At 41.2% G+C, this 122,286-nt stretch overlaps 4 protein-coding genes, 1 long non-coding RNA gene and 3 other non-coding genes across 27 annotated transcripts; 6 read left to right on the forward strand and 2 right to left on the reverse strand.

Moving 5' to 3' along the window:
• Positions 1-22,284: 22,284 nt before the first annotated feature.
• TRNAD-GUC (transfer RNA aspartic acid (anticodon GUC)) lies at positions 22,285-22,356 on the reverse strand. The gene has a single exon. It is a non-coding gene; the product is annotated as a tRNA-Asp (tRNA).
• Positions 22,357-23,187: 831 nt separating this feature from the next.
• Positions 23,188-23,259, forward strand: TRNAW-CCA (transfer RNA tryptophan (anticodon CCA)). Its single transcript has one exon. It is a non-coding gene; the product is annotated as a tRNA-Trp (tRNA).
• Positions 23,260-30,141: 6,882 nt separating this feature from the next.
• Positions 30,142-32,168, forward strand: LOC128422589 (uncharacterized). The gene is made up of 2 exons (XR_008332527.1): positions 30,142-31,535; positions 32,017-32,168. It is a non-coding gene; the product is annotated as an uncharacterized LOC128422589 (long non-coding RNA).
• Positions 32,169-35,959: 3,791 nt separating this feature from the next.
• Positions 35,960-53,399, forward strand: TMPO (thymopoietin). 13 transcript variants are annotated; one of them, XM_053404766.1, is made up of 9 exons: positions 35,960-36,438; positions 42,671-42,797; positions 44,144-44,302; positions 46,390-46,490; positions 48,698-48,817; positions 48,919-49,038; positions 49,641-49,754; positions 50,582-50,676; positions 52,114-53,399. In XM_053404766.1, the coding sequence occupies exons 1-9, from the start codon at positions 36,166-36,168 to the stop codon at positions 52,178-52,180; spliced, it is 1,176 nt and encodes a 391-aa protein (XP_053260741.1). In that variant the 5' UTR covers positions 35,960-36,165; the 3' UTR covers positions 52,181-53,399. The 13 variants fall into 13 exon arrangements, with proteins under 13 accessions (XP_053260741.1, XP_053260731.1, XP_053260732.1 ...); XM_053404756.1 differs by having other exon boundaries at positions 35,962-36,438; positions 51,917-53,399; XM_053404757.1 differs by having other exon boundaries at positions 35,962-36,438; positions 49,644-49,754; positions 51,917-53,399.
• Positions 53,400-57,267: 3,868 nt separating this feature from the next.
• SLC25A3 (solute carrier family 25 member 3) lies at positions 57,268-65,224 on the forward strand. 3 transcript variants are annotated; one of them, XM_053405166.1, is made up of 8 exons: positions 57,268-57,392; positions 57,562-57,730; positions 59,543-59,670; positions 61,891-62,070; positions 62,170-62,351; positions 63,655-63,827; positions 64,748-64,858; positions 64,935-65,224. In XM_053405166.1, exons 2-8 carry the CDS (start codon positions 57,577-57,579, stop codon positions 65,093-65,095), a joined length of 1,089 nt encoding a protein of 362 aa, XP_053261141.1. In that variant the 5' UTR covers positions 57,268-57,392; positions 57,562-57,576; the 3' UTR covers positions 65,096-65,224. The 3 variants fall into 3 exon arrangements, with proteins under 3 accessions (XP_053261141.1, XP_053261143.1, XP_053261142.1); XM_053405168.1 differs by having other exon boundaries at positions 59,546-59,670; XM_053405167.1 differs by lacking the exon at positions 59,543-59,670 and adding an exon at positions 59,827-59,951.
• On the forward strand, positions 62,499-62,744 carry LOC128422955 (small nucleolar RNA SNORA53). Its single transcript, XR_008332633.1, has one exon. It is a non-coding gene; the product is annotated as a small nucleolar RNA SNORA53 (small nucleolar RNA).
• A 1,795-nt stretch (positions 65,225-67,019) lies between the features above and the next one.
• On the reverse strand, positions 67,020-74,307 carry IKBIP (IKBKB interacting protein). Of its 3 annotated transcripts, none has more exons than XM_053406700.1 (4): positions 74,217-74,307; positions 73,202-73,397; positions 72,649-72,766; positions 67,020-68,063 (listed from the first exon to the last, which is right to left on the reverse strand). In XM_053406700.1, exons 2-4 carry the CDS (start codon positions 73,369-73,371, stop codon positions 67,308-67,310), a joined length of 1,044 nt encoding a protein of 347 aa, XP_053262675.1. In that variant the 5' UTR covers positions 73,372-73,397; positions 74,217-74,307; the 3' UTR covers positions 67,020-67,307. The 3 variants fall into 3 exon arrangements, with proteins under 3 accessions (XP_053262675.1, XP_053262673.1, XP_053262674.1); XM_053406698.1 differs by lacking the exon at positions 67,020-68,063 and adding an exon at positions 69,949-70,994; XM_053406699.1 differs by lacking the exon at positions 67,020-68,063 and adding an exon at positions 69,949-70,994 and having other exon boundaries at positions 74,143-74,232.
• Positions 74,308-74,531: 224 nt separating this feature from the next.
• Positions 74,532-111,461, forward strand: APAF1 (apoptotic peptidase activating factor 1). Of its 4 annotated transcripts, XM_053406694.1 has the most exons (29): positions 74,535-74,640; positions 75,249-75,366; positions 75,926-76,037; positions 76,265-76,445; positions 78,648-78,837; positions 79,349-79,546; positions 80,400-80,583; positions 81,850-81,962; positions 83,929-84,060; positions 84,864-85,102; positions 87,185-87,352; positions 88,907-89,032; positions 89,950-90,063; positions 90,760-90,944; positions 91,612-91,738; positions 93,205-93,330; positions 96,089-96,223; positions 98,379-98,504; positions 99,428-99,589; positions 101,101-101,229; positions 103,128-103,253; positions 104,144-104,263; positions 106,143-106,268; positions 107,561-107,686; positions 108,012-108,131; positions 108,414-108,539; positions 108,973-109,098; positions 110,811-110,957; positions 111,299-111,461. In XM_053406694.1, exons 4-29 carry the CDS (start codon positions 76,308-76,310, stop codon positions 111,443-111,445), a joined length of 3,756 nt encoding a protein of 1,251 aa, XP_053262669.1. In that variant the 5' UTR covers positions 74,535-74,640; positions 75,249-75,366; positions 75,926-76,037; positions 76,265-76,307; the 3' UTR covers positions 111,446-111,461. The 4 variants fall into 4 exon arrangements, with proteins under 4 accessions (XP_053262668.1, XP_053262670.1, XP_053262672.1 ...); XM_053406693.1 differs by lacking the exon at positions 75,249-75,366 and having other exon boundaries at positions 74,532-74,640; XM_053406695.1 differs by lacking the exons at positions 75,249-75,366; positions 88,907-89,032 and having other exon boundaries at positions 74,532-74,640.
• Positions 111,462-122,286: the final 10,825 nt, after the last annotated feature.

The raw sequence follows: 122,286 nt of genomic DNA on the forward strand, positions 1-122,286 counted from the left end.
TGCAGTGACTTTGCATGGAGAAAGACTACAGGACCCTGCTCAAATCCACTCCATATGGGTGTTCTCATTTCATCTTAATGTTTCAGCAGATGAGAGTCATGCAGATTGGAACAAATCATAAAGAAGCTGCACCTATTGAGTCACATTTAGAACAGCCCTGCAAAGAAGATGAGCTAGATGAAGATACAGATGATTTGCCTTGGCGTTGCATAGAATGATGGAGACATCAAGACCAGGAGGTGTGACCACAAAGAAATGACTGTGTCTTGCCAAAGCTGGCTCAGCTGTGAGCTCTTCCAGATGCCTTTGGTCTCCGTTGAAGCAAGGAGCATCAAAAGTTTAAATCTACAATTTGAGAGGACAATAGAACCGTCAGGTGTCAGACAATTAAATATACTCATTCAATTGGATATTTTTGAAGAAAGAAGCAGGCATTTCAGAATATATTCCTAGCGGAGGAACTTCACTATCACTCCCCCACATATGAGCTGCCAAATGCCTGTAGGCGGATCACTAGATCCAAATGCAAATTCACATACTTCTCAGCTTCCTGGCATAATGGGACAGAATGGTCACCTTAGGGTCTTTCCACATTTACCATTTCTACTGAAATAGTTGCTAGGGGATTTCAGACTTTGGGAGAATGCTGCAACACAATGTCATCATTATTCAGCTAGTATTCCAGAATAATGTACCCATTAAAATGCTTTTTTCTTTAACAGCAAAAAATAAAAAAATAAAAAAATCCAACTTCTGTGAAGGATCTGGAATGATTCCTCAGTATTTTCATTTGTGTGGCATGTGTTCAAGCATAGTCCTGGTTTCTGAGTGGGGGGGGGTCGAGGGATGGCGGGCATGGTGTGAGCTGTCAGTTTGTGAACTCAGTTTACAGGGGAGATATTGCAGGTAGAGACAATGGTACTGAGTCATAGTACAACAATCATTAGATGCAGACAAAATTACATCACAATAACCAGGCTTTACCATAGCTCAGACAGACATATAGTTCCTTCTAATCTCCTATATTTCCACAGGATTAGAATTCTGGATTATTGGGCATTAAATAAAAAAAATTAAGCACAAAAGGGTTTTCCCTGTGCACATGTTCATAATGCTGAAATTTACTGACTAGAGGAAGACAATGGTACATAAGGGGTGTAGCTATAGCCACAGAACCATTCTCAATTTCGTCACAATCCACCATGTTGGGTTTACTCTCCAATAGCAGGAACATGCAACCAAAGGTGAAGACAATCAGTTACGAATTCACTCTTAAACAGTGGATCAAACAGCAACTATACCACTATAAACAGTAAGAGCAGAAAGGCCCATAGCTGTATTAATGTTAAAGTCGATGGCTACAGTTTACAGAGAGTGGTAGAACAACATTGGTGTGCAACTGTTGGCAGTGGAGACTACAGGCTTGAATTGCTGCTTGTTCCGATTCAGCTTTAAAGAGCGGGTTTGTGTGGGGAAAATGCTGGGGCAGAAAAAGTGCTCGGAAGTGGCAAAAGGAAAGTGCGAATGAGCCCTCCATAAAGTGCCAGACAAGGACACTTTACACAAAGGGACTCAAACGAGATAAAGCAGGGGATCTAATCAGTAACATCCCAAGACATGAAGGGCTTGAATGACCACATAAAATGTAGATAGATGGCAGGCAACATCCTAACATATGCTTGCAAGGAACACACCGCACCAAATGAAATGGCAGACTTAGAAAGAAGAAGAGTTTGGATTTGATATCCCGCCTTTCACTCCCCTTCAGGAGTCTCAAAGCGGCTAACATTCTGCTTTCCCTTCCTCCCCCACAACAAACACTCTGTGAGGTGAGTGGGGCTGAGAGACTTCAGAGAAGTGTGACTAGCCCAAGGTCACCCAGCAGCTGCATGTGGAGGAGCGGAGATGTGAACCCGGTTCCCCAGATTAGGAGTCTACCGCTCTTAACCACTATACCACACTGGCTTTGCTGGTCCCTGCTTGGCCCTGATTTTAACTTTATGAGATGCAGTGTAAGCCAACCCCCAAAATAGGCTTTTCAGCAACTTTGCAAGGCTTCCTCAGAACTACTCCTCGAACAGCATGCCTTACCTACAGTATGAGTTAGCACTGGAAGGACAAAGGGAACTCTGGCAAGTTGCCATGAAAAGCAGAGAGGGTAGGGGGTGAGCAACTAGATCTACAGAAGAACAGCTGCTTTCCAGCTGGAGTGGCTTTTAGAGATCAAAGGGCTGTAGCATTGCTAAGGACCTTGGTCCTTTTGTTCATCTCGGCACCAGGGGAGGCTGGCTGGCTTTTGACGGCAGCGTTGCACTTTAAACCTCTGCTTCTGCACATAAGAGGTTTAGAAGAAGATATTACTGCCAATGATGATGGCATTCTGCTGCTAAGGAAACAGCTAATCTTTATTACACAGAAAGAAAGAGAGATTAAATAGCATTTTTTCAAAAGTTATAAATCTCTGCACTTTATTTGAAGCAGAGCTGATGGCCATAAAGGAGAAGCTTCTTCCTGCATAATTATATCCTGCCAAGATCATTGTCCAGTAATGTCTCTTGAACTTTCCTTTGATGTATTGAGAAATGGGGATCTTAGAAGCAGTTTGGCAGGTGTTCCTTTTACTGTAGCACTCAAAGCAATGTTTAAGATAGTATGCAGTATTGTGAACATTTATATTCCACTTTTCCTCCCTAAGGAGATCAGAGCAGTGCACACCTAAAGGAGTAAAACAATAAAAACAAGCAACAAAGACAATGGAGCTTATGGCAGTCCAAAAAACTAGGAAGATTCAAAAGAAAAGCTTTAACTACCATCCTAAATGCAAGTAGGGGAGAAGCTACACAGATCCCCAGATGCTGGGAATCACAAGTGAGGAAAGTGCTAAGGCGCTTGTGTCCTGCTTGCAGCCTTCCCAGGGGAACACTGTGAGAATAGAATGCTAGACAAGATAGGCTGTTGGCCTGATCTAGCAGGGCTCTTATTACATTCTTGCGCTCTTTCATCCCATGGGGGGGAACCTTCAGAGGCAAGGGGACCACAGAAAAGGACCTCCTCTGCATTGTTGCCTAATGGGTACCTGATGGGACAGTTAGAAGCAGGGCTTTTTTCAGCTAGAACTCGCAGGAACTCAGGTCCAGTACCTCTCAGTTTGGGCGCCATTGCCGTTATTAGAGAAAAATGGAGGCATTCATTGTGAGCTCCGGCACCTCTTTTTCTAGAAAAATAGCACTGGTTAGAAGGACCCTTGTGGAAGATCTCAATTCTTCAGGTAGGTCAACCAGAAGAAGGAGGAGGAGGGGGAGGAGGATTTGGATTTGATATCCCGCTTTATCACTACCCGAAGGAGTCTCAAAGCGGCTAACATTCTCCTTTTCCTTCCTCCCCCACAACAAACACTCTGTGAGGTGAGTGAGGCTGAGAGACTTCAGAGAAGTGTGACTAGTCCAAGGTCACCCAGCAGCTGCATGTGGAGGAGCGGAGTCGCGAACCTGGTTCACCAGATTATGAGTCCACTGCTCTTAACCACTACACCACACTGACTAGCTCATATGTGACAGGTGACCATTCACCCTCTCCTTAAAATCCTACAAAGAAGGAGAGTTCACCACCTTCCAAGGAAGTCCATTCCACCATCAAACAGCTCTTAGCATAGGAAAGTTCTTCCTGAAGTTTAGTCAGAATTTCTTTGTTTGTAACTTGAATTCATCAACCCGGGTCTTAGCCTCTAGAGCAGGAAAAACCAAGCTTACTCCATCCTCCATGTGACGGCCCTTTAGATATTTGAAGATGGCTATCATATCTCCTCTCAATCTCCTCTTTTACAAGCTAAACATACCCATCTCCCTTACCTGTTTCTCATAGGGCTTGGTTTCCAGACCCTTGATCATATTGGTCGCCCTCCTCTGCACATGTTCCAGCTTGTCAATATCCTTCTTGAACTATCATGCTCAGAAGTGGACACAGTATTCCAGATGTGGTTGGACCAAAACAGAATATTACCTTGATTGGGACACTATAATTCTGTTGATGCGGCCTAAAATAGCATTAGCTATATTTGCTGCTGCATCATGTTTGGAAAAGGTATTGCGATTGTACATTTAAGGCTGCATCCTTAACATAATATGTGACCTAGTGAGACATCATCTTCCAATCACTTGCCATGTTTAATTTAATAAATAAGCCCTTTTCTCTCTTTTTTCCAGACATGAGGTTCTAATGGAATGCAATCTGCAGCCTTAAATGTGCAGTGGCAATACCTTCTCCATAATATGGCTGTCAATTCTACATCTGGGAGCAAAGTAAAGCTGGGGTCCATAATGAAAAGAACAGCTTTAGTCAAGTGAGCCCACCTGCAATCTTATGCTTACCAAATTACTGGAAATTCTGTGTGAAATTCTGCCACCTTGTGGAATCTCTTTTCACAGCCGTAAACACTGAAACAGGTCCTGGATCCTTTCCTAATCATTGTTTCAGTGTTGATCAAATAGGAAGGTGTTGTTTTAAACACATGTGCATAACTCCAAGCATATATGAGGCTCGCCTGTAGATTTTAGAAGAATTCCAAACTGTGAAATCCATCTGTGAAATGATACAGCATGGATTTGTTACGGTTGCTTTTGTTTCATTTTAAACCACACAAGCCTATAGAGAGAGGATATAAAACATTCCCAGCTACAGTGGTACCTCGGGTTACATACGCTTCAGGTTACAGACTCCGCTAACCCAGAAATAGTACCTTGGGTTAAGAACTTTGCTTCAGGATGAGAACAGAAATAGCATGGTGGCGGCACGGCGGCAGTGGGAGGCCCCATTAGCTAAAGTGGTACCTCAGGTTAAGAACAGTTTCAGGTTAAGAATGGACCTCCAGAGCAAATTAAGTTCTTAACCCGAGGTACCACTGTACCAGGTACCTAAACACATATTCGCTCTGACATTCAGTAGAGAATGTCAACTGAGTAGCAGTTCTGAGACCAGTCCCTTCCTCCAGGGTTTCAGCACTGTTACATGTCCATGAAATACAACAGGATTTGATCACCAAATACTCTCAAATCCCTAAAGCAAATTGAGAAGACTAATGGTAGTCCCAGGCCAAATCACAACTGAACATTTTATGCTTCTTGTAAAAGCATAAGTACTAAAGTCCACACATTTCTTTCCAGCAAGATTTATGTTCCCGAAGTGCCTTAGAAAGCAGCTTTTCATATATCAAAAGTTTGCCGGTGTCTGAATACACCAGTTCAGAGAACCAATAACACTGCAGTTGCTTTAAAATAATAAAAAATAAAAAATTGGACAAGAGTTGAAAAATTTAAACTTCTGTGAAGTTTGAAGTCACTTCTGGGGAAAAACCAATTTCTGCATCGTTATCAAAGGCTACCTTAGAGTTGGAGATTGGGAACTTGCTAAAATCCAAACTGTAGGACCCACTCTTGCGTGGAATGGTTTTAAGAACTGGAGTGGAGGGGAGTTGAGTTGAGAGAAAAACACTGGAGTGTGAATAGAAAGCCCTTCCCAAGTGCAAGATGCCTAGTCACAAGAAGAAGCAAAATGATGTGGAATATGCCACAAACCATGGTATGTTTGATATTTCATATATATCTCTCCAGCATGTCTCATGCACTGATTGCTGATAGATCACTGGGTCATTTACAGTTGATGGGCAAGCAGTAGCAGCTAGCAGGGCAGGCCAGCCAAGCATTGCAGCATTGCTCACCTGGTTTCTCAACACTCTGTGGTAGTGCCAGTGATGGGGGGGCAATGCATTGGGGAGCTCAATGCATTGCAGGCAGAAGTGGAGCGTATGCCCCCGCTGCCCGGGGTGGGCACGCAGGGCACGCCGCCAAGGGGGCGGTGAGCATAAGGCACCCTCCACGGGTCACAGTTGAGGGCTAGGGAGCTGCTGCAGCCAGGCAGGAGGTGCCTCTCAGTCAAGGAGGGCAGGCAGCTGCATTGCCGCCGACTCTCCTGCTCTCCGCCACCAGGTCAGAAGTGACTTGGTGGTAGAGCTGCTGCAGTGGCCGAGGAGGGTGGGCAGCAGCACTGCCAACCCACTCACCTGCTCTCCTTCCGTGGGCCAGGCCTGACCCGGGCCCCGCAGAGCTGCGCCAGGCAGAAGCGCCGCTGTCAAAGCACAGCTCCTTCTGTCACAGAGTCAGGCTCCAGTGAAGGAGCCTGCTGGGGGGGCGCCTGTTTGCGCCCCTCTCAAAATTGGGCCCGGGACCACGGCACCCACAGCACCCCTCTGTTTGCTGCCCATTTCAAATCGCCCAGCTGAAGCCTTCTTAGAGGGGTAGTTGGTTGCAGACCTGTTTGCTATGCTTTGCTCCTGTCGTTTGCAATCTGCAGCTGGTTCCCTACACACACACTGTGATGGCCTGGGATTTGGACTCGGATGCTGAACCTGAGGGATCCCAGCCTGCACAGGATTCCCCGCCTCCAGAACCAGCTGAGGCATGAGCCTGAAGGGTCCTCACCTGTACTGGATCCTCAGGTGCAGGCATCAGCTGACTCTGCTCTGGCTCCTGAGGTGATGGAGGACCCATTGCCTACAGGTGCTCCATTCTCAGCCAAATCAGGGGAAGCTGAGGTTGCCTCTGAGTCCAGTAACCCTCCAGCCTCTCCTGAGCTGCAGAGGCTCAGGGCAGAGAGGCGGAGGGAACTAAGTTCCTGCAGGAGGAGTGCTCGCCAGGAGGAGTACAGCCAGGAGAGGCAAGTTACCAGAGGATCGCGGCCGCCCTATGCCTATGCCTATCGGGACAAATAAAAGCCAGCCAGCCGCTGTCCCAAGTTGTGGGAGCAATGTTGTTAGTTCCTGCCTGAACCCTGTCCTGCTTTCCTGCCTGCGCACCTGACCCACCCTGGTTCCCTGCTTGCAAGCCTGTTCCCGACTTCACCCGACTTCCTGCCCTGCACCCAGCTTCAGCTACTACAGACTGCCTCCTCATTGCACCTTTGACCGTGGACTGGACTTGGACCTTGCCTCTCGGATAACCCACGGGACCAGCACAAAACACACACACATGCAGCAGCGTAGCTCAGGTGCTTGGAGCATCACATGTGCCCCCTGCCCAGGGGCGGGGCAAGCTGGGGCAGGGTGCATCGCATCGAGCCTCGCCACTGCCCCCCCCAGCTGTAGGGTGGCTGAGGGAGAGGTGGCAGGCGAAAGCAAGCCCCACACTGCCGTTTTGGGCAGTGTGGAGCCTGCAGGTGCCCAAGCTACCGTGTCACATAGCTCATAGCCATTTTGTCACCCCCTTCAGGGATGACACCTGAGGCGGACCACACACCCCTTCCTACGCCACTGAATGCAGGTACAGCAGTGGGAGCATCAGATTGCCTCCACCACTGTGCCTGCCCTGCACCAAGCCAATGCTGCTGCCTTGCCCCTAGTCTCCTCAGTAACTGACTGCAACGCACAGCATTACGAAGCCAGATGAGCAATGCCCCCCTGATTGTGCCACCCCACCAACCGCTACTGCTGGCAAGGGTTTCTGCCTCCCAAATTGCTTAATAATAGCAACAAGCAATAATGTCCCCCCCACACACTTCAAAAAGGTTATAATTCTAATCTGTAGTAACTGGTGTAAGTTTTTGCTTGCATGTGTGGGACATCCCAGTGTATAGCTCATAGAATGGAATAGACAATTAGGTCTTACCACCATTTTCCATGTAGCTTCATCTTCCATTTTGTTCTTGACTCTGGTTTGTGGACCTTGGAGTTCTAGTCCAAAAGTAAAAAAAGATAACTAAAAATAGATAACTAAGACTAGGGGCCAACTACAAGTTGCATTAAATGTGTGATCATATTTTACATATCTGAGGGGTTTTGAGACAATGCAGCACAAACAGTATTGAGGCCTTGGCATGGGAAAGAGGGGGGTAGCCCATTTGCCCGATCCCCATGAAAGCCCCTGCTCCATATTAGCCTGGGTTGGAAGCTGTTATTGACCATGATCTTGAACCTATCTTTCAAGTTATTGTCTGTTTTGTCACTGATGTCCTTTGCAGGTGCAGAGGAAGACAAATGAAAGCAGAAGTTAGTGGTAATTGTACTGTATGCTTGAGAACAGTAAAGGAAAGCTGTAAGAAGATGGATTTTTAAAATGTGGCCGCTAGAGACTGCAAGATGGTGGAATGGAAGCATGAGTTATCAGACTAATTATCCTGTATTTTCTGTGAGGATTGGATCCAGTCACGGTGTTGAGTAAATTGTTAAAGTTAATAACTTTAAAATAGTGTTCAGATGGGAGCAATAAATAAGAGTTTTGCCTGTGATAGGAATAGCTGAAGAAACTGGGCATATATTAAACTGCTTAAAGAAGACAAAGTCGTGACATGATAGGAACTTTCAGGTTCCTTGAAGACTGCCATGAGAAGTGCAAGAAACACCAGTTGTGGTTGCAAGCAGCAGGGCTTGTGGAATGGCTTAGGGCGGGGATGTTCTTGGACTCAAACTCCCATCATCCCTGACTATTAGCTAGCTGGGGATGATGGGAGCTGGAGTCCAAGAACATCAGGAACCCACCAGTTCTCCATCTCTGGCATGTGGGAAGCAATATGGAATACACCTCTTGGCATCCTTCCTAGTAGACAACACAAGCCAAAAGACTATCACAGGTATTCCCCTTCTGATAAAGTATTGCAGTGTGGGAACCGCTAACATCTCAGTCTCCCAAGGGACAACAATGGTTGAAAATATGGAACTGTAATAATCACCCGCACAACTTCTCTGGAGCTGCATCCATGAACAGGTCCCAACAGGAATCTAGCAGGAAGTTCACAGATATGTCCAGGTTTAAAACTGTTACAAGCAGCAGTTTGTGGTTTCCTTCTCTGAGTGGTGCTCACTACAGTTTTACTTTGCATATCAGGGGAAAGTAACACTGAGTAGAACATCTGGGCAATGGAAGAAGATGCCCAGGGGCATTGATTAGTTCCTTTCCTTGGTGGTTTCCAAAACTAAATAAGCATCCTTCTGCAAAGGTTTACATCTAGGAAATCCTGCAATTACATCCTCAGTTATTTTGCAAATTCCCCTGTGAGGGCTATGTAGCAAGTTTAGAATTCCCAGAACTCCAAAGGTAGACAGAAGTTGGTAAGGCAAAATTTAGGCTCAAAAGCAATGGGGGGAAGCAGAACATGATGGTGGAGCAGTCTATTGGAAATTTTGACTCAGAGGAATGATGTTCCAAAGTAGGAGTTCACTGAATTCAGAAATGAAAATTCAACTTGGTTGCTAAAAATAATGAATGTTTAAGTTTGAGGTTTGGAAAGCCCAGAAGGGCTGCTTAAATCAGCTTAATAGTCAGTTACTAAGTATGCCAGCCACATCTATTCTTAAGGAAATTACAGGTAAATGGCCCAGAAAGCTGCCCAGACAAAAGAAGGGAGAGTTAGCAATGAACCTGGAAGGATTTGCAGGTGTGGGAACTGCTCTCTGAGAATCTGAGCTAGGGAGGTAGATGTGGCTGATTCGTTGAGGTGCTAAGCTGTGCCTCCAACCTATGCTCAACTTGCATCTTTGTACAGAAACTCAAATATTACAGATACACCTTAAGACTCCATTCATCTCTCTTTCCAGAGGGAACCAAACCCAGGTAAGCGCTTCACCTGGACTTGCACATCATTCAGAAAATCGGGGCACACGTCACAATGATGATGAGAGCAGCACATCATGGAAGGAGTAGTAACTATCTCTGCAATAAAAAAGAGTATACTTGGACAAAACCAGTTGCTGGTGTTGTTGAGCCTTTCAGCGGTGGGGCCAGGTAATCTTAGAGCCTGGACTTAATGGCCTTTAGGGACTGCTCCTTTAGACAGATATGCCCATTGCTTGTGTTGTGAAGAACACAATTTGCCCACTTCCTTGTTTACAAACGCTTATAAATTCCTAATACAGTGGTACCTCGGGTTAAGTACTTAATTCATTCCAGAGGTCTGTTCTTAACCTGAAGCACCACTTTAGCTAATGGAGCCTCCCGCTGCTGCCGCACCACCGGAGCACGATTTCTGTTCTCATCCTGAAGCAAAGTTCTTAACCCGAGGTACTATTTCTGGGTTAGCGGAGTCTGTAATCTGAAGCGTATGTAACCTGAAGTGTATGTAGTCCGAGGTACCACTGTATGTTACAGCAACAAATCTAACACCCGCACCATAAGCTTAAAGCACATTTATACCACTTTTAACAATCATGGCTTCCCTCAAAGCATCCTGGGAACCAGCAGCAGCATGGTGTGAGAGGCTTGGTGCAATGTGGCATGTGTAAGTGGAGCCAGTCTGTCATTCCCACTGCCAGGCTCCCCACTTCGCACCCCTTCCTGCTGCCTCTCAGTAAGAAACAGCAGCTTGCTATGTTGGGAAGCCAGGAGAGCAATACTTTCCCAGCTGCACAGCCTCTAGATCAGCCTTTCTCAACCTGTGGGTCCCCAGATGTTGTTGAACTACAACTCCCATCACCCCTAGCTAGCAAGGCCAGAGCTCAGGGATGATGGGAGTTGTAGTCCAACAACATATGGGGACCCACAGGTTGAGAACCGCTGCTCTAGATGCTACTGCTGAAAACTATAGTAAATACCCACAGAGCTACATTTCCCAGCACCCTTAGCAAACTACAGTTCCCAGGATTCTTAAGGGGAAGCCATGTGCAATGGCATGGTATAGATGGGACCACACCTCATACAGGTAGACCACAACTCACAGCATGGGGTGCATCACTTAAGAGCTCACAAGAAGGATCAGAACTCTGATAATGGGGAAGCATCACTCTGCTTGGAAATGCAGAATAACAATGGTATGAATTTTGCATTATGTGTCAGTCATTGTTAATAATAATAATAATAATAATTAGTTATACATTAGCCCATGGCTACTTTCAAATATGTCATTAGCACAAATGAATTCATCGATGTAAATGTGCATATTCAAAGACAAGCCTGGAAGCTCAAGAATTAAAATTCTTATTTTTCAGATTTGAGAAAAGAGAAAAATAGGAGAATTGCTCTGAGTTTTTTATGCAAAATAAAAGATAAAATACTTTTAAACACAGTGGGATTTTATGCCTATGGGTGTTTGTAATAATTGTTTGAACTAATGCTGGATTGAGGAATCCAAATTGCATATCTAACTTTCTGAATTGTACCATATCTCCAGCCTGCACTGTCAAACTGGATGGATTTCTCTCTTTCAACCGAAATAATGTATGGAGACAGAGATCCAACAAAATGGGTATTTCAACGACCACCTTTGTCCACATTTAAAATGTGAGGCTTGTTATCTTCTTTATTTCTTTCTTTCTTTCTTGATTACATTTGTACAGTTGTACAGCTTTAGCTCAAACATTAGGCATAGAGAAAAATAAAGCAGGCTGGGCAGAAAGTATTCATAATTCTCATTAGAAGTAAATGGATACAGGCATTTATTTATTTACTCTCTTATTTATTTATTTATTTATTCATTCATTCATTCATTTCCTCATTTTATTTATTTAGAAGATTGATAAATCACCTACCGAAAGGTGTTTAGTTACAGTTGTAACTAAAACACAGCTGAAATACACAACACAATTAAGAAACAAACTATACATAAAATCATCATTAAAACGCAAAACCAGTAAACGTTTAAAGCAAATATAGGTAACTAAATTATATGTCGGAGGTAGGGGGCCTTGCCAGCTCATAAGCACAGTTCTCTGGGCAACTTACAACAAAATATCAAAATAACATTAATTTTCTTTTTAATGAGAAGATCCCAATGCCCTTCAGTCTAGAGCTCTTTGTTACAGCTGAGATAAGGCCTATTTGGCAGTGTGTGCAAGCACTTTGCACTTGTTCAGAAGCATTCTTTGCTCATATTTCACAGATTCTCAGCATCGGCCCTGGTGATGAGGCAGATTCGGGGCCAAATCCCAGCGGGCAGTGGCTCAAATTAAACCCGCCGGTTCTCCTGCAACAGCAAAATGAATGTGAATGGGGGGGGGTGTTTGCCCATGATCCTTGGGCAGCTGTGGGGCTCCAGCATGCAATGCAGCTCAGCACTAATGCCAGTCCTGGACTCCTATGTCTTGATTTTTAAATCTCACCCATCAGTTCAAGCAGCACCAGGTGACTGTATCCAACCACCATTTTAATTACCCATGATGCCCCATTGAAATGATGCTAGACTCATCTGCCCAGTCCTGTCCTGAGACCTGCCTCTGCCACCACCAGGTACACCTGGCAGGCCTCTCAACAAAGAAAGTAGCATTCCAAGGAGCGCTTTCTGCAGGGCCCATTCAAACGTTTCCAGGCACAATTCAAAGTGTTGGTGCTGACCTTTAAAGCCCTAAACGGCCTAAAGTCTTTAAAGCCCTAAAGTCCAGTGCCGAGGGCTTTCTGGAGGTTCCCTCACTGCAAGAAGCCAAGTTACAGGGAACCAGGCAGAGGGCCTTCTCAGTAGTGGCGCCTGCCTGTGGAACACCCTCCCACCAGATGTCAAAGAGAACAACAACTACCAGACTTTTAGAAGACATCTGAAGGCAGCCCTGTTTAGGGAAGCTTTTAATGTTTGATGCATTACAGTATTTTAATATTTTGTTGGAAGCCGCCCACAATGGCTGGGGAAGCCCAACCAGATGGGTGGGGGATAAATAATAAATTTTATTATTATTATTATTATTATTATTATTATTATTATTATTAACCTGGTGCTAGCCTGGATGCCTGTAATACTGGAGCACTGAAAGGAGCAAAAAACGGATACAAATGCATTGTCAGCTGAACTGTGACAGTTCTGCTGTGCTTTGCCAATTTATCTTTGTAACAAGCTTTCTGAAAATTCTCACACAGTCATCTCCTCACTAACTTTTACTTCTCACAATGAAACTTCCCCATGATATTCTTGCGGAGAAGTTGGTAAAATGTGGACTGGATAAGATAACTGTGGATTCGTAGCTGGTTGACTGACCAAACAAACCCCCAAAATGCTCACTAACAGTTCCTATTCATCCTGTGAAAAAGTGACAAGTGGAGCGCCATCTTTATTGAGGGGGCACTCATCCAGTTTGAAGACGGCACCAAACTAGGACGACCTTAACAGATTGGAGAACCGAGCCAAAACTAACAAAATGAATTTCAATAGGGACGAATGTAAAGTTCTACACTTGTGCAGTGCATTTCGTTAAATAGTCATGGCTTCCCCCAGAGAATCCTGGGAACTGTGGTTTGTGAAGGGTGCTCAGAGTTGTTAGGAGACCCCATATTTCCCTCACAGAGCTACAGTTTTCAGAGTGGTTTCCCTCTTCCCAGGGAACTCTGGGAATCATAGCTCTGTGAAGAGAACAGGGGTCTCCTTACAACTGTATAGTAAAGATGGCTACCTTGAGGAAAGAATTGACTACATGGCAGCAAAATGGCTAATATAATGAGCAGAGAGAGAGAGGAATCTGGTTTCTCCAGACCACTGCAGTTGTGAGAATAGATTTTTATGATCTGGCTGAGTTGATTATGTCCCTGCATTATGTCATTGCACCAGCTCCGCTGCCAAGAAAGCTCCTGCAGCTGGAGAGATAGGGGCAAGATTTGCCATTGGCACATCCATTATTTATCTCGTTCCACAGGAGCTTTGTTCTCAAGTTCTCTGAAATGTCATTGGGACACTTTGTCATGGCTCTCTTCTCTGGCGTGTTTGCAAATCCCTCCTAGCTTGGTGCTGTCTGCAACTTCAAGTGATGTACAATTTAATTATTCCCTTGCAACATTTATGAAGCTATTAAAGCAGGCAGGAGCCAATTAAGGAAGGGAAATACGGTTTAGGAGAATATAGACTGATGCTGTTTCAATGTCATGCTTTGATATTCTCCCTTGGAGGACTGCTGGGAAAATGTGCTATTTGAAAATAACTACAAAAAGACTAGTCGTTTTCACTGCTTCCTGTGGTAATTCTCCAAGAAGGCCTGATTTATGCGGTCCCTGCCCCTAACAGTTAATGTATGTTTATGCTTAATTAGCCCCTGATCAAACTTTTCGACTTTCTTTTCCAAATCACATTAAAAGGTAATTGAAAATACTCCTCAGGTTTCACCTTCCTGCTGGTTCCCTCTCCATCTTCCAATATGGCTATTTTGTGGGGTATTTTTTGTTGATGTTGTTTTAAACATCTCTTTCCTCCTCAGAACTTTTATTGCTGCTAATTAGGACCACCTCCACATTGGGAGGTTTTTCAGTTGCTTCAGGCATGTGGCATTAGTATTGCCAACATGAGCTTTGCTCCTGTGCCTTTAACATTTCATTGCCATTTGGCTTTAATTTCCCCCCTCTTCTCTGTACCATTGCATTCATGTATAAATATACCTGCTGCCATCTGAGAATAACTCCATGTCCTCTGTCCTCTCCTAAATTTCTGTCCTGTCATGGTGCTGTTAAAGGCATAGAAACAGGATAGTTTTTAAATAAATACATATTGAGTTAAGGGGTATCACAAGTGGGAAGATCTGTTGAACTTAGGCCCTGCTTGTGGGCCTCCAATAGGCATCTGGGTTAAACCACAGAGCCTAGGACTTGCCGATCAGAAGGTCGACGGTTTGAATCCTCGCAATGGGGTGAGCTCCCGTTGCTCGGTCCCTGCTCCTGCCAACCTAGCAGTTCGAAAGCACGTCAAAGTGCAAGTAGATAAATAGGTACCGCCCCGGCGGGAAGGTAAACGGCATTTCCATGCGCTGCTCTGGTTTGCCAGAAGCGGCTTAGTCATGCTGGCCACATGACCCGGAAGCTGTACGCCGGCTCCCTCGGCCAATAAAGTGAGATGAGCGCCGCAACCCCAGAGTCGGCCACGACTGGACCTAATGGTCAGGGGTCACTTTACCTTTACCTATCTAATAGATATCAGGTATCTAAAAGAAGAGGGATGCAGGTGGCACTGTGGCTTAAACCACAGACCCTAGGGCTTGCCGATCAGAAGGTTGGCAGTTCAAATCCCCGCGACGGGGTGAGCTCCCATTGCTCGGTCCCAGCTCTTGCCAACCTAGCAGTTTGAAAGCACGTCAAAGTGCAAGTAGATAAATAGGTACCACTCCGGTGGGAAGGTAAACAGTGGGAACTGTTCAGGTTAAGAACAGTTTCAGGTTAAGAACGGACCTCCGGAACGAATTAAGTACTTAATCCGAGGTACCAATGTACTACGCAAAAACTTTCCTCTATAACCAGGCTTTTGGCCTTTAACTACCTGTGGCCTTTTAGAAGTGGGTGGGATGTTTTTTAAATGCATTCCCCTACCTGGTTTTAATTTAATTTATGTGGGCAGAGGGGGTTGTTTGGTTGGTTGTAAGTTGCTTTGGGTTGCCTTGGGCAAGATAAAGCAACTACCCAATTTAATAAAAATAAAATACAGACCATTCCACACACAAACACATATGTCCATGGCTTGTGCTGGGAATTTTAAGCAATGCATAACCAGCTAGCTACTCCATTGCTGTAATCTGGCCCTGGCTCATCCAGAAAATTCAGAGCACAGCTTTTTGTTAGGAACCCTCCTTAAAAACACAGGAAAACTCTACACCCAGATACAAACAGCAACAAATGAATCAACCCGACAACTAGCAGGAAAGCTGCGTATAGTCTCTTTGTCAGGTGCAATTCCCCTTCTTGCTCTGTAGATGGAGCACCTCCGTCTCTAGCTGGTTGCTAGGCAGATTTCTGAGCAGAAGCATTGTGCTGGATAGGGGTTGCCGGGTACAATGCAAAGCTTGGCACCCTTTTTTGCTGTTGAAGATGGCATCAGTTCTTTCAAAAGCTTCGGGAAATATTACAGCTTGGAGGGAATTCTGCTGGCTTCCTATAAAGCTCCTTGAAGCCTTCAGCGTAACGAAAGTGTACTAGCGCAAGTTGAGTGCACCAGAATGCAATAATCCTAAAACAGGGGAAAGACCTTTTGCACAAGACCGCCAAATCGAGTCTAATTGTGCATCCTGAATTTGTCACTCGGAAATAATGAACGTCTAGAAGCACTGTTTCTGCTTGAGTATTAGGTATACAAGCACTCTTACTCAACAGACTAAATCAAAATCAGCATGAAAAGTTGAGTGTCAAAGCCCCCCCCCCTCTGCTGCTTGTGTCAGGTGCATTTTGCAACGTGCTCTTGACACAATAATAGTGGATTAGGGGTTCTTTGATTCTGCTTTAGTTTGTGCTTCGATGCTTCCCCAATGTTACCACATTATTGCTGAATTGGTGATACAATTGGTGATACAATGGAAGCAAGAAAAAATAAACCAAAATATTTGTAGTATAAAAAGTTATGGGGTTTCAGCAGAAGTTGCAGAATATGCACTGAATGAAAAAGCAGCAGCGTGACCGCCTTAAAACTTTTGCAGGTACAAGCAATATTGAAAGGGGGGTGCCATATGACTGACCCAACAGCATCTTGTGCTCAAACCATCATGAATCTGCCATAAAAATGACACCATAAAGTGTCCAAGATCTTTGGAACCTGACATATAATTCAGAAACACTTGCTATTGATAAAACCAGGCTATGTCATTTGAGTATTACTTTTTTCCCCCCAGACATGTCCCAGACTTCCAGTTATCACTACTTTTCTTCTTGTTGACATCTTCAGTTGAATCATGTTGATTGATGGAGAACGACATATAGAAAGGCAAAGAGGACCAAAACATACTGGAACAGAATATATTTCTTCTATTAAAAAGTGAAAGCAGCCAGAACAGCTTCCTGAGCTGCACTAAGTGTTTCTCTGAACAGGTGGACAGACTATAAAGCAAGCAATGCAGGTAATTAATTTGCATAGTTTTTTAAATTATTATTATCAAAGAGTTAGTACTAAGAATACAATTAAAACATCAAAAACTTCAGGGATTTGATTGCTTAACAGTCCCTTTGCCATTCTTCCCTCAAAAGAGCTTTAGAGGTAAAGTGCATCTCCAGCCCAATCTTTTTGGCTTCTTCCGCATGCATTAATTCCCCAAATAATATTAGAAGCACAGCTGCTTCCTTTGCTCCCAAGAAAAGCTGCCAGGTGTTGAAAAGAGAGTTGGCAAGCAGGCAATGGTGTGACAATGCCAATTCCTAAAGAGGTTCCCTTATGGAAGGAAGAATGTGATGCTATTCACTTCATCTTGCTGAAAATACACTCTCCCTGGAAGAGAAAGAGAGATGCAGAACGGGGGGTTGGCCTTATAGCTTTATTCTCACTTTGGATGTTGCACAAACCTGTTGTTCCCATTTAAAAACAGGTCATCTGGACCATCAACCACAGTGTCTATTTCAAGAGATAATGACACAGCCAGCAAGCAGCAATCCTAGATATAGTATGAGCCCAGCAATTGTGATAATGTTTACTTCACCTAACCTTTTTGAAGAACAGCAGGTAGACATTTTGTCTGGAAGAGAACGCATAGCTGTGGTGCTGGCTCCCCCTTCTGGAGTTAAATATATTATCACCTTTATTCAATCAGGTTGATTGGGGAAAGAGTGGGAGAGACTGTTTAGTTCAGCCATTTTCAAAGTTGGCTAAGAAAGAAGGATTCATTAAAATGTATTTCTATCTCAGAATCCCCCAGCAGTGCACTTGAGCATTTGGAACACTTTCCTCCCCTATCACGTCTGTCAGAGAAACCTGCTGGAGGCAGAACAAAAACTTGCCGGGCTGAGAGCCAAGTCCCTTCTCTGTGACTGACATGCTTAGGACTCCTTCAAGGTGCCGAGGGAAAAGGCAAAAGGAGTTTGATGAACCTGTAAAATTCCTATTGTGTGTGGTATTTCTTCTTTTCAAACACACACGTCTTAGATATTGTGAAAAGCGCTTTAATTAATCCATACAAACACAAATTTAATAATAGCTAATTCTCAAATAATATTTATTTTCATGCTGAATTTAATCTTTCAACGTGCATATGAAAGCATTTTCCATTTCTGTTTGCATTTGCCAAGTAATGAAGAAAATCTTATTAAATGTAAGTACCATCAGAGGCACCTAAGAGCTATTTCACACAGTATGCAGAGGAACATTTGGGTTTGCTTTCAACTGTCTACTGAACAATACAGCTTATCAGCCATCCCTATTCACAGAATCATAGAACTGCAGAATTGGAAGGGGCCACAAGGATCATCTGGCCCAACCCACAGCAATGCAGGAATATTAGCCATTCAACCTCTGCTTAAGGCCTCCGATGAAGGAGAGTCCACCTTCAGTACTTCTCCATGAAATGCATGCCTTTATATGACACGTCAGCCTGATTTGGGTGTAAAACCCACATATGAACAGGGAGAGCAGGGATAAGCATGCTAAGCTCTTTCTCCCACCCCCCTCCAACTCATGGAAAGTGAAGGTCTGAAGTGGAGAGTCCCTTCTAACTGTGGAAGTTCCCATGAAATTTAGACTCTGCTTAATCCTTGAGTAGTGCTCAGCTCAGACCTTCACACTCCACAAGCAGGTGTATTTGTGGAGTTTAACATGCTCATCCCCACTTTCCCTGCTCCCACATAGGCTTAACATGTTAGTGGAACACCCCAAACGGGCTTTACTCTACTACCAGAGGGGTAGTCATGCTGTTGCTGAAAAATTAAGAAAGGGTATTATGGCACAACAAAATAAAGATTGCATCCACACCATACATTTAAATAACATGGCTTCCCCCATAGAATCCTAGGGGCTGTAATTTACCCCTCACAGAGCTACAATTCCCAGCACCCTTAATGAGCCATGGTTCCCAGGATGCTTGGGGGGAAGCTAGGTGTGTTTTAAATGTGCTTTAAAAGCACAGTGGGGCAACGTTATAGCATAAGCTTTTGTGAATAGTATTCTTCCCCTGGTGAAAGAAGCTTGCATCTGACAAAATAGACTAGCCCACAAAAGCTTATGCCATAATAGTCTTTAACATGCCACAAGAATCTTCATGGTTCTTGCTTGTTTTACTAGCATAACTTTGAAGAATCTTGAGAGCTTTCCCCTGGGCTCACCACAAGCCATGAGATAGGGTACCTCCTATCCAAAAAATCCCCTCAGACGTCAGATGTTTTAAAACTACCCCTACACTGGGGGGGGGGGGATAGCTTTGCCAACCACAATTTATTACACAGTTAGATGTTTGGAAATTTCTAAAGCCATCACAAGATTCAGTTTTATTTTCTTCAGACAGTGTTTTATTATAGTGAATCTCTAAATCCTCTTTCTAGGCACCTATTGTGTTGTTAAAAAACTACTGATGTTTTAAAGCAACAACAAAACAATGAATGTGACAAGCTAGAGCTCCATGTCTTTTTGAAACACCCCTTGAAAAATAGAGATTACCCTGTATTATCTTGCCTAAGGCCAGTCTGTTATTAATAAGTTCTCTCATAACCACAAGAAGTTAATATGGTAGCTTAGTTAGAGGATGCTACAGACTGCAAAGCATAAAATAATAGCAAAGTTTTTTGGTGCTAGCAAATATTTTTATATTTCAAGTTGAGCTACAATATGTCCTAGGTGCCGTGAGAGCTTTGGCCCCCACAGTAAAATATTTGAGGGGGCCAGCCCCACCCCAAGTTGATGGGCGTTCCCATTCAAATGTTGTATGTGCACTGTGTCATGAGATAGATTATGTGGAGTGTGGTTTAGCTAGGTCCCCACAATATTTTATTCAGGTTGGCACCCCTGCTTGCTGTCAATGCTAATAGGAGGGGCTTCAATGAGCAAACACGGGGGTGCAATAACAGACCCTGCAAGTGTCCCTAGTTTCCAGGGACAGTCCCAGATTTACAGAAGCCATTTTGGTTTCTGATTTGATCCCAGAATGTCCCACTTTTCCTTCCTATTTCCATCAAAGGAATGTTGGAGAGTATTGAGATATGCAACCCCCGAAGCAAGGAGTAACTATACAACCTTTAGAGGACATCTGCAAGCAGCCCTGTATAGGGATTTTTTTAAAAAAAGTTTAATGGATGGTGTATGAATAATAACATTATTATTATAGAATAACAATAATAATAATAACAATAATAACATTATTGTTATAGAATAACATAATTAGGGACGTCCCTATTGTCATCGGATAAATGTTGTAGGGTATGCAATAAGTCAGTGCATCTGGCAGTTAATCAAAAAGTTGGTGGTTCAAGCCCACCCAGGGATGGCTGTGGGCAAGATTCCTGCATTGCAAGGGGTTTGGCCTAGATGACCATTGGGATCCCATCCAACTCTACAAGTCTACACAACAGTAACCAGTTCCAGTTACACAAGGGCTGCGTTGCTTTAAGGTTTATTGTGGTGGCACCGGCTGTGCCAAAAATGTCCCTTTAGAATGGTCCATTTTCGCTGCTGTTGTTTAGCTCTGAAGGAATCTCCGACTACCACTAGAGGGAGCAAAGACTGCTGCAAATGCACAGTACTTGCGGGTTTTCCAATAAAAGCATACACTGCAAGAATGACTGAGCCTCTTCCTGCCTGCCCAGAAGCCCTATCTGATGTTTGTGCAGCCCTACCGTGGCCTATTGTGCAGGGCACAAACATAAGAAGCAGACGCACCACTCAGTCACTAGATAGCTGCTTTTCTGCGGGAGTGGGCCTCCACTCTCCTTTTCTACTCTCCTTTTTCGGCATGCCAGCAGCAGGTGTTTGACCGATGCTGACTCGGCTTGCTTCTCTAATTTCCACGATGAAAAATAATCTGAGCAGAGACGTGCCTAGCAGTTCTGTACCATCTCAATCCTTTGCACTCCACATGACGTGTCTACCTTTCTTGCCTCAACAGTCTGTGCTAGTTTGGAGTGTTGTTTTGAAACTTCCAGAAATATGAGGTCTTGATTTTTTTAAAAAATTATAATAATCAGTGTCGTGTTTACGTATAAGCTAAGCAAGCTATTGCTTAGGGCCCCACTATCTTGGGCCCCCCAAAAAAATTTAAAGGGGAAAAAACCTGGTTGTACATTTCTAAAATATAAGATAAAAAACAAATAAAATAAAACCTACATACAGCAACAGTGGCAAATGGCTTTCAATACCTATTAGGTCCATAAATTACCGCACAGCATATATTCAAAACAAAAAACAGAGACAATTTTTTTGTTGACAAAGGACAGCTAAACATATAAAGGGCCTCATTACCTTCAGTAGCTTAAGGCCTCATCAAATGTAAATCCAGCCCTCATAATAATAATAAAGTATTTAGATCTCAAGCCCTTTTGACCACAACAACAATGTTGAAACTCAAACTGTTCTCTCCCTGAAGCAGATGCTATTACTGCAGCGTTAGCATTGGATCATTCTTTGCAATGTGTCGTCACAATTATATATGTTTAAGTTGCCTTGGAGTGGCTTAAACTGGTTGTGCACAGAGCACTTAGGTTAAAAAGCACAGACATGTAGACAGAAATGTTACATTTAGGGTTTCTGTACAACAGCTTGGGATAGATTCAAGCAGACACAGTGAATCCTATCCATGTTGACTCAGAAATAAGCCCCACTGAACTAAATAAGGTTTGCTCACTGGTAAATGGGATTAGGGCTGAAGTTTTGCTTTCTTACCCCATGCCGGCTTCTATAAATATAAGCACTTTTTTTGGTCAATGTTACTTTTAAATAGAAATAGCAAAACAGACCTGTTGATTGATGTAGTGCTAGCAGATAGCATGAATAGAAATTGGCGAAAAGCGGCGTAGAATTTTAAGAGCGTTTGCTGCAATTGCTGGTTTGTCACTTACAATAACCAGGGATGTAGCTGTTGTTCCGGAGGAATAAATAGTTGCTTTTTTGTTATGAAACATTAAGAAGGCAAACTCCACCCGGCAATCCAGGTCTTGTGTTAAAACCTCCAGTTATTTTGGGTTTCTAGAAAGTAAATCTTCAAAGAGGCTTGGAAACTTATTCCTGGTAGGGAAGGAGAAGAAGTAATGAGGAAGCATTTAACTTTGATGCTTCACATTATTATTATTCTTTCTTACTAAGGAGCATCAATGCCAGGACACCCGACCCTTGAGTGATAAAACACCTTTGATTGTTGGGTTTTCTCATAAACGTTCATTAGAATCAATTCTATGCCACTTCCCCACAAAATTTACACCAAGTGGCTCAAAACATTCAGAAAATGAACAGTAAAACAGCGTAATAGCGGTTTCTATCTCTGCCTGTCAAGTCAGAGACCACAATTCAGTTTCCTCTTTGGGATATGGCAGACTTCTCCCGCCTTTTTAATTGGATTCTTCTTTTCTTTTCTTTTTTAAAGACATCTAGTCCAGCTCTTTAGCATTTATATTATTTGTTAAATTGTGTGAAAGCAAACTAACAGCAAGGGGTAAAAAGAATAAAATATCGTTGCTTCTCTCCGTCGGGGAATCGAACCCCGGTCTCCCGCGTGACAGGCGGGGATACTTACCACTATACTAACGAGGAGCTGCTTAGAAAGGTGACTTCTTTAGACCTCATGTAGCTGGCGTTCTATTGTGACGTCCATTGTATCGCCGCGATGAGATAAAAGATCCGGGCAAGAAAAGGGCCCGTAAGTCCTCGGCCCGTAAAAGCCAAGTTAGAGAAAACTCGAAAGCTTTCTTCCGTACACGATTTGTGACATTTTAGTTGGCTTTGATAAACGTGGATATTGAAGGGGAGAAAGGCTTGGCTTGGCTATGAGGGAGTATCCGGGTGGGAGATGACGGCGGAGGGGAGGAAGGAGGCAAAAGAACAAGGCGGGAAAGTAAGTTGCAGTGAGGGATATTGGAATGGACTCCTGTCAGGGGCAGCCCCACAACCGGGATTTATTTCGGGGGGGGCAGGCATTCTGTGGGGAGGGGTTATTTATTTACTTGATGCGGGACAGCGGCCCCATGGACGTAGGCAAGGGGGGTCAGGGAGGGGCAGCTGCCCCCCAATAATGAAATTCAATACATAACAAACTGAGGTTCTCTTCCCCCCCCCATAAAAGGCCTGCCCCCCCTCTCCACAAAAATGCTGGCTTCGCCCCTGCCCTCAAACTCTCAGGCTCCCTCACACCCTCAGCAGACTGGAGCTTTTCCCGCCTGGGGAACCCGCAGTCGCTTAGCAGAGACTCGAGTGCATTTATTAGCTTTAGATCGAAATATCTCTTTTTCATCCGCCAGACTCTTACGTTTCCCGCGCCCCCCACCCCCCGCTTAACTTTCCCAACCGCCGTATATTTTTGAATCGGGTATCTTGCAGCTGTCGCGCTCAGCGAGTTCTGCAGCCCTGCCTGCCACAAACCACCAGGACCTCGTGGCGCAACGGTAGCGCGTCTGACTCCAGATCAGAAGGCTGCGTGTTCGAATCACGTCGGGGTCAAAGGTTTTTTTATTCTTAAGTATTTCCTCGTAACTGCCAAACACCCGTAATACAGAAAGTGCTTCTTGTGCTAGATGCTGCTATTTTTTAAGTAGTGATTGTAGACATGTGCCTGTATGAGCATGCATGCATACACCCCCAGTGACATGTAAATCCATTCGTAAAGTGTGTTGGCCCATTAAGCCCAGCAGTGAACTTGCCCTGGCTCTTGTAGCTGCTGCTCTTTGTACATATGTGAATGGACAACAAGTGACATTTGCATTTATTTGTGCAGACCTCATCCTGCCTCATGGGTGGGCCAGCCCTGTAACTAACCCTATAAGGAACTGCGCTTGTGGATGGTCTACTTTCACAAGCAGTTTAACTTCAGAAGTAAGGATGCATGGAGTATCTCCTTCTAGTAAAATCACACCATGCATTTTTTTGCTATCTATCGAAGTAACTTCTGCAATCCTTTATGTGACTACTTCAGATGTTAATTTATGCACAGAAAAACAAACAAAATGTTAAGAGTTGGGGGCAAGAGTAGGCTGTATGCCTCAGTCCCTTCTAATTCCTGGTGAGGGAATGTCCCCCTAAGTGTGGGCCATTAAGATAACAAAGGAAGTGGTTCTGTGGCAGAAAACAAATGGGTGGGCTGCCCTCCCTAAACTTGCTGATTGTTCAAAGACAGAGGCCAGAGTTTAGTTGTGTATGTGATGTAGAAGCTGGACACAAGTGGCAGGCTGAAGCCTGTGAGGGAAAGACATGTTTGATTTCTGCTTGAATCCAAGACTGCAGCTATGGGAGAAACAAGACCCTCTTGGGCTGTTGATGCTGTGAGCTGTCCATCATAGGCTCAGGTTGTATATACGTGTAAACAAACCATATATCATAAAGACACCACAGTCTCCACTATGCTGTCCCTCATTCCAAGAAAACTGAACCCTGAGTACATGCCTGGAACCTCTGCAATCTCGTACCACTCAGAGACTGGGGTGGCATGCAACACTGGTGTAAGAAGGGGGATTTGTGTTTCCTGGAGGAGGACCTGTGAGTGATGTGTGCTTGGGTCAAGATGAAGGATGAACAGCAACACTCCTTCAGGTTGATGCTCCAGCAGAAACTCCAGCAACAGATTGAGCGGTGTGGGCAAATGATCCAGCAGCAGAGCCAGTGGTTTGACAAAATTAAGCAGCTGCAAGAAGAGTGTGTGAGAACCCTCCTAGGGGAGAAAAGTGTGACTCCATGCAAGGTGAGGGCCCTGCCTGACCATATGCTACAGGGGGTTGAAAATGACCCAGAAGCCTGGCTGCAAGGCACCCAGATGAAAGGGGTGGCTGAAGAGATCCAGAGTGTGGATGGGCAGCTGATGGGCTAGGACTGTGAAGAGATTCAGTCAGTAGCTGAAGGCAAGGGGGAAGACAACACCTCCGAGACAGATGAGCTGGCTGGAGCTGAGGGGCTGCTTCTGATTTATTTCTCCACTCCCTGGATAGGCACCTGGAACCTCTGGAATCTGACACCACTCAGAGATTGGGACGGCATGCAATAATAATATTTCAAAATGTAACGTCAACAGGAACTTGAATGCTTTATCAGAAAGTGCTGAAATGTGTATGCAATTGAGAACAGAAAAATGATGGGCAAAGGAAAGGTTGAGTAGCCCCATCGCTTCCTGTCATATTCCGTCTATCCAAAGCTGTCCTTCTTTAATTTGACTGGCTTCTATGGCAAATCTGTTACACACATTTGCATGTGGTTAGGCCTAAGAAGACTGATGAGATGTTATCCATTAGGCAAAAGATGCTTCATAGGCTCTTGAGTTTGATGGAATCTTTACGAGGCAAAATGACTATTTGCACAAAAACAATTTTTGTACACATTCCACCAATTTATCCGATCCCTCCTTCTGTGCCTGTTAGATCAATCCATCAACCTCTGATGGATGATTTAGAAAGGATTGGGTGCAGCATCACTTTTGCTGCACACGTGTTCTAGTATCCATACTCATCAGAGTTCCATCTCAACGCTGCTCCTTCCTTGGAAGCGTCTTCGGGATTGAAGTAGGCAATAAACACTCATAAACATCATAAAGATTCAGTCAAGTGTAGAGGTTTACTTGACAGACATAAAAACATATTGGTAGCAAATATATACAGACATTCACCACTGCCATGGTCAAGGCATGCTTAGAGTCCAACAAGAGTGCAAGACTCTCTCTCTGCTTTTCTCACCGCAAGATGCAAGCAAGAGACTCACAACAAGTTACAACAATTTACACAGAATCATTGCTATCCATACTTCCTGTCATACTGCCAGTGCCGGATTTACATATAAGCCAAACAAGCTATAGCTTAGGGCCCCACTCTCTTGGGGGTCCCCCAAAAATTTCACTATTAATATACTACTTCTTAATTGTATTTCAGTTCATCAATTACAGTACTTTGATATAATACATGTTTTGTTATGTGCAAATGGCTTTCGATATCTATTAGGTCCATAAATTACCATATAGCATATATTCAACACAAAAAACAGCAACAATTTGTTGTTGACAAAGGACAGCTGGACATATAAAGGGTCCTATTACCTTCAGTAGCTTAGGGCCTCATCAAACTTAAATCCGGCCCTGCATAGTGCTCATGCTCATAGTTACAGTTCCCACAGAAAATGTCCTTGCATAGACAAAACAGTCTCAGCATTCTGCTGCTGCTTCTCTGTTCTCTGTTTCTGGAACAAATGATTCTCACACACTGAGAGAGAATATCCAACAGTGCCTATGAAATTTAAGGGTGTAAGCTATCCAATCACTCCATTGCATTGCTGGGGAAAAACTGCACCTGCTGGGTTTTTCCTAACAATCATTTTATAAAATACCAAGAACTTCTGTCAAGAAAAAGATATCAATTATAGATAATGTATAATCCATGCTTTCACAACATACCCATATAGAGGTAGAATCCACATACTCTATGCTCAGTGCAATGTCTGCATAGAACCTAAACATATACAGATTGCTTGCTTTGAAAAGGGTCATACTCCTGTTGAAGAAGCAGGTTCATAGTCTGACTGTGCTCCTGGATCTACCACTGTCACTACAGGCCCAGGCAACCTTAGTGCTAGGAGTGTCTTTTAACAGCTCTGTCTGAAAGGAAGCTATAGCCATTTCTGGGCTGGAATAGCCTGACAACAGTTGTCCATGCACTGGTAACCTCTAGACTGGATACTCCAACACAATCAAAGTGGGGCTGCCCTTGAGGTTGACCCAGAAACTGCAGCTAGTGCCAAATGTGTCAGCTCGGCAGCTCAAGATATTGCCATCACATTACTCTGCTATTGAAAAAATTGTCCTGGCTGCCAATTAGCTACTGGGCTAAGTTCAAGGTGCTGGTACTGGTTTACAAAGCCTTATACAACTTCAAACCAGGATACCTAAGAGATCATCTTATTCCTTATAGTCTCAGCCAATCACTACACTCCTGCATATACAATCCTATAAAGACATCTGTTTCACACGATTTTGGAATAGGGTCGTAGGGAGCACCTATTTGTAACTCCCTCCCATTACATATCAGACTGGTGCCATCTGTATTGTCTTTCTGTTTTAAGACTTTCCTCCTTCAACAAGCCATCTAAGTGGAGATCCTAGTTGGTATCTATTGCATTTGACATTGTTTTACATGTTTGCTTGTTTTATATATAGGCAATTGTTCTCTATACAGTATATTCTTATTGTGCAGTGAATTGCTTTGAGGTGCTTAATAGAAAGTGATTAATAATGTATGTATGTATGTAGGCCTCTGTCTCCAGGATTTGAAAGTTATCCTCACTCCATAGGGTTTTTCTGCTCATGCAGAGAATGATTCCAGGTTTTAGGAGGCTCCTGCAACAGGAGCTGCAGCGGTGGTTGCTGCTGCCACCCAGCAACAATAATGATGGCAGTGGGCCCTGATGGGGCCATTAGGCTTTGGCACATGCCCAAGTGTGCTGCATGCCAGGCCTGGTGTCAACCTTTAGAAAGCCCTATTAAGTTTTTTATCTGAACCGAAAATGAACCTAATCTAACGTTAATAAACATTTGGAAAGCTGAAGCGAAACACTAAGATCTGTTAAGGAAATTGAAATTACAGTGGTACCTCGGGTTACATACGTTTCAGGTTACAGACTCCACTAACCCAGAAATAGTGCTTCTGGTTAAGAACTTTGCTTCAGGATAAGAACAGAAATCGGGCTCCAGCAGCGCAGCAGCAGGAGGGCCCATTAGCTAAAGTGGTGCTTCAGGTTAAGAACAGTTTCAGGTTAAGAACGGACCTTCGGAATGAATTATGTACTTAACCCGAGGTACCACTGTACTCTTCTTTTTTAAAATGTATTTTTTATTAAAGATTTCTTGGTTTACAAAAGTATGTGCCATGTCTCTTTTTTCAAGTTACATTTTCTACAGAGCAGACCCCACCCCCACCCACCATGGCCCCCTCCACCTCTTGAAATTACTCTTCTGATCTGATTCATGATTTGTATTCTCTTTAAGTAGAATACAGTACTGACAATCCATTTCAAAGCATGAATGTACAAGGCAGTATTTAATAAAAACAGCCATGCATTTGTGTTCCTTTTGCAAAGCTGGACTAGTCCCACAACAAAAATCAAGGAGTGTTTATGGGAGGTTATTTGGACTTGTATAAGTTCCACTTATATGCTATAAAAATGTAAGAAAAGTCCTGTTAAATCAGACTAAAGGCCTCCTTAGTCCAGCATTCTGTTCTCAAAATGGCTAACCAGATGCCCTTGGGAAATTTACAAGTAGGGCATGGGCCCAACAGCACTCTAATATGACTTTTTTGTGGGGGACTCTCTTCTGAAGTAAAACTTCTATAACTGTGTCCCTTGTTGCCCCACTGAATACATTTTTAAACAGAATTTGTCTGAAGGCTCACTAATAAAGTGATTGTGCCTTTTCTTTTTTGTACACAGACACAAGCTTTTATGCCTCAAACTTGGGTAAGTACCAGATGATTTTTCACTGGCAGCAAAGACCCTAATTATCCTTTTCTAATTAAAAGGTTTGTGGGAGCATTAGCAAAGAAGAGAGATGACTAGCAATTAATGAATGGCTGACACAGCACATGCAAGCACTCTGAAAAAGACATTGAACCCACCATGAAGTTTCTCTACCACATTGTTCTTTTTGCTTGTGCACAGGAGTGAGGGATATACTTCACTCATAACCAACATTTTAAAGAGAACACTTAGCAAATTGCCAGCATAGCAAGCTTTTTACATTTTTAATTTTCTAAAATATGTAATAATTTCAGGTAAATTGGCAAAATGCATTAGCATTTCTCTCTTTTCGTCTGATGAAAAAAATAAAACATGGGAAATCTCTTCAGGGCTTGGACTAATCTTCCTCCTCAGCTGACTCCCACATTTTCAGGTGGTGCTTCAAAGGAATGTGACATGAAAATCAACCATGTCTTCACAACCAACATAGACATCTATCAGCCCTTTGTTAAGTTCAAGTCATGGGTGTCTGCAGGCAGGGTAAAGAGGAGCATTTCCCATCACCCAGATGGAAATCTCCAGATTCCGAGCGTTACCATTTTAAGATTAAGTTCCTAGGACCTGAGATATATGTGAGGCAGAAAGTGCAGACCTCACTTGTTTTCTGCGAAACTAGCCTGATGGTGCCGTTCAGTGCTTTTAGCTAATGAATGAAATCATAGCAATGATTTGATACAATGGAAAACAAACATGGGCAATTAGACAAGAAGGCTAGATTGAAACACCTGCTGCTTATAGACTCAAAGAGATGGAAGCTTTTGACTTGTTTTCAAGCCTTTTTTGCTTGGCTTTCCTGCTGGACTGCTGTCCCACAGAAAACAATTCAGATAGCTCAGATATTAGTGTACCTGTGACTTGAGAGAAGCATGTCAACCCAAAAATAAATGGTAACAGCTAAGAGAGGAGTTCATGATCTTTCTGAGATCTTATAGGTGGAAATGTGATTTCCTCCCTCCCTGATGTTTGTAAACATTTTCTTCTGCCATTGCCAATGTGTGTTAAATCCATACATTATGCCCATCCTGCAAGGGATTGGGCTGTAGCTGAGACCATGGATTATGCTCCTTCAAAGTAAACCAGCATTGTTAAACCCATTTCGCTAGGGAGAGAGGATTAGAGTAGTGTATGTATTCCAGTTTTATTATTCTTGCACATTGATGGTTTTTGTTTTTTAGGGAAATACAGTGTTTGGCAGGGTTGTAAAGTTGATTATATAGCAGTAGTGCAATTAAGGGTTGGAGGAGGATGAAGACTTCATCAGTGAGTAAAAGGGTATTTGTTTGCTTATTTTATTAGATTTCTTACCCAATCCCTGGGTGAGTTACAATAATAAAATACACAATTATAAAACAAATAAAACAGTTACAACCATAAAACAAGGAAAGTGCCAAACAGTTTCATGTATAAAACAATTAAAAACAAGTCTATATATAAAACAATACCAACATTTAAAATAAGTCCATATATAAAAACATGTTATCTGGACCAGTCTACTTGTACAGACAGCAAATCTACTCATTGAGAACCAATGAAGGGGTAGACTGAAAATAAGTTTCTCAGAAACCAGGTCTACCCAGACCTCACCACTGTTCAGTCATCATATACACCAGAAATGGCAACCTGTCCTATGCACCTATGCACGCATGCATGTTTGAATGTATACATATGAGAAGTCTCAGAAGTCAGAGTAATGTAACTCTTCTTAGTCTTTCTCCACAGTAGCAGTGTTAGCTTTTATGATGCTGAAAGGCAGGGTATCTCCTACTCTCCCATGTAAGATTGCGTTCCATTGCGTATCACAGTATAGTTTGCAGTTGATACTGTGACAGAGAAAGTGTATGTGAAACGACAGCCTGGTGTTTACACCCATCACCCTTGACTGCCATGAAGATAATATTCTGCAATTACTGTATTGTGGTTTGTAATGTTCTACATAGCAATTAGTGTACTCCATGTTGCATAATGGTCTGCTTGTGCAAGATGTCCCATAACTAAGCTTGTTTGTCTACTAAGTCAATCATAAATGTACAAACCATGTTTATTCTTTTCTAAAATATTTTAAACAGGAAGTATTCTACTTACAGGAGTTGCACAGGAACTAGTAACACAGGATGTCTTACAGAAGGCCCTGTAACACAGGAAGTCCTAGTGTAACACAAGAAATATTACAAGAGGCCCTGTTGTCTCACCTCCAAAAGAGGTCTGGTTGTTGGAAATGTGAAATGGGGTCTTTTCTGGGCAGTACCTGGTTGTAGAATTCCTTCCCAAAGGAGGTGAAAGTATCAGGGATGCAGGTGGCGCTGTGGTCTAAACCACTGAGCCACTTGGGCTTGCTGATCAGAAGGTTGGCGGTTTGAATTCCCCACAACTGGGTGAGCTCAGGGTCCCAGCTCCTGCCAACCTAGCAGTTCGAAAGCACACCAGTGCAAGTAGATAAGTACCGGTATGTATCGCTGCGGCAGGAAGGTAAACTGTGTTTCATGCTGGCCACATGACCCAGAAAGTTGTCTTGTTTGTGGACAAACGCCAGCTCTCTTGGCCTGAAAGCAATATGAGCGTTCCATAGTCGCCTTTGACTGCACTTAACCTTTCAGGGGTCCTTTACCTTTACCTTTTCCCCTGGTTATGGAATTTCTTTCCCAAAGGAGGTGAAAGTATCAGTGGGCAATGAAAACATTCTTATTTCACAAGGCTTTTAGTGGTTTTTAATACAGTGGTACCTCGGGTTAAGTGCTTAATTCGTTCCGGAGGTCCATTCTTAACCTGAAACTGTTCTTAACCTGAAGCACCACTTTAGCTAATGGGGCCTCCTGCTGCTGCCACGCCGCCGGAGCACGATTTCTGTTCTCATCCTGAAGCAAAGTTCTTAACCTGAAGCACTATTTCTGGGTTAGTGGAGTCTGTAACCTGAAGCATATGTAACCTGAAGTGTATGTAACCCGAGGTACCATTGTACAGTATTCAATTGAAGGTTTTATTACTGTTGCTTTTGAGGCTTTTATTGGTTACATTGTGATTTTTGCTATTTTATGTGAATGGCTTTGTGGGTCCTTATTACAGATTAAATAATTTACAGTATAATCTTATGCATTTTTTTGTCAAAAGTACATCTCACTATGTTCAGTAGGGCTTCTGCTCAGGAAAGTGGGCACTGCAAACCCCATCATCTCTGACCATTGGCCATGCTGACTGAGACTATTGGGAGTTCTAGTTCAATATCTGGAGGGACACAGGTTAGTGACTCCTGGTGTATAATATTGCATTTAGATATAAAATTATATTGAGGTTGCACCAAGTAGATAGAAGAGGGTATAGAAAAAAAAGATTAATAGTGTTATTTGAATGTTTTATTGAATAGTTATTACTTAAATGTTTAAAATTGTTGTTTTTGACTGTTTTTACTGATAATTTTCTTATTTTACTCTTTGTAAGCTGTTTTGCGGTTGTTGGGTTTTTTCTTTTCTCTTTTTACAATCAAGTGGTATATAATAATGAAAAAAAATGTTTTGAGCTAATCCTGAAAATACTTAATGGTGAATGATCTAGATCAAAACACTTTCCTTAATGTGAAGGTGCAATGGACTTTTTGGTAAGCTGAGATTCAGAAGTTATCAATATTTATTTTAATGAAATTGTAAACAAAATATTAATTTCATATCGCCTATGTTTTATGCTTAGAAATGATAATTTGTATCTTGTTTAATGTTTATGTAGGTCAGCCTCTCCCAGCTTAATGCCCTCCAGATGTTTTGGACTACAATTCTCACATCATCTTTGACCATTGGCCATAGCTACCTAAAGGGAGTTACAACGTAAGAATTGATTGAAATTTTCATTCTTAATCATAAAACTTAGGGAATAAGAAATTGCAATTCTGTTTAGATTGCAATAAAAGAAACATTGATAACTTCCAAACCTCAGATTACCAAAAAGTCAATTGTGCCTTCATATTAAGGAACTGTTTTGATCTCCCCTTCTCACATTCCTACAAGTTTAGAAATTCTGGCACAGTATTGCACAAATACTTTTGGCTTCTTCTTTCAACATACTTCGCATTTTTAGGCACACATTCAGCAGTTCCTCCCCCCCAACAGTTGAAATACTTAATACACAGTTCTATAAACCCAGCTTTAGGAATGTTTGCTCAGATGTTAGTCTCAATTTTAGTGTGGCTTACTCCCATATGTGTGCATATAATTGTACGCTTAATGTAACCATTTGTTTGATATTCTTGGAATCAAGCTAGATTTTAGCTTGGTGTTTCTGGTATCTTCTCTCTCATACATCCTGGATGTTGGTTTACATTATGGATGTATGCTTGGTATTATTTTGTAAATACTGTTGCTACAAGTTCGTCATGGTCTTTGGCTAGAACATGGGTCGGCAAACTAAGGTCCGTGGGCCGGATGAGGCCCAATTGCCTTCTGGATCCGGCCTGTGGATGGTCCGGGAATCACCGCATGACTCACCAGTGTGCATGTTCTTTCCCTCTTCCTCCCTCTCCTTCACACGGCAGTGCCTCCTCCCTCCCAGCTTCTCCCCGCCCTGCCTAAAGGAGGAAGGGGGCTGGGCTTTGTTGGTGCCAGCAGCAGGAACGCCATTTTAAGCAGCTCCTCTCTGGAGGCCTTTCACATGCTGCTCATCCTCCCTCCGCCGCTGCCAGCCCCTGCCACTTGCAAGACACAGGTAAACAGCCACCGGGGCTCGTGGTTCTCTTGCATCATTTCCCCCCGCAAAATATAGTCCGGCCCCCCCACAAGGTCTGAGGGACAGTGGACCAGCCCCCTGCTGAAAAAGTTTGCTGATCCCTGGGCTAGAACAATAAATTTATGAACAGAAGATAGTATGAAGTAACTGAAGATATTCTTGGAAAGAATGTGAATGTGCTGACACCGTAGCTTTCCTCGTGCTGGTATTATTTTAAAATGTGATGCAACTGGGGATTTTGCAATATCACCCTATAAAACACACACCAACAGAAAATATACACCCAGTGGTATCCATACCACCTCAGCTATCACAGCAGATTGTATGGCGAGGAACATATCTAGGTTAAAGAAAAAGGATGTAGTGGACCTTTCCAAGATTAAAACATTTAAGACTGCATTTGCTTGTTTGAATGCTCTCCCATACCTAAAACTCCCCACCTAGCATGTGTTCTACTCTACCTTCTCTATGTGATTGTTTCTGAAGTGCAGTGAAAGTGCAAATATTGGAACGGCACCCAGAATTTTGAAGCAATAGTCCCAGAAACCTGGAACTACTTGCTCCCCTCACTTCCCTGCTTCTACAGTTTTGTTTTTAGCATTTCCTTACAGCAGCTACTCTTCAGTGACAATTGATGTGCAACTGTGTTTTCCTAAAAATTACACAGGAAACCCCACAACTATTTTTTTCCCTTTGCTGGAATCCTGTCCATGAAACTTTTATGTATGTTTTCAGCAGCTCTGCTCCCCTTCATTTCTCCCGTTTGCCTGTAGTCACAGCAACTGCAAAAAAACCACCAGCTTTTACTTACTGCAGACTAGAAATCAGCAGCTCGAAGCCCCAGCCATATCTGACCTACAGAAATGCATTGATTGGCACATTGTGGAGTGGTTTATGCAGCAACCACAGAGCTTACCAGAAGGTCATTGCAGTTTGTGCACTCTGGGCCTTCATGAATTGAGTCAGGAATGGAGGGGAAACTAGCCCTTGTGTCTACGCAGCACTATAGAATCTATTTATTATCAATAGCTGGAGAAGTTCACATATTTCTTCTTAAACTGGAGTGGGGACATACACAGGATGAAGAGGGCTATTGACATACTTGCCTAATTTTATTAATTAATGGACTACAGTGGTACCTTGGTTTAAGAACAGCTTAGTTTATGAACAACTTGGATTAAGAACGCTGCAAACCCGGAAGTAGGTGTTTTGGTTTGTGAACTTTGCCTTGGAATAAGAAATGTTTCGCTTCCTGTTGAGTGTGTTACATTTGTAAATTGAGTCCCCCGCTGCTATGGGAAAGCATGCCTTGGTTTAAGAACGCTTTGGTTTAAGAACGGAATTCTGGAACGGATTAAGTTTGTAAACCAAGGTACCACTGTATACTGAAATGGCAAAACTACGATAACTGCCAGACTAAGATTCTAACGATAAGGTGTTTGTAAAAAAGTGGAAACCCTTTTTGGATTCCTAGGTAATTATTTTAATTCTTTTGTAATACAAGATGGATTTATATCCCTAGCAATAGAAAAACAAGAATTTGATATTCGTAGGTTTAATTTTATGCATTGTTAAAAACAAACGGGCAGTAACGAGATCTGAGCTACGTCTTACCAAGTGATATGGGAAGTTAAAAACCAAACAAAAATAATGTGTAATGTACTTAAAATGGATTACATGAAAAAATAATAAAAATCTAAAAAGACATACTGGCCTAAGAAACTAGGTAGATGAAAATATGTCACATATTCCAGCCCTGGATGGCCATGGGTGTAAATATAAAAAGACATACTGGCCTAAGAAACTAGGTAGATGAAAATGTGACTCATAATTCCAGCCATGGATGGCCATGGGTGTAGCACCGAGGGGACAGCTGCCCCCCAAATCAATAGAAATCAATACAAATCTGAGGTTCTGCCTCCCTTAATAAAAGCCTGTCCCCCTCTAACAAAAATCCTGGCTACACTCATGTGGATGGTTAAAGAAAAAAGTTCATTACAAGAAAATCTTACAAGTTCTACTACACAAGAGTAGTAACTCCTTGCAGTTTTCTACACTGGTCAGACTGATTTTTAACACTTATTTAATTAGTGTTAAAACATGGTACATATGCAGGTGATTTCAAAACCAAGTTTTTAATATTGTTGGCTGTTCGGTCTTTACTGGAATTATCTGTAAAATTGCTAGCAATTATCACAACCTACGTTTTTTTAAGAAAACCTTTGATCATGCAACCAGTGCCAAACCCAATTGTTCCTTTTACGTAATAAAACTTGTCGCCCAGCGAGTACTTCTAAAATCTGCCTTGCGCAAGTGGAATTAACAAACTGGGCGAGTTGCGAGAAGGTGGCTTCGTGCGTTGCGCAACAAATCCGGCGGAAAGCTTGTCCGCGTGACACCCGGGACGCTTCTCCGGGGCAAGACGATCAAAGGGGAACACAGCAGCGCACGGGAGAATAATACTTCATGTTTAAATGGTTTTTATTTATTAATTATTATTATTATTAACAGAATCACAAGGCCCTCGAGGAACTGATGTGGTAAACAAAGGCTCTTTCTCTCCTCACAATGGGCGCCTCACCAGTTCTCCGCCTAGAGACCCCGCTTCCCCAATCCCGGTCCAGTCCAGAGTCGACCCCGGTAGAAACAACTTGGTTACTTTCCCTTCTCTCCCTATCGGGAAAGTAACGAAATATCTCTGCCTGCGTCTGCCTCATTTACTAAACAAGCCCCGCCCCTCGACAATCGAAGCTCCCCGTCGCGGGAGAAGCGTTCGGGCCGCGCTCTCCGCCGCTCCCGCCTGACTCGAATTTAAACTGCGCGACAGGGAGCTCGCGCAAAGTACCGACTCCGGGGAGAACCCGCGCGCGGCTCCTATCCGCCGCGCAGCCAATCACAGCGCAACTCTGCGATTGCGCCGACCAATGCCGGCGCGCTTTATTGGCGGGCGGGCGAAGGGGGGGCGTTCGCGCTGTGCGGGAGTTGGGTGCGTTAAGCGAGGCTGTTCGTCCCTCTCTCTCCATCCCGCCCCTCCTCTTCCTCCTCTCCTTCCTCCCTCCCGCCACCCCCCTCCTCCTCCTCCTTCCCCTCTTTGTTGGCGGTTCCTTCTCTCTCGCTGTCTCCTGGGAGGGCGGCGACAAGAGCCCGAGCCTGGCGATGCCCGAGTTCCTGGCGGACCCGTCGGTGCTCACCAAGGAGAAGCTGAAGAGCGAGCTGATCGCCAACAATGTGAGCCTGCCGGGCGGCGAGCAGCGCAAGGACGTGTATGTGCAGCTCTACCTCCAGCACCTCACCTCGAGGAACGCGCCGGGAGCCCAGGCGCAGCCCGACTTCTCCAGCGAAGAGGAGCAGGAGCCCAGCCCAGTCGTCGCCAGGAACAGAATCGGCGGAGATGGCGCCGCCGCCGCCGCGACCGTCGCCGTGGGCCGGGTAAGCCGCGCCGCCTTCCTCCTCCTCCTCCCCGTGACCGTTATCTGGCGCCAGAGCAGATTACAAGCTTGGAAAGCGGCCTTCGAGCGCTGAGGGGGCGGCGGAGTTTTCCCGCTTTCTCTCGCAGGGGGCGGCGCCATGTTTCCTCACAGGCGGGCGGGGCGCGCGCGATAGAGAGATGATGGCTGCGCGTGGAGAGAAACTGCTTTGGTGCAAACAGGCAGGCAGGAAGTCTGCCGGGGGGGGGGAGGGGGCGCTTGGTAACCTGAAAGGTGCCGCTCCAAGCTCTAGTGGCAAAACGCGACCGGAATGGCCAAAGATGGGCCCTCTGACCTGGGCCGCCCTTTGATTCCCCCCTCCTCCCAAAAAGCTGTCACCTGTCGCCCTCCTCTGGCGCTGCAGACTGCTCTTTCTATAAGGAGGGTTGCGAAGAGGTCTCCTAAAAGGAGTTTGAACTTAGCGGGCGCCCTGCCAGGCGCAAGAAGGGTTTCACTTGTGCATAACTTGTCGCTGGCAAGGCACGTGGTGGGCCTTGGCTCCGAGCCCAGTGCTGCACACTACACCAGGCCCCTTCTTCTCCACGTGAAAAATCTGAGCTAGGCCCCTGGCGACTCACGTTGTCACCCTTAGCACTTTCGCGACAAGAGAACGTTTCCTTGAGCGCATGAACCTACTTCCATGTTGCACTGGGCATGAATGTGAGGTTCGGGACAGTAAAACTGGTTGCCTTTGTAAAATCCCTTTTAAGCTTGTTTATTTAAAGCTGTTCTGCACTTTTATGGCTGAACTTCTTTTGACAATTTTTTGCTCCTTCTGCGTAACCGATCAGAGGCATTCTTGCTTCCAAGTAATCTTCCCCTGCCTCTTTAAAAACAGTCTTCTAAAAGGCAATTTAATGAACATAGCCATAAAATAACGTGTTGCAAGATTCTGCATCTTGTCGTGACTTGAAAGTTTTCAAGCAGGGATTCAGTTTCAAATAACAGGTGTTCAGTGTCAAAAAGAGTTGTGACTTTTGGAGTACTGAACAGCTAAGTTGAAGGAGCTGTGCAGATAGGGAAATATTAGGTGACCAAACTTCTGTTGAAGCACCTCAGAGAGTTAACCTGATATTTAAAGGGCACATAAATGTTGACCCTGCTCCCTTCATGTAGTGAAGGTTGAGCTCTCCTCTGAAACCTACAAGAAAGAGCAAAGTGTAGCTAGAAATTTCTGCCTAATGTAGAAAATGAAATTATGGATTTTAGCAACTTCCATCTGTGTTTTTGTTTAAAATACCCCAGTCTTAATTATCCTTTGGAATGATGCCTCATGGATTTTGCTTTCAGGGCAATCCTGTGTAGCAATTTCAGCAATGAAAATATTGGCAAACCCAATTTAAAGTTGCAAGTGCACCTCCAGAAAAGAAATACTAACCAGAAGGTTTGGGACAACCACTCCAAAATACTTGATGTGGTGCTTGTGTCTGTGGATCATTTGTTTTTGAGACACTGAACCATTTATCTGGAAGTGTCCTTTGTTTCTGTGGATGGCTACAGTATATAACAAACATTCTTTTTTTTTTTTTTGCAATACTAGAAACAAAGTAACTTTTGTATCTTCAGAGGAAAAAGTTCCAAATCTAAATATATTTTACTTACTTAGGTAACCTGCTTTTCATTCAAATCAATCCAAGAGCAGGCACATAAAAATATGTGCTTCATAATAAAACAATCTGAAAAATCAAATCACAATGACAGTAAATCATATTTACATACGCACCTGGGTTTATTAATATACAGCCATACCTCAGAAGGTAAACGCCTTAGGAGTTGAACGTTTTGGCTCCTGAACACTGCAAACCCAGAAGTGAGTGTTGCAGTTTGCGAACTTTTTTGGAACGCAAACGTCCAACGCAGGTTCCGATTGGCTGCAGGAAGCCACGCCTTGGTTTCTGAATGCTTTGGAGGTCGAACAGATTTACGGAACAGATTCCGTTCAACTTCCGAAGTACGACTATATAAATGTATAGGATTGCACTACACAGAAATTTGCTTTACAGTTGCTAATCTGACGGAGTGACTTTCACAATAGCCCTATTAGTGACATATTTAAAATCATGAATAATCTATCCAGATAATGCTTAGAGAAAATATGCAGTTAATTTCTTTTAAAGGCATCTGGGTTCTCCACAGTATAAAATAAACAACAAATAATACTTTTTATTTGAAAGTCTGCTTTGCATGAGACCTTAGGTCAGTCAGGTAATTAAGAAGAAAGTATTAAATGTGAATCAGCAAGACCTTGTATTTAAAAGGGTAGCCGACCTTGCCTTGGCTAAGTTTCCATGGTAAACCAGTTGGGTTTTTCCACCATTCACTTGTCCACTTGCTGTTAAATGTACAATTCATTAAATAGATTTTCAAAAGAGTAATGAGGGCTTTCTCAAAATTTTAATAGGAAAAAATGTAAATCAAAATGTGTTTGAATATTGGATAAATTTTCCGGCAGCCCAAAGTAATGAAATTCAGTAATTGATTGAGGGTGGGGAAGGGAATTAATAAAATTTACTTAGTAAAAAGGGTTACTTTGACATTGTTTTATTGGAATATTTTATTTGGAATATTTCAAAACATCACAGCTTGGTAGCATATATTTCCCTCATATTATTTGGATTTAAAGAAAAATGTAGATGTATGGTACTCAAAATTAATGTATTATTTTGAAAGTTTAGTTAATAAAATAAGTTAGTCTTTAATGTGCCATGAGACTTGTTTTGTTACAGTGTGATGCAGCTTCCTTGGGTTAATAAATGTTAAATTGATTTGAGTTGAGGTGTAGAAGGTAGGTGCAATTAACTATGTGCACCATGAAATGTGAACAGTACAAAATCAATATTAAACTAGGGTTTTCTTTTTCCAATCATGGGAAATTTGTGATGCGGTGATGAATTAAGGAGGATAAACAATTGAGAACTCTGCTTCCCATTCCACCAGCACAATGGAGACTTGTTCATGGAATTAGGTGCATAGATTCCTTATCCTCTGCAGACTAACCCAAAAGTGCAATTGCCCTGTCGTAGGAGTTGCCAGTGTGGTGCCCTTCAGATGCTGTTGGATTACAATTTTCTTTATCCCTGATCATTTACCAGTGCTGGCTAGGGCTGATGGGAAGTGTAGTCCAGTAACACCCAGAGAATACTATTTGGGCAACCCTTTCCCTGTTAGTGAGCTGCAGCACTAGCTGAGGAGGAAAGCTTCTAATCTTGAGTAGCACTGTGTGAGAAGCAGCTATTATCTGTTCTCTGCTGTATGAGAGAGTTAAAGGAGGGTTGGAGTGAAAGAATACACATGTTTACACTTCTCTAGGATGACATACGTTGTTGAAGCCTGTGTCATTCATAGTTGATAGAGGTCTGGAGAGTGAGTTAATTAGGATAAGTGAACACTTTTCCTCCATGCCACCCTTGTTAAATAGTCTGTAGCAGTTCATATCATTCTAGACTATGTGGAATGAATTAGGGGATGCATACCCCTCAATGTAGTCATTCTCCAACTCTTAATTCTAACTCCCCCAGGATATGAAACAGTGTTCTGGAAGAGAACTTAGGGTATAAGCTATTTTGGGGTTGATCTTGTTCATTTCACTCCTTTTTCCTGACTCAACTGCCTTCAACAGTGGACAGAAGTGACTACACTTAGTCCTCATAGGGCTTTTTAAGATGACTTTAAAAAATATATTTAACAATTTTTGTGTCTGCATACTTGAAGTTTCTCTTGAATATATAGAATATATACTTTGCCTAAAGCAATTTTGATGTTAATATGTTATAGCTAACATATAGCTATCGTTACTATACTATATGTAATAGAGCTGAGGAGAAATAATGTGCAAATGGAGTATATCTGTAACAGTATTCTACTTAATTGCAACTCCTTTAGCAGGATAGTGAAACAAAAATGACTGATTGATGAGAACCTTTGCTGGCATTTGTGGGTAGCCAACCTGGTTCCAAGTACATTTTTATGTTAGCCAGTTGGTTGTTGACTTTAAGTCATGCTGAAGCAACTTAAAGGCCAACCTACCTTTCAAATAGATATTTATGTAGTCCACATGCATATTGGTTTCCACTTTGTTTTCAGACACAACCTCAATTTTGCATGATAAATTGTCATCTTGCTGGCAACTTATCTTCTGTTATTTCTCTGGAGGTCTTGTAATCACCCTGCCTTTAAACTGTTTTGTGTTTTTCTCCACTGGGTTATCTGTTCACTGCTTCTCTATATGCAGCTTTTCTCATTTGGTACTGCAAGAGATGTTCTACTGGGGAAAGTAAAAGTATGTTCTGCTGACTTTGATGCCTCCTACTGGCTATGTATACAACTGCTAGAACTAGATACAACTGTTCTATCCTCTGCTTGAAATTATTTCAAAGAATCATGGAATTGTAAAGTTGCAAGGGATGATGAGGGTCATCTAGTCCAGGCTCCTGCAATACAGCTAAATATTTAGTTGTGGCTCCAGATATTGTTTGACTCTGAATTCCCTCCCTAGCCAGATAAGCGGTGATCAGGGCGGGTAGGCGTTGTAGTTGAACAACATCTGGAGGATCACAGGTTCCCCATCCCTGTGATAAAGCAATGATTATTTGCTTTTCAGAAATTGTCATAAAAAGCAGAAGGGTCTTGCATCCCAAATACTGAGTTAGGAGTTTAAAGTACTTCAGTATCATCTTATCTTGATTGGTTCTTAAGCTTTTTGCTTAACTTAATGTGTACCAAGGCTGTAGCTTAATTTCATTTTACAAAAGAGGCCCAATTTTGTCCTCCTATCCTTCAGGTCTGCTAAATCTCTAGCACAAATTTGTTTGAGATGCAGTCATAGATTACAGGGATAAATGTTAAAGTTTAAATGGTTGAACAATTTTGTGTGTATAAAATGCTTGTGCCAAAATATGTGCCATCAGAGTAGCACTTGGGACATAGCTGATTCTATTTCAGTAGAAAGACTTGACTTTTGGCTGGGCCTTTCTGGCTGTGATTTTTATTATTGGAGAACACTTCTGTTTCTAAATTCTTAAAGGTAGTGTGTAAAGTCTGTTATAGGAATGATTGGAAGAATTTCCTGGAAAGCAAACTTTTATACTTGTCCCATGTTGCTACTTTATTTCCCCCGTTATAAGATTGTGAAATGTGTTCCTCTCAATGGGCCAAATATATTATCAGATTTCTGTAATATTTACTGACAATACTTGTTCTCTTGTTTGTGGGTTGCCATGGATCCACAAGGAGGCTATGCTAATTACTTGAGGCTGTTCCAGAATATAGGAATGCATTTGCAGAAATGTGCTTCAATTTTCTTCCCTTGGCTATTTTGTAATGAAGATTTTATGTGAATCGTTAAATAGACTATGTGATAGTGAAAAGTTAGAAACTGGGGTTTTTATCCAATACTGTGCAACAGGACTCCTGTTTTTTTCTCCTGCTCTGCATACTCTAAAAATCTGCTGTAGAGGGTCCCCCAGCCTTCCAGAGCTATGTATTGGTATTGTGTTATTTTTATAGAGACAAAAGAACCAAACATATCCAAAGTTATGCTGTTCCCTGGAAGGTATTTAGCATAATTGGGAAAGACAATACAGTGGTACCTCGGGTTACATACGCTTCAGGTTACAGACTCTGCTAACCCAGAAATAGTACCTCGGGTTAAGAACTTTGCTTCAGAATGAGAACAGAAACCGTGCTCTGGTGGTGCGGCGGCAGCAGGAGGCCCCATTAGCTAAAGTGGTGCTTCAGGTTAAGAACAGTTTCAGATTAAGAACGGACCTCCGGAATGAATTAAGTACTTAACCCGAGGTACCACTGTAAATAGGGTTTTGATTTGTTGCATACAGTTTATGCTTTAGTGACAGTGCAGAAATGTTGAAGTAACATAGGCCAAAAGGAAGTGACATAGCCTGATTTTTAAAAAGCAAAACTCCATCAAGGCCTGGTAATTGTTAGCTGCTGTTCTTAGTAATGGAAAGGGCATGAAGAAGGTGGTAGCGTATTTTTTCACAGCATTAATAGGATAAACTATATAGAGATGTTGCCTTATTTTCCATTCAGCTCCAAAATATCAGTACACAGGAACACTTAAGATGGAATCTGGATTGCTCTGGTGGTATTGCTCCTCATGCTTATGTTATTGTGTATTTACACACTTAATAACCTAGTTCTACAATGCAGTTAACACTTTGGCTATCTCTTCCCAGAAGGCAACAAAGAAAACTGACAAACCGCGGCCAGAAGAGCAGGATGATATAGATGTAACAGATCTCAGTAATGAAGAACTCAAAGATCAGCTTCTGAGATATGGTGTGAATCCAGGTCCTATTGTGGGTAAGCTAATACTCTGCAGTATCTCATTAATAGTGTTTTTTAAATCAAAATAATAATTATTTGCTTGGTGGTGTTCACTTCATCAACATTAGTAATTGCCCAGCCCCTCCAGGCTGGCAGAAATAGCATTTCCTTTGGTCAGTGCTACAATGTCTGCCATTAACTTGGATGCCTGCAAGGTGCACAAGTCCATAATACTTGTCCATACACCCAGTAAACAAGAATTTAGCACCTCAAATCATTTTGCATAATGCTGATTAGCAGGATACAAGCAGAAGCTGTTCTTGAGTCATATAAACCTGTGGCCCTGCAAACATAGATAGTTTCCAACTCCCATCAGCCCCAGCCAATATGGCAAGTGATCATGGGTGATGGGAATTCTGGTTCAGCAATATCTAGGCCAACCATCCCTGGTATAAATAAAGACTCTCCACATGGGAAATGAGAAGGTTTGCGTAAAGGTGGTGCAACCATGAAATTACTGTTGTAGATAGCAATTTAGAATTTGAAAAACTGCCACTAATACTTCGTTGGATGTACCTAAGCTGTTATCTCACGGACTGTTTGGATACAACATGACAGTCTTAAGATGTGTTTATGGGCTTTGTGTGGCCTTGCCCCTCCTCCAGATTTGAACCTTTGTTGATGTTACACTTTGTATATATGAACAAATAATACTTCTATAATCTGGCTTAATTTTGTGTCAAGGCCACAATTTTCTGTTGAACTTGCCCCCGCCCAAGAAAAAACCTTCTGCTGCTATTTACCTCAATGTGTTGCTTGTAGAAAAGAGCATATTCAGGGGCAAATAGCACTGTGGGTAGGGGTGGGGATTGCTGATGGGAAATAGGCACAGGACTTTAATGCAAAGTGATTTAGGGCCCTGGATTGCCGCTTTTCTGTCACAATAAAAGTGGCCAGCTTCAGCACACTTCAGTAAGTGTATTTGTTGTAATGCATTGTTTGGCCCTGAGAGGCCCACCAATGTGTTTGCATGCCCCTTGTTCCCTCACCCCTTCCTGGATCTTGCATTCTTAACTCCATAAAAGTGTTTCTTTCACATCCTCAAACGAATCCATCAAGCTTCTTCATCTGTCATTTCATAATCACATAATTCAAGAAACAGTCTTGAACCTAAAAACATTCAGCAATAAAATGTGGCCTTGTTTACTTTGTTAACTGAGGGGTTTCCATTTTGTTTTGTGATTGTTTTGACTATCCTCAAAGGTTCCTACATGGGTGATTCACTGAACAAAGTGGGGAAAATGGAGTTTCTTATCAACTCACATATAGGAACTAGAACTTTTTGTCTATTCTGAGATATCTAATTTTCTGTTCTTCTGTAGCTACTACAAGGAAGCTGTATGAGAAGAAATTACTGAAGCTGAAAGAGCAGGGCCAAGAGCCAAGTTCTTTCATACCTGCACCAATTGTTTCTTCATCTGCAGAGAACAACAAACAAAATGGAAATAATGACTCGGATCAATACAGTGACAACGAAGAAGGTAGAAATAAATCCAAAGAAATATGAATAGCTGACAAGGAAGATGTTAAGATAATAGTTTACAGTAGATTAGAAGTAGTTCCTGGGTTTGATTGCTTTCTATTGGTCAGCGTTTTCCTTACCACATGTAGAAGGTAATGCGCCATCTGAGACCTCATATTCAATTTAATACAGGAACTCTTGAGTTGGATACTGCATTCTATAAGTAGACTAGGATAAGGGAGGAGAAGAAACTCCTATGCCTGTGACTCAACCCTGGTCATGTAAGGTTGGGAGCAGGAAGAAGAATGATGTGAGAATATCACCTATTCAGAATACTTTGTATGAGAAATTGGACACAGCACTTTTATCTATGTGATAATGATATATGTGCACTAGTTCTAGGTAACTTCAGGTTCTCCTTCTATAGTCTCACTATTTAAATGATGCCCATGTTCTTAATAGCCCAATTTACCCATATTTACTGAGAAGTATGTCTCACTGTATTGACTGAGACTTACTCCGTAGAAATGTATTTAAGGTTTCTATCCAATAATAAACTAGAACTTGATCAGTTTATAATAATTTTTAAATTCTGCACAGTAATGAGTAATGGAAAGGAATCTTTAAATGTGTTAACAATTCTTTTTACAGAAAATATTAATTTCAGTTTTTTTAAATGAGACAAATAGTTATGACTAACTTCATATGAAGACTTTTTCCCAGTTAGGTCCTTAGTTTAGCATATGAGAAAATTTGGACTGAATAACCCTAACCTTTAAATTTTAGGGCCAAGCCCATTTCAGCATTAAGTATCATTTGTTGCCATAGGGGCAATATCTATAGTCAGTGTGTGCTTTGAATAGACATATATACCAGGGGTCAGCAAACTTTTTCAGCAGGGGGCCGGTCCACTGTCCCTCAGACCTTGTGGGGGGGGCCAGACTATATTTTGAAAAAATAATGAATGAATTCCTATGCCCCACAAATAACCCAGAGATGTATTTTAAATAAAAGGACACATTCTACTCATGTAAAAACATGCTAATTCCTGGACCGTCCGTGAACCAGATTTAGAAGGCGATTGGGCCGGATCCGGCCCCCAGGCCTTAGTTTGCCTACCCATGATATATACTGAAGATGTAGATGCAATATTTCTTAAATTATAATAGTCTTAATAGTCTCACATTGTCAACTACTGAAACAGTAATATTCTGGAAGACTCTGCCAATCACTGAATGGGTTGTTTTTATGGATTTGTATCTGTACCATCAGTCTTCTCAAAATCAACTTTAGCTCCTCCATTCAAACTGTTACCAGCTGCCAGAGAGATAGTACTAGGTTTCAGATGAATAAAAGACATAAATTGTTTCACTGTGATCACATACTTGTTGATTGATGTCCTTTCTAACTTGTGTTCACATCAGATGAAATAAAATTTATACTTTATTTGAACTAATAACTCATCAGCTGCTTAGTGTCAGGTCTTACCCATTCAGAAGAAATCAGAGCATGTTGTTTGGAGAAGTCTTAATTCCAGCAGCTGCATTGGCATTGATATTTCTGTTTTACTTTTATTTCAATACCGCTTCCTGCACAACCTCTTTACACCATGTTTGAAGCATACTATAAAAACCATAACAATATTAAGCAGATAGTCAGAAAAATTTGATAACAGAAGATAAAACTATAGAAGCTCTACTGGTCCCTAAAACCAGTTTTAAAATGTAAAATATTATATCTTAGTACAGTGGTGTTTTTTTTCTTTTTCTTTTAAGAAGTTAAATTTATTGCTTGGAATTTCAAGTCTTGCTTGAAATACTTTTCAGAATGTTTGCAAATATTTCAAATTCCAAGGAGGAAGCCTACACCAAATGGGGAAAAAGGGGGCTGTGTTAGAGGAGCTCAGATTGCTGGTGTTGGCCCCTCTGGATATTCTTAAATTCAGGGGGTTGTTGTTTGAAAAATATAAATTGAAACAGCTGGTGAAATTGTCACAAGCTGTGATCACACGTTAACCTTTAGCATAATTTGTAGTGTTTGGAAAATATTTCTGTAAATTGCCATTTTTACCTGGGGAAAAAAATAATAGATGGCATTTATTCACAGATCCGAAAACAGAATTCAGACTTGAGAAGCGAGAACCACTGAAGGGCAAGACAAAGACTTCAGTTACAGTTAGACAAAGAAAAATTGCCGAACATAATCAGGTACCATTATAGCAGTTTCTTACCAGTTTTATACCATTCTCATATAAAAATGAGGGTGTCCTTAGAAATTTGACTTACATCTTGACTTAATCTATACACTGATTAACAGTTGCTTATTTTTAAGGGGCTATAGGCAATTCAGTACTGTATAGCAGTGGAAACTGTCATTTTTCCTGACTGCAAAATGATAAAGCCTTATATTATGCTAAATAGAATTACGTTTCTTGTCTATTTCCTTAATACATTAAAAATGGCACATTTTTGAAAGATGGGAATTGGAAAATAATTGGAAGTGTGGCAGTCTATAATATTTAAGGAAAACATTTTGTTGGGAAGAGGGGGTGTTTGGGAGCTCCCAAAATATTATCTAAATTTGCTCTCCCAACCTTTTCTTTTCATCCTGAATTGCTGCTTTTGGCAACAAGCTTCATGACTATTTTTGTTTTGAAACAATAGTAACATCGTACAGCCATAGAGGGTAAACAAAGCATCTTCAGAAGAGGGGAAAACTAGCTTCATTTGCCCTAAGTGCTATTGCTGTGGAGCAAGAAATGGTTGCATGACAGCATCACTGTTACTAGTAAGAGGGGCTGTTTTATATGAAAAAGGGGTGCTAAAATAGCAGCCAGCCAGGCTGCAAATCAGCCCCTAAAGGATCATAGGTGATGAGATGGATCAGAGCTTTCTGAACATAATGGAATGGTTACACATTCTGTTAGTCCTGGCAGAGGGATCGCTGAAACAGCTTATCCCTCACCATCAAAAAGGAGTGGTGCATTCTGGTTCAGCATTGCCAATTTGTATTAAGTGTCTTGTGAGACGCATATATAGTCAGCTAACTAGCTAACATTGGTCAGTGATGCTTCTTTCATAAGTTGGCAATGTATATTCCTAGCAGGAGCCAGTTCTTTCACCAGATTTCTTAACAGAAAGACCTGCAGATGATTGGATTTGAATGTTTCTGATCTAGCATGTAGGAATACTTTTGGGCAAGTTCCCAGGATTCTATGGTATGTGGCATAGAAAGCGGTGCTGAAGGCGCCTAATTGCTACTTTTTGGATTTTGACAAATCGTTTCAGAAACTATTTTTATTACTGGTCATCTAGGTATTTGGCAAGCTTATCTGAGTAAGTCCCATTAAACTTGATGGGGGCTTATTTCTGAGCTGATACTTACATAGCATAGCACTGTCTATTGTGAATTGTATGAGGCCTGGAATGTTCATACATCTTAGGAACACATAAGGAATAGATCTATGTGAAACTAGAACTAGCCTTTTTCTTTTGATAATAAAAATACTGCTACTAATCAAATATTATAAAAAGGAGCCTGCTAAGTAGAATGACCTAAAACTAATGGCATGTTTCTGAATTTTTTTTTTATTCTCATGAAAAACATCCAAATGCATTCACAAATATACAGAAAAGCCCAAGGATTATGGGAATAAATATTTTTCGGTGATCAAAGAAAAAATAACTTGGTATGTTTTGAAGCTTGTCATTCAAGGAATTATGAACAATGCATATTTCTGTATAAATCAGTTTTATAATAAGCACAACCTGACCTCTGATGTGATACGTCACTTCAGGCAATAGAGCCATATTGCCAGGTCTATGAGATCATTCACAAGAATGGAATAGAATTGATTGCTTCCAGTTGCAAGCTATAGCTGCTTTGGCTTCCATTAATTAAATGCAACCACATTTCTCAAGATTTATATATTTAAGTAGGAATTAGAAGACTTCTTTCTAGTTTCTTGTGTTTCCCCCTTCATTGTCAATGTTGGGATCAAAATGAATTATTTCTGTGGGTGCTTACCTAGCCCTGTGCTTTTTCTAAAAGAAAATACTCCATTTCTGTAATTATGTCTTCATCATTGGTTGTGAGCCTTATTTCCAGGTAGGTGTGGATAGGTAGGCAGTCTTAATCAAAAGATACTATGGCCATATGATCACACACTGAACCTGCGGTCACAGACGACAGGAACTGGAGCTCCATAACACATAGAGTTCACCCCATGTTGGCTATGCCTAATAATGATTTCTGTTTTCTGTGATATTTTAAAGCGTAACGTAGGATAGAACCCATGTGTGGCGCCTAAATGTTTCTCTATAACTTGATGCAAGTACTAGGGCACTCGGTAGTGGTCATCTGGTGAAAATATTAAGCACCCATATGCTTGCTAACATGTCTGATGCTTAAATAGAACTATTCTCAGGATGGAGTTACTGAGACATTCTGGAGAAGTGGATCTTCAAAAAGTGGACTTCTGCAGGCAGTTTCTAGGGAGTCTGCAAGAGTATCAAGAAGAACACCAAGAAAAAGGGTGATGCAAGGCTAATTTGAAATCTAGACTTTTATTTTCCTCCCCAGGGCCCTAGTGACAATTGTACACTTATTTTATGTTTCTGTTTTTTAAACAAACAGGTTGAAACTACAGTACCGCTACCTGTACATGATGCAGTAATATCAAAGAGTACTCCTATAGCTGATACTGTAGTGGCTTCAAGCAACGAGACCCTAGTAAATATATTGAATTTGCAAGAGGTGGTATTCTATAATCTTCCTCCTCCTGGAAAAACACTTTCTGCTTGGAAAAAGGGAATGGGGGCTCCTTTAAAAAAGGCATTCTTTAAATAAGAAATGTGCTCTTAAGTCTGATGCAAAGTAAAATCAGAAGGAGCAATATTGAACTACATTTTTCTGGCTGGTATCCAACTACATCTGTCTTTCAGCAGAATGAACGCTGTTTATGGAATGGATTCCCTCTCCCCTGCATGTCTTCATGTGGCCCCAGATCTGCTCCAGAGGGTTGGGGAACCCTCCAGAGCAGATTTGGGGGAGCACAAGGGGCAGAAGGGTGGAGTGCAGGAAAGGGGTACCCATTGTGCAAATCTGTTCACATGCTGTTGGATATAATCCTCTGAAAGCTGCTCTTCCTTTTGCTTAAGTACATGGGGGTGATGCCTGTAGATAATAGATTAGCTGTTTTTCTTATAATTTGTCTATCTGGAATGCACTAATTTTCTTCTAAAACACTGCAATCAATTTCTGAGGGCTGGCTTCTCATATGTAAGGCTACCTGGTTGGTTAAGTTTTTTATTGCTGTTTCTTTTGTTAATTCTGAGTCTGAACAATTTGAATTTCAGCAGGTTGTCAATAGGGTGCCTGGAAATTTCAAGCATGCAGATCCTATACTGTCAATCAGTGACTTCTCAGAGTTGCCCAGAAGAACACCAAAGAAACCATTGATGTCAGCTGAAGTAAATGAATTAAACATAGATTGTTGAATAGAAAGGGGCGGAGGGTGCACTTACATATATGCATTTGGCTTTTAACTTGTAAATGTCATGCTAACTTAATTCTGAACTATTTTCTCACTTCAGCTTACAGTGTAATCCTGAGTGATGTTTTGTATATTTGGAGCAAACAGGAATTTAGGGATACCTAAGAACTTAAGATTTCATCACATAACTCTTACTGACTACATCAAATGTGAAATTCATATGAACAAAATTCATATAACCAAGTCAGCAGAATAGATACAAAATAATTATTTTTCTACTCATCTCTGTTGTGTAGCTTTTTATTTCTTTTAAAAGCTTCTTATGTGCCAATTATTACCTTACTAACAAATAGGAGAATTTGAAATCTCACTACAAATATGTGCTCACTGTTTTTAAAATAGTATTATTCTGTATTGACAGCGTTTTTCACTTTCCACCAAGCGGAAATGGGAAATAAACATAAAATTACTTATATTCAATAGCCATACAATTCAGTTAGGACAGAAGTGCTGACAGTGCCTTTAAAGTCTTCCTTTATCAAGGTAGCCTTTATTACATAACACTATACTTCATGTTGAAAGGATGGTACTGAAGATCCCTGGATACAAAAATGGCCAAACAGACCAAAATAACCAATCTTTAATCAACAGCTAAACTCCATGCAAGAATCTTTTTAAAGTTTACTCTGCTTACCAAATTCTTTTACAAATCACATAGTGATGCACACTTGCTTTTTCTTTCTCTAGTACAGCTTTCTTGTGCATTTTTTAAAAAAAATTCTCCCTTTGTCTAACTTTTTACAGGTCATGGAGAAAACATCTACAGAGGAAAGAAGAGCAGACAGGGATATTCTTAAAGAAATGTTCCATTATGAGGCATCAACACCTACAGGAATTAGGTATTTATAGGTGTAATTATTGTTTCAAGCATGCAGTGACTGCCTTTTTAGGCTTTGTTAGCACAACTCAGTGCACTTGACTCTGTTATAATAACATTTCTAAGAATCCAGTCTTAAAAGGAGTGTTATTTTTTTATAATATTAAAAATACGTTTTCCAGTTCTTTCATGCTTATCAATAGCAACTAGAAAACCCTAGATCTTTCAAAGCTGTATATCATTTAAATTTGTGTTTTTAGAAGCAAATCATGTGTTAAGGTACTTGTCACTTCCAGAACCACAGACTGTTTGTTCTAGGATTTGGCTCATTGTTTGAGATATCCAGATCAAAAGCCATCATAGGAATAGTCTTTACTTAGCAGGTAGTATAACCTGCTAAAGTAAATATACTGAACTTACTGCTTCTAAAGCAACATGATTTGCGCCATACTGCTAAATCACAGAAAATATTTGCAACAGGACTAGGAGGGAAACTTTAGTAATAGGGTGCACAGTACAGTTAGTTGCCTTTCACAGAGCTTTGCACCTTGTCTCTCAAGCAGCCATTATACCCTTAACTTTGTGGAAGATTAAGATCCTCCATCTCATTATATTCCTTAGGTATAAAAATGGTAGAACTCCATGTCATAGATTTTAATTCCCAAGGATGGAACTATCTGATTTACACAGCCAAGTTGGGGACAACACATTGCTCAGGTTTACCCAGCTTCCCTAGGTCTTCTGCTTACAGTTATAGTTCTGAGTTTGGGCAAGTTACTGTTGTGCAGGTTTTCTTGCAGAGTAACTTGACCTAAAGTTCTCTGCTTTAGAAGTTGCAGGTCTATAAAAACCCAAACAGTTCTAGTACTTAAAACGAGGAATGTTGAATGCTGAGAACACTTCTTGTCTGTCTCAAAAGAATGCCTTTTTATTGGGTGGCATGCATGCTCTGAAGATGGACAGGGTGAAAGGGGACAGATCTTCTATTTTCTAGCTTGTCAGAAGTCTGGTATTCAAAGAACTGGTATCTTAACAAACAATATAAATTTGATGGATATAACATTTAGTATCCATCATGAAGCTCATTGAATGTATTTCCCTTCTCATAATCCATAGTTTCGGTGAGGCAAACCATTTGTCTGTCTTCCCTAGAAAAACTTCAGAGCATTAAATACCTACCTCATCCTCTCCCAAATGCCTTTTAAAAATGAGGTCTATTTTAGCCTTAAATAAACATATAATTACTTCTCATTAATTAACAGTGCTACCTGCCGCAGACCAATCAAGGGAGCTGCTGGTCGACCTATAGAGCACAGTGACTTCCGGCTGGAGGAAACCTATTCATCAAAATATATCCCCAAATATGTTGCCACAGCAGATCTCAACCCAGAGAAACCAACAATTAAAAAACGTTCCATTCCTATGTGGATAAAAATCCTGCTCTTTGTTCTTATTTCAGTCTTCTTACTTTTGGTCTATCAGTCTATGGAAACCAACCAAGGAAATCCATTCTCCAAATTTCTTAATAGTAATAGTAACCTGGAGGAAAAGACAGATTGAGTGTTTGTATGGCACACACAACTTGGTCTCCTATTTAACTGTAGAGATGTCTTCATCCTTCATCAATTTCAGCGACTGCATACAAATAATAGCGGCATCAGAAAAGTGAAATAAACAAGACAGTATAAGTGGACATCACTAACTTTTTTCAGTATTAGGAGATCACTTTGTGCCATAATTAATATTTTTAGATCTCTCTGGAATTTCTTGTAGGATTTATTTTTTTAACGTGGATATCATTACATTCATTTGAGATTGTATATTTGTTTTTGCAAGCTCAAGGGCAAAAGTGATAGTAAAATGTGAAAATGTGTTTTAATGTTTTTATTTCATATTAAAAAGATAATGTACTGAAAATTTCTCTACATTGCCTATTGTTTTTAGGGGTGGGAAGTGCTAAGATAATAAAGGGAAATGCATTTTTGGATGCATTTTGTTGAAACTGTGCAGCTAAGTTTAGTGTATTGTAGTTTAATGGAAAATCCAGCATTTTTTCTGTAGAATACTGTAACATTTTAATAAATAAATGTAAACCTATTGTATACATTTCTGTATCTGTCCTAGTTTTAATTGTAGTAACTCCAATTAACCCTATTCTCTATTTTTAATAATAGTTCTCTACTTTAGTGCTTAATGTCATATCACTGATCAAATTGGCAATAGGTGTCCTTAGAGCAAAACATATTTATTAGTAAAATTGTGTGAAAGAAAATTTACATTAAATAAACTGAACTACTTTTTTACTGAATAATTACAATCTTAAATCATTAACTGCAGATTTAAAATTCCTGTCTTATTACAAAATGGTTATGCTCTCAAGCAAAAACCTCTATTTTTATGTAGGTAAATTGACTTCTATGTGTAGATTTCTTTTTTTTTCCAACTTAGAATTTTGTTTGAACCATCATGGATGTTCATATTCCAAAACATTTCATACTTTCATTAAAAAGGCATTGTTATGTTACGTATTATGTATCAACCAAGGTTAAAAGTTCTGCTGATGGATGCAACAAATTTAGTCTGCCATAATTTGTTATCAGTTGCATTTACCAATCAAGTAACTTCAATTAATTTCAAGTGTGGGTTATTACAAATATAATGTGAATGTATCAATTTGCAGCACATATGGGATCCTGATATTACTGCATATTCTATACAAAATGCAATAAACTTATTTTTAACGTTCTAGTCTCATCAAAAATTGGTATTAATACAATCAAATATTAACCTTAACTTTTGTTGTAAAATTATCTTACTACCTCACCTTACTTGATGCTATAGCGAGGCACATTTATGGAACAACCCATTGAATCCAATAGAAGGAGAAATTAGTATACCAACTGTAGGGTTGTATGCCCTCCTTCCTCCTTTCCAGGGGCATGCCCATTAGACCAAATGCAGCTCATTTTTGCTCTCTTCACCTTTCCTCTGACATCTCTGGAGACGCATCCGAGGGCTGCCTGCCTATGGAAAGGTAGCTCTAGTACCCCCTTGCTTCTGGGCCATAGGAGCACACTCTTAAGCATACTTATTAGTTCTAATGTTTTGAAGGGCTTTAGCATACCTAACTGATCAGGCTGTAAGGCTACAGTTCAGAGCACAGGTAGGCTGCTTACACTCAGTGACCAATGAGTTAGGCTACTTGTAACTCACTGGTCACTGAGATGTAAGCAGCCTACCTGTGCTCTGAACTGTAGCCTTACAGCCTGATCAGAGTTAACTGCACAATACTGTATTCTAAATGGGTTATGAACTAGTGTGCTTATTACTGACATTTTTTCCTTAATTAAATTGTAATGGTTCATAGGGAAATATTGAATGTGTCAATGACAACAAGTGTTATTTCTATATTTTACATGAAAAAGGTTTCAGATACTTGGCATTTCCACTTAGAGAAAGAAGAGATTGAGCCTCATGTGACAGTGATGGATCCAGTAGTGTCCGTAATTTACATACTCCTTCAGAGGTAGTATAGCCCTGTCAAAATCAGGCAACATTTCCAGGCCTAAACCTCAATTGAAATGGGTCTAGAAAATTGGTTTTATCCAAGAAAACCTGGATCTGGCCCTTAACCATGTCTTGCCTTCCTATGTCCTATGCCCAACACATGAGCCATTACCTCTGTTGAGGTGGTCCATGCAACTATTTTGGCATCTTTCTCATGATGCTGTTAGTCTCCCTTCTTTGCAAAGGAAACCACATTAAAGTCATTTTAAAAACCATTGGTTATACTGGAATAAAATCTATTCCAGGCAGGCTCTTGGAGATAGCAACTTGCCAACAGATCTGGGTAGATCATATCCAGTTGTATTCTCAATTTCTCTTATTTCAGTTGTCCAAAATATATTTGGGCATATCACCATTCATTGTTTTGCATCTTCAACATAGATTATCTCCTATATATGTGCTTTAATGCATACCAGTGAAAAATGAATTCATAACAAGCTTTATTTCAAGGCGATGCTTTTGGTTTGATGCAGAACATATTGCCCAAGATCCTTTATTTGAAATGATGTGCTAATTATTATGTCAATATTAATGATAATATTATATTGTTTATTTAATAATCTGTGTTGGGTCTTTAAATGTTAAAAGATTCAGATTCTACAAGTTCTGAAATAGGACCATGTTTACCAACTAAATTGTTGGCAGTGTTTTGTAATTGCAAGTACTGAAAAGTGTTGGTTGGGTCTGGAGCATTTTTTAAGATGTAAAAGAACGTAATATACGGTATGTGGCAATAATTTGATCTCTGTGCTGTGACACAATAGTGGCACTAGATGGCACTTTAAAGTACTTTTTGCATGCCAGCTCCTAAGGCAACCTTATGTTTGCCAGTGGTTTTTTTCTAAAAAAAAATGTTTAGGGGTACTTTCATTTTCCTACTCATATTGAAATACTGCCCCTCAATAAGGCCAAACTTAGATTCTCAAAATGTTTAAGTTTATGCATACCCCCAGAAAAAAGCATTATAACAAAGGTAGTTCTGACATGACATTCTGTCTGACAGCTTCAGAATATTTTAGTAACTTTTCTTCATATGGTCTTCAATATTAAAATAAAAGACAGTCAGGTGCAAAGCCTGAACTAGCTGCAAAATGGCCACATCTGCCATATGAGCTGAACATTTATACAGTGGTACCTCGGGTTACAGACACTTCAGGTTACAGACTCTGCTAACCCAGAAATAGTACCTCGGACTAAGTACTTTACCTCAGGATGAGAACAGAAATTGCGGCGCGGCGGCAGCAGGAGGCCCCATTAGCTAAAGTGGTGCTTCAGGTTAAGAACAGTTTCAGGTTAAGTACGGACCTCCAGAACGAATTAAGTACTTAACCCGAGGTACCACTGTAATCGGTCAGAGAAAGTCTGGCCCAGTGCATAGACTGAAGAACCTCAAATTCCAAACTTTAGACAGTTACTTAGTGATCTCGGACCAGTTACTACTTTTCAGACTACTATGAAGAGAAAAGGACCAAAGACTGGTATATTAAGATAATATACTGTAATATATTGTTACTGACACCAGTGTTACAAAGGTTGCATACCACTCGCAATCTCTGCTAAGCAGTAGCAAGCTTCCAGATGCTCAGGGTTATGTTTCCTTTAGGAAATCAAAGCGCATCAGAGACTAGCCTTTAAGAAATATGGCTTATTGTACACATATTTACACCTAGGTCTACTTTGGAGAGAGTTCAGAGCATTACATCTCAAAAGGGGCTTGTTATTCACAGCAGTGCAGCATTGGAGTCCAAGGCATCCTGCAAGCCATCTCGGTGCCACTGTGCCATCCTGCCAAGATGGTTCTGGACTTCACAGCCGCTCATGGAGTTCTTCTCTTGCAACCTCTAGATTTCAAAAGGACACATTTTTCTTGTGTGACATCACACCTCCTGTAACCTTCCCCTCCACACTATGTACCCAGAGGGCAGGCAGAGGGTCGATGACTGGACACTGTTTGGCATTTATACCATGATGGTCTTTCTCCCCAGGTCATTTCCTAACATCTGACATCTTTTCTTCATTATTTCAAATATTATCTAAATTCTACCATTTATTAATTTCTAACATTCCCTAACTAGCAGTTATGAGTTCCCTCGCCTCTCCACAACTGTCACCCCAGATTTGCACCAATATATCCATGCTGTAGGTGAAGGGTTGTAGTTGACAGATGGTAGCTGAGTTCCAAGTACTCATCTCTGAATACTACACTGCTATCAGGATTTATGACCCCTCAAATACTCTCCCCCTGGAATGGCCTTTTGTAGTCCATTGCTTTCCAAAGCTTTTGGCAGAAACACACTTGCCTGTTAAGCACAACCTGAAGATTTCCTTTTTCTAAATCAGGTTACCATTTAAACCACCCAATTCATAGCCACAATATGGTTGCATAGTGCGGCACTCTTGTGGATGAAGCTCTGGTCCACATTTTAAGAGCCTTACCACACCTTATACTAAGATATTTATTGTTGTGCCTGAGAACAGAAATTACTGCAAAACATCTTTTTTGTTAGTCCAACGCGCCATCGTCTTTTCGAGCAACAGGAGTATTGTGGTGTGCGCGCGTAGCTTTTCTTAAAATTATTTTTAAAAATAATATTAGTGGTATTAAAATTCAAACGATATCGGTCGGAAATGCACTGAAACATTCTAGGAACAAGCAATGTAAACTCCAATGAGCAGATCTCAGTACGTGGAAGTTTTCACAAAATTTCCACCACGCACGAACTGGGCGCTGCCAACTAGGTAACCTTGTTCCTTCTCCTTCACCCAACTACTTAAGTTCACGGTCGCCTCTAAACCAGACGGTGCCAGTCATAGGAAGGTCCAGCTAGCAGGCTCCCTCCAAGGTCTGGTGCTTGTCGCGCATTCGCTCTCCCTCCACCCGCTTCCCAGTATTTCACGGCCGCTCTATGGCAAGGCGAGACAAGGCAATGGAGGGGTGCGGAGCAGAGAGCGGCAGAGCTAGGCGAGATGACAGGATTGGCTCTTGAGAGCGTCGGCGGAGTGACGCGGGGCCGCGGCGCCCAATCGCAGCGCGCCTTTTTGGACCGCCGCTCCGCCCTTTTTGCGTCAGAGAAGGACAAAGTCATTGAGGAAGGGTGATATTCGGCCTTTGAGTGCAGTCGCCGGCCGAGTAGCGGAACGGAGGGGAAGCGGGTTCCGCCATCTTAGAAGGTGAGTTCCTGAGGGGAATGGGGTGCAGGGGCGGCTTTTCCGTTCTCGCACCTTCGCCGCGCGTTCAGTCCCGGCTGCTGACGGGGGCAGTTTTGTTTCCCCCCGCCTCACAAGCACGGCGAGGCAGGGGCCTCCTGCTTAACCACATCCCTCGCTCTCCCTCCCGCAGCTTCCTGCCGCCGCCATGTTCTCGTCCATAGTGCCGCTTGTGCGGCTCAACCCATTCCACGCCCCGCAGCTGCAACTGCAGCAGGACGGACTCAGTCTAAGGAAACTCCTGGCCGAACCCGCGGAGCCTTCGTGCACCCGGCGGAGCCTGGCAGCCGCTTCCGCAGAGGGTAAGTGGGCGGAGTGGGGGGGGGACGGGGCGCACGACCTTTGCCTCGGCTCCTTCTCTGGAAGGGCCCCCCGGTTTTTGAATTCTCTCTCGGGTGGGGCTTCAGCTACCTGCCCCCTTGGGTTCCTCTTGGAGGACATGGAAGGTCAATGCAGGCCGGGCTTGTGCTTGGCTTACGGTGCCTCCTTGGCTGAGCCCCTTCCGTTTCCTCCCACTGGAAAAGGCCAGGATGAGTTCCCGTCTGTGCCTTGAGCCCCGCCTGTGTAGGCCTCGGAGGAGGCTTGCTCCGCGGCGACCTTGGGGCTGGAAGGCGTCGGGCCTAGCCATGCCTTGCATGTGGTTGGGGACATCTTGTCTTCTAGTGCGTGGTCGCCCTCAGCGGCTTAAGGATGCTGCTTGCGCAGAAGACGGCATGTCTCCATGGCAACTAGTCAGCGGCCTGGGCCTTCCCCGGGTGGGTAACACTTTTAAAGGAGGGTGGTATGGTGGGGACAAGGTCACAGGCTTAGAATGACACTGGGAGGAGAAGGTGAGGCTAAGTAGTTTTCCACACTCTCGTTTACCTTGAAGGGTTTATTAGGTCGATACAATGTTGCACCTATGTAAGCAACCAATATTTTTAAGTCTCATGATGAAAATAAGCAAACCTCCCTACAAATGTTCTCCATCAACTTCGTCCCGTTGGTGCCATATCTGTTTTCTTACAATGACACAATATCTACTACTAAACCTGTCCTTTATTTAATTGCATAGGGCAGCCATATATTAGAAAAAAAAGAGTGAAGAGGGTTTTGTAGCACATTTAAAAGATGAACATAGCTGTAGTGGCCTGTGAAAAGAATAGCCACTGCTTTGTCAGATGCATGAAGCATCATCGTCCGTTGGCACATACCAACATGTCATTCATGATATATAACTCAATTAAGCTTTGTTTTTTGTATTAAAAAAAAGCAGTTTCTTTTTATGTTACAAGAACCCTGGAATGATAAGAGGTTGGTGCATGTAGCTTTGAGGCAATAGTTTTGAATCTAAGATGTACCTTATACGTACTTACTTGCCTTAATTTTTTTTATAATGAATAAATCCTCACAATATATTCTTACAAAGATACTGGGTTAATTATGTGAAGGTCTATTGACCAGTGAGTGTTTATATGCCCATGTAAAGAATTGCACAGCAGTAACTTGTGAAATTACTTACTGTTTGTTTAGCCTTTACAAGGCAATCTGAAATCAGGGCCTGGTAAGTTACCTAAAACAATGAGCAAACACAATCAAGCTCTGTTGAATTTAATTGAAATGAATTTTTTGTTTTATATCCTGTATATATATGTTATTTTGGCATAACTGGACATTTACCCTTATCTAATATTTATGTGGCTTTTAATCCCTGCACAGCACATCTCTTGGAAGAAAGTCTTGCCTTAAGCAGAATGCACCTTGTAAATACCAATATTTTGGTCATTCCTATGACACGTGCAGTAACTATGATATTATTTTGAATCCCATTCATGTTGGCATAGACATCTTTGTCAAGTAGCATACCAGCCTATGTGTTGATATTGATACTGGTCCTTGAACATGGTTATTTGAAAGTGAATTAAGATCCATTTTAATTACTTTGAGAATGTTTTCAGGCAGTCTTGGTAAAAAGAATAAATGCTTTTAGTTGTCCTACTACCAATTCATAAATTTTGGAAGACAAACTTGTTTTAGGAGAAAAGTGAAATTTCTTGATTGAGCTTACATAATTTAATGCTGACTTCAAATGCCAAACACTGTAGTTTGTCAACTTGTACTTATCTCTTTTTAAGCAGAAGACTATAGCTGTGCATATGGCTCTGGCAGATTCTTCATCCTTTGTGGCTTTGGTGGGATTATTAGCTGTGGTACCACGCACACAGCATTGGTTCCTTTAGATCTCGTTAAATGCCGAATTCAGGTTTGATTGCATGCCAAGTTGGTTATCATAGCATGATAAAAGTGTGAAATCTTACTAATCAAAATGAAACAAGGCTTGGATTTCACCCAAATAAAGTTGTTTATATTGTTGCATGTAGTTTATTTAACAGCATGGTGTGTCTTGTCTTTGCTGCAGAAGAATACAGTTGTGAATATGGCTCTCTCAAGTTTTACGCTCTCTGTGGCTTTGGTGGGGTCCTAAGTTGTGGTCTGACACATACAGCAGTGGTACCTTTGGATTTAGTGAAGTGTCGCATCCAGGTTTGTATGCTGCCAAATATGGATTTTCCCCCCTATCATTTGGGATGAAATAATTGGACAAATTTTAAATTGAGCCAGATTTAGTTAGGAACCATGTAACTGGCATTTGACAAATAAGCTGTAATGGCAGATACTTGTGTTTGAAAGCTTCATGAGTGATCAGAAATCATGATTTATCAAATGTATACCTCCAGTACAAATACGTCTAAAATATTTGAGCCTGATATATTAGAAAACTAAACATTCAGAATCTTTAACATGCATGTAGCATAAAGGTTGAATGACTTCATGCATGTGTCATTTCTTTGTTGTGGAGTTATAATTTGAAGAAAAGATAATAATGATCCATGCATTTGACAACGAAAACTTTGACAATGGAAGCTTGAATATGTGAGGACGTAGTCAATGAGAAACAGTATGATCCTTTGCAAATTAGCTTAGAAGTTGCACTGAGTTCAGTGGGAATCACTCCCAAGGAAGCGTTTATAGGATTTTAGCCATATAATGAACCAACCAAGTTGGTTACGTGGAATGAAGAATCTGAAGTTAACCCTTTGCTTATATTTGTAATATATTAAAAAGAGTGCTTTGATTTTTAGATATTTTAGATATTTATTTCACAAAGTTGATTCAACTATTATATTCCTCTAAAGCAGTTAAAAGTATTGAGGAAATATGCTTGAGCTGTGTATGATCCAAGTATACATTACAGAAAATGTAATCCTATTCATGCAGAAGTCAGAAAGAGGCCAGGAAGTAAGATGAAAGGTGAAATGGAACAAGTCAGTAGAGGGCGACATGAGGTAGGAAGGTAGGACCAGAGAGTATTAACATCTTATAAAGTCTTTTTTTTTTTTTTACAAAATAGCATATTGCCAATTTCTGCATAAAATATTTTTGTAATATTGAACAGTTTTTACTGAGATTGCACATATCTAGGCAAATCTTAAATAGCTGTAACAAATTGCAGCCTTTTTCAGAACATTTATGCACAACTTTTCTGAGTACTTCTTTTTACAATTGATTTATTAATTGCTTTCTAAACCATTGTTTCCAATGCATTTACACATAAGATAACGAAACAGTTCAACACAGAAGCTAATACATTTAAAACAATACAAAAACCCTAATATGTGGACACTTGTTAATTACCCATTTATTCAATTGAGACAGTACTGGTGTTCTTACAGTGAAGAGTAACAATTCACCCCACCCCAATGCGCTGTTAGTTTTGGTGATAGTAAAGTTTGAATATCTGTATACTGATACTGTCCCTTTTTGCTTTCACATATTCTTGCAGTTCAACCCAAATCCCGTCTTCTTTCACTTAATGCAAGTCGTATTTGCTACTGCCTTAATCCTTCAAAATCCTTCTCTCAACTGAAGCACATTCATAATACGTTGCTTAATTGAACATTTCAATATTGGATGATTACAATTCTTCTGTTGTAGAAGTAACTTAGTTATATGGTGCATGACAGCATCCAGTGTTCCACGTAGAATGATACACTGTTAGAACCGGATGTGTCTTTGTGTCTACTTTGATGAGTAGAGCTGGTTTGGCCAGTTGCGTATATCTTATATCTGCATATATATTTAAGTTGCTTCAAAACCCAGGAATCTTATACTTGCAGCCTATATTTGTTCGTTATCTTACTACTTGTCACAGAACTTTCTCTTTTTTCCCCCCTTCAAAAATTACTTCCACAAAACCTTTCATGAAGTTCTGCAATCATCTTGCCACTGTCAGTTGACTTGTTATTTTTAACATTTTTAATCTTTCTCTTCACTGCATTCTTCTTCACTTGGTAAAAATCCTAAACTCTTTAAAACAATCATTAAGTACGATGACTATATGTTTGGAGTATATTGGTTGTTACTGTGAATGTGAGAAAGGTTAAAAAAATTAACAACTGCTGACTTCTCAAAACTTGTTTAGGTGGATCCACAAAAATATAAGAGCATCTTCAACGGCTTTTCAGTTACTGTCAAAGAGGATGGTGTTCGTGGCTTGGCAAAAGGATGGGCTCCAACATTTATTGGATATTCCATGCAAGGGCTCTGCAAATTTGGTTTCTATGAAGTCTTCAAAATCATGTATAGCAACATGTTGGGAGAGGTAAGTTTATTTATCCTGCAGTTCAGCACCCCTTTATTGTGAATTTGTCCAAAGAATATCATATGAACATATTTTCTGGTCTGTTAAATTTTATTTCAGGAAAATGCATATCTGTGGCGTACATCACTATACTTGGCTGCATCTGCCAGTGCAGAGTTCTTTGCTGATATTGCTCTGGCTCCAATGGAAGCTGCTAAGGTGCGCATTCAGACACAGCCTGGGTATGCAAATACACTGAGACAAGCTGCTCCAAAAATGTTTGCAGAAGAAGGTGTTTGGGCGTAAGTATTACAGCAGTTAAGTCAGGGCCCTAAAGTGGCTCTTGATGATCCTGCACAGCTCCTTGTTTATGAACTGTTAAGCTTTGATCATGGATATTATTGCTTTAGACATGGAGCAGAGTTCTGAGTTCTTAAGCAATATGAGCCAACATGCTCCCTTAGATCCATCTTTGTTAGATGTCGCTTGTGCTGAGTTCTGCTTACAGCTTTGGTTTTGAGTAGTTCCAGCCAAGAGGGATCAACAACTTTATAGTTGTACAGTCAAAGATGCTTGAGTCATTGGCATGTGAGAATAATATACCTTCACTCTGGTCTTTTATGTTCTGATAGCAATGGCTGTAATACAATACATGTCATTTTCCACTATCAGGATTTGGCTGGATTGTGGACATTTATCAATCAATTCCAAGATTAAAGGCAAAAGGGACCATATACCCATTGTTCTTTTAAGAGCGAGGCTAGAGGTTTAGTTTGTTTCTGATATGACTAGTTTGAAAGAAACTTCAATGCAACTGTGTTTTCACAAGGGAAGGCATCACTAATCTTAATTCAGTCTTTGCTAATACTGGTATTTCTAGTGTGTGCATAAATCAGGGGTCAGCAAACCTTTTCAGCAGGGGGTCGGTCCACTGCCCCTCAGACCTTGGGGGGGGGGTGCAGACTATATTTTGGGGAAAAAATTATGCAAGAGCACCACGAGTTCCAGTGGCTGCTTACCTCTCTTACGAGCAGCAGGGGCTGGCGGTGGCGGCAGGACAATGAGCGGCATGCAAAAGGGCTCTGGAGAGGGGCGGCTTAAAATGGCGACCACTCAAGTGCTGCTGCTGCTGGCACCAACAAAGCCCAGCCCCCTTCCTTTTCTAGGCAGGGTGGGGAGAAACCAGGAGGAGGGAGGGAGGTGGTGCTGCTACCATGTGAGGGAAAGAGAAAGAAAGTGTGAGCTGGCAATCCACGTGGCGATTCCTGGACCATCTGTGGGCCAGATCCAGAAGGCAGTTGGGCCTGATCCGGCCCGCAGGCCTTAGTTTGCCTACCCATGGCATAAATGACATGGTTGCTTAGGGCAAAACGTTAGTCACACCTGTCTTTCCTGGGGTCTCACACAGGTGTCTTTCCCTGTTCTGCCTAATAGTGCCAGGGTTTGAGCCTGGGACCTACTATATTAAAACTATGTGCTCTGCCATCGAGATTCATTTGTTACATTCAGGTAGCGTAACTGATTTGAATTCCTGTGTCTTCCAGAATTAATTCCAAATCAGAAGCACTTAAATTTGGGCTTTCTAATTTTTTGTCTACTTTGAAGTTTCTACAAAGGTGTTGTTCCATTATGGATGAGGCAGATTCCATACACCATGATGAAATTTGCCTGCTTTGAAAGAACTGTGGAAGCGCTTTACAAGTACGTTGTCCCGAAACCAAGGAACGAATGTTCAAAAGGAGAACAGCTGGTTGTTACATTTGTAGCAGGTTATATAGGTAAGGAAATACTAACTTTTTGGAATATAGTAACAGTTGAGTATTCATGAGCAAGTCGGAAGAAGAGTCTGGCTTGCATGCTTCCCTGTATACTCCCACGTAGACAGATGAAAATGCTTTCAGCAGCATTTTCACTTTCATAGGATCTTGGTTTGCCCTTGCATACAGATGATAAATAATGGTATAATAAACTCCAGCTTTATGGAACACGGGTGGTTCTGTAGTCTAAACCACTGAGCCTAGGGCTTGCCAATCAGAAGGTTGGCGGTTCGAATTCCTGTGGCAGGGTGAGCTCCTGTTGTTGGGTCCCAGCTCCTGCCAACCTAGCAGTTTTTAAAGCACGTCAAAGTGCAAGTAGATAAATAGGCGGGAAGGTAAACGGCGTTTCCATGTGCTGCTCTGGTTTCACCAGAAGCGGCTTAGTCATTCTGGCCACATGACCTGGAAAAACTGTCTGCGGACAAACGTCAGCTCCCTTGGCCAGTAAAGTGAGATGAACACTGCAACCCCCGAGTTGTTCGTGACTGGACTTAACTGTCAGGGGTCCTTTACCTTTAGACTCCAGCTTTAAAAGCCAGCTTTATAAACTATGGTTTAGTTGGCTTGTTTTGAAACTGACCTGTTTGACAAGCACCAGGAAGCCACTGCCCTGAATCACACAAGTCGCATTCAGATTTGTGGATGTTGCACACACAATTGGCCAATGTCTTTAGTAGGTCCTGCAGGATTATTGAATTATCTAACTGCTTTTAAGGTGACAGGGGCATCTAATGATTCAAGTATGTTATGTAATGAGTTGTGAAGATCTCATCTCCCTATAGCAGTTGTGAGTCAGTCTCCTGTTGACATAGGATCTTTCTGGAATATGAATAAACATATTAATGAATATTTTAAATTAATGGTGACTACTTGCTTTTCAGCTGGGGTCTTCTGTGCCATCGTTTCACATCCTGCTGATTCTGTGGTATCCGTGTTGAACAAAGAAAAAGGCAGTTCAGCTGCTCAAGTACTGAAGAGGCTGGGATTTAAAGGTGAGCATTTAAGCTGATACTGAACTGTGAAAGTGCATGAATAATTCCAGATACTAATAATGTTATGTTCCAACAGGTGTATGGAAGGGTCTGTTCGCCCGTATTATTATGATTGGTACTCTGACAGCACTACAGTGGTTCATCTATGACTCCGTGAAAGTTTATTTCAGACTTCCCCGCCCACCTCCACCAGAGATGCCAGAATCTCTGAAGAAAAAGCTTGGTCTTTCTGAGTAGATGGATCATGGACTGAATGGCTAAATAACATCATGAAACTTTATACACATGGCAATGTAGGAGAATAAAGTATTTGTTTGCTCAGGCCTCACTGTTGCTGTTGGTCAAAATAAAGTACTATATTGACAAGTGTTTGCCTTAGTTTTCAGCCTGTTGGAAAAAATGGTTTCATGGCGGCTAAGGGAACTGGTCTGGTCTACTCCTGAAAAAGGACCCCTCATGTGTTGCTACTGACAGTCGGTTAAAGCAGAGAAGAAAATAATGAACTTCTAGTATTTTACAAGTATGATCTACCAAACTGCTTTGCCTTAACGTGGGTTCACTTGAGTGTCTGTGAAGGCAGTTCTATAAATTAGGTAATCAGGTTCTTGGTTTAGGTAATTATGTTTACAAATGTTTATCACTAACCCAGCGAGAGACGTATGTATTCAAAGTATATGTATGACCAGTTAATACTGCTGCAGCCATTATTATTGAAAGGTCTTGACATATCTATCAGCAAGGATATGTTATTATTTGTTGCTTTTTTGCCATGGCAAATAAGAACAAGTTACACTATTTTAAAGCCAAAAACAAACACTCTATTAAAACATCCTACCCATGCAAAATGGCGGCAGTTAAAAGCTCGAGGCCTGGTTAAAAAGGAATGTGCCTGAAGCTATGTAATGATGGTGTCAGGCAAGCCTTTCCTGGAAGAGCATTCCACAAGTGGGGAGCCACCATTGACAAGGCTTGTTTTTGTGATGCCACCCTCCAGATCAGTACCTGGTCATAAATCCATTGCTAAATAGGGCCCGCAGTACCCTGATGCTGTTATGGAGTGTCCATTGGCATGTGAAACAGATATGGGGATATATGCTGGTTTAGAGCCCTTTTGTAAACTCGGGACACATAGCCATAGCTATGGATGACCAGCCTGAAGGAGTTCCGAGTGGTCAGAGGCCGAAATAAAAAGCTGTGGGCAGTAATCAAGGTGAGTCATACTCTCACGTAGATGCACTAAAATCAATAGTTGTATATGCATTTGTATGTTATCAGCTATCTACAAATACTCAAGAACGCTGTTACCTCAAAAGATCCACCTAGTGCTGTTTACAGCAGCACCAGGCATATTTCAAGAAAGCCCACAAGCAAGATGTAACAGCTGTCCTTTAATAATTGCCAACTGGTATTTAGTAATGTAATTTATTTGAAAAGTTCAATTTGATAGTGTCTAATAATTGCATGGCTTCCTAAATCGAACCATTGGGTCATCTACCTTGGCAGTGGCTGTTCAGGATTTTGGAAATACCCTCCCATTTAAAAGATGTTTGCCACCATTTATACTGCATGCAACTGAACTCCATCGAGATGTATTTGTAAAGTCATTTTTCTGCCACTGAATTGATTAGGGGATCCAGAATTCTATTTCAAGAAAAAAGAAAAATCATTTCCCACAGGTATACAAATGTCCCTAGTAATTTTTCTTCTACGCACTCATTTAGTCGTAGTCATTGAGCTATTAGCTCTCATTTGAGATGGAGTGACAAACTGTATACAGTACTACTCTAAACATGGCCCTACAATCCACCTATAAAAGGTATTAGACAACTTTATTAGTACCTTATGTGCGTGCATGTATTACCCCAGTTGATATCAGTTCTCAACTCTAAATATGGAGAATTTTTTTTTTTACAATCAATCTATAGATTCAGACAAATCTTCTAACTTGCCTCCAGAATAGCTTTCCTGAAAAATGGGAGGGCTGCTGATCCGGCAGAGCCTGCCCCTAATGTGGAAGGAGAGATTTCCTTACTGCACTTCAGTGTGTGGGGAAATTGAGCAGAATTCTGTTTGCATTATTCTTTTGGTTTAATCTTCTATTTTGGGTCTTCTGCAATCATCTTTTTAACATCCAATACCATTCAAGACTTACTGAAACATGTTTTACAAACACAACTTTGTGATTTATAAAAGAATTTTTGATCTAGTTATCATTGATTGAATGTAACTCAATTGATATATGTGACACTCCTACTTGTAAGACTGTAGTCCTCAATAGTTCCTTGGGTGTAAGTTGTAGTGAACATGGCAGCACCATCTTATGCACGCTTTACTCTGAATTCAATTTGCTGTAAGCAGATAATAAATTCGCTACTGCTTCAACCCCAAAACCTGAAGGGTAACCTAGCAACCTCAAGCAGTGCTAGAAGTGAGGCTTGATGTGATAGGACTATTTCAAATCTGAAACTTCACTTAGCTCATCACTCATAGTCTTAACATCACTCTGAGCAGAAGTCAAATTAAAGAGTTTCTTATTCAGGAAAGATATTTCTTTCTGTCTTTCCATTAGATCCCCAAGCAGTCTTCCTATTCTTAATGTTAGTTCATCTAGCATTGGTTCCAAGTGTGCCAAATCCATCTTTAAGTTGTGTATTTTTGGTTTTAAGTCATTTGCAAAGGCTACTGTTGTAAGAACTTTGGCTCTATCACTTTCCAAATCTAAAAGCTTATTTAATTGCTTGTTAAGTTCAGCATTCAGCTCAGATGATTTTGTCTTAATGTGTTCTATTTGTCTGGCATTTTCAGATGCAGAACTCCGTAGTATTGTAGTCCTGTCAATGCTGTTTGTAAGGAGAGTCCCTATACTTTTTATTGTAGTCTTTTCAGCTTTATCAACTTTGTCTTCTAGAGTATGTAGATTCTCTACCAGTGAGGTTACATCTGCTTCAAGACCTGAAATGCGTCTAATATCAGTCTTCACAGCGGCAATCTTTACAGAGAAGTTATTAGTTACTGAAGTTATAATCTCCTCATACTTAGTAACTGCACGAAAGAGAGATGTTAAGTTCTGCTGACGCTCCTCTTCTTCTTGACTTAACTTACTAGACCAGGTCTGCATGGTGTTCATTTCCTCCTGCAGGTGCTTCATCTGAGCAATTATATGAAGATCTTCCAGTTGCTCCATTAAGCTTAATGTCTTCTCACACTAAGAATTAAAAAAAAAAATCATAAGAAAATTGCACTTTAATTTTATACCAGCTGTCTTGAAAGTTATTTAAAAGATTAGTGTACAATATGTTCTTTAAAGGGAGAAAGGATGTGCAACTCATACATACGTTTCTGATTAATTTATTAAACAATGGTGTTAGGTCCCAAAAACAGGCATAATGGAGTGCCGGGTCGTATTTAGTTTTCTAGCAATGGGGAAAATTGTAAATCTTGATTCTCATCAACAAGCAGTGTATGGAAACAAAGAGAAAAACATGTGAAAACTGAGGAGGAGCAATCAGACATTGTCTTCATCCTCACTTTACAAGTTAGCTCCTTAACAGTTGTGTATTCCAACAAAGCAAAACAAGATAATATAATAGCTTGTTATAATTACAACTGATGTTCTTTCTAATAAAATACACTTTGGGTGGCAATATTCCAGAAAAATGGCACACAGGCAAATAATAATAATAATTTATTATTTATACCCCGCCCATCTGGCTGGGCCTCCCCAGCCACTCTGGGCGGCTTCCATAAAAACCAAAAATACAGTAAAATATCACACGTTAAAAACTTCCCTGAACAGGGCTGCCTTACGATGTCTTCTGAATGTCAGGTAGTTGTTTATCGCTTTGACATCTGCTGGAAGGGCGTTCCACAGGGCGGGCGCCACTACCGAGAAGGCCCTCTGCCTGGTTCCCTGTAGCTTTGCTTCTCGCAATGAGGGAACCGCCAGAAACGTACTGGGAGCCAATGTAGGTCTTTCAAGACCGGTGTTATATGGTCTCGGCGGCCGCCCCCAGTCACCAGTCTAGCTGCCGCATTCTGGATTAGTTGTAGTTTCCGAGTCACCTTCAAAGGTAGCCCCACGTAGAGTGCATTGCAGTAGTCCAAGCGGGAGATAACCAGAGCATGCAGCACTCTGGCGAGACAGTCCGCAGGCAGATAGGGTCTCAGCCTACGTACCAGATGGAGCTGGTAAACAGCTGCCCTGGACACAGATTTGTATGCAACTAGAATGCATACAAAACTAGCATATAGTACTATAATAGGTTCTACTATCCAGAAAAAATGGTGTTGCTGCATTTTAGTTACTGTTAAAGCAAAACAAATGTGTTTGTGAGAATAATGGTTGGTTTTTCAAAGTCATGTTCAAAGGAAAATTGTTTCCCTCCTGCCAATCACACCCAATTGTACCATCTCATTCTAAATAACTATTATTTTTCTTACTTGCCTGATTCTGTGCAGCATGTGCAAGTGGTGAAGTGGGAATACCTTTCATATGACAATTAATATGCCTGTGGCTTTATCACATTTCTTTCCATATCAATTAAATATCTATAGTTTCCCCTGCCTTTACTTCATAAAGCCCTTATTTACATAGCTGTCAACTTTTCCCTTTTCTTGCAAGGAATCCTAGTCGGAATGAGGGAATTTCCCTTAAAAAAAGGGAAATGTTGGCAGCTATGCTTATTTATCATTATACCTCTTAGCTTTGTGATCTTATATCTGTCCATACCTGCTTTCTCTGAAAGCATGGTGTTCAAACTTTGTAACAGTTAATCCTGCAAAGGCATTTAAAACAACCTTTTAAGCTGAAATTTGTCTAAGTACATTAACTTGAATAATACAGCTTAACACATTAACAGATATTATATGTCTTCCTAATACAATGTAGTATTTGAGGGATAAAGTACAACAAACATGCAAATACATATTCCAATAACCCCCCCCCCACAGGAATGCAAACGTATTTTCACCTTTTCAAAGTCTTCTCATGTAAAGGGAAAATTTTGCTTATTTCAGTGAATAAGGTAAAGGGACCCCTGACCATAAGGTAAAGGGAACCCTGACCCGTGGCCGACTTGGGTTGCGGCGCTCATCTCACTTTATTGGCCGAGGGAGCCGGCGTACAGCTTCTGGGTCATGTGGCCAGCATGACTAAGCCGCTTCTGGCGAACCAGAGCAGAGCACAGAAACGCCGTTTACCTTCCCGCCGGAGCGGTACTTATTTATCTACTTGCACTTTGATGTGCTTTCGAACTGCCAGTCAGCTAACTGAAGTTGCAATTGCTTCAGCAATACTGTACTGTTCATTATGACTAGTTCACTCATCATTCACACTCTGGTAGTTTTCTGTATTTTTTTCTGTTTCTGTTGTAGATTCTGCAAAGTCATGGACTTTCTCCTTTAACACAAGCACTTCATTCTGCAGTCTTAGTAGGCTGTTATCATACTGCATGCCTTCAAGAGTTTTTTGTATGTCCATTATATCAGATACAGCTTTCATCATTTCATCTTCCACGCTGAATACTTTTGTAGTCATGTCTTCCATTTTCTTCTCTACAGCCATCAGATCGCTTGATATTCTAACAACAGAGTGAATGGCATTCTCTATTGCTGGTAAATGAGTTTTGCACTCTTCCAGTTTGGGTTCATAGCCTGCAAGCTTTTGTCTCAGATCATTATTTTTGGCTAATATACTGTTCTGCTGTTCTTCTAATTTTCCAACTGCCTTGGTATCAGACTGCAGCTGCTGCTCAACTTTAGCCAGTTCATCTTCCTCTTGCCTACTTAACGTTTTGAGGTTTCTTACAGTACTGTCTTCAAGATCTTTCAGTCTTTCAGAAAGGGATTTTAGTTTTTGATCTGCTGCATTGATTTGAGAGGTCACTTCAATGTGTAAAAGCCTGGCTTCCGATTTTAAACTGCTAGTATTTGTATCCAGTTCAGTCTGGCTCTTTTCCCAGGACTTGATTATATTTTGAAATTTTGCATCAGTGGTCTGCATCCTTTTAGAGAGTGCCTGCTCACTGTTCTGAATGTCACTTATTATGTTACGGAGGTTAGATACTTCTTGTTCAAACTTGGTCACCATGGAGAGAAAGAAAGAGGCTTCCTGCAGGATACCCGAAGATGATTCAAACTGCATTTGTAACACAAAACAATGTCCATCTTCACTTAATACAGATTTTTAAAAATATAAAACAAAGGTTTTGATAAACATAAGTTTTAAGATACATATTCCAAATAAGTCGTTCATGTGTGCGTGGGTGTGTCTGTATATATGAGAGAGACTGAGTCCACATGCGTTTGGCAACTAACAGTTTGTTGATTCATATTAATCTGTTCTATGCATACTTTCAAAACTCTGCATAGCTTTATTTAGAAAAAAACTAAACAAATTTCACTTTAGAATTAAAATTCCAGAAACGTGTTTTGAGTTGGCCAAATGTACTTCAATATGTTGCTATAGGGAGGAATGAATTGCATTACAAGGTAGCCTGGAGGCAGTAATTTCCTACAAAACAGTATGCTCAGCTCAGATATTGACTGTTCTGAAGTATTTCAAAAATTGGATTATTTTGCAGTTTTAAAACAAACTTTGTTCTGGCACATGACACAATTCTTATTTGGCACAGGATAGCAAGACTTTTAGTTGCTTTTGTAAATCCACATGCATACATAGCCTCAAGTCTATGGCTGACATCCAACCCATAGCCCACTTGTGCAAATGGGTCTCCCCTCTGCAGACCACACTCCCCCCCCCCCCGATTTGCTCTGGGAAGTTGGAGGACCCTTCAGAACAGATTGGAGGGTACAGGGAGGGGGGGAGAGTAAAGGACATTCCTGTTGTATCTTCTAGTGTGACACTGGTCACTCAGTTTCCAACATTTTGGCTGTTTTTGTGCAGCCTGATCCTCTGCTTGGTAGAAAAATCCAGTGTTGAAAAGGACATGCGTCCATTTATGGCGTGATTAGAATTGCAACATTAATATGAAATATACAAGAAATGAAATGTCATCCTAGATCAATGACATTTTTCTAAAGCTGAAGCCAAGGCGGCAATCCTATAAGCACTTATGTGTGTAAGTTCCATGAGCAGACACTAAAGAAGCAGGTCTGTGCAAAAAAACAGACTTTAATCCTGACACTTCTATAGCTGTGTCATTCAGAAGAGCAATCTGCAGCAAAATGAATGTTTTTTTTAAAGTAACATCAGAAAGTAAAACATGAAAAGAAATAAGACCATCCATTTAAGCTACAGTCTCATGATCACAAGACTTACACAATAAATATTAGAATATTTTTCATAAGTAATTGCACTATACAAAGTAAAACTTAAAAGCCATCTAAATGAATACAATTTCAGACAGCATAAATGCTTCTGGTAGGGTTACTGATAATAATTTCTGAATACATTCTTAATTAGCATTTACTGTATTCAGTATTATGCTCTATAACTGTTTCAAAAGGTAAAATAGTGGCTGCAATATGACGGACTTATTTCTCAGCAAGTATGTTTAGCAGCTCAAATCAATTTAAAGTGTAATCTACTCAGAAAAAAGTTCAGTGTTACTTCCAGGAAGTTTGTATAAGATTGCAACTTTAAGCATCTGGTTTTGAGAAAAGAAACTGACTTAATATATGGATGGCAAATGTAATTACTAAACTTGATTTTGCACCTGAGTGTAGTTTATCTAGCAAGGTACAGTTAATACTAGTTAATGAAAAATATCCCAGACTTTAGAGCAGTTGAGAAACACCCACACCATTAAAATGACACCCTTTTGAATTACCTTTTCAGATATTAAGTTAATCTTATTTTCTGTATCTTGAAACTTGGCAGCTTCCTGCTTTAATAAATAGTATTTCTCTTCCACTTCAGCCAGCTGAGCTGACTGCTGAAAAAGAAACCTGGGAAATGTAGAAAAACAGAATCAGCAAACAACTTACAAAAGCAATAGACTTTTTCCACGTTACTGAATCACCTACTTCAGCACAACTTGCAATCCAGAAATATGGCTGCATAAATATTGGGATGAACTGACTCTCAGCAATTTCTTGGGTAGCCCAATCCTATACATGTTTAGTTAGCAGTAAGTTGAGTTGAATGGGATTTATTCTCAAATAATTGCATGTACGATTTCAGCTTAGCCTTGATTTTATAATTCAGTTACAAATATATGCCATAATCAAAGAGCAAATGTGAAGGATTCTGTTAGGGCATGATGTTTATACTTAACAGTATAGACAGATGACTTGAGCCACAAAGCTGAACCTGCCAACCAGCTCAAGATGAAGCTTGCAGAAGACATCAGTGTAAAGAAACTTTCCAGTCATTTTGCTTACCATGTCAGCCCTAGGCAAGCTATGAGAGACAGTAAACTCGAGGCCGTTCGTGGGTCCCGCCAGCCGGACTTTTCGTCACCAGTAGCCCTCAACATCGGTGCTGTCTTCCCTTGATCTTCAGTTGATTTGCTTGAAAGGTTAGCTTTCCTTCTTTGCTTAACTTCAGCCATATTTCCAACGTCTTATACGGGAATGCCTGCATAGATCAACCAGGGGTGGGGTGGGGGACGACAACCCGCTACTTACAAATCTTTTCAAAAATGGACTGAGCATCCCCCCCCCCCGGATCCCATGCATGTTTCATTGGGAAGCAAGTCAGTGGAGCGTTAGCCTTGCAGAGGCATCTTAAGCCTGCCTGCTAAGGAACGCAAGTGCAGAAATAAATAATAATAATAATAATAATAATAATAATAATAATAATAATAATATATTATTTATACCCCGCCCATCTGGCTGGGTTTCCCCAGCCACTCTGGGCGGCTTCCAACAGAACACTAAAATACAATAACCTATTAAACATTAAAAGCTTCCCTAAACAGGACTGCCTTTAGATGTCTTCTAAAAGTTTGGTAGTTGTTTTTCTCTTTGACGTCTGGTGGGAGGGCGTTCCACAGGGTGGGTGCCACTACTGAGAAGGCCCTCTGCCTGGTTCCCTGTAACTTGGCTTCTCGTAGGGAGGGAACCGCCAGAAGGCCCTCGGTGCTGGACCTCAGTGTCCTGCCAGAATGATGGAGGTGGAGAGGCTCCTTCAAGTATACTGGACCGAGGCAGTTTGGGGTGCAACCCCAAACATCCTTGCTCCCTAGCAAGGATGTTTGGGGTTGCACCCTTCATGCTCATAATCCCTCATTCAATCCGTTCCCTTTCCTCCTTGCTCCCTAGTTTAGCACCCCACCCACCCCCGTTAGCAAGCAGGGGGCGGAAGTTCTCCCAACTTTTACCTCAGCCCCGGGTCTTCACGCGCAGACATCCACTACTCGGCGCCACGTCAAAGCGCATGCTCGCCAATACTTACCCCTCCCGCCTAACTTCGCGGGCGCGAGAGGGGCGGTCGAACGGAATTCACGAGCGAGGATGGCGAAAGGCGCGCGCGCTTCCTTTCTTCCTTTCTGGTTGGCTGGCGGGTGCCGAGCACACGGCAGCGCGCGCACCCGCGGCCGACTCGGGTCCACGAGCCTCCGCGGCTTTGTTTCCCCCTGCGCCTCGTGAGGGGCTTCTTGAGAGGCGGGGGCTCCGTCGAACTAGGCGCCTCCCCTCGGAAGGTGCGGTGCGGACTCGCCCCGCCTCCGCTAAGCCATTCGCCTTGCCCCGGGGAGGAGGAAGTGGCCGCTATTTCCTGGGTGCCCCACCCCTGGGTGAGAAGAAGCAGACCCTGTCAGGGAAGCTGCGCCCCTACCCCGCTCCCCCAAAGCGCGCACGGTGCTGCTTGTGTTCCTCAGGTAACCCTTCCGGCAGCCGTGAAGTGGGGGGGGGGGGAGGGGGCGTAGCCTTGTGAGGAGATAATAAGAAAGACACGAACAGGCGCGCGCGAGGGGGGTGGGGAAAAAGGGGGTGAGAGACGGTTTGGGTAAGGGTCACACATAGCTTCGCATTCCTAAATTATCCGGGGCGGGGGAGTGGGCCGCCTGCCCATTGACTTCTCAAAAGTCCGCTCCTGTACTGTATTTCTTGATTAAGGCAAATGAGGGGCCGGGCTTGGGTATTATTACATAGCTGATAGATTTATATGCACATATATCCCGGAGCAGTCACTAAATTCTGATGGTAATCTGTTGCTTGAAGACGCAACTGGATGCACCTGACAGCGCAAATCCCAGTAACAATAGATTATTCGGTTTTTCGGATGCACTTCCTCAAGTCTTTTGTTCCGCATAATTCTGATGGCTTATGTGGGCAAATATCCGCGATCATATGTCATCCCTCTATTTGCCTTTTGTCTAGGTGGTAGTTTGTCCTTGCATATCTGGAGCAGAATGGCTTCAGTTGGTGAAGTCTGGAGACTTAACATTATTTTGCAAGTTTGTTTTTTGCTTGTGTGTGTATTCAGATGGGTAGACAAGATAACAGGCAGCGTGTGCTTTAAATAACTTATTCTATACTTGGAAGCTACGTTGCTGTTGCCAGCAGCTTCTTAGTAATTGTATGGACCAATAATGTATAAAGAGGTAAACAATAGTCTCCTAGTGTGTTGCACTGTACTACAGAAGTTTGTAATGCATGTTCTACATTAGTCTAGCAGCGACTTGTACTGGAAAGTCTTCTGTTAACTTTATCTGTGTTCTAATGATGTGTGTGTTTTTTAATTGTCATGTGGATTTAGCTGTGTTTTATGTACAATTTCATTTGTCCATTGTTTGGAGAGCACTTTGATCAAGTAGTTTTTAAACCTGTAGAGTGTTTCGTCAACATTAATTTTATAATCTCAAGCTTCCAGTGGCTGTAATAGAGTTTTTTTTACTCTATATAGGTCATGTACAGTTTTTTTCAAATGTATAAAAACTTTTAATATCTGCATATTTGACTGCACTTCTTTTCTGTGAATTACTGTAGATTCAATTAATTAATATTGTGCTTCATTAGTACTGGTATCTATATTTCCCAAGATCATTAAGTAACATTTTTATTCACATATCTGCGTGTCTACCTTAGATCATCATTCCTTTGCATTATTGAATTATCTTCTGATAAAGTTTTCTAAGGATTTCTTTATTTTGTTACATTCAGAATACTGTTTGGAATGGTGTATTATAAACTTCAGTGAACCCGTGGTTCATGAATAATTAAAAAACTACCTACATACTGATGCCTCCAGAATCAGTTGCAGATTGAAATACTGGTAAGTGTTGTATGTCTAATAAGAATCCATAGAATCCATAGCAATCTTTACTTGATTAACAGTTGTGTTCTGATCCATGTATACAATGCACTTTTTATGCCAATACTGTAAAAATTGATTGATACTTGATTGGCAGTTTTAGTTTTTCTCGAAATAATGCAATGGTGATTTTTACACACTTTAAGGGTATTTTAAAAAATTTACTATGTTTATATTGTCTTGGCTAGCTCATGTTACCATTCAGCAAGGAAGAAACAAGTTGGAATAAAAATGGATATGATGGCTCGAAGTTATTTGCTTCAGAATTGCGAGGCATTGGAAAGAGATATCAAGACTTCTTACATAATGGATCATATGATTGCGGATGAAGCATTAACATTGCTGGAAGAGGAGAAAGTAAAAGCCCAGGTAAACTATTTGCAGTTTTTGTATTTTATGCTGCTGTAATATTTAAGCACCTACAGACACTCTTATAAATGCAGTGCTCTTCTGGTTCTCATGGACATTAGTGCAATACAAAGTTGAACATTGAAGTTGTAAAGTTGATACCTTTAACAGAAAAAGTAGAAATATTTTAGCTAAATGAAAACCTGGATTGGCTCCAGATGAAGCTAGTTGCAATTAGATCCCATGGATAGTTAGTCATTAAATTAACATGTGACTACCTATCCATGGGAACTAATTGCAACTAGCTTCATCTGGAGACAGATGGATTTGAAATCAGTGGGACTCTCCCCTTTATTTCAGTAGCCACTAAGTGAAAATAACTTACTCTGTGACTAAAAACAGTAATTTAATAATGTTAATTGGAAACATAGCAAAATAGACATGCTCAGTTTACGTCAAATAAAATGTTACTGTCTTCATCTTCTAGACGATCTGGTTGCATTCAGACTGTATCCTATAAAAGTGGTTTCCAAATTTGAGGAGAGGGGTGTCATTCTTTCATAGGTTTGAGCAGTTGTCTCCCTGAGTATCTTAGACATGGTTTTTCATATGAATGTATGTTTTTGTTGAATTAATACTTTATAGATGTGTGCCTGTGGTATGTACATGGTATTAAGGCTGCAAATGTACACATGCTTAAAAGTAAAGGGACCCCGTGACTGACTCTGGGGTTGCGGCACTCATCTCGCTTTATTGGCCGAGGGAGCTAGCATACAGCTTCCGGGTCATGTGGCCAGCATGACTAAGCCTCTTCTGGCGAACCAGAGCAGCCCATGGAAACGCCGTTTACCTTCCCGCTGGAGCAGTACCTATTTATCTACTTGCATTTTGACATGCTTTTGAACTGCTAGGTTGGCAGGAGCAGGGCCGAGCAATGGGAGCTCACCCCGTCGCGGGGATTCAAACTGCCGACCTTCTGATCGGCAAGCCCTAGGCTCTGTGGTTTAACCCACAGTGCCACCCGCCACATGCTTACCTGGAAGTAAGTCATAGTGCTCGCATTTGGACATCATCCTAAATCATGGTTTAGCACAATGTGAATAAACCTATTCTTCTAGGCGCTTGTGCTCTGCTACCAGATGGCCAAAAGAAGCTTTCACTTCTGTTTTTAGTTAACTACAGCTTTCTGTGTCATCTGAACTTAGAACCGTGGTTAACATTAAGTACAGTTAATTTAAATCTGGGTGGGCAATCTGAGAACTCCAGATGTTGTTGAACTCAAATTCTCATCTTCCCTGACCATGGTGGTTGGGACTGATAGAATACAACAACATCTGGAGGGCCACAGGTATTTTAAAACAAGCAAATTTTATAAACCATGACTTGAAATGGACTTGTTTTAAGCTAAACTGTTTTAATCTTAACTACTGTGTTGTTATCAGATAACATGACAAATCCTGCTTAACTAAAAGCAACAGTTGTTAAACGACTCTTGGCCATCTGGGAGGAAGCTCAGAAAGTGCAGAAGGAAACCAGGGTTATTCATTTCCTGCAGCTAAACTATGGTTTAGGATGACATTCAAAAACTGCCATCGAGACGTATTTTGGAATAGACATGCATCATACTGGACTGCAAAAGTGCGCAACTGCCTGGATTGTTTGCTAAGTAACCTAGCAATTGTTGTATGGGACATAATCCACCTAAATCCAAACTTAATTGATTTCAGTGGAAAAGATTTAAACGCAAGGTCCCACTATCAGAGCACTTGTGATTGAAAATCTCAGTTATCCAAACACACAGAATTACACTCAAACCTTGCTACACAAATGGTTGATTCGGATATCCAAACACCCAGAGTTTGCCCTCTTCCTTACTTGTTTGGGTTTTACTAGTTTACAGCAGTCATTTTGGGCAGAAACTGTGGAGGAATAAAGATTGGACATATCAGGGAGCAGGAGAAACTGGACAAATCAGATTTTCCTTTGTTTGGCTTTTGCTGATTGGCTGCAGCAGTTTCACACAGAAAGCATGGATTAGAAATGTTCCCAAAGGAAATAATGGAAATCATCAGCTCGCCTAATGGACAATTTCCTGGCAGTGCATTGTGCGTTCCAATCGTGCAACCTCTGTATACTTGTCCTTGCGCCTGAAATGGGGCTTAAAAGTGCTGAAGGTTGGATAGATTGTATCAAATATGTATTGTCTTTTTGTTCCCTCATTAGACTACACAGAGAGAACGAGCAGCTATGTTAGTAAAAATAATTCTTGCCAAAGATAATTATGCTTACGTATCCTTCTATAATGCGCTGCTTCATGAGGGATACAAAGATCTTGCTGCCCTTCTCCAGGATGGCATCCCTATTCTTTCTCCTTATAATGGAAAGAATTCTATGGATGGAGTAACTTCATATGGTCAGTATGACAAACTATTCTTCATTGCATGAAAATATACTGTACTCTGCTTTTTATTGAAAACGTATTTCAGGATATATTTAATTTCTATGGTCCCTTCATTTCCAAGTGATTTAATCTACAATATACAAATCCACTAAAGTAAGTCAACAATAGGGTTGCATTAGTTTTTGTGGCTTGTGAGTAGGAGTTTAATTTTCATACTGTTACTATTACACATTGGGGCTAAGGTTAAATTGATTTTCCCTTCCAGGATTGTCTCCATACCAAACAGCTGAGGAATGCAATTTGTGCTTCTTTTAAAGGGCTGGCTGCTACACCTACAACCTAGGTGATTTGAAGCCAAATTTCTTTTAGTTGGCGTCTAAATAGAATAATTATCATGAGTGATGATGCTATTCTGTGTATTAGGAGTGGTGATGTGGTATTTCTATTTAATACTTTAAAACTCTGCAAGTTACATTGTCTACATTCTTTCTAATTTTTTGTATCCTCTCTTTTTGAATTTAAGTTAAGACAATTCTCTGTGAAGGTGGTGTTCCACAGCGACCAGTAGTGTTCGTCACTCGTCCAGAACTAGCAAATAGAATTCAACAGAAATTGTATAAATTAAAAAACGATCCAGGATGGGTTATTGTTTATGGCATGGCAGGCTGTGGAAAGACTGTTTTGGCGGCAGAAGCATTACGTGACCACAGTCTTTTGAAAGGTATTTCTAGCTGCTTTGTATCAATAAGAAATGTTCTGCTGCCTAGAGGTTATTGCAAGGGATAGTTTACCTCCAGACAAGAGGCAATAGTGGTGAAAATAGCTTGCCTGAACCATGTATTTTTTAAATTTTTAATTTGTGAATACTAGAAAATCACATGAGGAGTAGCGCGGTTTGACTCACAGAAGCAAATACTGTAGTTATGAAATAAGCTATGACTTGCAGTAAGCTGAAAATGTATTTTGGATCTCATGAAGATGGCTATGTTGCTGTAACCATATTAACTAATTACATTATTTTTATAACACAATTGGTACACTAACCTTTCATGTAATACTGCTATCACTGTAAAAGTGAAGGGTATTATATTCCACAGCTATAGCAGCAAAAGAGCAGATCTGGTGTGAATAACAGCATTTTGAGCTTTGAGAACTGAGCCTTATATGCCCTCTGTGAATGATGCGATATATGTGTCCTATACCTATTTGTGCTGAATGTAAACATCCTGTTCTCATTTGTTTCTCTTAATACAGCTTGATTTTATTTATTATTTTAGGCATTTTACAGTGTTTGGCAGCCAAAAGATTCCCAGAGCTGTTTACATAATATAAATAGCAAACAAGACAGTCTTTGACCTCAGGCTTACAATCTGGAAAAGATGTCACAAAAGTAAATTGCATGGCAGGGGAGAGGAAAACAAGCCAACTTAGGCACAAGTTCTTAAATATAAACATTTAGAATTTTTTTCAGTTAGCTTTGTTGCTTTTTAAAATAAACAAATTTGTTTATGTTTAGACATACATGTAACTGTATCTATCTGTATTATAAATTCAACTTTGTATCCTTTTGCTAGATTGTTTCCCAGGAGGAGTACATTGGGTTTCTGTTGGGAAACAAGACAAAGCAGGTCTGTTAATGAAACTCCAAAATCTCTGTCTAAGATTAGACCAGGACTTCACTTACTCTCAGAGGCCACCACTTAATATAGAGGAAGCTAAAGATCGCCTTCGTTTGCTATTTTTGCGCAAATACCCAAGGTACTGTCAATAGTGTAAAGAAATATCTGAACATTTCAAGTCAGCTACTAGAATTGTGTTGTCTTTGTTTCATGTATGTACTCATTGGCTTAATCAAGACTTTTCCAAGGACTCGACTAGACTGGTAAAGAAAAGGAGATTTTTATGCGTTGTATGTGTGATATAACATTGTTTTTCTCTACCTGTTTCCCCTGTTTAAATTTACAACACTTTAAATTGAAACGCTTCCTTGATGTGTCTAGATCTAGCCCAAGTCACAAATTAGCAATGCTCTGTCTTCTAGCATGTGAATTTTAAGTTCCTTACCATTGGTGAATTTTTTGCACATTTACTGGCTTGAAAAGAATTCTAGATTGCATGCTTGGTTCATTTAGAGCAGAGTGATCCAGCCTCTCAGACCAAGTGGGCTGCAAGAGTACTTCTACACAGAACCTGCAGGACACACACTGAATTAAATTTCCAGGTCATAAATTGAAGTGTTCGCAATATGGTTAATATTATTTAATATACACAATTAACATATTTAATTGAAAATGGAAGGGAATGGTCATTAGCACTAGCAACACTTCTTTAGTACTTGGCAAGGGCTGCCAAAAAAAGGCTGACCTGCAGGCTTCGTGTTAAACCACTCTGACCTAAAGCATGAGCCAGATTTGTTAGCTGTCGTTAATAGAACTCCTTACTCCCATTTGATTCTAGTTGTAATGAGCAATATGTTGAACATATGTCCAAAAGACTTACTGAATTGATTCAGTATTACTAGTTCTAGACTATGGCTTCTCCACAGTCACCAGCTATCTCTGGCTGATCTCAACTCATCCAGATTCAGAATTTAGCAGTATTTAGCTTTTTCTATTGTGCTTCTTGTAACATACCTAGCTGTTTTTGGAAAACAACTATCTTTTAACAAATATGTTCAAATGAGGCTAACACTGAATACAATATTAGCATGTCCTTTAACTCTGCAAATGTTTAATAAATGTAAAATACATAGAAAATGCTGTTCATTAAGTATAGAACTGCTATGGTTTAGTCCAGTCAAGCTCTTGAGAGTTGTCCCGGACAATAATTCTTTCTTCTGGGCAATTTTAGTTGTCGTGGATATAAAGCACATGAGACTCAATTTTTTGTTTAGAATAAATATTTAAAAGGGAGCACTTTTGAAAAATGAAGTGAAATGAAAAGTCTACTGGTTCTTAACATATTGAGGAATCTTCAAAGCAGGTGTACAGTGCCTCCAAGCTTGACGTGTGTTTTTTCTAATAGGTCTCTCTTGGTGCTTGATGACATTTGGGATTCCTGGGTATTAAAATCCTTTGACAGTCATTGCCAGGTTCTTATCACTAGTAGAGATAGGAGTGTAACAGATTCTGTAGCTGGTAAGAATTGCGTCTTCTTCCTCCTTTTAAGTATTTAAGGTTACTCATGTACAGTGTGGTTTTTTTAATTGTGTTGCCATGACTACCATTAACAGTTACCTAGGACCCTCGTACCTACGGGACCGCCTCTCCTGGTATGCCCCACGGAGAGCCTCAAGGTCCATAAATAACAACACCTTAGTGGTCCCAGGCCCTAAGGAAGTTAGATTGGCTTCAACCAGAGCCAGGGCCTTTTCAACTCTGGCTCCGGCCTGGTGGAACGCTCTGCCTCATGAGACCAGGGCCCTGCAGGATCTGATTTCTTTCCGCAGGGCCTGTAAGACAGAGTTGTTCCGCCTGGCCTTTGGCTTGGAGCCAATTTGATTCCCTCCCTCCCTCTCTCTCTTTTTTCTTTTCCTTCTCCTCCTGCGATGAGGCTACATTTTAATATTTTAATGTTCCATTATTTTAATGTTGTATTTTATTTTTGTTTTTAAGTTGTAATCATTCATCTTGTTTTTATTATTGCTTGTAAGCCGCTCTGAGCCCGGCCTTGGCTGGGGAGGGCGGGGTATAAATAAAAAATTATTATTATTATTATTATTATTATTATTATTATTATTATTATTACTAAGTGCAACAATAATGTAAGCATTGTACAGAGGAGAAAAACTGCACTGTCCTTGAAAAATAGCTCATAATCTCTGTTATGTAGCCAGGAAGACAGAGATGTAGAAAGGCAGGATTTGAGCTTTTATTAATTTAGCTTCTTAGTGAATTTCACAGAATGACCCAGTATCAGTGAGAAACACTGAAGAGCATACAAAATTTGAGAAAACTGTAAATAGTTGATTCAGACAACTGTATTAGGGAAGAGATAGACAACAACAGAGGAAATTAAATAATAATACCTTAGATGGTACAGCATGTGACTCTTAATCTCACATTGGGCAAAAGATTCTTGCATTGCACAGGGTTGGACTAGATGATCCTTGTGGTCCCTTGCGACTCTACAATTCTATGGAATATACTATGCATATCCCTGGTCTTGAATGGGGTAACTGTGCCCCTGAAGGACCAGGTGCGCAGCCTGGGAGTCATTTTGGACTCACAGCTGTCCATGGAGGCGCAGGTTAACTCTGTGTCCAGGGCAGCTGTCTACCAGCTCCACCTGGTACGCAGGCTAAGACCCTACCTGCCCGCGAACTGTCTCGCCAGAGTGGTGCATGCTCTAGTTATCTCACGCTTGGACTACTGCAACGCGCTCTACGTGGGGCTACCTTTGAAGGTGACCCGGAAACTGCAATTAATCCAGAATGCGGCAGCTAGACTGGTGACTGGGAGTGGCCGCCGGGACCACATAACACCGGTTCTGAGAGATCTGCATTGGCTCCCAGTACGTTTCCGAGCACAATTCAAAGTGTTGGTGCTGACCTTTAAAGCCCTAAACGGCCTCGGTCCTGTATACCTGAAGGAGCGTCTCCACCCCCATTGTTCTGCCCGGACACTGAGATCCAGCGCCGAGGGCCTTCTGGCGGTTCCCTCATTGCAAGAAGTGAGACTACAGGGAACCAGACAGAGGGCCTTCTCGGTAGTGGCGCCCGCCCTGTGGAACGCCCTCCCATCAGATGTCAAAGAGATAAATAATTACCTGACATTCAGAAGACATCTTAAGGCAACCCTGTTCAGGGAAGTTTTTAATATGTAACGCTGTACTGTTTTTAACACTGATTGGGAGCCGCCCAGAGTGGCTGGGGAAACTCAGCCAGATGGGCGGGGTATAAATAATAAATTATTATTATTATTATTATATATACCATGAACAACAATAATTAAATAATTAAAATAAATAAATACAGCACATTTAAGCAAGCCCTGTTAAAATTCCCATGTTGTAACTTAAATCCTAATTACAGTGTAAATTCATACGTAGCATGTATTAAATTAAATATTTCCTTTTTTATTTGAATCTTAACTCTAAACACAGGCAAGAAATATGAAGTTCCTGTGGAAAGTGGACTAACACAGGAAAAATCACTTGAAATATTATCTCGGTTTGTTAATATAGAAATAACAGAACTACCAGAAAAAGCTGATTGTATTGTAAAAGAATGCAAAGGTAAGAATGCTCCTTTTCTCTGCATTTTGAAACAAACCATTTTTAACTTTCATCTTATATCTGCTGTTTACTAGACTGTGACCTCATTCACATGTCATGATAAACCATATTTAATGATTTACTGTAAATGCAGCATTTGTACCTCCTTTGCAAAAATGTAGGAGAAAGAAACCACAATCCCTTGCTGTTTTCAAACTGAGCATTGTGGGGGTTTTTTCACTTTGAATAATCTACAAACTGTATCTAAGGTTTGCTCTTGACTGACAGATCATGCATTGCTTCAGAGAAAACAAAGCAAAACCCACAGTTTGAACATAATGCTAAGCTGAGGTATCATGGTTTCTTCTCCCATGTGCTAGTGCAGAGAAGCAAAGTGGGTGAGATCAGTACAGTCATACCTCTTGTTACGTTTGCTTCAGGTTAAATCTTTTCAGGTTGCATCCCGCGGTGACCCGGAAGTAACAGAACGGGTTACTTCCGGGTTTTGCCGCTCGTGCATGCGCAGATGCTCAAAATAACATCACGTGCATGCGCAGAAGCGGCAAATTGTGACCCGCAAACGCAAGTTGCGTTCTGTTCAGGTTGCAAACAAGGCTCTGGAATGGATCCCGTTCGCAACCAGAGGTACCACTATATGTGCATAGGAACCAATTAGCTACGGTTAACTTTGATGTCTAAGCTAGACCAGTGAGCAACTCAATGTAAAAATTACATTTCCTTCACAGCATTCTCTTTACAATTTGCTATTCTTTTATCAAAAGTTTAATTTTCATTTAGTAATTTCATTCATTCCTGTTTTTCAGGTTCTCCTCTTGTGGTATCTTTGATAGGAGCATTATTAAGAGATTTCCCCAATCGCTGGGAATACTACCTTAAACAACTTCAAAATAAGCAATTTAAAAGAATAAGGAAATCATCATCTTATGATTATGAAGCACTTGATGAAGCCATGTCCATAAGTGTTGAAATGTTGCCAAAAGATTTCAAAGACTATTACAGAGATCTTTCTGTCCTTCAAAAGGATGTTAAAGTGCCTTCAAAGGTAAAACCCGTTTTAAAGAAACACTGGTGGTGGTTATGGAGATTGTGACTTTTGAATCATAAAAGCAAATTGTGACCATGACATCTTGCAGAAAACTGATGTTGTAATGAGAGTGACATTAGAAATGACCCATCCTTGAGCATAATTTCTCCCCTTTTCTCTCAATGCCATGGTAAAGGTAAAGGGACCCCTGACCATTAGGTCCAGTCGTGGGGTTGCGGCGCTCATCTCGCTTTATTGGCCGAGGGAGCCGGTGTACAGCTTCCGGGTCATGTGGCCAGCATGACTAAGCTGCTTCTGGCGAACCAGAGCAATATGTAATGTTTGGTCTTGTTCCCTTCCTCACTAGCCAAAGAAGACTCAGAGGTCGGATTGTTTCAGAAGTGCTTGCCTGTTTGCTCACAGGGTGGTGGACATTATGCAGCTGCTAGGGGTATCAACCGTTGGAAGATTTCTTAAAATTGCTTCTGCATTGATATAGAGTGGAGCACTAGTTAAACATTAGGATAAAGATGTCAAAAGTAGTACATATATTTTCTTAATAATACCAAATATTATAATTAAATATTAGTACTTAGTAGCTGAAAAACATGGAAAAAGCCGTTGGAAAAATAGTTCACAGATTCTCATAAAAATTATATCTATATTTGTACAATTTTGTTTCTATGTAGTGGGAACAGTTCATACTAATTTTAAATCTAATTGAGAGAGTTAAGGCAGAGGGCCTTCTCGGTAGTGGCGCCCACCCTGTGGAACACCCTTCCATCAGATTTAAGGAGATGAGTAATTATATAACATTTAGGAAACATCTGAAGGCAGGCCTGTATAGGGAAGCTTTTTAAGGTTTAACGTTCTACTATGTTTTTATATATGCTGGGACCCAGGCATCCCAGTCAGATGGGCAGGGTATAAATAATAAAATTAGTACAGTGGTACCTCAGGTTACAGATGCTTCAGGTTACAGACTCCGCTAACTCAGAAATAGTACCTCGGGTTAAGAACTTTGCTTCAGGATGAGAACAGAAATCATGCGGGAGGCCCCATTAGCTTAAGTGGTACCTCAGGTTAAGAACAGTTTCAGGTTAAGAACGGACCTCCGGAACAAATTAAGTTCTTAACCCAAGGTACCACTGTAGTAGAAGTACGTGCTTAAGGCTTCTGCTGATATTAGCAAGATCCATGACCCTCAGAAGAAACTTAATTAGGGGCCTTCACTAATAATAATAATAATAATAATAATAATAATAATAATAATAATAATAATTTTTATTGATATCCCGCCCTCCCCAGCCGGGCTCAGGGTGGCTAACAACAATCAAATAATGCAACATTCTAAAAACATTTCATTATAAAAATTAATTAAAATCAAATTGATGGAAACCGTTAAGCAAAATTCTGTGCAGATTGCTAGAGGAGGGAGTCAGGCTGCGCCCTGACCAAAGGCCTGGTTGAACAGCTCTGTCTTGCAGGCCCTGCGGAAAGATGTCAGGTCCCGCATGGCCCTAGTCTCTTGTGACAGAGCGTTCCACCAGATTGGAGCCGCAGCCGAGAAAGCCCTGGCTCTAGTTGAGGCCAGCCTAGGGAGGAGGCGTGGGGAATTATCTTTTACGAAAACATTTTTGTCTGAGTGCTGCATTGAATGCCATCTGAAGGACGCTTTCTGAGCCTCACACTGGTGTTTCTACCTGACTTGGAATTGACCTTAGAACTGTGATGATGCCTTTTGTTTGCCTGATGGAGGATTGGGGCAGGGCGGGGGGAGAGAGAAAGAAACCTTATTTTTCATGCTTGGAATGCAGTCTAGTGTACAAAGGTAAGACTCTTACCAGTTGCTCTACCAATTTCTGCCTCTGGTCCCATCTACCACTGACATACAGCCTCCAGAGGTTTGCTTATGATGGAATGTGCTCCCCTTGCTGGAAATGGCTCTTCCTACTGATACATAGGAAAACGTTATGGATTTCATTGGTTTTCTTTGGTTGCATAGAAATTTGATTCATTTGCATATTTTAAATTCTGAATTAGATTATCACCAAAAGTATTTGCTACTTGACCAATTATTTGTTTCAAAATGCACTTCAGGTATTCTGTATTCTTTGGGATATGGAGACAGAGGAAGCCGAAGACATACTGCAAGAATTTGTTAACAAATCTCTCCTGTTCTGTGATCGGAATGGAAAATCATTCCAGTATTACTTGCATGATCTCCAGCTTGACTTTCTAACAGAGAAGAATCGCTCTCAGCTTCAAGTATGCTTCTGAATTTCTAATGGTGACTTATATAAGAATTAGACATAGCTTAAAAATGTACTTACTCAGTGTTCAAAATCTTATTTAAATTGCTAGTTGTACAGTTAGATATCCATCAGTACTAATTTCTTAATTGAATACTAATTCAACTTTTAAAGCTCTTTTGATACAGCACAACATAAAATGCTTAGTTAGATTAATAGTGACACTATATGACATTGGCAGGTTTATTGTATGACACAATAATTTGCATGCTTCCCATTCCTTAGCAGAGCAAAGTCCAAGAGGAGGGAGTATCTTGGGGAATCTATTTATATTTGCTAATAATCAAACCGAATTAAATTCTTCTGAATTTCCTCAATTGTTTGAAATGAAAAAAGTGTTTTATTTGCTTTTTATGGTTATTAAAAATGGGCTTCCTTATAGGGGAAAGTACTGTGTCATCTTTGGAGCATAATTTTAGCTTGTTTTGTGAAAGCACTTAATATTTCAGAAATATTGGGAAATGATACTAAAATGGGTGGGGGAAGATGGATTTTTAAAGCTCAGTCTAGTGGCTTTATATGCTTGGGGAAAAACTTTGTGGATCCCTTGGTGATTTCAATGTTGGGACAGGTCTTTCTGCTTACACAAGCTGCTCACTACACAAGCTGCTTCTCACATTGTAGTCATTTGAGAAACTAGGTTACCTAGAATCTTGGAGTATGCTGTCGTATTGGATTGAAGCCTTTGGCTGCAATTCAGCAGCAGGGTGGGTATGCTTTGTTGTGCCATCATGGTGTATCAACCCCCTCTCTGGCAGCTGCTATTGAAATAACAAAAACCACATATGTCCAGTGCATTCATTTAACATATCAACATAGGTTGGCCCTTTGACAGCCATGTGCAGGAAGGATGGGTGAGTTGCTTGTCAGTTCTGCTGAGTATCAACTGTAGTAAAAAAGAAAACCCTTCTAAAATGTGGTTGGCTGTTTGCCCTCTTGCCCTCTGTCCAATTCTATGGCTGTCTAGGATTGTGGTTTTTCTGCATTGCAGAGGGTTGGACTAGATGACCAGCAGAGTCCCTTCCAACTCTACAATTCTAATTCTTTAATTTGATTTTGACATTGGATATATTGCTACAAAAGTGAAGGGGGAGATGGAAGTGTATCAGCTTGCTCAACCTACGCAGCTAATGGACACTCTGAGCCCAGAGCACCCCTCAGGTTCAGATCCTTCTGTCTCCAATTCCTTGCTGTAGGAAGGTTGGAGCTGAAGTGGTCTGTGCACGCTTGGAGTACCATTTGGGCAAGGAGGGAAACCCAAACATTTTCCTTCTCAGATCTGAGCTTAAGGTGGAAAGAGGCAGGATATCAGCATGCTTATAGCTCCAACTTCAGTGTCTTTTTGTACATTGACCAGATCCTGGCTCCCCTCTTACCATGTTGAGCGGGGCAAGTGAAATTATCATGTATACTTGTAGCAATAGGACAACTTCACTTATTTTAATTCAATAAAATGACTACATAAAGGATAAGTTCAGCCCAAGGTTAACAATTGCATTGTGTTTTTTAGGCACTACATAAAAAAGTAGTTGATCAATACAAGAAATGTTATAAACAGTATATACCATCACAAGAAGACTGCATGTACTGGTATAATTTTCTGGCTTACCATATGGCAAGTGCCAATATGCACAATGTAAGTCTGCACTTATATCAATCTTCTGCATATAAGGGAAGTGTGGTTGTTTATTATTGTTTAGTTGCTTCTTTCAAAAACTGAATTCAAAGCAACTCCCAAAACAAAGGTTAAAATAGATATAAAACAATGATAAAAATTACCTAAAATACAATAATATACATAAAACAGCGTAAGATATTTTTTAATTCTCAATTCTTTTTTTCTCATTGAACACTAAAAAAGCTTAATTTAATGAAAAAGGATATATAACTGCAAATTGTTTCAGGTAAGTCAAGCTATTGCTATGCATGAATAAGCAAGTTTGCAGGTGCTCAGAGGAAAACTGTATTTGCTTTGCTCCTCCTTGCAATGTTTTCGGCTTTGTGTTATGTCTCCACTAGACAAACCGTGGCTTAGTCTGGGTTACACAGCAGCAGTAGGACTGGGAGATGAGCAAAGCAGTCACATTTTTCCTCTTCAGTACCCTCACCACTGCTTGTTTACACTTAGACATGGTTTTGCTTAGTGGTCTGGTTTGCATTCCTTAAAGAATGCACTCCTTTAATAAAATGGCAGTAGAAGCACAACACAGGTGTTTGAAAATCTTACCATAATTACATGATAAATTGAATGGTAACAATTCATCTAGTTTTGTGAAAATTGGAAAAAGCATGCCAAGAAAAATATTCATTTTTAGATGTGTAAGAGATTGATCTGAAAAGCAATAGCTAATCTGTTAAATAATGAAAGAATGTGCAACAGTGTATGGTTGTTAATGTTTCCAAAGTGTTATCACTTTATAAATGAATTTTGGAACATTATAATAGAAAGGAAGTTTATTCTTCTAAAAATGCAAAACTAAGTAACAGTTTGAAATAGCACTAAGTGTAGCTTGCAAACAGGACTATTTACTTACAGAATTTTTCTTATTCTAGGAACTCTGCGCTCTCATGTTTTCACTAGACTGGATTAAAACCAAAACAGAATTGGTAGGACCTGCTCATTTAATTCATGAATATGCTGAATACAGTCAAATATTGGATGAAAAGGTATACTGTGAGAAATTAGCAACTATACTTCGCATGACTTGCACTTCTTTTTTCACTTAAAGATAAGTTTGTTGTGATAATTCATCCAAATTTTGGCATAGTTGATAATTCTGCCTTGTGTGGAACAGGTGACATTTTAAAGACTTTAGAGATAGTATATCTGCATTTCTGAAAAGAAACAGATTCTGATTATATTAATAACTGAGGTAACAGAAAGAGTTTGGGGGATCTGATTCATTCCATTTATATTGTCAAGTGTCTAACATCCCAGTTTAAACTTTTGTCCCATTTACCCTTCTGATCAGTTAGCTCCACTAGACTCCCACTAATCTAGTTTTGTTTAGCAGAATTTGTGTGATTTGCTTCATTCCTGAACATAAGGTATTTAAATGCTTCAAGGCATCTTGCTAGAAGCTGATCACAATTTAGATTATTGTTTTATGCTGTCGACATGGTGCTTTGCAAATTTTTATGAACTATATATATATGTATGTACGAGAGAATTTCAGCAATGTTGGAAAACAGAACTAGGAGTGAGGAAAGAGGCAAAGGTAACAGTTAGAAAATGTTTGAGGGGCCTCATCTAGTCTAGCTTCCTCCTTATTACAGGATGATGCTTGCTACTTCCAGCAGCCTCTCTTTTTATATACTGTCCAGGTTCACTTTTCTTTATGATAAGATATATATTGTTCACAGGATGCCATTGCACGTGAAAACTTCCAGGAATTTCTATCCTTAAATGGGCACCTCCTTGGGCGGCAACCATTTCCAGACATTGTACAGCTGGGTCTATGTCAACCAGAAAGTTCAGAAGTCTATCGGCAAGCAAAGCTAAAAGCTCAGCAAGAAGTTGAGAATGGATCATTTTATGTGGAATGGATGTAAGCAGATGCATTTTAACTTATGAATAATATTCTGTCCAAATCAACCCCCTAAAATATAAATGTCTATACAATTTTTACCCCAATTCTGTGCAGAAGCTTTTGTGCATGCACGATTATAAAAGTTGAGCAGAAACCAGCAGTGTTTGCCTTTTGATGTGCAAAAGGTCTCAGCTCAATCCCTGTTATCTCCAGGTAGGGCTGGGAAAGACCTCTGTTTGAAACTCCTAGGGAGCCAATGCCTGTTAAGGTATACTTAGCTTGATGCACCATGGATTTAACTGAGTACAAGGCAGCTTACAATACTCCTGTGTGTGGCGATGAAACATGCATCTTTTTGTATTGTCAGCTGGGCTCTTAGTTAAAATGCAAACAAATATAATTCAAATACAATGCCCTGTTGTGAACTTAAAGAGCAACTAGATGATGATGATGTGGAAGGAAATTAAAGTTATGTTGGAAATTGATGAAATTTGCAAGGCAGTTTTGAAATAATAACCTGTTGATGAAGAAACAATATGTGTGTTAAAAGAACAATAAATATTTCAGTGAGTGACTATTCTTCCAAAAACAAAATTTGGTAATATATATTGTTGCCTGAAATATGTTTAAAATTTATCCCCAGAAATATACAAACTAAAATATTGTGTGTTTTTTTATAATATAGAAATAAAAAATCCATGAAGAACATGTACCGTTTGGTTGTGCGTCCACATACAGATGCTGTTTACCATGCTTGTTTTTCCCAGGATAGACAAAGAATAGCTTCATGTGGAGCTGATAAAATGCTGCAGGTAAGATACATTTGGGTATATTTTTAGCTGGTTTGCTTAAAATGAATCACAATTAACATTAGCCATGATTTTTTGGTTTGGATGACACAGCAAGCTATTGTTAAGCTAAAACAGAAGTGAATGCTTCTGAACTCTATCTTGAGCATGCAAGCTCTAGTTTAATTGCTGCTATTTTGTGCCATGCTAAATTAGCAGTACCTTAACCTGTGGCCTTCCAGAAGCTGCTGGACTACAACTCCTATAATTCTTGGTCATTGACAATACTGGCAAAGCCTGATAGGAATTGTAATTCAACGACATCTGGAGAACTGCAGGTTAGCCTCCCCAGTGCTAAACTATGGTTCAGCATGACATGCAAGCACAGCCAGTGCATACTACACACAGGCTTTGCTGGGAATCATATGTTCTCCCCTCTCCTTCCACCTGGCTGGGAGAAGGACATATTCTGCTTCACTTTTTAAGCTTTGGCTGTTTGCTTCCTCCAGTAGCCACACATTTCACCCTAGTTTGAGGAGCTTTCATACACTCCATGTTGATTAAGTCCTCCAGCAATATGAGAAAGAACTGTTGGTTCCTATCTGAATAGTTAAAGGTAAAGGGACCCCTGACCATTAGTTCCAGTCGTGGCCGACTCTGGGGTTGCGGCGCTCATCTCACTTTATTGGCTGAGGGAGCCGGCATACAGTTTCCGGGTCATGTGGCCAGCATGACTAAGCCACTTCTGGCGAACCAGGGCAGCACACGGAAACGCCGTTTACCTTCCCGCCGGAGCAGTACCTATTTATCTACTTGCATTTTGACGTGCTTTCAAACTGCTAGGTTGGCAGGAGCAGGGACCGAGCAACAGGAGCTCACCCCATCATGGGGATTCAAACCACCGAACCACTTGATCGGCAAGTCCTAGGCTCTGTGGTTTAACCCACAGCACCACCTGCATCTGAATGGTAGTTCTGTGTTAATTGACAAAGCTCCTCAGGCCCTCACCTCTAGCTTCTTGGCTGCTTTCAAATTACTTAAATTTATTCTAGGTATGTACATAATTGTTTCTTGTTAGGGAAATAAATATCTTTTTCTCTTCTTTGTCTTTCTGGGTCTTGTTGAAACATCCAGTTCGAGCCTGGCAAGGATACAAACTGGATTCCTGGAGCTGCCTGCTTCCCTCTAGTTTTCTTTCCTGCCTCTGACCACAGGGTGGCACTGTTACCCATGCCAATGAGTTTTTCCAGCCACACAGTACAACCATTTTTGAAAAAAGGAGAAATTTCTATGGCATATATTGGTGTTCATTTAATATTGCTGAACATCTTTCCTCTTCCTTCCACCCTTTTCCTTTTAAACTAATAAAAGTTCAGTTATGCGGACAGCGCAGCTGGTAAAAGAATAACACAACAGTCCTAAAATCTATGTTTAAAATAGTTTAAACTTAATGTATGATTTCATAAGTATCTGTGATATTGCATTTGTAGGTGTTTAAAGCTGGAAGTGGAGAAAAACTTTTGGAAGTGAAAGCTCATGACGATGAAGTGCTGTGTTGCACCTTTTCAGCAGATGACAGATTTGTTGCCACTTGTTCAGCAGATAGAAAAGTAAAAGTAAGCAAATGATGACATATCAGTTATCCTCCTTTGAACCTATACAGCTATTTACATTTCTGGCTGTAGTTAACTGAGAAATTCATACATTTTAAATAACTTGGATGGGTTAGATCAAACTTCTTTTACAAAGGTTTCTTCCATGAATGGAACGCTAAGTTTGAAATTAGCCCAGTATTTTTATTGTATCTTCTATATATAGAAACTTCTATATTATTATTTGTTATATTTATCTATTGCCCTTCATCTGAAGATCTTATGGCGGTTCACAAAATAAAAATATAGACTAAAAGCACAAAATAGTTAAAACAAAAACAAAACAATAACCCCACTCCCACAAACACATTTAAAAAGGCACATAATATTAATCAGCCCAAGGCCTGGTTGAAGAAGAACATTCTCACCTGGAGCCTGGGGACAGCAGTCCACAAACAGGGAGCCACTGCAGAAAACAGAACTATAGGTCCTTCTGTCTTTCCAAAAGGGAAGCATTAGATGAGGCAGGAGGAACCTGTGGCCCAGCAGATGCTTTTGGACTCCCAACTTTCATGAGCTACAGACAGCATGACTAATAGTGAGAGATAATGGAGGATCACAAGTGAGACTGGCTTCCAAGTAAGTGTGCTTAGGATTAGAACTTTAGTTGCTGCTCTTTGAATCTGTTCTAGCATGAATGGATCCTTTTGAAACATGGATAAGTAAAGCCATGTGTAGCATTTTAGAAGAGACCTCATCAGGAACTTACGGAAAGATATCTGCTTAATGTATTTAAATTTATTTTAACTTTTCCTTCAGGCATATCTACCCTCACACGGTAGTTTACAAGAGAAATCTTTAAACAAATAGTATACACTAGTGTTCCAAATTTTTAAAATCTTATTGACACTTCCCTGTCTCTACTAGACATGTTTTGTCTGAGCATCAGCTTAGACATGATGGTGACAGATGTATACTTTTAGAGTACAAGCTGGCATTTTCAAGATAGCATACAAGATGTGGCTTTTCTCCCCAAGCTCTCTATTGCTTTGTTCTGGTGATTTCTCAGACTGGAAGTCCTTTCTTCTCTGAGAGAAAAGAAAGTATGAGGAGGTGATGGGACGTGAGGGTGTTCTATTCCCAGCATGATGTGTTCCAACAAGTCATGCTGCTGTCACATCTAGTTACATACACTAATATATGTAGGAACTTAATTTGCCCTGTTTGTGGCTGCATTTTGCCCACAGTCAGTTTGTGATCAACAAATATAAGAAGATATTGCTCCCCCTTTGTAGTTTATTTTATGCTGGCATTTACTACATTTTTGTACTCCTTTTTTCCCCTCTAAGAAAGTTTAGTTGGGCTACATGGTCCTTCTTCCACCCATTCCCTCCCATCTTATTCTTACCACAACCCCATGATAATGGCTTAGGTGGTGAGATATGACTGGATCAAGGTAACCCATTGAGCTTCATGACTGATTGAAGCCAGGATTTGAATCAAGATCTCCCCTGTCGCTGTCATTTCTCACACCTAGAAAATAACAAAATTACTTTGTTTTTATACTTAGTGCTTTGGATTTTCATTCCATTTGTATTTCAGTGTATTATTTATATTTATAATGCCTTCTAGGTTCTCCGCAAATTCCATCTGTACAATTCCTGTACATCTCCTTCAGGAAGGGGCAAACTTTAGGGTGGGAGGGAGAGACATTCATTGCAGACTTTGCTGTTGAATAGAAAGGAAATGAGCCTGTTTGAAAGCTAGGCAGGAAAAGGACTCAGGACTACCTTGAATGACCCACCCCCAAGCCATCCCATGATTGCGCCATGTAAATTTAAACATGGTCTGCGATTGGCCAAAGCCAATTTGAATTTCATGGACTTTCCCAGCATCCCACAAAGCCAATGAGGGAGATATTTCGGTTGTGCAAGAGCAAAAGGATCCCACCCCCCGCCATTGCCTATGGCCACACCAGGCTATAACCGCTGCTGCCTGGCAAACCAGTAAGCAGGTTCTGCAACTCATTCTGATTACTCTATGGTAAATCTCGGTTAACTCTCAGCATCTTAAAAAGCAGAGACATCTTGCCAACAAAGGTCCATATAGTTAAAGCTATGGTTTTCCCAGTAGTGATGTATGGAAGTGAGAGCTGGACCATAAAGAAGGCTGATCGCCGAAGAATTGATGCTTTTGAATTATGGTGCTGAAGGAGACTCTTGAGAGTCCCATGGACTGCAAGAAGATCAAACCTATCCATTCTTAAGGAAATCAGCCCTGAGTGCTCACTGGAAGTACAGATCCTGAAGCTGAGACTCCAATACTTTGGCCACCTCATGAGAAGAGAAGACTCCCTGGAAAAGACCCTGGTGTTGGAAAAATGGAGGGCACAAGCAGAAGGGGACGACAGAGGACAAGATGGTTGGATAGTGTTCTCGAAGCTACCAGCATGAGTTTGACCAAACTGAGGGAGGCAGTAGAAGACAGGAGTGCCTGGCGTGCTCTGGTCCATGGGTTCATGAAGAGTCGGACACGACTAAACGACTAAACAACAACAACTGTCGGTTATCCAAATCACAGTAGCATGCTTAAAATTCTTTTTTCAACTATTCTCCACTATCATTGAAATGTGGAGATCTCAGGAAACTTACTGCATGCACAAAAAATGTTTTAGAAAGCTTTGCCAAGTGTCCAGATGAATGTTTGATTAGAGTGTATATATTTGAAAAATATTTCAAAACACTTATTTAAATTTTTTATTATTATTTAAAATTACTTGTAGGTCTGGAATTCAAGAACAGGCCAGCTTCTGTGTGTGTTTGAAGAACATGCAGAGCAGGTCAACTGCTGCCAGTTTAACAATACAAATCACCGCCCATTTCTATTGGCTACATGTTCAAATGACACTTTTGTCAAAGTAAGTAAGTAAAAAATACGGAATTTATATTTATAGTTACACTTTACAGTTGTAATTTGTACACTTTCTTACTCTGTGGTGGTGAGAGTATCCATGGAAATTTATCTCAGATCTGCAGACTTGGTATCCCTTACCTTAGCCACTGGAGGCTACCTGGATTCTGCATGATTACTGGCTTTGTTAGAGTAGGAGAAGGAATTACAGACTTGCTTCCTTATGTCCATTACTCTCCGGTTCCAAGTTTCCTGTAGAAGTCACTGATAGGCTTTCATGCTTGGACTGCACATTAATTACATATCCAGTTTCTTCCTGCTTGCCATGTATACTTTTGTAATAAATTGTTTTCAACCAGGATATCTGAAGGATCTCTTGTATATGAGCCTACCTGTTCTCATTGATTGTCAGGGGAGGCTACTCCAGGCTGCTCTTCAGGCTTGCAGTGGTGAAACACCTGGGAAGAGAACTTATTAGCAGTGGCACCCAGGCTATAGAACTCTGCCTGAGGACACTCAAATACCGTATTTTTCGCTCTATAGGACGCACTTTTTCCCCTTCAAAAATGAAGGGGAAATGTGTGTGCGTCCTATGGAGCGAAGACGCCATAGCCCCGCGACCCTCTCCCGGCTGGAGAGGTGACGTGCGGCTATGGCAGGAGCCTCCATAGCCGTGTGTCGCCTCTCCAGCCGGGAGAGCGCGCACGGGGCTAAGGCAGCCCCCCGCGACCCTCTGCCGGCTGGAGAGGCGAGGCGCGGCTATGGCAGGAGCCTCCATAGCCGCGCGTCGCCTCTCCAGTCGGGAGAGCGCGCGCGGGGCTAAGGCAGCCCCCCGCGACCCTCTGCCGGCTGGAGAGGCGACGCGCGGCTATGGCAGGAGCCTCCATAGCCGCGCGTCGCCTCTCCAGCCAGGAGAGCGCGCGCGGGGCTAAGGCAGCCCCCCGCGACCCTCTCCCGGCTGGAGAGGCGACGCGCGGCTATGGCAGCAGCCTCTCCGCTGCGCCTTTCCACTGCTCCCTGACCTGCTCTTTGGGGCTGGTGGTGGGCTTCCCCCCGCCAGCCCCAAAGAGCAGGTCGAAAGGAACCTGAAGCCTGGAGAGCGAGAGGGGTCGGTGTGCACCAACCCCTCTCGCTCTCCAGGCTTCCAAGGTAGCCGTCTGAACGCACCTTAAACGGCACCTTGTTTTAGAGCGGGAAAACAAGAGGGGGAAAATTCTCCCCCTCTCTGCGCAGCGCCTCCTGCCACTTCGCTGAAGGGGCGCTGGGCAGAGAGCGGAAGAATTTTTTTCCCTTGTTCTCCCCCCTCTAAAACAAGGTGCGTCCTATTGTCCGGTGCGTCCTATGGTGCGAAAAATACGGTACTTCCTGACTTCAGATATCATGTTAAAAATAGTATTGGTCAGATAATATGTTTGTTCAAGGCATTCTCTAAAACAATGAAGGTAATAAAATGAAGAAGTTTGGCTTCTGTATTTGATTTGTATATACTTTCATTGATTTAATATTGTCTGTCCTATATTACCATTTGTAAAATGTTTCACATATATATACATATACATATATATATATATATATATATATATATATATATATATATATGTATATATGTATATATGTATATATACATATACATATATACTTTGCTGCTGGCCTTTGGGGTTCAATTAGGGAGATAAGGTTACTTTATTAAATACGTACATGCATGCATATGCATATTGCTGCTTCTGAACATCTTACTTTCTTGCTGCTTGCTCCAGCAATCCTTAATTCATGTTGGATGGGCTTTAAGGAACTCCCACACTGCTTCCTATCTTATCTGCAAATCTGTCTCATATTTTGAGACTTTATATAACTGTCATTGTTTTTTATGTACTTAGGGGTTGAGGTGCTGTATATAAGGCTAGGCAGACAGATTTAAGGGAATGAAATGCACTAACAGAATAGGGTCTGTAACTTTACTCTCTGAACAGTCTGCAGAACAGTTTGTGGTAAGGAAATTCGGAAAGTTCATACTGAAAATTGCAAGCAGCATTTCCCCCCCCCAAAAAAGAAATTTGTACTGGTGGCTATTTTGAGGATAGAAACTGAATCAACCACTTTTTTATACAGAAACTCAAATGCTTTTTACTCTTTCCCCCCGCAACCCCAATTCTTATATGCAGCTCTGGGATTTGAACAAGAAACAGTGTCGTAATACACTGTTTGGTCACAGTAGTTCTGTTACTCACTGCAGATTTTCACCGGATGATAAGTATGTGGCTAGTTGCTCAGCAGATGGAACTTTAAAGGTATGCTTTGGAAACTTTGACTTCTAGTACTTAAAGCCAGATTCAATAACCTTTTGATTTTGTAGTCCAGGAATTAAATGCTTTTCAAAAGCAGAGATTGCAATCCTGCACTGTGCCCATAAATTCTTAGCCATAGTTTCACTCTCTGTTGCACACTTATAAGAAAACCCAGCTGGAGAGAAACTAAGACAGTTAAGTGCTAAAGCAGGTATTACTGGTTGAGATAAACAAGATTTGTTATTGATTTGCAGCTAGATTTGCAGCTAGAAATTAATGAGCCTAAGTTAGTCATGTCCATTAATTTATTGAAGTCTACTCTGAATATCTCTTGTAGTATTCCTGTGGGGGAGAGACTTTGTTATGGTAGGAGCTCTGCATTACTCTCATGGAGTCTCATACACATGTGTCACTATAGCATTCTTCATTTTTCATTCTTGCCTCGTTTATGTTTCTGAAGCAGATTACGTTGAAAGATAATGATGGCATTTTATAACTAAAAGACATTTGAAATTTACATTGAAAAGGTTATAAATATAGATGTCCCTGTTATTCACAAATACCTTGCACTTGAAAAAAAATAGTATTGGGTATTCTCAAACAAAAAGCATTTATGAGCTCTGTTCATTATTTGGCAATATTTCAGATATAAATCAGCCCAAATATAAAATGTCTGACATTAATTTAGTTGCTTGATTTTAATATGCTGCAATTTTAAAAAATTTACTTCTAATTCCACAAGCAGACAGTTGACTTTAATGTCTATAGATCACTGGAGAGAGTAAATTGTTTTGTTAGCAGCTATAATTGGATATGAATAAATACCTTTGCAAAATTAAATTTTACAAATCACTAGGTAGCATTAATGTTGTCTTCTACTCAGATTCATTTTTTAAATGCTTAATACAGTGTATTTATTTTTAAAGCTTTGGTATGCACATTCGGCAAATGAACTGAAAACTATTGACATAGGAGACTGCTTTAGAAATGTGGATGAGTACCAGGATGATGTGGAAGTCTTAGTGAAGTGTTGCTCCTGGTCATCTAATGGTACTACAGTGTTGGTGGCAGCGAAAAACAGGCTTTTTGTAAGTACTTAAGTATGTCAGTAATGACTTCTTTCCTCTGAGTCACCACCTTGTTTTCCATTTGTGTTTATTTTTAAAATTGAGCAGGAGAGCAATAGTGAAAGAGAAGAGAACAACAGAAACATAGGGAACACATCACTTGTGCTTAGACATGGTGCAAAGCCTTCAACCAAGTGCTGGTCTCCAACCAGAAGTTATTTCAGTGCAGTGCAGCATCCTATGTTCTGTGCCCACACTTTCTCATGCATGCACACACTTACTTTTCAAAGGGACTTATCAAAGGACTTTTCCAAGTTGCCTCTGCTGAGCTGCAGTCTTGTCCCACAAGGAATGGCTCTTTTGCACCGGTCCTCTTCCCTACTGTAGTTTTGATGTCCACAAGCGAGTGTAAGTCCTGCCATCTCACAGGCTCTGAACTGCAGTTAAATGCAGTTAAATGCAATTTTTGCCGTACTTCTACTAAATTGCTCAGAGAACATATATCATATAGTAGTAGCGCATTCACAGACTTTGAAAGGATCATTTTATTTTTGTTAAGTTATCAGTAAGAAGGCATGAATAAATTGTATTGATTTATAGAATGTTAAACTCTCTTTGAGTAGAGTATAAGTTGGAGTTAGGAAAATAACTCCAAAAGATTTTGGTAGTGTTCCACCAAGTTCCATGAACATCGGGAGTGGAATTGTTGTAGGTTAGAGGATAGGATTTTAATGATTTTTAAATATAACACACATAAAATTAAAATTGTAAGCAGTGTTTTGAAGAACATACACTCAAATTCCTAAACAGGTTTGGAGATAATATTGATGTAATAATACTTTTTATTCAAGTTTTCATCATTCAGCCTTTTAATTATAGTTTACAGAAATAGTGTTATTTTTGAGGATAGTTATAAAACACTGAATCTGTTAAACATTCTATTGTATAATTGGCTATCAATTTCCTAATAATAATAATAATAATAATAATAATAATAATAATAATAATAATTATTATTTATTTATACCCCGCCCATCTGGCTGGGTTTCCCCAGCCACTCTGGAGAATGCTAAGATATCAGTCTGCATCTGTATTGGAAGTACATTTTTAATTTTTATATATGGAGGTGTGTTTTTTTAACTTTCTTTTTTAATTGTATATTTTATTGCTGCAACACACCCTGGCACCTTATGGGAAAGGGCAGATAAAAAAATTAATAAAATAAAATTGGTCCTCTGGCAGTCAATATACTGTTGAAAGAAATAAGGTAAAGGGACCCCTGACCATTAGGTCCAGTCGTGACCGACTCTGGGGTTCTGGACATCACGGGGCTTCGAACCGCCGACCTTCTGATCGGCAAGTCCTAGGCTCTGTGGTTTAACCCACAGCGCCACCCGCATCCCGTTGAAAGAATTAAGTAATATGTTTTTGGTGTTTAAACTCTTGTCAGTGATGTTCTTTTATAAAGACATATTTATGTAAAATCATGTGACATTTAAGATTGCTGTTTAATATGGCTATTATGTTTACAGCTTTTTGACGTTAAGACCAGTGATTTGTTGACAGAGGTTCTTATAAGCCACCACAGCACTATTCAGTACTGTGACTTTTGTCCCAACAGCCAGATGGTTGCAGTTGCTTTATCACATTATTCTGTTGAGGTAAGTCACTATATTTAAGAAAATGTAAGTAAATCCTTTCCATTCTTAATATTTCCTCTTGCTCTGGTGGTTAGCTTCAGAATGGGAAGAGGACATCGCTTAGTGGTAGATTACAGGTTTTGCATGCAGAAGATCCCAGGTTTAATCCCTGGCACCTCTAGAAAGGGGACGCAGGTGGCAATGTGGGTTAAACCACAGAGCCTAGGACTTGCCGATCAGAAGGTCGGCGGTTCGAATCCCCGTGATGGGGTGAGCTGCTGTTGCTCAGTCCCTGCTCCTGACAACCTAGCAGTTCGAAAGCACGTCAAAGTGCAAGTAGATAAATAGGTACCGCTCCAGAAGGAAGGTAAACGGCGTTTCCGTGTGCTGCTCTGGTTCGCCAGAAGCGGCTTAGTCATGCTGGCCACATGACCTGGAAGCTGTACGCCGGCTCCCTCGGCCAATAAAGCGAGATGAGCGCCGCAACCCCAGAGTCAGCCACGACTGGACCTAATGGTCAGGGGTCTCTTTACCTTTACTTTCCTCTAGAAAGACCTGGGAAAAACAGAGCAGCTGCCCATCAGAATAAATGGAATTGAGTTAGGTGACCCAAGGCAATATTAGGAAGCTATAATGTTAACCTTTGTGTGGAATTGGGCTCATCTGGCCAATTTGAGCTAATTCAAATTGATCATCTTTTTGCCAAAAGCTACTGCTGTTCTGCTGTTAAGAATATCACTTAAGCACTACCTTCCATCAAAGAGTTACTTTCATCAAAACCAAGACACACATGACTGCTGTTAAATTTTGATCAAAGATCTGTAATATGCCTCAGTGTCGCCTTCCTAATCCATTTCCAGTAGAGCCCTGGGAGTTATGGCAGTACTCACAGGAAAAACCATATGTATTCTCCGTGTTCTAAAGTCTCACTGTTCAGCAAGTGAGTTTGACCTTTCTGAATCACCCCCTTAGCATAGAATGATGAAAGAATCCCTCTATCGCTGCTTAATGGAATCTTTTTGAGTATGGATTTTTCTAGTATAGTCTGCATTTTTCAAAGGCTCATCTGGTCGGTGAGCTCAGTCCCACTTTAAAGTTCGGCAGTCAACCTTGAATTGAACATTTTTAAGAACAGGAAATTCCTGTTGCCTCTATATAGCTGTGTATGCATAAAAATACCATGCAGTCCTAGAAGTAAAGCACATTGAACACAGTAGGGTTGACTTCTGAGCAATCATGCATAGGATTCCACTGATTTGATTGGTGGGATACTCAGGATTTCACTTGATTCAGCTATGTGTCCATCTAGTTGAGGCTAATCAATAGTTAACTGGGTTTTACTGGTCACATCATTTTCTCATTTATCTCAGTGATCTTTTATTGGTGTTCTGAATCCTTTACCAATTTCAGCAAAAGAAAAATAAACTTTTATATAATCATCATGTAAGAGTGCCAGTTTAAATCAGTAATCTGCATATTTTAACAATAAAATGAATTACTCTGATATCTTAAATCAAAACAGTGACATGTCATAGAATCTTCTACAAGAAAAATGGTCAGCCACTGCACTCTTCATTCACTATGTTTCTGCAAACAAATACCAAAACAATTCAGAGCTAATTTGCTTCTGTCCGCTTGGTCATGTAATATGGGGTATTCAATAGTGGTCATGAGATGCAGCTTGTAAGCATGTCTTAATATAGCAACTTTGAAATAGTGAGGCAGATAGCAGGAATATTTTGTTTCTCTTTTGAAAATCTCATATATGTATGTTAATGCGGATTTCCCCAAATGAAGTCTCATTCACAGATGGATAAAGACACTAACTCTAAACTAAGCACACTTTGATTAAAAGTGAATAGATGTCCCAAACTGCTACCAAAACTGCAAATAATTAGTTTGTTCTGAATTTGATTTAGATATGGAATATTGAATCCTCTTCCAAAATTGCTGACTGCCGAGGACATATGAGTTGGGTCCATTCTGTGACATTTTCACTTGATGGGTCATTATTTCTCACTTCTTCTGATGACCAGACAATAAGGGTGAGCTTATTCTTTTTCAAATATTTGCTGGGAATTGTGTTTCTTTAATAAAGATTTACCGTATTTTTCGCACTATAGGATGCATTTTTTCCCCTCCAAAAATGAAGGGGAAATGTTTGTGCGTCCTATGGGGCGAATGCAGGCTCCTTGGCCTAAGTGATAACAACGCGAAGCCTCCGAAGCCTGCGCTCCGGAGGCTTCGCGTTGCTTTCGCTGAAGCTAGGAGAGTCTCCTCTTTGAGGCTGACAGTGGGGGAAAGCAGCGCTTCCCCCCAATGCCAGCCCCAGAGGATCGGGGGGCAGCGGGAAGGCGTGCGACGTCTTCGCGCTGCTCCCCTACCCCGCTTTGAGGCTGGCGGTGGGGAAAAGTAGCGCTTCCCCCCATTGCCAGCCCCACAAGCTGGGTCGAAAAGCCTCAGGAGCCGCATGCTCTTTAAAGGGTGTGCGGCTTCTGCGGGCTTTTCTATGAGGTGGGGGAATTCTCCCACCTCGCAGAAAAGCCCGCAGGAGCTGCACAGCCTTTAAAGAGCACGCAGCTCTTGGGGGCGTTTCCCCAAGGAGTGAGAAGGGACTGACTGGCTAAGTCAGTCCTTTCTCACTCCTGTGGGCTTTTGCGGGAGATGGGGGAATTCCCCCACCTCCCGCAAAAGCACGCAGAAGCCGTGCGCTCTTTAGACTGAAGACCATATGAGAAAATTGTAGTTTGATTAAGTGACTGAAAACTAAAATGCCTGCCTGCATTAAGTAACTTCATACATGAAAGCAATATTTTTTAAAGTATATTTTTTAAAGAGTAAATACAGTTCTAAATTCAGACTTCCAATTTGTGCCCTAAAGTCTTAAATTTTTGACATTGCAGAACTTCTGCTATATCCTTCTTCTCTTCAACAGATATGGGAGACAAAGAAGGTGTGTGAGTCCTCTGCTGTTGTGTTGAAACGTGAAATAGATGTTTTGTTTCCTGTTAATGAAGTTTTCATCTTGGCTATTGACAATATGAAGCATCTGCAAGTAAGTATGTTTTGTATGTTGCATATGGAACGTTTAGAAAGCTTTGGCTTGTATGACTTGAATGTAGCCTACTGTACCCAAGATAATAGATGCCTCTCTTACTCCTCCTGCCTTTTCCTCTGGCCAACATTGGCATGTGCCATCCCCACCCCTGAAAGTTGTCCATAAGGAAAAGCAGCCCTCAGACAAAAAACATTAAGTGAGAAGAGTAGGTTCCCAGACTGAAGAGGAAAAAACCTGCATCTAATGTCACTAGCAGGATCTGAGTTTTCCAACCATGTTTGCTGAGTACAAAATGTGTGGCGCATAAATCAAGTTGTGTTGATTGAATCCCTCATCTTGATGAATGCCAATAGGTGCTGATGTCTGGTTACATACCAGTATTGATTGCACCATTAGGCTTCCCAGTGTGGAGGGTGTGGAGTTGCTCTTCCTCAGGGTTCTCAGACAGCCAGTTAGCAGACACTCCTGAATAGCTTGATCCTGTAAGGGACCAGGCAGGTAGGAAGACATTTGCATTTTATTGAATTCCTCTGCATAATGAGCAAGAGTCACTGGAGTTGAAGTAGCTAACAGATGCTCTTGCCGTGGTTTCCCAAGCCTCTGCCTAGTTCACCATCCAAGGCAAAAGGAAGATTTGAAAAGTATGAATTTGGGGGAATACTCAAACTGGCAGAAAGGCTGAGCTCTTCAGTAACAGTGCATGAAAGAACTGGAACTATTAATAGAAAAAGAACGTCAGAAGAAGAGATGTTCTCAATTCAATAGGTGTTAAGAAATTCTATCTCCATTTATAATCTCTCATTGAAACTTCCTTGGAAATGTTTGTGGAAATGTGTGTACTAGAACAATACAGATGCCTCTGTTTTACACATTTCTATTCCACTTATTCTCCCATGGAACTTTGAGAGCTCCTGTGGACCACCCTATTCACTAGCATGTCTCCTGTGATGTTCAGAATATATGGGCTATACTCCCACCTCAGCATAGGAAGCAGGCTTGGAGAAAAGAAGAAAGGGCACATTCATAAGTTCTCTGTGCCTTCTTGCAATCTCCCAGTCAACTATCTTAGTAGAAAGTGGTAAAGAAAAACTGTTTTTGCATGCGGTTCCCCCTTTTTTGTTTTCTTCCTTCTTCCATGTGGAGACTGCTAGGGTCTTCTATAAACCCTTCTCTAACCTGTCAAAGGGCTATGAGACTGAAATGTCATAAACTGGTTTTTTTTGCCTGTTTGAAGAAAAGAAATACCATTAGGCAACTGTTTTGAAGAGCAAAATTATCCAATTTGGCCACCCTTTTTGTAACAGACTTATAAATAAGGATCAAAGTGGTGATGTTCTTTTTTGTTCTTCAGTTAGTGTTTGCTGTTAGCGTTGCTATGGATATTTGTGAAGCAGGGGAAAAAAGGTTGCAGCTGTGCAATGGCGGTGTTCATGTCTGCCTACCGCTGAATAGTTAAAGCATTTGTGAAAAATAATTGCAAGGTTTTTTTAGATACGGAAGAACTCCTTCTAAAGTGAAATTGTGGGTGGTTTGCCCTTAATACAAAGCTCTTACTGTTTCTGTGTAGTCGTCAGAAGACTCAGACCTACAAGATTATGATAAGCAGGCACACTCTTAGCAAAGCAGCAACAAAGAGCAGTTGTGCCAGTCATACACATTTACTACCTATTTTTCTTATTTAGTGTAAATTCTTCTGCTACTTCTAATCATAGAACCATGTATTTTGGAGTTTCTTGGTTTGGATAAAACTTATAAATATGCCAGTAATCTTAAAAATCACTACTGAAGTTGAGGAGAGGGTCAGATGCTTTTTTATGTGAAAGCTGTGTGTGTGTGTTGTACAATAATAATTTCCAATTATGCCATTGCATTGCAGCTAATTAATGGCTTCACAGGCCATACTGTTTATCAGACTGAAGAACAGGAGCCTTTCATTAGCTGCTGTTGCCTATATGAAGACCTTCAGACTGCAGCATTTGGAGAGAAGAATGGAACAGTAAAGGTAAAATAGTTGAGATTAGTTAGGCATTGGCTTCTCTGATTGTGATCATTTCAGGTGTTATACAAAAAATGATAAATTGGCACTCAGAATCTCACAAGCAAAAACACTAGCAGGGAATCAGTTGGAAAATACTATATTCTGGGAGAATTTAGGTCCACCAAGCACCTAATATTCAGTTCTCCTCAAACTTCCTGCCACTTTAGATTATGACATTGGGAATGGATGAGAGCTTCATTCACCAAGTCAAGCTGATGATCATCTCCTTAGAATCATAGAATTGTAGAGTTGGAAGGGACCACAAGGATCATCTAGTCCAACACTCTGCAGTGCAGGAATCTTTTACCCAATGTGGAGCTCGAATCAATGACCCTGAGATTAAAAGTCTCATGCTGTACCAGCTGAGCTATCGTGTTCAGTTCATGCTTTACTATATTGTTGCAGAAAAATATATTAGTTTTGCAATATAATAAATATAAAAGCAAAATAATTTTCTGTTTCATTATAATTAAACAGGTCCTCTTCCTGAAAATTTACCCAAGGAAAAGGATGGAATTCCCTAATTGAATTTCTCCATCCCGAGACCTATTGGTTTGCAATACCTGTACTTATAAAAGGCTACAGTGGATCATTGAGGTCCCCTAATAGACTTCCCGCTTCCTTGAAACTAGTTTTCCCAGATTCCTTTACATGTTGTGAGGCAAATATACAAAGAATATGGTACTTAGAACAGAATTGTACTTTGCTTTTAAGGTTCTCTCAGTATGTTTTCTGGTATTCTCAAATCCAGTTATGAAGCATCACACTTTGATGATGAATGCATTAATTTCCTTGTTGCATCATGTATTTTTTATGTATAGCTACCTATTATAAAGTGCCTGTTGGTTGTGCTCTCTAGTAAATAATCAAGCACTTTATAAATACAATACTTGCTATAAATGTGTGTTTTTTTCCAGTAAGAATGCATTTTTAAAAAGATACCTTTTAATAGCCATGCTAACAAAGTAGAAAGAATATCTGCTGTCCATATGGATTGCTATGCATATGTCTGGCCATAGATCATTCAGAAAACTTTTGTTGCATGTTTCATTTATAATTTCTCCTTTTAGTTGTTTTAGGTTAAAATAACGAAGGAGGAAACATTACTTTAAAGAAGTAGCTTTTTTATAACACAATCTTATTCATTATACTACTGCTTTTTAAAATTATACTTGTGGGTTTGCATCTCTATTTCCTTTCAATCTGTAAGCAATGTGAACTCACAACAGTCTGTTGTCTGATCCCATTTTTAAAAGGTATTAAATCTGTCAAGTGGGAATATTTTAAAATCCAGAACTGGACACAAGGAAGCTGTACAGCACTGCCAGTTTACTTCTGATGGGAAAACACTCATTTCAAGCTCTGATGACTCAACTATACAGGTGCGGAACATTTTTAACTATTGCTTGAGAATATATATTTCTGAAGAAGCTAGGTGCAGTCCAGCAAAGTTTATGTTTTGTTTAAAGCTTGATGTTTATTTATTTTTGGGGTACTTTGTGAGGGTAAGACAAAAATGCTTCTTAGAGATCAAATAATTTTTGGGGAGGGGGGGTTTAAAGACCTTGTGGGAGGAGTAGTATTGTCTTGTGAAGAAAAGTTGAGGGCTTTTTGTTTTACTAAAGAAATAAGTCTTGTTTTCACCATAAAAGCGAGCCAGAGTTGAAGCCAATTTCCCATACTCTATCCTAATTTCTGTTTTATTAGGTGTGGAATTGGCAAACAGAGGAATTTATTCTCCTGAAAGGTCACAAGGAACCTGTCAAGAATTTTCACCTTCTAAAACACTCAGGGCTTCTTTCATGGTCATTTGATGGGACAGTTAAGGTAAATAAAAAAACCTAAGCATTGACAATTTAGATTGGTGCCTGTAGCTAAACCTTAAAGGAAAGAAATGCACATCATGTGAACATCATATTTGTTGTGTTTTCAAAGTTAGATAACACTATTTACAAGTCTTGTTTTGACTGCAAAATACTCAGTGGTTAAAGTACGTACTTTTTTAAAGAGCATCTGCTGCTAAGTATTTTGAAAGACAAAAACACCTGTGTACTGTTTTTAAGCCCTTCTACCTGCACTATTGTTCACTGGCACATTTTAATATTACAGCTCTGGAACACAGTTACAGGAGAACTTGAGAGAGATATCATTTGCCATGAAGACACCATTCTTTCTTGTGTAATTTCACCCAATACCACTATGTTTTCCACTACCTCTGCTGACAAGACTGCCAAGGTCAGTACAGGTTTACAAATGAATGCTAAAACATAAAGCACCATCTACTCTGAGTTTAGCACTTTTTATCCTAATTCAGTAGAAGAGTTACATAAATGCTTGATGGTATTTTGCTGATAATCAGAAAGATCTGATTAGCTGTCTTCTTTAATCTAAAACGAAACAAAAACTTAAAACACGTCAACTTTCATTTGCAGGGTGCACCACCTAACTTCTCATTTTGGTTGTCCCTTTATATACCTTCTGCACTTTGCTCTGTCCTAAACCATCTGTGTAGAAAAGTTTAGCTTGCTTTCTATTGTGGGAGTACCTTAACCAATTTTCATATCTGAGTCACTGAAGTCCAAATATCTTTTACAGGTAGGAAGCTCAAAATGAATGTAAAAATACTGCAATATAATTTAACAACGTGTTTCATGTTTTAAATTTTTAGGTATGGAGTTTTGAAAGTTCATCGGTTCTTCATAAGCTGAATGGTCATGACGGCTGTGTGAGGTGCTGTGCCTTCTCCCTTGACAATGAATTGTTAGCCACAGGAGATGACAATGGAGAAATACGGGTACTCCATTTTGTTTTTAAATGATTTATTTAAAAATTTAGCATAAAAAGTTATTGCAGCAGGTATCGGCTAGTTAAGTGGACACTGAGTTTCTCACAAATTAGGTGGTGGCTCTTTGGTACTCTAAGACCTGGTTTGTATGACCGCGTACACGTTTTAGAATTCCAATGCAACAAGAATATTAACAGAGGTGGAGAAGGATGTCAGGTGCAGTTCTGATAACAAAAAGATGATTAGAAATAGAAAGGCTGCATTAAATCCAAAGGAAAGTAGGATTAATGATTAAAGGGTATTGGGGAAAGGAAGGCAATTCTTCATTATAGATCATAAACATATTTACACATAAATGTGGGACTTACTTGCCTCCTCTGTTTTGTTGTTAATATGTGTTGCATCTTGATAATTGCATACATTTTTATGTCCTTCTGCATTGATTACTCTTTCCCTTCTGTCCCATGCAGCCATTCATTTCTAACATGTGATTTGTCTCTCCAAACCTAATGAGAGCACATAGAGAATGCGGTATAGAGTGGTCCTTTTGAATGCTCATTGTGCCACTGGTGGCTTCAGTGTTGCCCCAAACTTGTAGAGGATTAGGGCTGACAGTGCAAAGAAATGTATACATCGAGCCTTGGTTGTAAGCACAATATGTGACACTCTAAAATTAGTCATTACTGCTTAGATGGTGTGGAAGAAAAGGTGGTAGCCTTTATTTACAATTTTCATACTTTTCATGCACAAGTGAATTGTGAGAGACTTAATTCTTAAACAGTTTTTTAAATCTATAATTTTATGAAGGCTAGCACATGTTTAAATGGCAGAAAAGTACATATAGCATGGCTCAGAAATGTTTGTTACGCTGAGGATGTTTCAGAGAACAGGTTTGACAGGTATGTCAGAAACTCCTGTGGCAGGGGTGGGGAATCTCTGGCCTGTGGCCAATCTTGGCCTGCCATGGGATCCCGTTTGACCTTTGAGGCCATTTCCCTCAAACTGTGCTCATAAGCAGATACAGTTTAATCCTGCATTAGCTATGCAATTCTTTTCCCAGCCAAAAACAAGATTGCACAGCAAAGGCAGCAGGATTTTTTAATTATTAGTTTTCATATTATAAAACCATCAGCTGAATTGGGATGAAAGCTCTGTGTCAAAGCACCCTTTGAAGCAGCTCATGGAGACAGCACCTGAGGATCAAACAGGAGCATGGGGGCTTCCTTGAAGCCATTTGTAAGCCTCTTGCCTCCTCCAATATCAGAGGCTTAAAAGGGAAGCACTGGGAGACTTGCAAAAGATTTTGTGAGTTTCATCTGCCCCTTTTAAGGCTCCAAAATTGGGAACTTAAAGGGCTTTTTGTGGGTTTTCCCACACTCCCCTTTTAGGCTTCTGAGACTGAGGGTTTAAGAAGGGGGCACAAGTGATTTTGACATGTGATGTTATATGATTGACAGGTGGTAAAGTCATCCACCTGTCAAAGTTGACCCCATGGAGTTAAAAATGTTTCCTGTCTTGACCTCTGGTGTGGGATAGGTTTCCTTGTGGTTTGTAGAAATTTTCTGTGCCAAGGTCATTTTATCTAGTTGAGATTCCTGCATTGCAGGGGATTGGACTAGATAATTATACTATTTTATGATTTTAAGGGACTATGAACATAACTACAGTTACACTGCAACCTTAACCTGTTTTTGTCTGTTTTTGTACTGCTTGTGTCTCAGGTTTGGAATGTATTGAGAGGAGAACTGCTTCACCTCTATTCCCATGCTTCAAAGAGTGAGGGAGAATCAGCCTACGGAGGCTGGGTAACAGACCTTCGCTTTTCCCCTGATAGTCAGATACTTGTTTCTTCTGGGGGATGCATTCAGGTAAGTTCAACAAGAATGGGTACCAAAGGGGAATTATTTTGTAATTTATTAACAAATGTGAAAATGTGAAATAACTCTAAATACATAGTAAATTGTCAGGATTTCATTAGTGTTTTGTTGCAAATAGAAAATATATCCAAAAGGTTTAAAGATGTTAAAATGTTGTATCAGTCAGTTGTCCTCAACCATTGTTTTCTGAAACTGACATCTGAGAAATTAATAGTGTGCACTTAATGTGTAGATCTAGAGTGGGACTCCCAAGTTATTGGTATCATATCTGTAACATGCTACATTCAGATTTATTGCTCCCTAATTGAAAACTTGTTTTCTCTTCCTCCTAGTGGTGGAATGTAGCTACTGGGCAACTCCTACAAACATTCTATACAAATGGAACAGACCTTAAATCATTACACGTTTCTCCAGATTTCAAAGTATGTGTGACTGTTGATAATCTTGGCATTCTTTACGTGCTACAGATTATGAAATAAATCTGTTTAAAACTGATTGTAACTGCAGTGTTTTGAGCCGGAAGCATATTCCCAAAAAACTTTCTTTAAACTGTGAAGTCATTTTGACTCTGGCATAAATTACCTGTATGGTAAATTTGTAAACGTTCCTAAATCAGCATACATTTTATATGTTGTGTTTTGATCAGCAGTTTGATATGCATTTTATATGTGGCTTTTCCCATGGTTAGTTACATCCAGATTAAACTTTAGCCAAACTTTAGTCCCCCTGAAATCAATGGGACTAATTATTGAGGACTAAAGTTGCCCTGATCCAATATGTATGCTAAGTAGTATACTAATGATAATTGGTAGGTGAATTACCAGCCCTATGATAACTGAAATATTTTCACTGATCTAGTGGCAAATGTTTCTAAGCCATAAGTACATTTCCATAAAATACCATAAACCTCTGTTTTACTAATGCAATTTTGTCTTGAGACAAAAGTAGGGGTGTAGATGTTCTAAAAAAAACCCAAACACTTTAATATTTAAAAAGAATTTTAAGAGCCATGATACACAATGTGACTAAAAACTCCAGTAGGAGGAAATTATACTCCAAACGGTACTATTATGTTTTTAGGAGTAGCAGATTCATGCTTCTCACACATAGCCTTGGTTTGCACGTAAATCTAGGCCAAACCATGGCCAATTGAATTTACAAGTGTTTGAGTATTTGCAGGAAAAATTGTGACCCTGCTGCTGCCATGGTCCACACAGGTAAGCCAAACTATGGTTTGACTTGGCATTACATCAAAACCTGAGTATAGTTGTCTGAATGAGACAACCCATGAATACTGACTCAGACATAACACGAAGTCAAACAGTGGCTTAGTTCTGTGTAGTGCTGCAACAAAGCAGCTGTAATTTGCTCTGTGAGTATCACATACTTTCACATTTGAGCTATTGTTTGTGCAAACTGGGCCAGTGTGGTAAAGGCGCAGAACTCTGCACCTGCTTTATTCTTAGGGCATATGGAGACAATTTTCTGAAGGTAAATTTCCCCTGAAGTTATTGGAAGCTGGCTTATCTGTTTGTTTTTGGATAAAACCAAAATATCAGTGTCAGATCTACTAAAGTAGATGGTATTATTTCAAATGAAGTTTTCTGATTGCAAAATCATAATGTAGCTTTATTTTTTATTTTAAGATAGCATATTTCAGATTTTTCTCAACTGCATTTCTTCACTCTTGTGTCAGCAGATATTTAATTGAAAAGGACAACATAAAATAATTCATGTTGCATATAATCTTTAACTGAAATATATTGTCCCCCTTCGGGTAAATTCTAGTCATACTTGGGACTCCTCCCGTCATCTTAATGGAATGGGAGCCAGTCCAGTGATGTCAGGACTCTAGACCAAAAGAAAGGTGTCCGCAATGTGGCTCTTTCCCATGTTGGTGTCACCAGCTGTGAGTACACACCACAAATCTAGGATTTTCACCATTAACGTCTAAGGAGTTTATGAGCAGGTTAGGAATAGAAATTATTTCCAATGCATAAGCAATCTCTAATAATTATAGCAACCAATTAGTTACACTTGTTTCAAAGTTTTTGCCATCTCCATTTCAGTACTTCTTGTATTTGTGTTTCAGGTTAAATTTAATCATTGCCTTTCTGCAGTTGCCAAACTGTTTTTTTAAAAAAAATAATAATAATGTTGTGTTTTAATTAGCAGTACCCTCATGCTGTATCTGGAAATGTGATCCTTTGGGCTAGCTTCAGTGAATTGTGACCCTATTCTCACCTGTGCATCCCTTGCTAGGAAGCCTTCCCATTAAGAAAAGAACACAATTCAAAGGGATGTAAAGGAAACCCTTACTCTTTGACACAGTGTTCCACTGAATGGCTGTGCAGCAGCTGGAGTGGAGAATTATTTGTGTTATGGGGGCTCATTAAGATTCAATGAAGGATGTTGAAGAAACAAGGGTTTAGTTGGGTTTTTTAAAAGGTTTAATTTAGATTTTAGTAGCTTGTGGACAATATTTTAAGGTAACATTCATCAAATGAGATTGTCTAAATTTTCTGCTGGCGTTATCTTTTGGAACTTAAGATAAAGCTAGATAATTAAAATGAGGCTCATTGGTCTATTACATTAGGAGAAAGAAATTGTTTCCGGTTTATCTGGCATTACAAGAGATAATCGGAGTACTAATAGCAGCTCAACTTTTGCTTTTAGCTATACTGTACTGTGTTGGTGTTAATTGGAACATATCTGTGCACCAAGGGAAATTGCTGAATTTGCTGACTGTTGATTTTTTTAATGTTTCTAAAACTTTGCATTAGCAAAGTTGCTGGGTTTTAATTAAACAAGTTTGTGCATTTGAAAGCAATAAATATTTTAATATATTGGAGGATGTGGTGTATTTTTTCTATCTTAGTCCATACATTTTCTTCCTTTTCTCCAAAGTTCAAAGTCCTCTCCATATGAGAATTTTCTTTTCTCATATAGAATACAAGGGTGCATAGAAGTAAGCCCCATTAGAACTTAGCAAGACTTTCTTCCAAGTAAAAAGTCATAGATTGTGTTGGAAGAATAATACAAGCATCTAGATCTTGTCTTTTGTGGAAAGATGATGTTTTCTCTGTGCCAAAGCTCAGTAGCTTTGCAAGTGGATTCAGCTGTAGGAAGATCATTTGTGAAACTCTGTAAATCAGTATAAAATGGTCACTTCATTTGTATGTTGTAATCCCCTCTATCCATCCCTGGTTTTTGTATTCCTAGAGTGCCCTTATATACAAACTGGTAAACTTTTACTTGTGCTTGCAATTCAAACCAGTATGCAATCTGGTTTGCTGTCCTGGTCTGCTGTGCAAGTTCAAACCACAGTTTGCCAGTTTGGATGCAAAGGTGATCTGGGATAATACAAACCAAAGAAAGGCAGAATTGCAGGTGAAGGAGTGTTTTTCATGATTCATCTGTAGAGGACAAAACCATGACTCACAGTTGGCTCAGTTCAAAGTGTCATTGTGTCTCACTGTATTAAAAATGGTAAGTTATGTCCTTGTGAGCATAAGGGAAGTGTCTGGTGGAGAAATTTGTTGCTTTGAAAGCTTGATCTTCTAATTATATCTGAATTCCCTTTCTCCGTTGCTTAGTGACAAGCTCAGCCTCCAGTGTGAGCAAAGTAGTGAAACAGTGTTATGGCATCTAGTGGCTGCTTTCTGATATTATCATGGGACAGCACAAACCCCTCTGCTGTGCTACTGTGAATGGCTTGCTTGGGCTGGGCATAGGCATTGTTTAACAGTTTCTTTCTCACAGCCTCTTTGGTATTTGTGTCTCCTTAATTAAAAGGCCACCATGGCAAGGCAGTCCTGGTAAGTAACTATAGTTTCATCTCTTTTCTCATAAAATCAGGTATTGCAGATAAATGAAGTACACATAGTTAAACTATGGAACTCACACCCACAGGAAGCAGTGATGGCCACCAGCTGAGATGACTTTGAAGGAGGATTTGACAAATCTCTGGAGGAGAAGGCTTTCAGTGGCTTTTTTTTTCTTCAAATGGCATATCCAACTCTAGTAAAGAGTATGCAGTGTGGAAATTGTATACATAGAGCCAGGGCAGTAAAAAATACTTTGGCAATGCCACCTGCCATGTAATCAATGGGTTTTGACTATACGTGATTTTGACTTTATCCCTAGAACATAAGCCCCTGTGTAAGTTTCAGTTAAAAAGTAAAAAGGGAGAGGGAAAGAGGCTGGATATATTCGGGGTCAAGTTCGACCGGGGTCCGGCACACTTCCCTCTCGCAGCTCTGGTCTTCCCCCGGGACCTTTGACTCAGCAGAGCGTAAAACACAGCGGAAGTAGAAGCTTGAACGTTCTGTCGTGTGGTAGCAATAACTCAGGCTGACAGGCAGTGTCCTTATCTTTAAAGTCTTTATTCCTTAGCAAAACACAACAGCTATAAATTTCCTGCCTGGCGAGAGAGCCGACATCTCGCTTGCTCTCTCCTTGAAGCAAACACGCAGACTGAAAAACACGCAGAGAAATCCACACCCCTTCCGTGTTCTATGCCCGCCCTCAGAATGTGAGGCGTCATCACTCAGAACTCTTAACCCTGTAAGTTCTGAGCCCCCTCAACACCCCCTCTCGAATCACATTCTGAGAGGACTTCTGAGTGTTCAACACCTTCCCCATTGCCTTCCGCCCCTTCCTGGCATCGTTGTTAGGCACCTGTTGAACCTCACAAACCTCAGGTTCGCACTGTGCGAAACCAACCCACGCATTTGTGACCTGAAACCTCTCAGGTGGAATTCCCTTTGTTGCCCTTGAAGACCGCCTGGGCACAAACAGGGGTGCTCCTCCTGACCCACTGGGGCCAGCTTGTGCGTCTTCCTCATCAGAAGACTCCCCCTCTGACTTGACACGTCTGTGAGCTTTCTCCATTATGCGCACAGGAGATGAGGGCTCACTCTTGGACACTCCCTTAACAACCTGTGGAGACGCCCTACTCTGTTCAGGGACCTGGTCTCCACCAGCAGGTTCAGGCTCTGGCTCTCTTTCCTCCTCAGAGTCGTACAGACAATCTGAGTGAACGTCAGAGCGCACTTTGCGCCTTGCCCAGCCATCCTGCTCAAAGAACTCAGCCTGTTTACTGACCAGAAGCTTGGTCTGATCACCTTCTGGGTATGCGAATCTCCACCCCTTGGTCGCGGGTTCATACCCACAGAAGATCATTTCCTGGTACTTTGGACCGCCTTCTTGCTGCAACCACTTTGGTACAGGCACCATGGCCCTGCAACCAAAAGAACGGAAGAAATGCACCTGTGGCTTCTGTCCGTTGAGCAAGAAATATGGGGTGTCACCTACCACTGCATTGTAGCACCTGTTCATCGAGAAATTGGCCGTTTTTACTGCCTCCCCCCAAAAACTGTGAGGCAAACCAGAGTCATCCAGTAGAATCTCTGATGCTCGAACCAGAGCTTTACTCCTCAGCTCTGCCACGCCACTCTCCTGAGGAGAAGTCACCTTGTGACGTATCCCCCTCTGGCGAAAGAAACCCTTTAGAGCAGACCCAGTGACCTCTGAACCTCGGTCACACTGGAAACCTTGCACCTTGGTGGAGAACCTCTGTTCCACCTCTGCAACCCAATCTTTGATCAGTTGCGCTGCTTCCTCCTTCGTTTTCAGCGTGAAAGCCCATGCGTTCCTAGTAAAATCATCTGTCAGCACCATCAGCCACTTGGCCTTGCCCAGACTTGGCTGTGGCATACCTAAAAGGTCTGCATGCACAAGCTCAAAAGGCTTTGTGGTGACTCTCTCTACCCTGGGATCATTAAATCCCTTGTTTCTGGCTTTCCTGCAAGCCTTGCAATTCAAAGGTTTACCACATTCTTTTACCTTGCAACCTTTGGTGCACTCTGATAACATCTGAACGTCCTCACAGGACCCATGTGACATCCTCTTGTGCCACACGCAAGCACACGACACATGAGTGTGGTCAGTGGCTTTCCCCTCACCCTCGAGAGGTGATTCCAGAACAAAGAGGTTGTTCTGATTTTTTTCAACACGTACCAGTTGCTTTCCACCTCTGGAAATTGTACAAACATTTTTTTCAAAACTCACAGAATATCCCTCCTGTAAAAGAGAAGGTACAGACAGCAAGCAATGTTTTATCTCAGGGAGAACATAAACCTTCAATTCAGCCTGTAAAAAAGAGACGAACATGTTAGAAACATGGGTTACACGCCCCTGTGCACCTGTAGCAAATCTAACAGTTTTCTCAGTTGAAACAGCTTTGCAGTTCCACATTTGTCCATCAGGTGGCGCTGTTACCAAATGGGCATTCGCAGCTGAGTCAACAACCCAACGTAGCACTCTCCCCCCACCGGAGTTGTCCTTCTTTGTTGCCTTAGCAACTGACTTCCTGCTGCCCCCGACCTTGAGGCTCTCGCTGCAGGTGGTGTTGTCCAAAACCGCCATCGAAGCAGTCAGCTGATAAGCTTTCTCACGCCTGCCTGCGCTGTTGCCATGGAAACCCAGCTGGTTCCCACGGGAAGTGACCTTGGGACTTTCCTGCCCTGGCTCCGTTGCTCTCTGTGGGCAGCTCCATCGCAGGTGCTCCGGAGAACCGCAAACAAAACATCTCCGAGTGGAAAACTTTTCAAACTTGCCTTTGGACGTCGGTGCCCCCCCACTCTTTCCAGCAGCACTGCTTGCAGCTTTTCTGCCGTTGGGAAAATGGCTTTTGGCTTCTGCTGTGGTTTCTCTGCAAACCCCCTCCAGCTCCTGCCAAACAGCCTGGGCACTCTCAAGACCCTTGGAATGGCCTTTCTGGCCTGCACCCCCAAACTTTGGTGCACAGCCTCCAGAGGAACAGCTAGCCACTGCTTTCCTCTTCCCAGCTTCCAGCAGCTTTCCAGCACACGGCTGCCTGTCTCTCTGGCGTGTCAAAGCATCGCAGCAGCTTTTAGACACGGCTCCAGCCCACTTTGGGCTTCCAGGGCGTCCCACAGCCCCTCCTTGACTCTCTGGGCGTTCCCCAGCTTCTGTGCAGCTCTTGGCCCCCTCTGGGCGTCCCTCTGGGCTTCTTGGGCATCCACCAGCCCCTCCTGGGCATGGTGCTTCCTCAGAGCAATTCTCAGCCCCCTCTGGCCTGGCTCCCACTGCTTTCTTCAGTGCCTGCCTTCTCTCGGCCCAGGGCTTGCTCCCGTCCACCTTATCAAGAGGGATTGACAACTTCTGGCTGTCTGCCATCTCTCCCCGGGGGCCCAGCTTACTCACGAGTACCTCCCGGTCCGGCAGACTCAGCTCCTCCCGGCTGGCTCCAGCTACTCCTTAGCTGGCCTTTGGCTGCTGGCCTCTTTCCCAGCGTCTCATCGGCTGGCCTCCGGCTGCTGCCTCCTCACACGCACGAACGTTTCTTATCTTTATTGCTGATCGCCATAACCTATTCGGGGTCAAGTTCGACCGGTGTCCGGCACACTTCCCTCTCGCAGCTCTGGTCTTCCCCCGGGACCTTTGACTCAGCAGAGCGTAAAACACAGCGGAAGTAGAAGCTTGAACGTTCTGTCGTGTGGTAGCAATAACTCAGGCTGACAGGCAGTGTCCTTATCTTTAAAGTCTTTATTCCTTAGCAAAACACAACAGCTATAAATTTCCTGCCTGGCGAGAGAGCCGACATCTCGCTTGCTCTCTCCTTGAAGCAAACACGCAGACTGAAAAACACGCAGAGAAATCCACACCCCTTCCGTGTTCTATGCCCGCCCTCAGAATGTGAGGCGTCATCACTCAGAACTCTTAACCCTGTAAGTTCTGAGCCCCCTCAACAGGATATACAGTGGTACCTCAGGTTACATACGCTTCAGGTTACATACGCCTCAGGTTACAGACTCTGCTGATCCAGATATAGTGCTTCAGGTTAAGAACGTTGCTTCAGGATGAGAACAGCAGCGCGGCAGCAGCAGGAGGCCCCATTAGCTAAAGTGGTGCTTCAGGTTAAGAACAGTGCCCCTTCAGCCACACGCCTGCCTGGAAGCTGGAGGAGGAACAGAAGGGTCTCCTTCTGTTCCTCCTCCAGCTTCGCTTGAAGGGCGCTGCGCAGTTCTCCCTCTCTGCGCAGCACCTCTCCTGCGAAGGAAAGGCGCTGTGCAGAGAGGGAGAACTGTGCAGCGACCCTTCAGCCATGCGCTTGTCCTGCAAAGCTGGAGGAGGAACAGAAGGGTCTTCCTCTGCATCCCACTTCGCGCTGGGCTCCCACGGCTTGTGGAGAGCTGCTTGTTCTGGGGGCTGGGGTCGGGGGAAGCTCGGGCTTTCCCCGCCCCAGCCCCGTGCCTGGGGGGGGAAAATAATTTCCCCCCCTTTATTTCCCCCCCAAAAAACTAGGTCGTTCAGTCCCAGCACCTGCCAACCTAGCAGTTTGAAAGCACCCCCAGGTGCAAGTAGATAAATAGGGACCGCTTACTAGCGGGAAGGTAAATGGCGTTCCGTGTGCTGCGCTGGCTCGCCAGATCAGCTTCGTCAGGCTGGCCACGTGACCCGGAAAAGTCTGCGGACAGCGCTGGCTCCCGGCCTCTAGAGTGAGATGAGCGCACAACCCTAGAGTCTGTCAAGACTGGCCCGTACAGGCAGGGGTACCTTTACCTTTACCTATGGGCTGGTGCGCCCTATGGGGCAAAAAATACGGTACTTAATCTGAGGTACCACTGTAATAGCTACAATTATCAGATGACACCTAGGATTTCAGGATTAAAAAACAATGACTGTTCCTCATTCTGAGTTTAGCTTGTAACCCAGAATTGTATCCAACCTTAAATGAAAAACACAGTTCCCAGGTAGGCTGAGAGCAGAAGTAAAGAGAAATACAGCAGTTCTTAATTTAGAAAACTCAGATTATTTTTAGATGGTGTTCCCAGCTTTGCTAAATGAAAAACTACCATGCGTGTTCAGGTAAGTCTCAATTATTTTTAATTTCCATTATAGTAGAGCCCTTGAGATTTTGAAAAGCATTGTGATTTGGATGTGCTATACACAGACATAACACTTCTTTAGGTTTTCTGTTCGTTAGGATATCAAATATCTTAAATTTAAAACTCTTCAATATGAGCTGGAGTGTTTTCTCTTTCATTTCAGAAGCTAAGCAAAACTGTTTCTGTTGCATTGCACATTTTAGGCATGTCATGCTTGCAAATTGGCCACTAGAAGCAATGCTGTTTTCAAACCTTTGACATAACAATGTAAATATTACTGAGTATTGCAGTACCTTAAATTGCTGTTGGGAAGTGGCTGCTGTCAAACTGATTGGATTGTGGAAATCAAAAAGAATGTGATTGTTGATGGGGGAATTAACTTCTTCACAACCTGATGTGGAGACTGTCATTTGTCTTGGGAATTTATTGATTGGCAAGTAATGATATACAATAGCTATGCCTTCCATGAGCTTAACTGGTTTTTTGTGTGCTTTTCTTTTTCTATGAGAACTGCCTCAAAGAGGTTTTCTCAAACTGTGGGCCAGGGATAGCCAACAGGCCTCAGAAATGCAGCCACCCCAGTGCCTCCTTCCTCGCTCACTGTGCTCCCAACTGCCCCAGCATCAGCTCCCTGCAAGCTCAGTGCATAGGCATGTGTGAGAATGTGAGTTAAGAAAGTCAAGCTATAGCATGCAAGGCTGGAGGAGAGAAAACTGACAGCAGGTAGATGGGCAAACCAACTGGGGGAGGGAGGGGGGCAAAAGGGGGGTGGGGAGCAGAGGGAAGAGAAAAAGAAGCAGCAGCCAGAGTTGCTGTGGTGCCTCCGCATCTCCCCAGCACCACACATGCTCAAACTCTTACCCCTTACTTCAGTCCTCCTTCCAAGTCAGGTAGTCTCTCCTGCCCAAAATCCAAGATGGTAGCTGGTGTCTCCACCTCAGAACTATCTGCTTCTGCCCATGCAGGGCTAAAGAAACAAAGGTGGAAGTATGTGAATATGACTGAGAATTCGAGACTTTGGGGCTAGGGGAAGGAAATAAATTCTCTCTTCTCTGAAGGGAAAGCACCAAAGGGTGCACTGAAGGAATATAAAAAGAGATAATCGGTTGTTGTTTTTTGTCCGAAATTTGTTTTAATCAAGGAAAGGAAGCCATTATTAGAGGAAGAAGTGAATGTAACAGCAGCCCGGGGAATGGATGAGAGAATTTATGATATGCTTTTCAGTTTATTTTAGAAATGAAAGGAAATGAGTAAAAAGTACTCCGAGATGTATGTGGCACTGTAGCTGGGAGAGGAATATAAAAGGGATTTTCTTTGTAGAAAGTATCAGTAACTGCCAGCTGATTATGTTCACTTGGCCTTCATCTGCTATCACTTTGTGACAGATACTAAGCTCTGCACTGCCATTTTGTATTTGGTGGATTGCCAATATTTTTTAGCCCTTTCAAGTGAATACTTTTTGTAGGGTTTGAAGCCCCCAGATCTAACTAAAACAGGCTTCCTCAAACTCGACCCTTCAGATGTTTATTAAGACTACAATTCCCATTATCCCTTACCACTGGTCTTGCTACCTAGGGATCATGGGAGTTGTATGCCAAAAACATCTGGAAGGCCGAGTTTGAGGAAGCCTGAACTAAAATCTCAATATATAATGCCTTTCCTCTGCCAGAATGTGGGGTAAGTTCATTGCAAACTTTCTAAATTGAAATTAATTTTTTGAAGAAAAAATAAACCATTGACTGGTACTCTTGAGAACAAAAGCACTTTTGAGGGCATAAGCCGTATTATGGGTGAATTAGATGCATCTGTTCCAGGTCCTCTTGTGCCTGCTTCACCAATTATTCCTCTTTTTAAAAAGCATTTATTTTATTTGTTCCCAAAAGATACCTGAATGAAGAAATGAACAAATCCAAATTTGCACCCATTTCTTGTACAATTTCTTGTGTGTAAATATGTGCAAATAAGCTTTATGGTTTCAAGGAAGGAGGAGCTAAGTATTATATTTTGTGATGTTTTCAGCTTTGGTGCCTCATTTGTGTCACTGGACTCAGAAAATGCTTTTTGCCTTCCTTCGTGACTTTTGCTTTTGTTTACCACGTCAACTATAGCAGCAAAGGCAGAGAGAGAGAGAAAGTTTTGGCAGCTACCATTTGGATCACAAGCTTGTTCTCTTGGAAACTTGGTTCTCGTCCCCCCACCATTGCTACCATTTCTTTTAGAAGACCCTGCTGCCACATACCTGAAGACCATGTTGAGGTAGTGTTTGGTTTTCTTGCTTTCAATATTTTCAGAGTAAACTTTGAAGGTGGGGTTTGAAGGGGCTGTTTGAAGAATGAGACCCAAGTATCTTACAGGTGGCATGAGAGGTACTCCCAGGCATAGCAAAGAAGATATGGCAGAGTATT

Source organism: Podarcis raffonei, chromosome 10 (assembly GCF_027172205.1).
Source record: "Podarcis raffonei isolate rPodRaf1 chromosome 10, rPodRaf1.pri, whole genome shotgun sequence".
Lineage (NCBI taxonomy): Eukaryota > Metazoa > Chordata > Lepidosauria > Squamata > Lacertidae > Podarcis > Podarcis raffonei.

What these genes read in the sequence shown, in the direction of transcription:
- TMPO (XM_053404756.1), top strand. Translation starts at nt 36,166, where the DNA reads ATGCCCGAGTTCCTGGCGGACCCGTCGGTGCTCACCAAGGAGAAGCTG. An exon ending in CGACCGTCGCCGTGGGCCGG is followed by an intron (nt 36,439 to 42,670) that starts GTAAGCCGCGCC and finishes ATCTCTTCCCAG; the next exon opens with AAGGCAACAAAGAAAACTGA. An exon ending in GAATCCAGGTCCTATTGTGG is followed by an intron (nt 42,798 to 44,143) that starts GTAAGCTAATAC and finishes GTTCTTCTGTAG; the next exon opens with CTACTACAAGGAAGCTGTAT.
- SLC25A3 (XM_053405166.1), top strand. Translation starts at nt 57,577, where the DNA reads ATGTTCTCGTCCATAGTGCCGCTTGTGCGGCTCAACCCATTCCACGCC. An exon ending in ATTTGTAGCAGGTTATATAG is followed by an intron (nt 63,828 to 64,747) that starts GTAAGGAAATAC and finishes CTTGCTTTTCAG; the next exon opens with CTGGGGTCTTCTGTGCCATC. An exon ending in GAAGAGGCTGGGATTTAAAG is followed by an intron (nt 64,859 to 64,934) that starts GTGAGCATTTAA and finishes ATGTTCCAACAG; the next exon opens with GTGTATGGAAGGGTCTGTTC.
- IKBIP (XM_053406698.1), bottom strand. Translation starts at nt 73,371, where the DNA reads ATGGCTGAAGTTAAGCAAAGAAGGAAAGCTAACCTTTCAAGCAAATCA. An exon ending in GCTTGCCTAGGGCTGACATG is followed by an intron (nt 72,767 to 73,201) that starts GTAAGCAAAATG and finishes TACATTTCCCAG; the next exon opens with GTTTCTTTTTCAGCAGTCAG. An exon ending in TTAACTTAATATCTGAAAAG is followed by an intron (nt 70,995 to 72,648) that starts GTAATTCAAAAG and finishes TTACAAATGCAG; the next exon opens with TTTGAATCATCTTCGGGTAT.
- APAF1 (XM_053406693.1), top strand. Translation starts at nt 76,308, where the DNA reads ATGGATATGATGGCTCGAAGTTATTTGCTTCAGAATTGCGAGGCATTG. An exon ending in CAAGTGCCAATATGCACAAT is followed by an intron (nt 89,033 to 89,949) that starts GTAAGTCTGCAC and finishes TTCTTATTCTAG; the next exon opens with GAACTCTGCGCTCTCATGTT. An exon ending in TATCACATTATTCTGTTGAG is followed by an intron (nt 101,230 to 103,127) that starts GTAAGTCACTAT and finishes AATTTGATTTAG; the next exon opens with ATATGGAATATTGAATCCTC.